A 115,669-nucleotide genomic window follows, 5' to 3' on the forward strand; every position below is an offset into this window, starting at 1 on the left:
CTATTACAAAGTTCACTGATTCAGCAGTGTATAAGTCCAGTGGTACTGCTATTACAAAGTTCACTGATTCAGCAGTATAAGTCCAGTGGTACTGCTATTACAAAGTTCACTGATTCAGCAGTGTATAAGTCCAGTGGTACTGCTATTACAAAGTTCACTGATTCAGCAGTGTATAAGTCCAGTGGTACTGCTATTACAAAGTTCACTGATTCAGCAGTGTATAAGTCCAGTGGTACTGCTATTACAAAGTTCACTGATTCGGCAGTGTATAAGTCCAGTGGTACTGCTATTACAAAGTTCACTGATTCAGCAGTATAAGTCCAGTGGTACTGCTATTACAAAGTTCACTGATTCAGCAGTATAAGTCCAGTGGTACTGCTATTACAAAGTTCACTGATTCAGCAGTATAAGTCCAGTGGTACTGATATATTACAAAGTTCACTGATTCAGCAGTATAAGTCCAGTGGTACTGCTATTACAAAGTTCACTGATTCAGCAGTGTATAAGTCCAGTGGTACTGCTATTACAAAGTTCACTGATTCAGCAGTGTATAAGTCCAGTGGTACTGCTATTACAAAGTTCACTGATTCAGCAGTGTATAAGTCCAGTGGTACTGCTATTACAAAGTTCACTGATTCAGCAGTATAAGTCCAGTGGTACTGATATTACAAAGTTCACTGATTCAGCAGTATAAGTCCAGTGGTACTGATATATTACAAAGTTCACTGATTCAGCAGTATAAGTCCAGTGGTACTGCGATTACAAAGTTCACTGATTCAGCAGTGTATAAGTCCAGTGGTACTGCTATTACAAAGTTCACTGATTCAGCAGTGTATAAGTCCAGTGGTACTGCTATTACAAAGTTCACTGATTCAGCAGTATAAGTCCAGTGGTACTGCTATTACAAAGTTCACTGATTCAGCAGTATAAGTCCAGTGGTACTGATATTACAAAGTTCACTGATTCAGCAGTGTATAAGTCCAGTGGTACTGCTATTACAAAGTTCACTGATTCAGCAGTATAAGTCCAGTGCTACTCTCCTGTGCCGCATATAATTTTTAAAGGCTTTGCCGAGTGTGTGTGGCTTAGGGGTACGCTCTCTTGTGCTACATATAATGGAAAACAAAAATTTGGAGGATAAAGTAGGGAAAGATCAAGACCCACTTCCTCCTAATGCTGAAGCTGCTGCCACTAGTCATGACATAGACGATGAAATGCCATCAACGTCGTCTGGCAAGCCCGATGCCCAATCTCCTAGTACAGGGCATATAAAATCCAAAAAGCCCAAGTTCTCAAAAAATAGCAAAAAGAGAAACTTAAAATCATCTGAGGAGAAACGTAAAGTTGGCAATATGCCATTTACGACACGTAGTGGCAAGGAACGGCTTAGGCCCTGGCCCGTGTTCATGACTAGTGGTCCAGCTTCACCCAAGGATCTAAGCCCTCCTCCTCCCCCTCCCTACAAAAAATTTAAGAGAGTTATGCTGTCAGCAACAACAACAAAACAGCAAAGAACTCTGCCTTCTAAACAGATGACATCACAAATCCCCAAGGCGAGTCCAAGGGTGTTGTTGGTTGTGAACCCTGACCTTCCCATCACTGTACGGGAAGAGGTGACTCCAGCCAGCATTTGCAGCACGCCCTCTGCATATGCTGGAAGGATCACCCACAGTCCAGTTACAGATTTGGCTAATGAAGGTGTGAATGTTGTGCACTGGGAGGAGGATATTGATGCAGCTGGCGCTGAGGAGGATGTTGATGATTATGATGCAGACAGATACCAAATTGCCTTTCTCAATTTCTATTTCTATTCTAGATTATATAACGGCTGAATAGTTTTCTATTTTACTCCTAGTGGAGAGGGGATCTGATGCAGACAGATACCAAACTGCCTTTGTCCATTTCTTTGTATGTTTGAATTTCTAGTTCTACAGTCATTCATACCAGTTGATGGTTTTCTTATTATATATATTGTGGTGACCCACTCCTCTACGCAGTCCAGGTACATTATTGGTGCGAATCATACAAGTTCAGGGTTTTTAATTTATATTGTGGTGACCCACTCCTCTACGCCGTCCAGGTACATTATTCGGTGCGATTCATACCAGTTGATGGTTTTCCTATTATATATATTGTGGTGACCCACTCCTCTACGCAGTCCAGGTACATTATTGGTGCGAATCATACAAGTTCAGGGTTTTTAATTTATATTGTGGTGACCCACTCCTCTACGCAGTCCAGGTACATTTTTTGGTGCGATTAAGACCAGTTGATGGTTTTCTTATTATATTGTGGGGACCACTCCACTACGCAGTCCAGAAAGATACCTCGTTGCAACGTTTTGGACTAATATCTATATTGTGAGGTGTTCAGAATACACGGTAAATTAGTGGAAATGCTTGTTATTGAATGTTATTGAGGTTAATAATAGCATAGGAGTGAAAAAAAGCCCAAAAACTTGATTTTTTAACTTTTTATGCTTTTTTCAAAAAAAAATCCAAATCCAAAACCTTAAATCCGAACCAAAACCTTTCGGCAGGTGTTTTGCGAAACAAATCCGAACCCAAAACCAAAACTAGAATGTATGACCCCTGGCTTGTCTCTAAGTTGTGTACAATTTGTTTTGCTGCAAATGTGTGATACCCGTAAAACTGCAGGACACTAGGACCCATGGGAAAACCAAACTAGAATACAGCACAGGAGCAGGGAAACAAGGAACAGGAGCCTAGCTACACTGGGAGCTATAACTGGCAGTGAGGCTCAGTCCTCACTGCCTTAAATAGTGGGAGGAACCAATAGGAGAAGAGTGCCAGCGAGACCCCTCCCACTGCACTAATAGCCAGGAATAGTGATGTGCCCAAACCCTGAACATCCTACCCCATGCCTATATATATATATATATATAAACGTATCTACTGACTAGATGCCACACACTAAGGTCACTAGTCACGCTAATGCATATACAAAATAAGGATAATAAATACCTTGTAGTACGAAATATTAAGGAAGTTGAAAAGTTACACGTTGCTGCGCGCATGTGCCTGGCCGGGCGCTGCGGCAGAGGAGGCTTAGCGTCCCGGTTGTTGCCCAGGCAACCGGGACGTGGGGGGCGGAAGTGACGTCCCGGTCGTCATGGAGACGGCCGGGATGTCTGAAGACACAGGAAGTGAGTCACGGCGGCCTATCGGGGAGCCGCGACTCGTAACAAAAACACCTATTTAATTTCCTCTTTCATACATCATAAATGAATAACCACAATTCTCGGAGTTGCTCTCAGAAAAGAATGTTTCATCTACATCATCATCTATTTATATAGCGCCACTAATTCTGCAGCACTGTACAGAGAACTCACATCAGTCCCTGCCACATTGAAGTTTACAGTCTAAATTCCCTAACATACACACAGACAGAGAGAGAGAGACTAGGGTCAATTTGATAGCAGCCAATTAACCTACTAGTATGTTTTTGGAGTGTGGGAGGAAAACGGGAACCCAAAAGGAAACCTATGCAAACACGGGGAGAACATACAAACGCCACACAGATAAGGCCATGGTCGGGAATTGAACTCATGACCCCAATTCTGTAATGCAGACACTAAGCCTCCTAAATGAACTATAGGCCACTGAACATCATATTCATCTTCGAATGCAAAGGACACTTCTGACAGCAGAATGGGAAGGGGAAAGGGCGTATGCACGTAGAACAGTAAGGGTAAGCCAAGCTCTAGCGCACACAGCAGAGTCCAATTCAAGTGATAGTGATGACGGGTATGTATACATGCTAGAACATGAGTTTGAAATCAAGGGCAACTATAAAAATGCTTTTTCTTTACAGAAAACATTAATACTATGCTGATAAATTTATTTAATTGGAAAAAAAAGGGAAAAATGTTTTTTTTAATGTATTTTTGAATTGTTGACTTTATTATTAACAGGTGACAATAATTGAATATGTGTTTTTTTCTGTTTGTTCTGCTGGGACTTTATATTCCACATATATGTATTGTACGTATCCTGCAGTGTATTGTGTCTGTTTCAATACAGCAAGTGCCGTTTACGCAGAGCATACCTAGATCCGTAATCAACAAGAGACGTTTCTCCAGATCTGATTCTAGTTGAATATATATGTGTGAATGCCCGATTTACGTGTCCGATATTTAAAATAAAGCTCAATACGTTCATTTTAGGTGCCTCAATAAATCGGGCCCTAAATCTTCTAATCTCTATATGAATGGCAATGAAAATTAGATAACCATTTATTAAAGGATAAGGAAATACATCAAACAATATAAAATTGAGGAATATTTAGGGGATAATCCACCTGAAAATAATTTGGCCTTAGTAAGATGGGAAATACTAAAATGTGTGGTCAAAGGACAAATAATTAGAAAAAGCACACAAAAAAGAGAGAGAAATAGATGTAGGAGATATTCTAAATTCTATCCAGTCCCTAGATAATAAGCACAAAACTACTTTAGACGAAAAGATTTTAACTCAAATAAGTAATCTAAAGTAAAGACTGAAGTTATTAATACAAACCAATACTCAAAGACTATTTAAAGATGGATTAGTATAAATTCACATAGCTGGTATAAAAGCATACAATAATATCCAGAGGGACTATAAATATATTGCAAACCTTTTCAATGAATATTACTAATCTTTATAAAATTTACATAAAGGGTTGTTGTCATGTGTTAGCTGTGTAGATGGTGGTAATAGGGTAACCTAGGGAGATTAAGATGCTAGTTGAGGAATATCATAAGCTTGTCTGAAGAGGTGGGTTTTCAGGGAATGCTTGAAGGTTTGAAGACTAGAGGAAAGTCTTACTGTGCGAGGGAGGGAATTCCACAATGTGGGTGCAGCCCGAAAAAATCCTGTAACCGAGAATGGGAGGATGTGATGAGAGTGGAGGAGAGATGTAGATCTTGGGCAGAACGGAGGTGTCGAGTTGGGAGATATTTTGAGACAAGTGAGAAAATGTATGCAATTTTGTTGATGGCCTTGTATGTTAGTAGAAGAATTTTATATTGGATTCATTGAAATACAGGCAGCCAATGTAGAGACTGACAGAGTGACTCAGCAGACGAACAACGGTTTGCAAGGAAAATCAATCTAGCCGCTGCTTGCAAAATAGACTGTAGGGGCTTAAGTCTGATTTTGGGAAGGCCAGTAAGGACGGAATTACAATAGTCAATGCGGGAGATGATGAGTGCATTAAAGTTTTTGCTGTGTGAGATATGTACATACAGACTAAACAAAAACATACATTTGTCATTTAAAATTCCTGCTGCCAGGCTCAATGCTGTGAATACATGAATGATGACAGCCACTATGCGAAAGATTTGAAAAACAGCTTTAAATAATGCGTGGAACTACTGTGCTGTACTAAGTTTGTCAGGAGTGACCAATGATAAAGTTAAACCACATAGCTAAAATCACAGTGCTTTGAGCCATCAGCCAGTGCACTGGTTTATACAATATTCTTTCTTTCTTGTAGTAATTTGACTGCAGTTTGACCTCATGTGACCCCTTAGGATGTAAGCTCGTATGAGCAGAGCCCATCTTCCCTCCTGTCTCCATATCTGTTCTTCCACTCCGTCTCTACTGTATCTGCCTGCCTGGAGTTTCTGAAGTACTGGTACTTTGTGTTTATTGTTCTGTACTGTCTTACCCTGTATAGTCTACTGTTTGTACCATGTACGGCGCTGCGGAAACCGTGTGTCGCCTTACAAATAAACGATAATAATAATAATAATGTGACTGACTTTAGCCAGTCAAAATCAACCCTCAACCCCATCTACAGAGAAGCAAGGTGACGCTCAAATGTGATGCCAGAACAATGATTGGCTTTAGTACAGCAACGGTATTAAGATTCACAGGCTGCGCTGTGAATTGTAAATTAAGATTAATTGGAAAACCCCATTAATAAAGACATAAATAGAAAATGTATTCCTAATCCCAAATAGATACATAAATACTAGATAAATGCAATTTTATTTATTTGACTCTATTTGAATGTGAATGATTCACCCACAGGCAATCTGTGGTAGCATAAGATTAATTGGCTCTCTCTTTATTCATCCATGTAATACAGTTTTCAGGAGATATTGTGATATAGAAGGGTATGCAGAGATTAAAGTGAATTGTGTCATGACATTGGGGTGATGTGGTGAATGTTGATTTGGGATGGATGGATTGATGTATACACGTGTGTCAAAAGTTAACACAAATTACAATAATTACAAGGCAACATCCTCAGTGTTGTGCACAGGTGACAATGTTGGCTCTTGTAAACTTAACAATTAATTAACAGAGGAGTAGTAAACCTTGTATAAGAACTGAATTTTCTAATGTTCACTTTTATTTTATTTATCAGGGAAATACAATGGTCATATTACTGTGTCCAAACCATGACAATAGGCAGAACAGGTGGTTTATCAAATTATTTCATTTTTTTATTAAGTGGTTGTACCAAAAGGTTTTGATCCCCTGCCACCAGCTCTTCATTGCTCTTTGCTATAGCCACCTTCCGAATATGATATTTCATGCACTAATTCCATTGGGTTAAAGTCTGGCAACCTGTAATACAAATAGGAAAAACATACAAACAGTTATTTGCGAAACGAACACAAGCACAGTAAGTAGGCACATTACAGTATACTCCCTTAACAATGAGCTGAATACCAACTTAGCAAACCCCTTGATGCCATTCTCCAAAAAGTAAGCTGTACAGGCACAAACAGGGCTGGCGGAACAAGGTAAACAAGGTAAACAATCTGAAGTTCACATTCTACAATGTACACAAATTACTATACTGGTAAGCATGTTCCTGTGTTTATTCTGACACCTACTTTAAAGGGGTTATTCAGTGCTAGGTAAGGTGACAGCCAAGGCAAAAGCTAGTATTTGCACATGGAACAGTACAATGCTTCATTTATTTAATTTTCTTTAATAGTGTTTTATGGTATGTATATATATATATATATATATATATATATATATATATATATATATATATATATATATACACACATATATACACATATACACACACACACAGTGAGTGCATAGTAAAATATATGTATTTGATAGAATGCAAAGCATTAATACTGCTATAACATCAAATAGAGTAATTTAGTGGTGTTCAGTCAAACATTAAATGATTACTACGATTTAGAATTGAGCTAGGACTCACATCCTTCCATAATCTAAATTTGTCTTTACATTTTAAGACTGCTCCTACCCTACAGTGTAATATGGTTTTGCCAAGGTTCAATATTGCACATTTTAGCTTGTGCTAATTTTAATGAGGTGCCATATGTACTAGTATACGCCAGAGAGAGAGAGAGCTTGTCTTTAACCTGTCCCTGTAGTGCGGCACTGAGTCAGTGGATCTGTGAATGCCACCTAGTGTGTGATCTGAAGAGAAGACAGTGAGCAGAAGAAGGGAGAGCCCGGCAGAGAGCCAACTGGGCAAGTCTGTAAAATGTATTTTGATTGTATTATACAAATTATCATTGGTCATTTAACCTGAAATCAGTGGACCTGGATCAAATGCTATATTCTGATAACATACCATAGGGGCATATTTATGAAAGGATGAAATGCGGGATTTATCGGTGGTAATAGGTCATTTTTTTGCTTGGGGGAGAGTAGAAGAGATGTGGATGAATGGGGGGTGGATAGGGGTAGCCATATTATGTTTTCATCCTAGACAATATGCTACAACACTGAATGATAATAGAAAAAATTAAAAAGGAAAACAAAAAGGTTAACATAGTAATAATTAAAATTTAATAATGAATGCATTGACTTTTACATGACCTAAGGTATGTCTATATAACTAGATGTTAATTTTGTTTAATTACAAGCATTCGGGAATTAGCTTCCACATAAAAGGGCACCATTTGTAAAGGGTTTATTTTGTAAAATAATGAATATTATTAAATAATTTGTAGCTGTAACTTAGAATAAATCCTTTTTCAGTGCTTTTTATCATCTGGGTCTTGGTTAATTTGGAATTCAGAAATGAACAAAGAAAGCACTGTCCTATGTTTCTGCCAGCAATCAGTTTCTTTTGACAGGGACCAATTTGAAGCACATTTTAATGCTGCTCTGAATTCTGTAAGTTTATAATAATTTTAAGTTGAGAGCTGGAGTATATGCATTGTGAAATGCTTTGGTAGAACATCAGAAGCTGTTATAATTATGGGTCTTTTAAAGCATTCAAAAGGAACTTCTCTGCTGCTTGTTATCAGCAGTCAACGCTCCAAAATAATGATTTGCATTTATATGAATCTTTTCATCCAGGAAAATCAGAAACAAATTTGCATTTTTTTTTTGCTCAAAACATAGGATTAAACACAATTTAGCTATAGACTTTGAGGAATTTTTAAGTAGACATATGAATAAAATATTTTTTAATTGTGCTTACAAACATATATCAATATGACTTTTACATACTTTGTAGGTTAGATGATTATTGTGACAGGATGGACCGCCTATGCCACCCAGTCTGTTGTTGCTGAAAACTGGTTGGGCTTACTTTGCCACCAATCCCTTTCTTTATTCCAAATGCTCCCTTTAACCGCAGTAGGAGGGGCTTAAGTGTCCGTCACCACTGGACTCCTTCACAGCATTCAGAACCGCGTTCTTTCTGGGTAACTGTCGCTGCTAGTGTACCCCCTTACTGGTGCACCTGGGCTGGTACCCCTGACCTCTTCCTATAGATGAGGGTTGCTGTGGATGGATGCCCCCTGGCCTATCACACTGGCTATAGCTGCTGGGTAGCAGGCAGAGCGGTGGTACTGGAAAGCTGGGTCCAAACTTCAAAACAGCCGGGAACTGATTAGATTTTGGACTAATCTGTAGGTCACAGGAAAATTACAGCAGGGAAGAAGTTGTCAAAGCAGGATCTTGAAGCAAGTTATGTTTATTTGCTCAAGTGTCCTGATACGGAGAGTTCACACTGGTTGAAGGTACCAATAATCAGAAAGTCAGATGGAACAGTAATGATATAGTTCAGTACAAACCAGTGCTGTTTTATACAGTTTTGGACACAGTCTAACAGGGGGTAAGCCAACCCCCTGAACTCTTTTCTGGTCCCAAGAAGTCTGAGTTATTCTTAGTATCAGGATGCAATAGGTTTCCCCAGACTTGGATCTAAATGCTATTTATACTTAACAAAATTTACACTTATCTATGATATCCTAAAACCTTCTGTGTGCATTATTCATACAGGATCTGAGATGCATGATACAAGCCACACAGACAGAGAGGCAGCGCCCTCCCCTGATGTGTATACAGGTTGAACAAATGTGTTGGCCAATGAGATGAAAAGGTCTTATTAACATGAGGGACTTTCTTTAGAAAAGTTATACAAATCCAATCATGACATCCTGTCTCAGAAGTTACAAATCAATACCTTACAAATTAAGGCAATTCCTATACAAAGTGCCACACGATATAATAAAATAAGTACATTTTCAATACACTGTATCAAGAATCAGCACATTTGCAACAATATAAATTGGTATACTCTGCTAATAATTGAAATATATTATTACAATAAGTTATTTATAAGTGATCCAGTCACAATTATAAACATGGTTATTGGCGAGGTAAGAAACTTTATACATATGCAGCGAGTTTGAGGCAATCAAAATAACAAAATTCCCAAACAATCGACAGGTGACAAGAGACAGGTTGCAGTAAATGATGAACACGTTAGATAATGCAAACGCTAGAAAACACAAATGGGTGACTTCAGTCAAGACCTGACAGTAAATCAGAATAGAACTGGGCTCCTGGGTGAGCAAATAGGGGAAGTCAAGACAGCAGATCGCAAGATCAAGTGCCCCAACTGTTACAGCACCCCATGGAGGACCCGAGACACCGACAGGATCTGTGACATGGGGGGCGGCTTATCATGCATTTTCAAATGTGTGTAACTGAGAATTCTGCATTTTTATGTACAATTAGAATAGCAGCTCTTTTACTAGTTTATAGCAGTGTGCTGGGGGATTTTTCTCTATTTTTTACCTACAGTATTTGGATAATTCCACCATTTCAAGCACCTGCTGTTAACATTTACATTGCTTATTTTCCATCTCTGTATTGTTGTTTGAGAGGCATGTTTTTGGATCAGTAGCTGATGGGGAGTGCTGGTCCACTATTGCTATTAGGAGAATGCTGGGATACCTCTTGGTAAGTTTGCTCTCAATTTAAAAACACAGGAATGTGTGACCCAGTATATAGAGTTAGGAACATCCTATTAGGAGAAGCGCCGTGAAGTGGCAGGTGGCTTATGATGCATTTGCAAATGTGTGTAACTGAGCTTTCTGCATTTTTATGGACAAGTAGATTAGCAGCTCTTTTACTAGTTCATAGCAGTGTGTTGGGAGATTTTTGTCTATTTTTTTCCTTTCTCGATACCCTGTCCTTTCAAGCACCTGCTGTGAACCATTAAATTGTTTTAGCAACTTCCATTTCTGTATTTTTGCATGTATATATTTTAAGACTAAGGGCTCTAGCAAAGAATTTGCCTGGCTTATTACCACATTGAAAATTACAAAAAGACAATTTCATTACATCATGCAATAGCTTGTTCAAGACTGCCCTTATCTCCTTTAATTACTTGTATACTGATTGGGACATGGTGCCCTAATGGCCCGTTTCAGGATTGTACTCAAGCAAACAGAATACAATCACATCATGAGAGAGCAAAAGACAAAACCAAGGGGTAAATTTATCAAGCAGTGGGTTTCAAAAAGTGGAGATATTGCCCATAGCAACCAATCAGATTCTAGTTATCATTTATTTAGTATATTCTACAAAATGACAGCTAGAATCTGATTGGTTGCTATAGTCAACTCCACTTATTCAAACCCGCAGCTTGATAAATTTACTCCAAGAGGCCAAATTGTTCTTTGTTTTGCAATATAACAATAATGTCAAGTAGCATATATAGAAATTAACAAAATACGGTAAATAGGGAGGTAGAGGAGGGAAAGAGGGGGTGATAGAAGGTTGTCATCACATCGCCTAGAGGTGTTCCAGAACAAAACACAGGAAGTAAAGAATTAAGAGTATGAAAAGCTTAGTAAACAATCAAGGACAAAGAGACAGAGAAGGTGGGGAGATATCTAAGGTAGAAGAGACAAGGGCCCAAGCTCAATTCAGGGCACGGGGACAAGTTGAGGAGTCTTGGGAGAAGAGCCACAGAGCCCATATTGTCTTTATCTTGGAGGTAATAGGTAATTTTTTCTATGCGTGTGATAAACCAAATGAAGGCTTTAAGAGCAGAAACGCGGGAAGCATCAACTTGTATTCAAGTTCTGTCTATGAGACACTTGACTGCTGCCAGGATGTTGAAAGTCAGTTGTGTTTAAAGGAAGTCCCGAACCATATCCCAAAATTTTTAAACCTTGGAACAATTCCACCAAAAAAGTGGTATGGTAGAGGGGAACATAGTCATGAGCCTATCAGTGTAATGCCAGTGATAATATACTTTGTAGGCATTTTCTTTTATCAGGGTCGAGATGCAACTGGGTGCAATCCTCTCCCGAATTAATTTCCAAAAATCCTTGGGGGGGGGGGGTTGGGGGGGAATTTGTGAGGTCCTTTTCCCATGCTCACTTGTCTAGGGTGTAGTCCAAAAGGATACTATAAATTAAGGAGATCGTCCATCCTCTAAGCAGGGAGTTGAAATAGTAGATCTCAAAATCAGTTAGCCAGTTCAATGGAAATAAGCCCAAAAAATGCCTAAGTTGGACATAATTAAAAAAAACTTTACAGAGAGATCAGGGTGTTTGGCACATTAGGATTCAAAAGTGAGCCAGGAGCCACTGATGGTGCAGTCAAATACAAAACAAATGACTACTGTCCTCCAGGGCTGAGAATCAGAACTGTATTTCCTGTTCTGTATCTCAGCACTGCAGAATGACAGTCATTCGTTTCCCACAACCGGAGGATTGGGAAGGTCGGGGAGCAGAAAGTGACTTGAGTCAAATCTATCCCAAATCATGGCTGAGAATCAAAGAGTGGGGAGTAAATTAACGACAGACAATCTTTGGCCCCACAGAGTAGACAGTAAGCCAAGTCTAAGACAGGCAGCCTCACTGTCAAGCCAGGAAAGAGTAGAGGGGGGAGGCAAAGTGGCAAAAATCTGTCTGAGGTGAGCCGCTCAGCAGTAGAGCTTAACATCAGGGAAGCCTCTGCCTCCTTGTGGTGCTGGTTTTTCGAGTAAGGCAAGGCGGGTCCTCAGGGGGTTTTTGTTCCAAATGAATTTGGAAAAGAGGAGTTTGTGTAGGATATTAATTTTGAATGCAATGATTCTGCCAAGCCACAAGATCAATAGAGGTCTCCAGGAAAGGAGGTCTTTGTTGACGCAAGATGTGGGAAGTGTTCAGAATACAAGGCATAATAAAAATGTGTGATGTAGGCCCCCAAGTATTTTGTGGGGCCTGTAAAGTTTTGGTGTGCAGGGACATTCAGGAGCATCGCCTCCGATTTAGAAACATTAATCTTATAACCCAATATGGCTCCATATCGACCCATAACTTTGAAAAGGTTAGGGAATGATATATTGGGGTGTTGGAGAGTCAAAAGCACATTATCAGCAGATCTTAATTTCCACGAAGCCCACCTCCACACCCCTAACATCAGAAAAGGAATGGATAGCCGCCGCAAGGAGTTTGATCACCAAACTAAATATTTGGGGGGATAAGGGACCCCCCTGCCTGGTACAGTTCTGAATTGAGTCTAAGGGAAAGCCTCTGACAAGAACCCTGGTGGAAGAGCAAGAGTGAAGAGCTTTGACACCGGTGAGAAAGGCCCCCGACAGGCCAAACGGCTGGAGAGACTGCAGCATTTACTGCCATGAGATCCTGTTGAAGGCCTTCTCAGCATCAAGGGACAGGATAATAGCTGGAACCTTCCTAGTGTTCAAAATATGAATCAGGTCAATGGCTCTCCTCGTGTTATATCATGGACAAGTGGGTCCAAGGTCTGACCAGGGCTGGTGACGGCAGTAGTAACCCAGAAGGGGAATTTCGAGAAATCTTATTCTTGGAACACAGATCACAGGACGATACATATTCTCTAACATCCACAGATAATGATGGCCACCAGACATTACGGGAAATGATTTTGATGGTTTTTGCAACACCGGGATGTCCAGAAGTCTTGTTGTCATGGCACTCTGTGCCTGTGCATCTCAGGAAGTCAGTCCTCTCAAAGAGTTTGTCTGCTGCAGTTTCAGGAGGTGCCTGTGGTTGGAATTGTTGAAGGGTTTTACCTAGTTCCTGCGTGAAGGCAATCAAAACAGAAGAAGCTGGAACAATGGAACAGGGTTCAGAGACTGGAGTTTGAGAAGAGATAAAACTGTGAGACAAAGCATCAGCTCTGAGGTTCTTTGAGCCAGGCCGGTTGGTGATGATGAAGCGAAAACGGGAGAAGAAGAGGGACCACTGCGCTTGCCTAGAATTTAACCTTTTAGCTGACTCTATGTAGAACAAGTTCTTGTGGTCGGTGTATACTGTGATTACATGTTTTGCACCTTCAAGCCAGTGGCGCCATTCTTCCAATGCCCACTTGACGGCCAACAACTCCCGATTGCCAACATCGTAATGTCCCTCAGCAGAAGAAAATCTTCAAGATAAGTAGGCACAGGGGTGAAGGCGATGGTCTTCCAAGTCTTTTTGGGATAGCACTGCTCCCACACCTACATCAGAGGCATCCACTTTGATGATGAATGGAAGGTCTGGATTTGGATGTCTCAGAACAGGTGCTGACACAAAGGCCCGTTTCAAGGCTTCAAAGGCAGAGATAGCGATTGGAGACCAAATTTTCGTGCCAGCTCCCTTGCGGGTCAAGGCTGTGATAGGAGCAACGAGAGTAGAAAAGGAACCGATAAATTTTCTATAATAGTTAGCGAAGCCCAGGAACCTTTATATTGCTTTGAGATTTGAGGGTCGCACCCAGTCGAGAATGGCCTGTACTTTCTCGGGGTCCATGGCGAACCCTTCCGTGGAAATGTCATACCCCAAAAATGTGACTGTGGAAACTTCAAACTCGCATTTTTCTAACTTAGCGTAGAGGTGGTGATGGCGGAGTTTCCCGAAGAACCTGTTGTACATGTTCACAATGTTGTCTAAGTGAATGGGAGTAGATCAGGATGTCATCTAAGTAGACGACTACAAAGGAGCCTAGGAATTCATGAAGAACATCATTAATTAGGTCTTGAAAGATGGCTGGAGCGTTACTGAGGCCGAAAGGCATGACGAGCTATTCGTAGTGACCTGTTTGGGTATTGAAGGCCGTTTTCCATTCGTCGCCTTTACGGATACGAATCAGGTTGAATGCTCCTCGAAAATCAATCTTCGAGCAGATCCTAGCTCCCTTAAGCTGGTCAAAGATGACCGAAATAAGTGGCAAAGGGTATGTATTTTTTATAGTTATCTTATTCAATCCTTGGTAGTCAATACAGGGCCTCAGGCTGCCGTCCTTCTTGGCCACAAAGAAGAAGCCTGCTCCTGCAGGTGACTTGGAAGGCCTATAATAAAGCCTTTCTGCAGATTCTCCTCTACATATGATTCCATTGCTAGCGTCTCCGGAATAGACAGGTCGTATAATCTTCCCTTGGGTAATTTGGAACCTGGGACAAGATGGATAGCACAATTCCGGTGAGGAGGGAGAATATCTGCTTCCTTCTTGGAAAAACGTCATGAAAAAAGGAAAGGGTTGTTGCTCTGGGCAGGTATGAGTAACCCTGAGCGGCAAAGAAAGAGGAGAAGCAGAGAGAGCTCCACTTGGTCAACTCACCTTTAGTCCAATCGATACTGGGATTATGGAGGGCCAGCCAAGGATAACCCAGGATAAGAGGTACCGAAGGACAATGAATTAAGTACAGAGAGATAGTCTCTGAGTGAAGGGCACCAATCTTCAGCTGTAGAAGAGGTGAGCGTTGATGGATCTCACCTCTGTTCAGGTGATTCCCATCTAGCCCATGCACAGCGATAACAGTTTCTAGAAGAACAGTTGAGAAACCCAGGGACCGGTCAAGAGTCAAGTCTAAAAAGTTTCCAGCGGCACCACTATCCAAAAATGCAGAAACAGAGATTACTTGTCCATCGTACATGAGTTGGGCATGTATTAGTAGGGAATCCTTTGGAGGCCATGGTCGGGAATTGAAATAATGAACCCAGTGTTGTGAGGCAGAAGCCACTAAACCGCCATGCTGCCCATGACACCAAAAAGTTCTGCGGGGTCCATAAGACACAAAACAGACAAATGCAAAAAGTTCACTGGTCACAGAAGGTTAGCAGGAAATAGCCAAGTGAGTCAGGTCTCAAGAGTGCATTGAGTGGAAGATCAAGCAACTGTAGATCAATCCCGCCTGGGGGGTCTTTGCCTTCACATAATGTCAGTGGGGCGGTGAGAGGAGCTACAGAGGAATAAAGACTGGACTTCCTTAAGTGTTCTGGCTGAAAGTTGACATACCTGGTGCCAGACATGAAAGTGAAAGGGAAATCCCCAACAGTACAGAATGTTAGTGGCTGGTGCTGGGTCTGAATCTCTAGGGCTCAGTTCCATTTATATGTTTTTGTGTGTTGGTTCCAGGTCTTTGGCTCTCTCACAGTCTTGAGTCCTCCATTCTTAATCACAGTTCTGAGTTTTAAGATATTGTCTCTAGTTCCAGCTCATTCTGTTCTGAGTTCTTAGTAATGGGTTCCGTTTCCATGTGCCTGGTTACAGGTGCCGAGGTTGAGCTCCTTCAAACAGTTTGTGAGTGTTGCTACAGCGGATTCCAGTCCAGATTCCGATCCTAAACTCCATTTCTGCAAGTGCTACTCAGTGCATTCCAAATGATCAGAGGTTTTATTGAGGCCTCCAGTTTCTGTCATACCCCTGCTTCAGCAAGACCTAGGGGTCCCAAATCGGATCAGGATAAACAGACGACTGTGAGACCTTTAACATTAGGACAGAAAAAATGTAACTTATGTATAGTAGAGGTCATCATGAAGAAGAAAAACACGGGAGTGTTCTTTGCTGTAGATTCTGTAGAGGATCAGGTTTCTTGCTTCTCCATACTAGTTCATAAAGTCCAAGGATCTTGGGAAAGAGACAAAGATAGAAGGGAAGAAGAAAAGATGGAAAAGAGATAGAGGAGGTGGAAAACAAAGGGAAAGGAAGTCAAATATTACAAACATACATAACTGTATAAACCAAAGGAAACATGAGGAATCTCCAGCCCAGGAGGGGCTAGAGGAGAAACTTTACACTTGTAGTATCTTGGTGGACTTAGCATTCACTATGAAATGTGGTTCATTATAATGGCATACAAAATTATATTAATTCAATTAACTGGCAGAAATCTATCAGGCAGGAGATCAAATAAAGGAGAATGTATCAAATACTATAAGGTATTAGTAGCCAAAGAATGCAAGTAACTGGATTAAGTCTAAACCAAATTTTAGAGCAGTAAAAGAAAGTATCATGGATATGAAATGCCTTCTTAATATATGGCTGAGGACACACTAAGTGTCCCTATAATAAGTATATATCTTAAGGTGAGGTAAAACAACAATGGGGTATTACAATGACAACTAATTCCAATAATGTTATGCAAAATGCTAAACATTATGGAGAGCAAGGCAAATAAAATGAGTAAATTGGATCCTGGAGAGGGGTACAAATTAGTTTATTATTTTGCACATGTAGAACACAAATACTACCCCAACTATAAATCTGTCCCCACATTTTAAATTTATCTGTCTCTCCAATGCAACATGGATTTGCCAAGGTGAAAAGTTACTCCTTTTTTTTGCTTTGTTCTCCTTAATGACTGAGGCCTTACATGTTATTTTTTAAATCAAGTAACACTTGCGCTTTCATGGATTGCTTCCTGCTTTGACTTTCTTTTGTATCTTCTGTTGGATTGTCAGTCTTCCCGTTGAGGCAGCTGAGGAGGGTTGAGACAGACGCATGCTTTGATCCTGTCTGGGAGGGAAATCTACTGTAGGACAGATCTGCTGAACTGCAAAGTGTTGATGATTTGCCATTGTGCAAAGGTTGAATGCTCAGAGGAAAAACCCAACGGAACCTAATATTATGTTTCTTAAGTTTGTCAGCTGTAAGATGTGTAGTTGTCGGAGCATCTGCCAAGACAGATCTGAAAATATGGATTTTATGACCGTTTAACTTGATGCCCTCGAGCCTTCTAGCTTTTTTCATAATCACTTCCTTATCTTTTTAGTAATGGCTGCTCTCTCTGAGGGCCTTTTGGCTTAAGCACTCTGTGTGCCTGTCAAGGATTATATAGGTTCTCTAAGCGTCTTTGCATTTCACACATTTTCTTTGCCTGGTTGCGTACTGCATCTCACATATGAGGGAGAAGGTCAGAATTTTCCTCCAGAGTATTATTCAGTGTTGAGACCCTGGTTGTAACCTGGCAGAGATCTAATTGGAGATTAACAAGTTGAGAATTGAGTCCTTCTTGAAGTCTCTGTTCAAGATCTTATATATCTTGTTTCGCTGACAAGGTGTCAAGACATGTAAGAATTTCTCCCAGGTCTCCATTGGTTGAAGAGGGAGACTTATTCCCCAGGTTGGAAGATGATCTCTCCGACATAGTGGGTGTACCAGGAGTCTCGTAGGATGTGTTTGTGTATGCTGACAACGCACATGGGCAAGTAAGAAATTGAAGCAGATCTTACTGTATATGATGTCTTGGTGACTTTCTTATTTGACCCCATTTTCTCTTTCCCCATTGAGAAAACAGCGGTAGACGTGGCTTCTTTTGCAAAAGTATCAAATGATCGCTAGTTAGCTTGATGAAGCAAGATGTTGGAAGTCACAGTTCCCCATTAGAGTAGATGTCATATTCCATGAAAGCTTTAAGTGTATGCCACATGTGTTTCCATGAGTAGTTTCTATTAACTGGAAAATGCCCAAACCCACACAGATCCAGCAACAGTTACTCTCCTTAATAAGAAATATGTGAATATGTGTGTCCAGGAAAGGTGAAGTGTGCGTATATATATATATATATATATATATATATATATATACACATATATATATATACATATACATACACATATATATACATATATATACATATACATACACACATGTTCTTGTCTTCCACAGCTAGTGCCACATTTTGTAATTTCTTCTGAAGGTGTATGGTTACTTTGCCATCCTAACAAAAAAAGCAAAGTACAAGCAAGAATTTGAGAATTTGTCATGTGTGCATCATTTGTAGGGTGCCTGTGTCACTATAATATAAATATAATGAAATTTCTGCTAGAACAAATTATAATACATCTAAGACAAGAACAACGCTATTTTAAACTGCCAGTTTTAAGACTCCAAATAACTTTTCAAAGTAAATACATTTTGAGTTATTAAAAATGAACTGTACTTCTCAAAAACATGTATTTCTAATATACAGTATATAGTGTCCTGCGAGTCGCCACCAAGTATTACATACCTGATGGCGACTCACTTCCAGAATATCACCTAAATATAATTATATATATATACACACACACACACACACACGTTAACCCGTGCATGATACTCATGCATTCTAGTCAAATCAAGCTACTTAAGGTGTTAAAAAGGTTCTTGTCATGCATTTGGGCCTAGCCCAGGCCTCCTCAGGGGAAGAGCGTTACTTCCCGACGCAAGCGCCCCTTTTTAACGTGGTTTTGTCTACATGTCACCACCTCATCATTTTTCTCCATCACCTCATCCTTCATCTTCATCGCCACATCCTTCATCAAGCTACTGAAGGTGTTAAAAACTCCCCACTGTCACCCCCGGGAACCACCAACCATTCCCAACTGTCACTTCTCCTTCAAGAAATATATAGGTCAGTGTATAACTCTAGATATAGAAGGGGAAGCGCACTACAGGATGAGATAGGTCAGCAGCGGAATATCAGGAGAGTCCAACCTGTTACCATAAAGATACACAAAAAAAGTATATATTCTGCGCTATACCTAAATATTGATAGAATGATTGATTGGTTTAATTAAGGAAAGCCAATGTCATAAATTGCTGTTTATAGGATATCACATACAACATTAAAAGGATATAAGATACAAATGCATACAGGTACAAAAATGTATAAAAAATTCTAAAACAATTAAAACAATAATGTATGAAGTCTCTGATAAATATAATAATATTGCATGCGTATGTGTTCACTGATGTGCACACCCAATTGCAATCTGAGGCAGAATAGTTCAAAAACAGTGATTTGTGGCAAGTCCTGAAAAAATGATACAGTCCAGCGTGTTCTGGCTACTCACAAATGAAACGGATTGAAAAGGAGTCAATATACTTGCGCTTGGTAGCGTCCAGAAGTGGATTGACGGGTCCAGACATCGTCCTTAACTGAGGGAAAACGAAAATGGTAGGTGGTCTAGATGTTACTAGTAATTAGATCAATAAAGCGGAGGTCTGCAGAGGGACGGTGATCTAACCGCCTAGTGTATTGCGGCGTGCGTTTCAGCTTGGAGCGCACGTCTACCGGATATGACGATCCGGATGTGAAGAAACTGGATGTGATTCGTGATTGTCCGACGCGTTTCTTCACAGGAGTGACTTTTCCAGGCAGTAGTTAGTATGTGTATGGGGATGTGCCTTATATATTCAGTTCAACGATGATAGACAGGTTGTCCCGGAGTCAATTAGTAACAGATACAACGTCTCAATAAATGATGTATTGTCGTTCTGTATACAGTTGCATACATTAAATCGTGATCAGCGTATGAATATCAATTACAATCGGATTAGTTACCCTATAAATAGTAAAGCATAAATACAGGATCTCATTTAAATAAAGTGGATTCAATTAAAATAAATAAAATCTTATATAATACAATGTATTGATATAAACTGGACAGAACAGTGTGTGTGTTAGCACACTCGACATTATAAATAAGCCAGATAAAAAGGTGAATAGTTGATGAGGAAACCTAAAGATCGGATTGAAATTAATGTGATTGACTAGTCAAAATTCAAAGGAGAGAGAAGATAGGTCTAAGGGATATAAGGTTAATAACTAATCATCATGAGAGGATTAAAATACAATCAAACTAGAAAATATAGTCAATGATGCCAGTGTACTGGTCTGAAAATCACATATGGTATGGATATAATGATGGTTGCAAATATATTCTAGTTCTGATGTCTCATGAGGTATAGTAGGTAATGTTGTTTGAGCTGAGATTAACATAGGGTCTACATAGCCACTAAATAATCTCTGATAGAGTATGGAGATACTACACTTTCAGAGGATGACTATGGTTTATCAATTGTCAATTATGCTACGTAAAGGATTACCAAGGGTATGCAATGACTCGGTCTAGTTGTCCGTATGTGTCTGCTTTCCATCACTGGGTAGGGAGGTCAACTCTCCAGATTACGCACCGTGCTGGACCTGATATTCCCCAACATTCGCATATTGGGTACTGGTCAGGCCCACCCAGTATCGCTTCCGAGTTCGGAATGGGATCGGGCATGCACTGGGTGGTATGCCAGCACCGTGCGCATCTGACCTTGCCGTACGTGATGTGATTCACAGACAACTGCATACATCGAACTCAATATTGAGACCTTTCAGAGTCTGTGTGTCCAGCTCAAAAATCCATCTGTGTTCTTCTTTGTTAATAATATTGGTGAGGTGTCCACCTCGCCAGTTCTTCTTGATCTTGGATATCGCCCTAAAGGTAAGTTGGGATGGGTCACTGTTATGTTTGAGATGAAAGTGATGTGATACGCTGTGTGTGTGTAGACTTTGTTTAATATTACGTACATGTTCTGCCAGTCTAGTTTTCAATAGTCGAATTGTTCGCCCCACATACTGTAGTGGGCACGGGCATTGGAGCAGGTATACTACCTCTTTAGTATCACAGGTTATGAAATCCTTAATATTATAGGTTTGTTTGGTAATGATGGATTGGAACGTGCAGACTGGTTTCAAAGTAAAATAGCGTCTTACTGTTATTGAAGCTTAAGATGATAACTCACTCCCTCAGGGGGAACTCAGTCCCAGTGTCCATAATGGAGTGCGACCCTGATCACGGTTCCAGTAAGACGGCTCCAGACTCCACGAAGAGAGAGACTGTATTAAACCGGGTCTCTCTTACACGTGTGTTGTGCTACTTTGAAGAACCTCTGGGAAGGGAACAGAGGTAGCGATAAAGAAATTCTATTTGTGGCGTATTACAGTGTATAGTGATCACAACCTTACTGTGAACATCTTACTGATGCGTTTCATCCAGCCATATGTGGACTTTCTCAAAGCTCCCTGTAAGTTGTATATCGCCTCTTTTATAAGAACTAATGGGTGGGATTAACAAAACAACCTAAATACAGTATTAAAATCAAAACACCTATAGAACCCTACAAAAACACTCCTTTTAATGCCATACTTATGTTTATTCTCAATTGGACCAATTCCTTTAGATTATGACCTTTATAATAATATCATCACAGACGATAATAACCCCAATCATATAATAATACCAAAAAACAAGGAATCAAAAAACCTATAAATAAATCATCTATTTAACATGATCCTTCTTGAATATAATTGTTGCTTTATCCTCTAGGAGTTTACCCAGATGGCAAAGTAGCTCCTAACACAAAATTTTGCACACTTTCTTGTAACTCTGATTCTAAGTTAACAGAGACCAACTTCCTAGTCACCGGACAACTTGTTCGGCACCGGTCACACTGCATAAGGCTTAAATACGTTACACTCCTCCCAAAGCCCTAGCTTTATGGACAGGTGACAATTCCACCTTGTCTTTAGAGGAGTTCACTTCAGTTTCTCTTCTTGATGAGTCTCACTGCAAACATACCCTGTCAGCTGCTGTTAGCTGTGGAAAAAGACACCTCTAGACCACTTCAAAAATCACACTCTAAAGATATACAGGTGGAAAATATTTGTGACAAAATAATAATTTAAACTAGGTGTACTGCTGTTACCCTGCCTGCAGATTTGCCCAGCAGACTGTCAGCTGAATACTCTTAGAGGCCTGTGGCAAACCACTCCCTTTCTCTCTCTCTCTCTCTATATATATTTTAGGGCCTCGCTGCGGTAACACTGATGATTATAACTGTAAAAAAAATTCAGTAGGATATCCTAATATTCATGCACCATCAGGTTTCACTGGATTATGCAAAATGGCAGTTGGAGGGGTCTGAAGCTAGGTGCAGGGCACCCGCTGAGATCCGCTATTATATCTGTAGTGAAGGCTCCCAACTTTCCCAAAGTAGATCTCATAGGGGGTCATGTGGATGTTGGTGGGGCTGACAGGGATCGCCTGGCATCTGAGTTGCGTAGAGACCACCTTGTGTATTTGTGAGCTGCTAGGTGGTGGTGGGTTTTGCGGATGTCAGTAGGTGTCACCAATATTCCAGTTCTCAATTAGAGGAAATGTGAAGAGAGGCAAGGGAGCTCTTACATTTCAGAGTAAGAAATGATGATGCAAAGGCCTCAGTTTTGTGCCAGTCCAGTGATCTAGTGGGAGAGCTAGGCTATAGCCGCCTCAGGATTAATTGTGCAGGCGATATTGCATTTGACAGGTAGGCTGTAGTCCCAAGAAGTCGAAACTGTCCTGTTTATGTGGATTGTAGGTTATTTCTAATGGTTAATGCTTCAAGTCCAGATTAATTGTTGCTCCTACAGAATACTATCGTAGCTGCCAAGCTTGCAATGGTTGTTTGAACAAAACTTACATTTGACCAATGTTACGGGTAACGGCTGATTATCATAAGCTTTCAGAACAGGGTGTAAAGGTCTTCACCTACGGCAGCCGCCTTTTCTGTAGAGCTCATAACGCTCACAGGTACACAGATGCCACCAGGTCTTAAACTCAGCATAGTGCAAGCTTATGTATAGTACCGCAGTGTGGTATAGGAGGTGATGACAGGAGATAACAGTGGTCAGGAGCAAGCCGGGGTCCAAGGATAGTAGCAGGCAGCGAGGTAAGGTTTGGGCAAGGGTTAGGCCCGGCAAGAAGCAAGAATATCTGAGTCACAAGCAAAAGGTCAGGGTCACCAGCAATAAAACACAGTCCAGGAAACGAGCCAAAGGTCATACAAAGAAAATCAATCCAGGAATAAGCACACTACACAGGAGCAGGTCAGCAGCCAGGAACTGAACGCTATAACCGGCAAAGATTAATTGAAACTGACAGGTAGTTAAAGAAGGAGTAGCCAATCAGGACAGGTGTCAGATTGAGCTGCAGGTGAGAGGACTTCAAATGAAAACACCCAGGCTGAAAACAACACTGCAGCAGACAGAATGAAAACAGCAATTACCTGCTGTTCCTAACACCCAATTAACCTTACCTATTGTGTTATACCTATCATAATTAGCATTGTTTTGTTATATTGTATTGTGACACATGTAGTATCCACTCTGTCCTGCTAATAGTAAGAGCTGATTCAATTGTTCCTTATAAATAGCATCAATGCATGTATTCTTATTCATTGCTAACACTTGAGGAAATCGAATCACTCTGAAAAATCGATGGGACATCTGGACACAGCTTTACCATTAATTAGCTACCCCTACTTAATTTCATAACTATTAATTACTGGTCTTTCACAATTGTCTTCTACACTTTACATTGCTATACATTGCTAATATCATGTCTTTATGGGCCGAATACCATTGCTTTACAGTTTTCTTGCTGGTCAAGCTTACAGTTTAGTTTTTGGTTCCAGTGATGCAAATGGGTAAAGTTCCATGTCCAAGGGCACAAGAAGTTGGCATGTGAAATAGAAACTCCAGCAAATCTCTCAATAACACGGCTATACAGCAATTGTCTTTAAGCACTGAACTTCTTCTGCCTGTAACTGCTTATATTTTATTTTAGATTTTTTGATGGGTGTCCTTTCATTTTTTTATTGCCATCTTGTATAATCTGTAATATCAGTAAGGAAACCTATTTAGAATACTTAAGTAATGCAACTACTTTTTAATAAATGCAGTTATAGTATGGGGAAGACATATGTCACAAGCCAAAATATTTATTAACACAATTGCAATGTCAAATATCTATTAGTGAGTTCATGAGTCTTTCAGATACACTAAAGGAAAGCACATTATGTCACCCAGCAATTCCACACAGCCAAATGCCATGCCCTACTGACAGCTCTAAGGCACTGTTGGGAAACGAGATCATTTCATTTTCTCTGATTGAAGAAACCATGCTTAGAGATGACAACTCAGCTGGATTTAGAAGTATTTTTGTTGCCTTGCCAGATTCATGTCATAGAAGTGGATTTGTTCATTCTGTGCACAACATGAAGCTTACTGTTCTTTCCACAATTATTATTACCCCTTTATTTTTGTAAACTGTAAGGTTATCAGACGTGTTCAGATTTAGACTCGCAAGATCTGATTAGATTTTTTGTCTTCAAGACATTGTGTACTATTTTACATTTCTGTATATCAAATTGAAATATTACACTCAAATACTATTGATTGGATATTTAGAGAATTGTAACAGTAAAAAGAAAGGGACTAATAGGTGCAAGGAACATAAGGGAAATATTTATACTTTTCATTTCAACCACTGACCCTGTAATCCTGGACTGAATGATTAACAAATCCACAATACACCACTGTGTTGACATCCAGCTCGCTCTTATCGTGATTCTTTAATTCAAAAATTCTTCCAAGAGGATAAGTAGAACCAATCTCAAATTTATGGAAAAAATATTTAAAAAGTCACTTGATGGCACTATACTCAGTGATGGGAACAAAAATAGGCACAGCAGCACTCCTCCTATACATGATTCGTCACAGTAGGACTTCATCAGGGGGATATATGCTGTTACACTTAGATGGTTTTATATGGTGTGTACCAATCAGCAAAGAGTGAATTGCACAAAACTGCTGTGCGTAGCCTGTCTGTAGCCTAATTGAGGACCTAGAAATACATTTAGATTTTCCTAGTAACGCAACTCAACTCAGGCTACTCCAAAATGGTGGTATTTACTTATGAGGCTATAACGACACCAATCCTCACAAATAAATATAGAGGCTCGATATCTGTGGCTTCTTAAATGGAGATCATTGAAAAGGTAAATTCAGATTAAGGCTGAGTGTAATGTTAAATCCAGAGTGTAAGAGTAGGAAAACTGGGTAATTTCTTTGGATACTTACCAGCGAAATATTAAAACTAGTATAGATTGATATTATGATAACTAATACTTGCTTTAATATTCCACTGTTTTTTAATTACACTTTGACAGAACTAAAATATATATATATATATATATATATATATATATATATATATATATATATACATATACACACACATACATACATACATACACACACACAGTATATATAGTAATATTAATACATTTTGAATAAAGGTTAAGTTTTAACCCACTTTGGGTTCCTAGTTGTGCACCACAATAGATGTAATTATTTTCTTCTTTGAGTATAGAAGCATGTAAGGTTTATCAAAGAAGGTCTGAAAGTCCACTAGTGGGGGTGGGGGATTCTGTGGGTTGATTTGTTGTAGTAGTATAGCCTCCGGTTCTGGGGGAATTTATAGGTTTTGTTGTTTAAGCAAACAGACATTTTGTCCATTGTGGGCAGCATGGTGGCTTAGTGATTAGCACTTCTGCCTCACAGCACTGGGGTCATGAGTTCGATTCCCACCTGGTCAGAGAGAGAGGGACCAGGTGATATATATATATATATATACATATATATATATATACACACACACACACACACACAACACACACAAGTTAACCCGTGCATGATACTCATGCATTCTAGTCAAATCAAGCTACTTAAGGTGTTAAAAAGGTTCTTGTCATGCATTTGGGCCCAGGCCTCCTCAGGGGAAGAGCGTTACTTCGAGACGTAAGCGCCCTTTTTTAACGTGGTTTTGTCCACATGTCACCACCTCATCATTCTTCTCCATCACCTCATCCTTCATCTTCATCGCCACATCCTTAATCTCCATCGTTTTACTGTTCTAAAACCTCTCGATACACAACGTTTCTGCTAAACACCTTATCGCTGTGCTCAATCAGTCTTCCTTGAAGGACAGTATTCATAACCTGCACTTTCACATCATTGCTTCTCCGTAGTCGTGAAAATGCGACATACAATAGTCCATGACCAAAGACAGGCTCTGGTAAATAAATACCCACACGGTCAAGTGTTTGACCCTGTGACTTGTTAATGGTCATAGCAAATGCCGCCTTCAAAGGGAACTGCCGCCGTCTTAGCTTAAACGGCAGTCCTGTTTCGGATGGACATAAGTCAATCCGAGGTATCATCACCTTCTCTCCTTCAGGAGAGCCAGTCAAAACTTCTGCTTGTATCACATTCGTTTTCAGTGCTGTCACTACTAATCGAGTGCACAGTCCTCTCTTAACATTCAGATTTCTCAATAGCATAATAATGCTTCCAACTTTCAATCTTAATCTGTGCCTTGGCATTCCGGAAGGAGTCAAGAGTTTGAGCCCTCAACTCGTAAATTTAGCCTTTACTACCCCTCCCACAGGGGATAAGGGGGATGATGGAAGTTAACTGACTTCACTATTATAATTTTTTTGTCAAATAATGTCAGTATACCAAATTTCAGGTCAATTGGATGAGCCCTTTCTGAGAAAATAGTTTTTTCCACACACACACACACTAACACACGCCGCTAGGCTTATATATATATATATATATATATATATATATATATATATATATATATATGGGCCCCGGTGCACTGCTTTGCCCGGGGGCCCATAATGTTGTTAAGATGGCCCTGCCTTTAACCATGTTCTGGAGGAGTGAACAAGGAAGTGTGAATTCAATGTGGGATGGTCTGGTGCCCATTTAATCAACATTTTAATATATTCTGCCCTACTACACACATATAAAAAGTGGCTATTGAACTTGCATGTACAAGTTTTACACGTACACCTCACAGAGCCTAAGACAAGGGGAGAAATGATTGAGCTAAATGGGGAAAACCAGGGCCAGAAAGTAGGTGCTTGTGTAAATCCACCTACACCATGCCACCCCAATGTAAGCATGGGCTTAAAAAGCAAATAACGCAACTGAGCTAAATGGGGAGTTCTGCAAGTATACTTACTAGCACTGTCATAGAAACACAGGACAGTCCTCTAACAAGAATATTTTTATACATTCCTACTAAAACATTTACATTAGACATATACAAAATAAATAAAAAATAAACTTTAATGTAAATATCAGGTGACAATTCCACTTCAAAAGTTTCAGTAAGAGAATAAAAATAGGTTATTGTTTGACAAAGAAAATCAGTTTAAGAACTGGAGTGAGTAGGAATTCATTCTTTTTAATACAAACAACTTTTGCTTCCTTTTTAAGACTTATTATACTCTGCATAATGGGTGAGAAGGGGCAATTTCAAATCCCAGAGAGAGCCCTTTCACTCTTCACATTTCACATGCTTTTCTTCAACTGTATGTCATTTTGTGAACCAGCCATGTAAAATATAGTGGTAACCAGAATGAGGGGACCAGTTGCCTGGCATCAGAGGCCCACTGTGAGGATATAATACACAGGTGTATAAAATACCTGGCACCAGAGAGATACTGCATGGCTTTCAAAATGGGGGGTGGGCTCTACATGGCACTGGAATGAAACCAGTACATTACAAACTAGATGGAAGTAAGGTTTTAACCTGTCCACGCCAACTGCCCAGCAGTTTGAGTGACAGTTTGTAAGTGCCTCACGTAGCAGTAGCTCGAGTGAATAAGACAAAAGCCCCATGCATGACAGGAGTAGTGCGAAGGGAAAGAAAGACTACAGACAGACTTTTACCAAACTGATATGAAACGGAAAAACAGTGGAACCTACACAATTGACTGTGGGAAAGCTACAAATGTGGCTGTGTACTTTTTAATATTAAAACCCATTTAATGTAAGATTGGCATGTACCGCCTTGGCAGCCCCATCTGTAAGACCCCTGATTTCCTGGGCATTAGCCACATGGGCTGCCATGACATTAGATACACCACTGCCCAATTTTAAGAGCGGCGTCCTTCTCATGGAAAAAAAAAATAGAGATATATGTATCAACAGGATTATATTTTCATTCACAAACCAGGCAACATACTTTATATTTAGATTTGCATGGTGCAGTCAAATTACTTTTATAAAAATATTTTCTTTTCACATAAAACTTGTAATCTCTTTTTTCCAAATCACCACTTACACGCGAACATCAATAAGCGTTAATTTTATTTAGTTTTTGCCAGTTTACAGAATAATGACAAACATTTTTGCAGACTCTTCACATATTCATTCTTGACAGATGTATGAATGTTCAAAAGCCTCTTAATTCTTCTTATTATTTGAGAAAATTTTGAGATACTTAATGCTGTGAATGTTACAAAATGCTGAGTAAGCTTTTGAAGCTGAAGCTGTAAAGTAAATCAGATGGCAGAAAATGGAAGATAGACTGGGAAATGTACTAAAAATAAACAGGCAATTGCATGTGTAGGGCACACCTTGAAAAAATTTGAAGGGGCACCCACATAAGTGCTTGTTATAGTTAATTACTGAGCGATTGGATTACTTAACTTTTATTAGGACTGGACTAAAAGACATAATTTGGGGCAGATTTATTTTTTAAAAGAAGTAGAGTCCAGGAACATTCCTGAGACACTACGAGACTTTTTTTGTAGTGAAAGCACCGCTCACGTTTGCGAACGCCTCATAGAGACGTGAGCAAAAGTGAGTGGTACTTTTTACCGTATAAACGGTGAAAATGCGCAGCCACAGTGTTCCTCAGAGTTTTACAGTTAATTGAATCTGCACCTTTATATTTAATTTAGGATTTTCTTTTCCTTGTGCACAGTCATTTGTAGTGTCACCATCTGCACTGGATTACTGACATCAGTGTTTGCACTAATAACAAAAACATACCAGGGCTGATGCTTAAATGGACAGATATGCGTTAAATATTATTATAAACTAAAATTTGCGTAAAAAAGTGCACTTGTATGCATATGCGGAGCTGGGCGCATTTCAAGATGTGTCCAGCTCTGGAATAGTAGCAAATGTGCCAGATTTACATGAGGCGTGCATCTGACACACTTAAAACCAATTCAGCCCAGAATGTAGTGGTGCATTCTACAAAATGATAGCTAGAATCTGATTAGTTGCTATAGGCAACATCTCCACTTTTCAAATCCTCTGTAAACTCGCAGCTTGATACATTTACCCCCAGATGTGCAACTTCCACACAATGGCTCTACTGTAACAATCCTAGCCTGTGTATATTCCTGTTCCTCTGGGATGAGGTATCCTTATTTTATCGTTTCTCCAGGTGAAAATAATTTGCTCAATAGTATTATAACATTAACCAGCATTTCCATATTCATACACAATAATTAAAATAGTTGTATCCCAAATTTTTAAAACAGGAATAACATTTTTGTCTCTGGAATATTGGCGACTAATTTTCCTTCTATAGGTCACTTGCATTGTATATTCATTAATATTGATTGATATCCACACTAAATATGTTTGTGCTATTTATGAAGATTACCTCCAATATTCTACATTTTGTTTAGTTGCTCCCGTAAACTATTTTATGCTTGATTTATCAATCATGATAATGCTCGTTATAATTAAAGAGGGCAGTATGTTCTGGGCACCATCTTTGTTGAGGGCAGTTGACTTTATATCTGTGCACCGCATACTTGCCCACTCTCCTGAAATGTCCAGGAGACTCATGGATTCTGGGTAGGTCTCCTGGACGTCCGGGTGAGCAAGCAAGGCTCCCGCATCCTGCCCATCGGGTACCAAAATGACGTGATTCGCGCAGAAGCTCGTCATTTTGGCCCCGTCGTCCCCGTGACAAAATGATGATTTTGACAGAGGCGTGGTCAGAATGATGCGAATTGTCCCTCCCTGCTCTCTTCCGCTCTCCCACCACACCCCCTCTCCAGGGTCTCCCGGATGCCAGCAACATAAAGTTGGCAAGTATGTAGCACCTTACATGTGCATGCACAGAGATGCATTCCTCTAGTATTTGCCCCTAAACGAGTGTCACCTTGGTGACCAATATGTTCAAAACATAAATGCACTGTGCCATCTTCAAAGTAAGACAAATAAGTAACACTAACATACATCTGCCAAATCATATAATATAGGCATAAGAAACAAATTAAGTGCTATTGACTGGAAGGGTCAATCCACAATCATCCAATCAGAAATGCTACCTCCGGCACCCGCAAGAGATACATCTCTTGTTAGGCTTATATGTGTCTCTGGGCATATATGTGTCTCTGCCTTAATCACAGTTACAGAAATACGCCCGTACTTTACTCGGCCTACACTTGTCCGCACCCTGCCCTCCATCATTCCACCTTTCCAGCTGTAAGAAGACACAAGTGTAAGATGTCACCAACTCTGCGTATAGACCTATGGGCACTCTGTATTTGTGGGCATGTGCAGTACAAATTTGAATATTTTATGCTCAAATTGTTTGTACCAAGCTGTGTTTAATAACATAATGTACCACTGTTTTTTTTTGTCAGGTATAATATTTAACAAAATAATGAAGGAACATATGTATAACATATAGCTGAAGGATTCGGAATAATTCAGCAGTGTATGATTAAATAAGAACACTAAAAGGACCTCTTGTTGCTAGTCAATCTAAATTGCTACTTTATGTAGCTCTACAGCTGTACCTTTCCACTCATTCTCTCACTAATTTCCTGAAAAAGCTCTGTATAATCAAAGTAATTTGTTACATCGTCTTTTATTGATAAAATAGAAAGTGTACTTAGTCTATCTTGGCCCAGGGTTGAACGTAAATATGGCTTAATCAGCTTGAAAAGTTCTGCAGAGGTATCAATTGCAGGGATAATGGAAATGATGTGAAGTACAACATAGCAATTGGGGTACAATATACCCAAATCATTTTAGATCAAGTATTTTAGACCACATCTTAAATTCATATTGCTTGGAACTGAAATACCCGACATATCAAGCTCCTCATACAGTTATAAGCCATTAAAATAGCAAGAATCACTGTCACTTAAAGGATGATTGCAGTTCTTTACAAGCTCTTCACATTCTGCAGAAACCTAAACTTATCTGTGTAATTTTTAAACGATTGAAACCTCAAGTTCACAGCTGCTCACCATGTCTACAACTTCAAGAAAGTAACCGTTTTAAATAATTCCTTGGGGTCAGCAAATGACTCATCTCTATAACCAAACATTTGTTTTTTTCCCTCTACTACAAGATTTGTTTTAAAAAATAAATAAAAAAAATCAAGAGATATTTTCTTTTCTGCTGCTTTCATTTGCTGAAATAAATGCATATCAAAATAGTGTAACATGTCAATCATTTATTGTATATCCATGAGATAAATGTGTTTTACACTTATCCGACTGCATTCCCGCAGCTTGCTAATCGTTTCAACAGTATGTCATACCATATAATAAGGTTAATCAAAAATTCATATGACATAATTTCTTTAACAAAGATTTGTGCTTTACTTTATGTATTAGAATCTCCCTTACTGACTTCAGAAACCTGAAGCAATGCATCATAGAATTCCTAAAACTGATATTCCATTTGCATCCGCACAACACCAGCAAGTTAGATAATAAATACATTTTACTTAGGTTTTACTGCAGGTAAAGAAGCCATGGATGCCCACCTGTCGGTGGGGGAGCTGCACTCTGCCGCTAGATCCTTTAGGCCGGGTAGGACCCCGGGCAGTGACGGTCTCCCAGCGGAGCTCCATGTAGCCCTGTGGGACCTCATTGGCCCAGACCTGCTAGAGCTGTCTGAGGAAATGGTAGTGAAGGGCAGAATGCCACCTACTCAGAGAGGGACTGATCACCATCCTGTATAAGCGCAAGGGGACTACAAGATCCTCGCCAAGGTACTAGCCAACAGGCTAAAGGTTGTCATTGAGCAGATTGTTCATCCGGATCAGACTTGTGGCATTCCTGGTCGCAGGATCGCAGACAGCCTTGCGCTGCTGAGGGACACGGTCCATTACATCAAAGATCGCCATGCACATGTGGCCCTGGTCAGTCTTGATCAGGAGAAGGCCTTTGATCGGGTTGCTCATTATTTTATGCGTAGGGTTTTGTGCAGGTTTGGATTGGGTGATATGTTTTGTTCTTATGTTAACTAAGGATGAGCGGGCTCGGATTCCGCTAATCCAAGCCCACCCGAACAGTGCGGATCCGACGGGATCGGAGCACTGTTCGGGTACTTCCGGCCACCAAAGGAATCCGAAACGAGGCTATGACATCCAAGTCTCACGTCGGATCTCGCGAGACTCGGATGTCATAAATTCTCACCTTGCAGCCGCCATCTTCATTTCGCCTGACATCAGGGAAGAGGGAGGGTGTGTAGGGTAGTGGTGCTCTGTCCTTGCTGAGTCCAGTGGTGCTTTATGCTTGTGTCCAGTGCTCTGTCCTTGCTGAGTCCAGTGTTGCATCAGTCCAGTGCTCTGTGCTGCTGAGTACAGTGGTGCTTTTGTCCCGTGCTTTGTTCTGCTGAGTACAGTGGTGCTTTTGTCCTGTGCTTTGTTCTGCTAAGTACATAGTTATTTTAAAAGTATTAAAAAATCTTTAAAAAAAAAATAAAAAAAAAATTTATACAAAAAGAATTTAAAAAGTATAAAAAAAATTCTAGTGCTATATATTCTTGCAGTCCATAAACATAGTACTGCAATCTATAAAAAATTGTTCACTGTTCTTGCAGTCCAGAAACATTAATACTGCAATCTATAAAAAAATTGTTCACTGTTCTTGCAGTCCAGAAACATTAGTACTGCAATCTATAAAAAATTGTTCACTGTTCCTGCAGTGCAGAAATATTAGTATCAGATATTAAACTACGTTCACTGTTCCTGCTACATCAAAAAAGCATGAACATGTCCTGCCATCAACAAAAACAAGAGGTAGTGACGCGCTTGAACTCCACCCTCTATATGCTGCAGAGGATGGAGGAGCAGAAAAAGGCCATTCAAGCCTACACACGCACCTACGATGGGCCACGTGTTTGTGCCGCCCACTTGTGTCGCTTAGCTTAGACATCCAGCTACCTCGGTGCAACCTTTTGGCCTAAAAACAATATTGTGAGGTGTGAGGTGTTCAGAATAGACTGGAAATTAGTGGAAATTAGTGGAAATGATTGTTATTGAATGTTATTGAGGTTAATAATAGCGTAGGAGTGAAAAAAAAAACCCAAAAACTGGATTTTAGCACTTTTTATGCTTTTTTTTAAAATAAATCAGAACCCAAAACCCTAAATCAGAACCAAAACCTTTCGTCGGGTGTTTTGGCAAAACAAATCAGAACCCAAAACCTCAAGCTAATCAGAACCCAAAACACTAAAAGTGGCCGGTGCACACCCCTAATGTTAACCTGATGTACCTTGACATTTACAGCTCGGTGTTCGTGAATGGCTGGAAGACTGACCCCTTTTCCATATTGTCTGAGGTCAGACAAGGCTGCCCTCTTTCTCTCTCTCTTCTTTTTGTTTGTTGTATAGAGCTCTTCGCGATGTGCATCAGGTGGAATCCAGAGATAAGAGGCATCACCGCACCGTCTATAGGCCAAGTGTTCGTTCTACATGGACAACGTCACTGTCTTCTGCACTGACCAGCGTTCGGTGACAGCACTCGTCCACGCCTGCGAGAGCTTCGACCGTGCTTTAGGAGCAAAGGTCAACTGCGGGAAGTCAGAGGCGATGCTCTTCAGGCAGTGGCACCTGTCATCCCCCGCTGCATTCCCCTTCACAATCAAGTCAGACTTCATCAAAATTCTTGGAGTTTGGTTTGGTGGAGAGGAGGCGGCCCTGAAGTGTTGGGGAGAGAGACTGGCAACAGTCAGACAAAAGATTGGCTTGTGGAGCCTCAGAGACCTTACCATCGAAGGGAAAGCACTGATACTGCGCAACAAGATCCTTCCCATTCTGCAGTACTCAGCCCTTCCCTGCCCAGTTTCCTCCCTGAAATCGTTATAGTAAGTGACTTTTGTGCTTGAAAATGAATTGGACGTTGCTGCATTATGTGGCATATGGTCTGATTCTGAGCATGCGCAGAGTATTTGTGAGAATTATATGCACAAAATCACCATTTACGCCCCTTAATTAATCAGGCTCTAAATGTTTTACTTAGCATCAGGTATAAATCAGCAAACAGAAATAGAAGCCACTATCCGAAGACAGATCTTCATTAGTTATTGTCTCATAAATCTAAAAATATCTAACTGCTGCCTTAATTGATGTGAAAATGTATCAAATTTGTGGTACTGCACCTCACGTATAATCATTATATCAATAGTCAGTTTCACTCAAATAACAAGTCAATTCACTATATGTCCCCATAACTCATACTGTATGCTGTCTCCGATGGGGCTAGTTTTATATTCCCTGATTGCGCCTCAGTTGGTCAGAGTCATGATTTAACTATAGTCTATAGTACTAAGACTGCATTGCTGTTTTCTGAAAGGGATAGTTTTTTGAAAAGCGGAGGGAGATATTATGAAGTGGAAGCTTGTCAGTCCGCTATCATTATTCCCTTCATTCACACAATAGTATATTTCATGATACTTTATGGTGTTGTAACATGATGTTATACAGTCAGTGAGAAGATGGAGCGGTTTACTCTTCAGAGTCACCGATCCCCAGCATAAACTGTGAAGAATGCTGCTTGATATCTTATATAGGAAGCGTTTTCTATTAATTCATTCTATATTATCGTACTCATATCTATATCGATTGATGATTTGAGGAAGAGAGAGAACTACCGTAGTTGCTTATTGAGAGATAGATATCCCGATGCAAGATTGTAGCTTAACATCTAGAGAGATGAAATGATAGGTGGGACAACTCTGCGTCTAATTAGCAAACGGAGTATATGTTATTACAATATTTATTTTTAGCTTTGCACAATTCTTTCTCTATATTTTAATACTTTGCAGTCTACTATATAAATCATTTGAAAAAATTAATTAACTCTTAATGAAAGAAAATATTTCATTTTAAAGGTAAACAAAATTATACAGTCTTGGGGAAGCACTTCCTGCCTTATTCATAACAAATATGATGTAGGATGTTACCATTAATAATTAGGGATAGAGCGGGTAATCTCACAAGAGATTTTCTGCTATAAGAGGTTATGTGCGGATGTTCACTAATCGTCCCTTATGGAATAGAAGCCAGCAGTATCAAAGGCAGGGTAACTTACAGCTCATAGTCCATTCACACTGCCTCAAAAACTTGGGTTTTTGCCGGGGTGAGCCCTGGCAACCTGGGTCTCACCGAAACCTATTGTAAAGTTAAAAAAAAAAACATCACAAGAGGAGCCAAACAAAACTCCCCTTGTGATGTTGCTAGGGAGACCCGGGCAGACCCATGTTCGGGAATTTGCTGGGGTATGCTGCACTGTCACCCGGCAATATCCCGGGTTCATAAACTCAGGATATTGCCAGGGCGGCAGTGTGAAAGTAGTATCAGTTGCAGATACCCTGCACAGAAAAACAGCAATTTCACAGAATCCAGACACACACACACACACACACACGAGTGCCGGAGAAGAAATTTAATAAAGGTCCTCTCTAACCCATATGCATGTTACCGATCTAACATGTGGCCTTTCAGTACTACGTCAATAATAGTATTATTATTATCGTACATTTGTAAGGCGCTACAGTGTTCTGCAGTGCCGTACATTAGGGAAAACAGTACATACATAAAACAAGGACATACAAGATAAACAAAATAAACACAGACATGAACACAAAAGGTATGAAGGACTCTGCTCATTAGAGAGCTTACATTCTAAGTGGAAGAGGGCACAGCTGAAACAAGAAGAGCAAATGTGGTTCAGTGTGGAGATTGTGACAGTTGTGAGGGTGCATTAGTGTGAATAGTGTTAGAGAGGATAAGGTTACCTCTAAAAAAGGTTTTCAAAGAACGTCTAAAGCAGGCCTGTCCAACCTGCAGCCCTGCAGGTGTTGTGAAACTACAAGCCCCAGCATGCTTTGCCAGTAGACAACCTGTTGATAGCTGGAAGGGCATGCTGGGACTTGTAGTTTCACAACATCTGGAGGGCCGCAGGTTGGACAGGCATGGTCTAAAGATTTGAAGGCCGTGGGAAAGTCTAATAGAGCATGGTAGGGAATTTCATAAGTAGGGAGCAGCACAGGAGAAGTCTTGTAAGACCTATTTAAGATTATCAAATATCTGAACCACCATCTTAAGCTCCCCAGACTAATCTACCCCACTACCACTGCAATAACCAAAATAACCAATTCATCATTGTCAGGTGATAGGATCACATATCCCCACTTATCACTTTTTCCAAAATGACTGGACCAATCAATATATAATCTGTGGCACTTAACCTCCTATTTTCCTATAGATTGTACACTTGCAAGTTTTGACCTCTTATCTCTCTGTCTGTTTATTAATACCCAGTCTTGTTTTATTACTGTGCTTTGTCCATTTGTAAATAGCTATACTGGAATTATATAAATTCATGTTAATAATAATAATACAAATAATAATTATTCCTGGTGCACTTAAATTAACAGAATAACCTAGAATAGGTTTCAATGACTGTTCCACCTTATATGCAGCGATGGGATTCAGCCGGTTTGCACTGGTTCACCAGAACCGATACCTAATTTTAAGGTCAGTTCGGCGAACTAGTGGCTCCGGACTCAGACCACCCTCTTCGTTTGTGAGGAGAGCAGGATCCTTTAGAAAAAAAAATAAAAAAAAATACTCACCTGTTTGCGCCGTCGGCACTCCTCCTTCCTGCTACTTCCGCACTGAATGTCGGGAGTGACGTCATCACGCCCGACATTCAGGAGCGGCGCAGAGAGGAGTCAGCAAGCAAGAAGCAAGAAGACAAGAAGAGAAGAAAAGAGAAGGAAGAAGCTGATAGGAAAAGTAAGTGAAGGAACGGAAGCAAGAGGGAGCCAAAGCAGCATGGCACAGTGTGAAGGTGGGTAAAAGCAGCATGGTACAGTGTGAAGGTGGGTAAAAGCAGCATGGCACAGTGTGAAGGTGGGTAAAAGCAGCATGGCACAGTGTGAAGGTGGGTAAAAGCAGCATGGCACAGTGTGATGAAAAGAGGCATTACTGTGGCATAATATGAACTGGGGGCATTACTGTGGCATAATATAAACTGGGAGCATTACTGTGGCATAATTTGAAATGGGGGCTCTACTGTGTGGCATAACATGACTCATTACTATTACTATCTTGATATTAGCAGCATAAAATAAGACATTTTATACACACACGCCCACCACACCTGGGTTTGACTAGATAACTGCCACTAGATATTGATCTAAATAATTTATCATTATGCAGCTTTTATAATATTGGTTGTTTATTACTTTGCTATTGTCTGTGTAATGTCTTAATAATTTGTACTCTTTTATTGCCTTTATGTTGCTATGTAACTTCCATTGCTGGTACATTATATATTTTTTTGTCAGGTAGTATTTAATATTTTTTCATTAATATTTTAAAACTCTTCCTTATAACATAATTTAGTTTTGTGTATCTCCTTTATTGTTCTTATTTCAGTATTAAATGCATAAAAAATTATATTAAACTACCTTTCGGTATATTTTTTGTATATTTAAAACAGTCATTAGGGCAGAGAACCAGTTGTTAATTTATTTGAACCCCACCCCTGCTTATATGGAACCTAAAAAGTAGTATGTGTTTTATTTTATTGACCTGAATATATTTCTTAGCCTTGTATACACTTTGGCACTGGTCCCATGTATTGAAACAGGAAAGTGGGACACTTATGTGACATGTCGATTTTTCATTCTATAACTGTCAACTTTGCTTCCTTATTAGCAAGAATTGAGGTCACTTTAAGGCAGAAGATATTCTGCAAGTAATGAGTCTATTCCTATTATTTTTTGTGCCAAATGTACCTGTCCATATTTGTAATGAGGTTATTTAAAAGACCAACGTCCTGCTGATTTCAGGAGAGGTTGTAAAGTCATCTATAATTTTGTTATTTAGAGAAGTAAAGGATGATGCTCTAAAACAGGGAATCTCTTTGCACTTCTGATGCAAAGTTACATTTAACAGTTCTGTGTACAGATGTGATGCTTTCATGCTTATTTAATAGGGCCACACAAAGGCTAAGTACAAACGTGCTGGCTGCTTAGAACAGAATTGAGCATAATTCAGCAACAGCATGTTTACAAGTTGCGTAAGTTTGGTAAATATCCTCAGCACTTATATCCGGACTTCAAATAATGCCTACTTTGCAATGACATTTTCAATTCTTATTGTTGAATTATCCATAATGATAATTGCATCACTATGGTGAGTTTTTGGAGAAATTCTAATAGCTATATTCATAAAGTGTAATTTTATACCTTATTCACCAAGAAACAAATACCTATTGACACAATAACCTTGTTTTTTTTCTTTAATTAAGCTACAGGCTGAATTCTGTAGGTCTATAAATATACACTGTAGATATATAAATGAATTAATACATAGACATTGCATTGTTTAAACTGAAACTTGATCATTGAAAGTATGACTCAGTCTCAATTATAACGTAAATGTGTTTGAAAGAAAAGAAAATATTGTAGGTTTGTACATATATATCCATCATATAGAATCATGACAAAATGCTAAAGCTATTTTAATGGCCATTGCATTGATGTGTTAGATTTTAGTATTATACTTAAAATAAGAAAAATTGTATCACAAATCACTAGGTTCAGTTGTGTCAGTGGGAATACAGAATCTAGGTCATGGACAAATAACCTACGTCAGGTTGCGATTGACATATTGCTGAAGGTGAATTGCCTGTACACATATCTTGCATGATCTCTGTTCTTCCATGGCTTTCCTTTGAGAGTTTGGTGTTTCCCCTCTTGTCCAGACCTGTTTAATTTCACCCTAAAAACATTTTCTATCCTTGTAGAAATGTGAAAATGAGTTTGAGCATCATGAAAACTCACAACTGGAGAACTGAAAATGAGACTGGGCAGAAGATAGATTTTCCTCTGGATATTATTGATACAGCTGTAATGATGCATTTTAAGTCGAACAGACACAAACATTCAAAGGCTATAAAACTCAGGACTACTCAAAACAATGGGAAACAGACCAAAAATATTTTTCAACGATAACATAAATAGTTGCAAAAAAATATGGATATTGTTTCTAACATAACCCATGAAACTATATTAAAACATTAAACACCAAAAGAACATATTAAACACCAGAGGAACAGCGAGAAAGTATTTGGATTGGTTATAGAGTTAACAACATTTATGATTATAACATGTTGACCTAGCAACCTTAAATCACAACATTGTTACTGACCCTTGTAGGGTTTTCCTAGCTCCTTTAGAAGTGTAGGTAATTATCAGATTTTTGTCATTACTAATACACCTGAACTAACTGAAGTGTTTATACTTTTATGGCATGATATTTGTCCCATCATTCCATATCTGATAATGACATAGTAAAAATCTATTTGATGTTGAAGCTTGTGATGACCACACATCCTGGTGGGTTTTGGAAATCCTCTTAGAAGTTTATTGCAACCAAAACGCAGTTTATTCCGTAGATGGCAATACAGACAGGTGGATATACAATCAGCAGATAGATGAGATTCTTTGCAGACGCAGCATACACGTGTGACAGAAGCAAAGTTCCTAGTCGCCAATCCACAAACACATCAGTACAGTCAAATACACAGGTTATATCCCCTTCAGTATTGGAGCTAGTGGTGGGTGGACTAGGGGTGGTAGCCAGGTTATGATAGATGGGAGAGAGATCAGGCATAAGTCCTCCCCCATGGTGATTAGAGACTGTAGGCTCCCTGTGGAGAAGGTGCCTAGGAGTCTAATCCAGGGATATTAGTATAACAATGACCTGGTTGGATAAACATGAGAGATTTGAGAACATTATATATATATATATACACACACACACACACTAATTAACCCATACTTCTGATCTTCACTTATCCCTGATTAACATTCCACCTTGCGTCAGTTAAGAAAAACCTGTCTTGGTTATTTAACCATATTCCTATTAATCAATATGCATGGCATACAATAACATATGTTAAACAAATGCACAAGAACAATAAATGCAAATAAGCTGTAAGGCAGTGAGATGGTGAAGGTTCATAGTATGTTAATAGGTCAATGAATCGCGAGTGTCTGTCTGTTTTATTCGCTTGAGTTCAAAAATCGCACTGCGTGGTTTCACAGAGTGTGAAATCTTTTGTAAACCGTAGTGATTGGCTTGTCATCTCATAGGTAATAGGAATAATTATTACAGACTAGATGATTCAAATAGTGGTTAGAGAAGTGGTGTGTTTTGCTATATAAGGTTCATAACCAATTTCAGGAGCTATTTATTGGGTGATTTAAAGATATGTATTTTGTAGGTTTTTTTTAAAATAGTAAAGCTGTTGTGGAAAGTGAGGGTATTGTTGAACATTGTCAATTACTTCAATGTCTTGAATTCAAGCTAAAGTTCCATGGTACAATCTCATATCTCATATCTATTGTAGCCACCAGTAACAGCACTATATGTCCTGCTTATTTCATGTGCTCTGTCATCTGCTTCAGATAAAGAGTATGAATGAACCCGGAAAATCTTTTATCTGCACTGTATATGGGATCATACCGTTGGACCTGAATTTCAACCTCAGAATTTTTTCCTGGTCTATAAGATGCATAAGGATCACTGTGTTTACTTGACGACTCATTGTATCAATGTCTGAAAGATGGCAATGATTCTCAGTAGCGGTAGGTATTACTGGTAGCATATAGGCATCACCTTTAAATTGCTAATGTTACTTTTATTACCACTTGTTAATTAAGAAAAACAACAATATGAATGCAGTGGTGCACGCAGGGGGAATTTCTGAGTCTCCAGAAACCCCCCCCCTGCGCTAACTAAATGGCCACTATAGCGGCACTGTCTTATACAGCAGCCGCGGCGCTGTCAAAGAAGCGTCCGCCACAGACGCTTCTTTGACAGCGCCACGGCTGCTGTATAAGACAGCGTTGCGCGCGTTGGGGTTGTTTTTTTTGGGGGGGGGGGGTCGCCCCCCCCGACAATTCTCCGTGCGCTCCTGGAATGTACCAAAGACAAGGAATGACTAGTTTTCACTTATATACCTGTTTTATCTTGTTGTATTTGTAGTCCAGAATACTGTAACATCACCACTTTCTTAGACATGATCACATGTGTTTCTCACTATTGTAAACATAATTGTGGGTTAGCTTAGGTGATATTATTAGCAGTTTCTAGTTTAGCAACAAACTCCTTGTACACCATATAATCCAATATGCTGTCAAAATAGCATGTAGGTCTCAGGAGGTGGTATTAGGGAATGTGATTGCTGGAGGCTGTGAAAACCATTGTGATAATATTTTGTTAGCCTGGTCTATTCAGTCCAAATATATTCTTTGTTTTTTGGAAATTGCATGGTTATATAGGTTGAAAAAAATACACAAGTCCATGAAGTTCCACCGTTTATCTTCAAAATCATTAGTTCTTTTAATGTAATAAAGTGTTGGGGAACACATAGAAAACTCCTTTCAACGCTTACTTTTTGTGATTCCCTTGCTGTAGCCTCATACAAGGAGGACAGAGGACAGTGACTTGGTAAGATTGGCCACAATGGGCCTAATTTACAGTGGAACACAAACAGAAGCATAACCAGGGACTGAAAAAGTTGCACGCGCCATGATCAAAGTTGAAGATGCGTCCAGGTCTGAATGAGTAATAGACAACCCCTTAGACACTTACATCTAACTTGGTAACATGTACAAAAACCTTTTACTTTATATTTTATGTACGCAATTGCTATGAAACATAATTTAAACTTGAATAACACTGCTAATACAGCAAGAACAACTTCCCTATTGGTGTTCAAAAAAAAATAAAAAATATTTTTTTATCTTTTAGCTTTGCTACAACTCACTCAGCAAATCTTAATCTGTGGCCGAAGCATCTAAGCATCTGCAAATCATTCAAAAACCTCTAATTACAAGTGGTTCTTTAGTCTGGCATTTGTCACCATCCTCATCATCCACTACTTACACCTACCTATACATCCACTACTTACACCTGCCTATACACCCACTACCTATACATCCACTACTTACACCTGCCTATACATCCACTAACTATACATCCACTACCTACACTTGCCTATACACCCACTAACTATACATCCACTACCTACACTTGCCTATACACCCACTACCTATACATCCACTACCTACACCTGCCTATACATCCACTACCTATACATGCCCTACTTACACCTGCCCCTGACCACCTGTACTTTCCACTGTATCTGCAACTACGTCAAAGTCTGAATCCATACACAATTGCTTGAATACGTCTTTACTGTACATTGCGCTACTTCCCTGCCGTCACGTTTTTTCAGGCATAAGGAGTTGTAAGTGGCAAACATTCACATGTCTGAATGGCCGCATTTGCGTATGTTCCCTTTCTGAGCATGCACAGTGCAAAATAACAAACAGGCGTCTTTCTCTGAAACAGGCCCATTGTGTCCTGCAACCAGAAGCATAATGTAGGCATGTCCAGCCGGTGCTGATGGCTGAGCCAAATGTTGACATGTAATACATGTTGAAGTCCACTCTACCATCTTCCATTCTACCAATATGAAACATTGTGGGAATGAGGAAAGGTGTAAAGTGAAGTGACCATTAGTTGCCCACAGCCCTCACCAAGTCTTGTAAAATTTCCATAGGTCTCCAGTAATTTAAATGTACTTGCTTTGATATCATTATTAAAAAGGTTTTGTCTTATTAATAAACTTCAGAGCTGCTACTTTGCAGATGATGTGTGCCACCATTGAAGAGGTATGTGTAGTAGCCAGAACAATGTTAAGTTAGCATATGTAAAGTTAACTAGATCATGTTCTTGCCTTCATACTGTTATGGTTCTGTTCAAAACCAATTCCTTAATTATAGCCATGGAGCCAGACACGTGATATAAACGTTTAAACCGTTTATTGCAGAAAAAGTATAGTCCAGGGTAGGCAAAATAAACAGTTCAGGCTGAATAAAACAAAAGGACTTCCAGATCTTGGTAACAACAGGTAAATAATAATGAAATGCAACAAATAACTTAACTGAAACCAGTTTGCAGTAGTAGCCAGAAACATGCAGGTAATCCAGGAACAGAGACACATGAGCAGGCTAAGAACTTCAATGACCAGCAAAGGATTCAGGAATAGGCAGGCATATTTAGGCCACTGACAGGTATGGCTGATAACTAGCAGTGCAAGTTAACCCCTGATAGTAGGAAAGGCCAATCAGCAGCACCTATGGAGGATCACAGGTACTGCAGGGTAATATGCACACAGGAAACAAAACAAATCATAACACAGGGTAAAATGCACACAGAGATACAAGATAGATCATAACACATACGTTCATGAAACCCTAGGAAAGGACAGCATACCAAGAGCTAATGATCAGCTCATAAAGAAGCTAAGGATATGTTTTAGAAAGGTGTATTATTGAAATTCATGGCCATGGAAGAGATCATGTAGAAATGATCATGTAGAAATACCATCACTGACAGAGTATAAATTCTATTTCTCCATTTTATTAATCTGATCCAAAGTCATGATGAAATGGCCATTGAGATATATTTTGTGCTTGCAACACTATAAATTAGCATGCACAGGACATTCCCACCTTACTGCTGCAGCTGATGTGTACAGATGAAGTGCTAAAGCAATTTGGAAATATAATATGACTGTCATCAGCACAGAAATGGTCCAGTTAATTATGGATCTCTGACTGCCACTTAGACTGAATTCATTGCCATTGTCAGACCCCTGAGCACTTTGATTTGACTCATTATCTTGAGGAGCACCTCTTCCCTTAAAATGAAGAGAGAAATAAATTGATGCATCGTAGCTAGTGACCCAAATATAAGTCAGTTTACAAAAACTGAGTCTTACACTCTTATTAATGCAGCTTGTGTTACATAATGACCTGGTAATATATGCAGATTTTTCTATCTTCTATAAATACCTGATCTCAGTTCTATGAGCAGATGAAGTAGAAGAGAGTCATTTTGATATGTCAACACAAGCTTAGTTGTTTCCTGTTGACATAGTCATGTCCTGAGGCTATATCCAAATTGCTGGGGATGCAAGGTGACACAGAGCAGATGTTCATGATGTCATGCTGATGTAATGTGCACGCTCAGGACACACTATTCATTGGGGATGACAAAATTGTTCATGTAAGTAGCAAGTGTTATTTTAAAATTAACCTTTCTCTATAATATAAACATATCAGCGTACACAAACTATACTCCTGAAAACACAGTTGAACTAGATGCTTTCAGCTGCTTTCTCTATGTTCTGTACTGTAATCATGCATAGATATGCATGAGATCAATAGAGATGGCCAAATTATATAGCCTGTTTGTGGCACCTCTACATGTAATTCATGGTAAGTTTGCTATATCTATTATATTACCATAGATCTATTTTGTTTTACTTGTAACCTGACTCTGTGCAGTCTATCTGTCACACACCGCTCCCATAACTAGGTGCTGCTGTGTGACTTGCCCTTTAAAGAACTATGTTGGTGCTTGTCTCCCGTTTCAGAGTCTCTACCTGTTCATGGCTGTTTTCTATTTTCCTAATTGGAACCTCCTTCTGAAGCTTATTGGTTACTGAAGACTATTTCAACCTCTTGTGATCAGGGACTCATTGCCTGATCTTCATGTTACTTACCCTGCTGTGGGTTCTGGCTGTATACCTTATCCTCTGAGTGTCTTCTGGATGTTATCAGTTGCCGAGATCGCCTGTCATCGCTGATCTCTATCTGGCTCCGCTGAATACCAGTTCATGGTTCATTGCTAGCTGCAATCATTACTTGAACTTTATCTGCACATTGAACTGTCCTGTGAGTTGCCTATTACTATCTGTGCATACTGATTGGGTTTATTACCTCTCTGCTCGGCAGTCTATAATTCTTATTGAACTACAATCAAGTTCTGCTCATCTGTGGTTCTGGTCCGGCACGGCTATTATTGTCATTCTGCTGTTAGTATTGCTGGACTATTATCAAGTATTATTGCCGAGTTAGGAGCTGCTCTGTTAATCAGGTTCTGTGCGATATCAGCTGCTATTCTATCAAGTGATGAACCTATGTTTCTTCGTGTATTGGATTCCTATTGTCATGCTGTACTTCTAGCAACATTCCTTGCGTGTCTCTAGTACTTGGACTATATACATCTGTTGTTCCGCTGATAAAGAACCATTATATTACCTGCAACTACCTGCTTAAGTGAATCACATTCCATCTGGATCAGCCAAGTATCTATACTATCTTCATCGGACTTTCAAGCTGTGTCAGTGATTCTTCTCTATTGATATTGATGTTACAAGGTGTCAAGTGTTCTGGATCATCATCATCTCAGGGTTGAACTGTATTTGTTTGCATGCTGTTGCCTATGGTTACCACCTGAAGTACTGCTTTGATTATTTTATTTATGAGTTTCTGTGTACTCAGCATAGCTGAGTTGTACAATACTTATTACTGCTTTTGCACCATTGAACAATATACTAAAGTTGCAGCACTACTCCCTCGTCTGTGTATTTCTTCATTGTGACTCTCATCTGCACTTATCCCAGCGTGTTCTGTCTCCACCACCCTCTGCTTTACCACCTATGTAGAGGTTGGGGATCCAATAATATCCTTAGCCGTGACACTATCTCTACATGATACACCGATTACAACTGTAACCTGTGCTTGCTTCTTCCTGGGTTGTGGCATATTCAGCCAACATGGTGGTTGGGCATACGGTAGGCATCACAAAGTGAGACATCTAGGCACACCAGTCATTCTGACTTCTTGGTTAAGCAAGACCAGGTAATCGTTTGGCAGGTCATGAGTTAAACCATTGTTGTTGAATGGTTAGATTCACTGTAATCATAATTCATAATTACTACACATAGTAGCACTGCAATTTATATTCATGTTGATCCGCATTCCTGGGTAGGGTGAAAAAGTCACTTTCTATGTAGCTGTTATTCCCAGGCTCCATTGCATGTCGACAGCTGGGGCAGGCTAATGGTGCAGCCACATGGGCCAGTACGAGTACTTTAATTATTTTTTTTATTTCCTCTTTCCAGCTTCCCAGTTTATATTTATCAGTTAGAGAGGTTATATAGCACTGCAGAATTAGTACTGCTATATAAATAGCTGATGAGGGGTTTCCCAGATATATGTAAACTTCAAAGCCTCCACTAAATCAATTATATAAAACGCCTGCTTTATATTCCAAACATTGACCACACCCACCAGAATCTCTGTATTGAGGGATAAAGCAGACACACACATGATCAATACTCATAATGTATTGTTTTCACTTGGTCACATGCAGATACCTGAGATTAGGATTAGCTCTAATTTTTGCTACTAGAAGCTCCATGACAATAGCAAGTCCTGATGTCTATTATTTCAAATTAGGATGTTGAGGAACCAGATACTGAGTTTGTAGTCTAGGATAATGATAAAGAGAGAAATTCATTCACAAAATTACCAACAAAACCCATACAGACCAGAGTCTGTAGCATAAAGTTCCAGCTCACTCTATCAAATGCCTACTCGGCATCCGGGGCTAGAATCAAAGTGGGGATTTTGGTAATGTTTACAATTAAATTGGTCATAACTCTGGTGTTATCTGTTGCTTGGTGACCGGCGATAAACCTGACATGAAGCCAAGACCTTTGCAAATAATTTTGGGTCTACATTAATGATAATCTTGAGTTGAACTAGGGTGATACTTGCAATCTTGAAGCAAAGACTTAAAAAGGGAAACTAAGAGTGATGCTGGTATGCCATTATATTTTATATAGGGGTGCACCATAAAGCCACCTCAACCAGGGGCAGATGATGATTTTAGGGATTATAGCATTGTCAGTCTCTTCAGTAGTGATATCTATGTGAAGGGATGCTAAATGTTTTGGGGAGATTTAGGTAGACCACAGGATTGCAAATATTGGTAAAAAGCTCAAGTGTCAGCGATTTTATATATTTAGGAATAGATGGATTGGAATTAATTCATTATTTTTTTTTTTTTTTTTTTTTTATAAAATTAACCGTTACATGAGTTTTCAGCCTTCAATTTAGAGTTAAACACTGTGGCTGCTGTCTTAGAGAGCAGTGTGTTAAGCTATCCTTTAAGAACGATCTTAGACTGATTAGTTTGCCCCAAATAGTGGCTTTATGAGCCTCCCATATAGTGATTTTATCTGTCATGTAAAGGTTGAAAACTTCTTGAATGGCCGGCTTGGGTACTCTGACGTGTGACTGATTGAGAAGGAAATAATGGTTTAGCCATCAGTTCAGGTGGGTAGAGAAAGGGTGACAAAGGCTAAATAGCGCAGAAGTGGCCTCAAGTAGTGTTTTGGGGAGTAATGAACTACTAATTAGAATTTCTATCCTGGAGTTTATTTGGACTTGAATAGTGCATATAGTTTTAACCAGAGTCATGTTTCACACACAATGAATAATATAATCTGTGCAGTTTACTGAGGGGAGGACAATTTTCTTGCATCACAAGAAGGAGCAGGTTAATTTGATTTTAAGAGACATTTGTGCCCCCCCCCTTCCTCCACCGAATTACTTTGGTAGGTGTTAGGAGCATATTCCAAGGCTAAGCCATTTGTTTTTAATTTAAGCAAATTTTGAAATTTTTTACATTATTAAAAAAACCTTAACAACATTAAACTAAAGCTAAACCCACACAGTGTTAGTAACACTGTCATAAAATCAAACTTACAATATTTAAGCATAGTGTAAATCAGGAAATATTGGTGGTTAAGCATGCAATATAAGAATAAAGAAAACATTTTAATATTTTCTGCTTTTGTGAAGTGTCCTTAGTGATAAAAAAAAGTGGTCTTTATCATTTAAAAATAAGCATAAATATAAATGATAATAATAATAATAATAATGACCGAATATTAAAATAGTAGTGGCTAGGCATCTGTCCGGGGCATAGTACCATATATCTTCTGCAGTCCCTCCGTAACATAAGGAAAAATCCTCCACCTATACCAAATTTTCTCATATTTATTAACCGTTCGTGTCCTACAGTATAATTTGCAAGAGCATTTCAGTCCTTTAGAATAGGGCCCTCCTGAGCCATCCTAAATCTGACAATGATCACTTTCGCTAACATAGATAGGATATTGACAAGTTACCTAATAAATCTATTTGTTTTCTTGTTTAGATCCAAGCCAAATAAACACAATCGCGAATTAATGTAGGATATTCACACATCTAATTTTAATATACATTTCCCACCTCTTGCCAGAAGGATTACACCACTGGGCAGCTCCATATCATATGTCAAAAGTCCTCTCCTGCGCTCTGACATCTGGGGCAATGAATTAGCTGTCTACCACCAAATTTGGAGAGTTGGAGGGGAGTGAGGTATGCCCTATGTAGGAAGAAAAATTGAATCTGGCAGAGGTAGTTACTTGATATAAACTTTCTAACATATCACCCCAAACCTTATCACTAATCTCTCCTAGGTCAGCTTCCCCATTTTTACCAGTTCATCAAAATCTGAATTATACCACAATGGGGTGTTAGGATCATAACCAGAATTATTTGTAATTTTAAGAGAAGCCTGCCAAATCCTTAGAGCCTGTGTTACCAGGGAAGGATCACCTATAGATCATCTACCAGCTAAGAGAAACTGGGCTCTGGAGTGCTTAGAGCCCATTTTGGAGACTAAAAGATCATGAAGGTCCAAGACTCCAAGAGACTGCAGCCACATGTTAATATGTACTAACTGAGAGACAAAATAATAAAGTCACATATTAGGTAGGGCTAGTCCCCCCAGCCACTGGGATCTACATAAGGTAGTAAACTTGATACAAGCTGGTTTATTTACCCACACTAATGAGAAATTAAAACTGTCAATCATACGAAAAACAGATTGGAGTATATAAATTGACGATTGTTGTAATACATATAGAAACTTACGGCTGAAGGATCATTTTTACCAAATTAATTTGGCCAGTAACTGTCAGTGGCAACTGTCTCCAAGCATGAATTCGGCTGTAATCAATTTGATGTAGAAGATTCACTGGAGACACTTATACATAGGTATTTAAATATGGGGGTCAACTTTAAAGGGGTCTGTAAAACTAGACCTGATGGGTAGGGTCCTTTGATCAGAGACACACAAGACTTATCCCAATTAAAAAGCTCGGGGACGGAACCACGAGGATGAGACAAGAAAAGCAGCATCTCATCAGCATATAGGGCGACTTTGTCTATCTTAGCACCTTCCGTCAGCCCACAGATATTTGGATGTGCTTTAATGACACACGCCAATGGCTCAATGGCCAGAACAAAAAGAGAAGGCAATAAGGGACAGCCCTGTCTTGTGCCTCTAGTCACAAAGCCATTAACACATACTCTAGCTCTGGGACAGGAATAAAGCAGTTTCACACATTGAATGAAGATCGGCCCAAAGCCAAATTTCAGTAATACTGCCCATAAGTAACTCGACATCATGGAATCAAAGGCGTTGGCATCATCTAATGACACCACCACTGCCTCTTTATCCGCCAGATGGGACAGTAGCAAGTGACAAAAGAGTCTACGTAAAGTGATGGTCGTTGATTTACCTGGTATAAAACTAGTCTGATCGGTGTGTACAATCTCATCTATTACTTGGTTAAGGAGTATCAGCAATATTTTTGCCAAGATCTTCACATCTGTCGTTAATAGAGATATAGGTCTGTAAAAGTCAGGGAACAAAGGGTCCTTCACTACTTTAGGAATCAGGACTATTAGAGCTTCAGACATGGACGTGCACATCAAACCCAACTCCCTAAGGTTCACAAATGTGTCTATCAGGCTGTAACCACATGCCTCCTGGACTTTTGGACTTTATTATTTGTGTTTCTTTTTCTGTGTTGCAGCAGTACCTCTATTCACCAGAGGTGCTGCTATTGTGCCTTACTTGTTTGTATCAGGTGTTAACCTGCTCTGTAATTATTCCTTGCACCTGGGTGTGTCCCTTCTTAAACCTGTCACTCCCAGCATACATTGTTGGTTATTGTTGTCACATCCTGTTGTTACATTGTTTACTTCCTTCTGCTTTGCTCCTGGGTTTATGATGCTTGGGATCTCTCCATACATTCTGCTTACCTGCATCATCTGTGAACCTGGTATTTACCTCTGTACTTCCCTGCACTTGCTGCTTGGGATCTCTCCATACCTCCTGTTTACCTGCAACAGCCATGTACCTGTTAGTAGTCGTGGCGGCCGCGACTCTCATTGTCTCCCAGCTCCTGTCCCGGCCGTCGCTATGGCGACCGGGACGCCACTTCCGGTCCCGACGTCCCGGTTGCCTAGGCAACAACCGGTACGCCAGAGATTACATCACGCAGCGCCCGGCCAGCTGTCAGACAGCCGGGCGCATGCGCACAGGGGGCACAGTACTCAGCCAATAGTGGCTGTTTGAGGAGGCCTTGCTACACTTCTACTGGCTGTATGCCAGTAATTTATCACGCAGTCACCTGGCTGAATATTCCTGATGGATATCCTGTAGCCTCATTGGCCATTAGTAATTAGCATTAGGCTATTCCTGTGAGTGCTAGTAGGGCTCTGTTCTGATTGACCCCTGGTACTATTTAAGGCAGTGAGGACTGAACCTCACTGCCGGTTATAGCGTCCTGTTCACAGTTCTGCTGCCTGCTTGTGCTCTCTCTATTTGGTGTTTAACCTGTGACCGACCTCCCGTGTATGACCCTCGCTTGTTCCTGGACCTCGAACCTACGCTTCTGACCCTGACTATTTGCCTGTATTCCGGATTCTGCTCCTTTGCCTGTGCCCCTGATCTCTCGCTTGTCCCTGGATTCCGAACGTGTGCTTGTGACCTCTGACCTTGGTTTACCCTGCCGGATCCCTATGCTGCTGTCCGCCAATCATTCCACTCCTGGGTTCTCCTTAGCTAGTATACGATTCTCGACCCTCCGTCAGCCTGCGGCCAAGTCTGTCCCCACCACTAGGGGCTCCAGCGAACACCAAGCTTTCGGAGTAGACTCCGAGTTTCACTGTGCTGGCTAGGGAGTTCCTAACAGTACCTGGTAATTACTGCAAAGCTCATTATTACATCTTCTGTTTATACTCTTCAGCAAATAAACATTGAATGTTTTCACCTTATTCGTGGCTCCTTAGCTGTATTCCTGCATTGATCCATGACACAGGCGGGGGATAAAGAACTCCATATGTTTCATATATGGCGCCTCATCTATCTCATGACAGTTGGTCAATTGACTCCAGCTGGGCACCTCACGCATCAACTTGTGCCCGAAGGAATATAGTCAATTAAAAGCTAAGTATCTGTATGTCCGGCGTTTCAGCTAATACCAATGCTTCATGAGGGAAAGAGCTGTGTTTTCAGCTCATGTATCTAGGGAATTTAGCAGATACAGACTGACCTCCGTTCACAGATATCTGCCTCAGACTGATTCCACATTCATCAGATCAGCAACTTAAACGAGGGAGCAACAATGAGAATCCACCACTAGTACCACTTTCATACTGCCGCCCCTGCAATATCCCGGGTTTTTGAAGCCGGGTTTTTGCAGGGTCTCGGAGCGTCCCAGCTCAGAAACACCATTCATACTGCACCTCGGACCCGGGAATTTCCCGGGTTGACCCCATTCATACTGCACAAGTCTGTGCCCTGGCAATTTGTGGGAGTCATCACCAGAGCAGTTTTCATTGGCTAAAAAACAGTGATGTCATTGAAAGGTGACTGGTTTGTTGACGCATAAAGATGATGCAAAAGTGGGTGGTGATTGTTTACCACATTATTTTTCATCATGGCCGACGACTCACTTTTGTGTAGCCCAGAGTTCATGTTTACTAGTATTTTTTGCTGTTTTATGCAGCAAATGAGGGTTTGCTGCAGCTGCTGACACTGTGCACTCTTGCACAGTCCCAGTTCAGGAGGAGGAAGGCGAAGTTTATGGCACAACAGAAGAAAACTCGGTGTCTGTATATGCGCAGGAGGAGAGCATTTCTCAGGGCCAGCATCGCCTCAATTTTGAGATTCAGTGCTGCCAGTAACCGAACCATGCGTGCCAGAGAGCGTAGCCACGGAGATTTCTGGTCTAGTGTGGAAGCGTTTGAGGAACAGCAGTGGATGCAACACTTCAGAATGTCACGTGGGACATTTAACTATGTGCTGGACCTTATTACCCCAGCACTTTCCAGGAAGGCCACTAACTTTGGGAAACCTATTCCACCATGTAGGCGCCTTTCTATTGTGTTGTGGTGGTATGCTACCCCTGGAGAATACCGGACAATCTCCTGCTTGTTTGGAGTGGGGATATCCACGGTGTGCACTCTAGTGCATGAAGTCACCACGGCATTGCTGGAAGCCCTGTATCATCGCTTCATCTCCTTACCGCAAGGTCAGCGCCTGGATGATACAATTGCAGGATTCCTGAAGCGTGGGTTTCCACAGTGTGCTGGAGCCATAGACGGGACACACATCCCCATCATTGCCCCCACAGACAACCATGCAGATTACTACAACCGCAAAGGCTGGCATTCCATCATTCTGCAGGCTGTGGTAAGCATTTTTTAGGTTTTTTTTTTATGTGACTGTGCCATGTGTAATGCGTATTGTAAAACATATTTATATATGTTTTTTTTTATGTTAGTTTCACAGATGTTTTCATCGGGTGGCCTGGACGTTCCCATGACGCCAGAGTTCTAGCAAATTCGGACCTTTACCAAATTGCTGAGGAAAGACAAGATGGCTGGCTGTTCCCTAGAGAGGTAAATATCGGTGTAATGTTGTATGATGTTTTTGTAATTGAAGCTTATATACTATTGTTTGCTATCAATATTGTATGTATTTACTGCCCCTTTTTATATACAGATGTAACACTTGCAAAATGCATTTTCACCATATAGTACCAAGTGTACTGCGTTATTTGACCAATATTTTAAACATGGTGACGTGAAACTGCATGTTTTTATTTACAGAAATTTTCGTTTGTTGATGGTGTGGAGATACCGGTACACATCATTGGGGATGCTGCTTACCCTTTGAGGCGCTGGCTGATGAAGGGGTTCACTCAGCAACATCACCTGTCTCAGGAACAGATCCGGTTTACACATACCCTCAGCTCTGCTCGGATGGTGGTGGAATATGCTTTTGGGCGCTTGAAAGGACGTTGGCGCTGTTCACATTGACACCAAGCTTGTGCCCCACGTGGTTGCTGCTTGCTGTATTTTACATAACATTTGTGAAATTCAAAAAGAGCAATTTCTACCTGAGTGGAATGTGCAGGAATCTGAAATGCCAGTGCTGTCAGTGGACTCCAGTACTTTTGAAGGAGAGCGCACCAATACCTCTGCTGAACTTATTAGGACCACCCTCACTGCCAATTTGACCTCACTTGTTTGAATGTACCACACAAATGTAAAAATAAAAAATATATGTTTATTTCACATATTGTATTTTGTTTTGTACATATTTCCCCATATGTCTCTTCACAAAAAAATATAAAATGACACAATATAAAAGTGCTTACTTGCATGTAGAAAAAATAAAATATATACATAAGTAGTAAACCGAAGACACAAATGTGCCCAAACATTAAGTGCAAATTTGCTTTTCACGTTATATATATATATATATGAGAAGCTAACGGTGTAATTCCAGATCACACGTAACATACATGATAACAATTAACAGTGAAACATTTGACCATAAAACATGATTATTACAATTGCCTATATTGTGGCATTTCTGGTGGTGGAGTGGTTTGGAGTGGAAAACCCGGTGGGTATTCTATGTTGGGGTTACCCATAGGTTGAGCATGTTGTGTATTCTGTACCAGGTTTGGAGGGTTATTGTTGCCTAACATGGGTTGCCCCCGCTGGTACATAGGATAATGTCCGTCATAATAGTAAGGACTTGGAGGAGGTGCCTGCACCCGTGAGAGGAGTCTGTCCATGAATCCCATAACACACTCACGATTTTCGCGTAACACGCGTTCCTGCATGTTCATGATTTGCATGAGGAAAGAGTCCTGCAGTTCCCGCTCATTGTCCATGAAACGCTGCAGTTGTGTATTTTCGTGTTCCCTCATGGTGCTGTCCATCTCCCGCAGTTGATCCATCATGTCATTGTTTTAGTTGCTTGGTCCATTTTGTTGGGCCTTTTGCGTTTTTTAGGAACGTTGTAAACTGTACGTAGAAAAAAACACAGTAAAACATACATTAGAATTAGGGATGTGCACCGGCGACTTTTGGTGTCTCGTGTTTTGTGTTTTGGATTCGGATTTTCTTGAGGTTTTGGGTTCGGATTTGTTTCGCAAAACACCTGCCGAAAGGTTTTGGTTCGGATTTAAGGTTTTGGATTCGGATTTTTTTTGAAAAAAGCATAAAAAGTTCAAAAATCAAGTTTTTGGGCTTATTTTCACTCCTACGCTATTATTAACCTCAATAACATTCAATAACAATCATTTCCACTAATTTACAGTGTATTCTGAACACCTCACAATATTGTTATTAGTACAAAACGTTGCAACGAGGTATCTTTCTGGACTGCGTAGTGGAGTGGTCCCCACAATATAATAAGAAAACCATCAACTGGTCTTAATCGCACCAAAAAATGAACCTGGACTGCGTAGAGGAGTGGTCACCACAATAAAATTTAAAAACCCTGAACTTGTTTAAATCGCACCAAAAAATGTACCTGGACTGCGTAGAGGAGTGGTCACCACAATTTAATTTAAAAACCCTGAACTTGTATGAATCGCACCAAAAAATGTATCTGGACTGCGTAGAGGAGTGGTCACCACAATATAATTTAAAAACTCTGAACTTGTATGAATCGCACCAAAAAATGTACCTGGACTGCGTAGAGGAGTGGTCACCACAATATAATTTAAAAACCCTGAACTTGTATGAATCGCACCAAAAAATGTACCTGGACTGCGTAGAGGAGTGGTCACCACAATATAATAAGAAAACCATCAACTGGTCTGAATCGCACCAAAAAATGTACCTGGACTGCGTAGAGGAGTGGTCACCACAATATAATAAGAAAACCATCAACTGGTCTGAATCGCACCAAAAAATGTACCTGGACTGCGTAGAGGAGTGGTCACCACAATATAATTTAAAAACCCTGAACTTGTATGATTCGCACCAAAAAATGTACCTGGACTGCGTAGAGGAGTGGTCACCACAATATAATGAGAAAACCATCAACTGGTATGAATCGCACCAAAAAATGTACCTGGACTGCGTAGAGGAGTGGTCACCACAATATAATTTAAAAACCCTGAACTTGTATGAATCGCACCAAAAATGTACCTGGACTGCGTAGAGGAGTGGTCACCACAATATAATAAGAAAACCATCAACTGGTCTGAATCGCACCAAAAAATGTATCTGGACTGCGTAGAGGAGTGGTCACCACAATATAATAAGAAAACCATCAACTGGTCTGAATCGCACCAAAAAATGTACCTGGACTGCGTAGAGGAGTGGTCACCACAATATAATTTAAAAACCCTGAACTTGTATGATTCGCACCAAAAAATGTACCTGGACTGCGTAGAGGAGTGGTCACCACAATATAATAAGAAAACCATCAACTGGTCTGAATCGCACCAAAAAATGTACCTGGACTGCGTAGAGGAATGATCACCACAATATAATTTAAAAACCCTGAACTTGTATGATTCGCACCAAAAAATGTACCTGGACTGCGTAGAGGAGTGGTCACTACAATATAATTTAAAAACCCTGAACTTGTGTGAATCGCACCAAAAAATGTATCTGGACTGCGTAGAGGAGTGGTCACCACAATATAATTTAAAAACCCTGAACTTGTGTGAATCGCACCAAAAAATGTACCTGGACTGCGTAGAGGAGTGGTCACCACAATATAATAAGAAAACCATCAACTGGTCTGAATCGCACCAAAAAATGTATCTGGACTGCGTAGAGGAGTGGTCAACACAATATAATAAGAAAACCATCAACTGGTCTGAATCGCACCAAAAAAATGTACCTGGACTGCGTAGAGGAGTGGTCACCACAATATAATTTAAAAACCCTGAACTTGTATGATTCGCACCAAAAAATGTACCTGGACTGCGTAGAGGAGTGGTCACCACAATATTATAAGAAAACCATCAACTGGTATGAATCGCACCAAAAAATGTACCTGGACTGCGTAGAGGAGTGGTCACCACAATATAACTTAAAAACCCTGAACTTGTGTGAATCGCACCAAAAAATGTACCTGGACTGCGTAGAGGAGTGGTCACCACAATATAATAAGAAAACCATCAACTGGTCTGAATCGCACCAAAAAATGTATCTGGACTGCGTAGAGGAGTGGTCACCACAATATAATAAGAAAACCATCAACTGGTCTGAATCGCACCAAAAAATGTATCTGGACTGCGTAGAGGAGTGGTCACCACAATATAATAAGAAAACCATCAACTGGTCTGAATCGCACCAAAAAAATGTACCTGGACTGCGTAGAGGAGTGGTCACCACAATATAATTTAAAAACCCTGAACTTGTATGATTCGCACCAAAAAATGTACCTGGACTGCGTAGAGGAGTGGTCACCACAATATTATAAGAAAACCATCAACTGGTATGAATCGCACCAAAAAATGTACCTGGACTGTGTAGAGGAGTGGTCACCACAATATAATTTAAAAACCCTGAAATTGTATGAATCGCACCAAAAAATGTACCTGGACTGCGTAGAGGAGTGGTCACCACAATATAATAAGAAAACCATCAACTGGTCTGAATCGCACCAAAAAAATGTATCTGGACTGCGTAGAGGAGTGGTCACCACAATATAATAAGAAAACCATCAACTGGTCTGAATCGCACCAAAAAATGTACCTGGACTGCGTAGAGTAGTGGTCACCACAATATAATTTAAAAACCCTGAACTTGTATGAATCGCACCAAAAAATGTACCTGGAATGCGTAGAGGAGTGGTCACCACAATATAATAAGAAAACCATCAACTGGTCTGAATCGCACCAAAAAATGTACCTGGACTGCGTAGAGGAGTGGTCACCATAATATAATAAGAAAACCATCAACTGGTCTGAATCGCACCAAAAAATGTACCTGGACTGCGTAGAGGAGTGGTCACCACAATATAATTTAAAAACCCTGAACTTGTATGAATCGCACCAAAAATGTACCTGGACTGCGTAGAGGAGTGGTCACCACAATATAATAAGAAAACCATCAACTGGTCTGAATCGCACCAAAAAATGTATCTGGACTGCGTAGAGGAGTGGTCACCACAATATAATAAGAAAACCATCAACTGGTCTGAATCGCACCAAAAAATGTACCTGGACTGCGTAGAGGAGTGGTCACTACAATATAATTTAAAAACCCTGAACTTGTATGATTCGCACCAAAAAATGTACCTGGACTGCGTAGAGGAGTGGTCACCACAATATAATAAGAAAACCATCAACTGGTCTGAATCGCACCAAAAAATGTACCTGGACTGTGTAGAGGAATGATCACCACAATATAATTTAAAAACCCTGAACTTGTATGATTCGCACCAAAAAATGTACCTGGAATGCGTAGAGGAGTGGTCACCACAATATAATTTAAAAACCCTGAACTTGTATGAATCGCACCAAAAAATGTACCTGGAATGCGTAGAGGAGTGGTCACCACAATATAATAAGAAAACCATCAACTGGTCTGAATCGCACCAAAAAATGTATCTGGACTGCGTAGAGGAGTGGTCACCACAATATAATAAGAAAACCATCAACTAGTCTGAATCGCACCAAAAAAATCTACCTGGACTGCGTAGAGGAGTGGTCACCACAATATAATTTAAAAACCCTGAACTTGTATGATTCGCACCAAAAAATGTACCTGGACTGCGTAGAGGAGTGGTCACCACAATATTATAAGAAAACCATCAACTGGTATGAATCGCACCAAAAAATGTACCTGGACTGCGTAGAGGAGTGGTCACCACAATATAATTTAAAAACCCTGAACTTGTATGATTCGCACCAAAAAATGTACCTGGACTGCGTAGAGGAGTGGTCACCACAATATAATGAGAAAACCATCAACTGGTATGAATCGCATCAAAAAATGTACCTGGACTGCGTAGAGGAGTGGTCACCACAATATAATTTAAAAACCCTGAACTTGTATGAATCGCACCAAAAATGTACCTGGACTGCGTAGAGGAGTGGTCACCACAATATAATAAGAAAACCATCAACTGGTCTGAATCGCACCAAAAAATGTATCTGGACTGCGTAGAGGAGTGGTCACCACAATATAATAAGAAAACCATCAACTGGTCTGAATCGCACCAAAAAATGTACCTGGACTGCGTAGAGGAGTGGTCACTACAATATAATTTAAAAACCCTGAACTTGTATGATTCGCACCAAAAAATGTACCTGGACTGCGTAGAGGAGTGGTCACCACAATATAATAAGAAAACCATCAACTGGTCTGAATCGCACCAAAAAATGTATCTGGACTGCGTAGAGGAGTGGTCACCACAATATAATAAGAAAACCATCAACTGGTCTGAATCGCACCAAAAAATGTATCTGGACTGCGTAGAGGAGTGGTCACCACAATATAATAAGAAAACCATCAACTGGTCTGAATCGCACCAAAAAAATGTACCTGGACTGCGTAGAGGAGTGGTCACCACAATATAATTTAAAAACCCTGAACTTGTATGATTCGCACCAAAAAATGTACCTGGACTGCGTAGAGGAGTGGTCACCACAATATAATAAGAAAACCATCAACTGGTCTGAATCGCACCAAAAAATGTATCTGGACTGCGTAGAGGAGTGGTCACCACAATATAATAAGAAAACCATCAACTGGTCTGAATCGCACCAAAAAATGTACCTGGACTGCGTAGAGGAGTGGTCACTACAATATAATTTAAAAACCCTGAACTTGTATGATTCGCACCAAAAAATGTACCTGGACTGCGTAGAGGAGTGGTCACCACAATATAATAAGAAAACCATCAACTGGTCTGAATCGCACCAAAAAATGTACCTGGACTGTGTAGAGGAATGATCACCACAATATAATTTAAAAACCCTGAACTTGTATGATTCGCACCAAAAAATGTACCTGGACTGCGTAGAGGAGTGGTCACCACAATATAATTTAAAAACCCTGAACTTGTATGAATCGCACCAAAAAATGTACCTGGACTGCGTAGAGGAGTGGTCACCACAATATAATTTAAAAACCCTGAACTTGTATGATTCGCACCAAAAAATGTACCTGGACTGCGTAGAGGAGTGGTCACCACAATATAATGAGAAAACCATCAACTGGTATGAATCGCACCAAAAAATGTACCTGGACTGCGTAGAGGAGTGGTCACCACAATATAATTTAAAAACCCTGAACTTGTATGAATCGCACCAAAAATGTACCTGGACTGCGTAGAGGAGTGGTCACCACAATATAATAAGAAAACCATCAACTGGTCTGAATCGCACCAAAAAATGTACCTGGACTGCGTAGAGGAATGATCACCACAATATAATTTAAAAACCCTGAACTTGTATGATTCGCACCAAAAAATGTACCTGGACTGCGTAGAGGAGTGGTCACCACAATATAATTTAAAAACCCTGAACTTGTGTGAATCGCACCAAAAAATGTACCTGGACTGCGTAGAGGAGTGGTCACCACAATATAATAAGAAAACCATCAACTGGTCTGAATCGCACCAAAAAATGTATCTGGACTGCGTAGAGGAGTGGTCACCACAATATAATAAGAAAACCATCAACTAGTCTGAATCGCACCAAAAAAATGTACCTGGACTGCGTAGAGGAGTGGTCACCACAATATAATTTAAAAACCCTGAACTTGTATGATTCGCACCAAAAAATGTACCTGGACTGCGTAGAGGAGTGGTCACCACAATATTATAAGAAAACCATCAACTGGTCTGAATCGCACCAAAAAAATGTACCTGGACTGCGTAGAGGAGTGGTCACCACAATATAATTTTAAAACCCTGAACTTGTATGATTCGCACCAAAAAATGTACCTGGACTGCGTAGAGGAGTGGTCACCACAATATAATAAGAAAACCATCAACTGGTCTGAATCGCACCAAAAAATGTATCTGGACTGCGTAGAGGAGTGGTCACCACAATATAATAAGAAAACCATCAACTGGTCTGAATCGCACCAAAAAATGTATCTGGACTGCGTAGAGGAGTGGTCACCACAATATAATAAGAAAACCATCAACTGGTCTGAATCGCACCAAAAAATGTACCTGGACTGCGTAGAGGAATGATCACCACAATATAATTTAAAAACCCTGAACTTGTATGATTCGCACCAAAAAATGTACCTGGACTGCGTAGAGGAGTGGTCACCACAATATAATTTAAAAACCCTGAACTTGTGTGAATCGCACCAAAAAATGTACCTGGACTGCGTAGAGGAGTGGTCACCACAATATAATTTAAAAACCCTGAACTTGTGTGAATCGCACCAAAAAATGTATCTGGACTGCGTAGAGGAGTGGTCACCACAATATAATAAGAAAACCATCAACTGGTCTGAATCGCACCAAAAAATGTATCTGGACTGCGTAGAGGAGTGGTCACCACAATATAATAAGAAAACCATCAACTAGTCTGAATCGCACCAAAAAAATGTACCTGGACTACGTAGAGGAGTGGTCACCACAATATAATTTAAAAACCCTGAACTTGTATGATTCGCACCAAAAAATGTACCTGGACTGCGTAGAGGAGTGGTCACCACAATATTATAAGAAAACCATCAACTGGTATGAATCGCACCAAAAAATGTACCTGGACTGCGTAGAGGAGTGGTCACCACAATATAATTTAAAAACCCTGAACTTGTATGATTCGCACCAAAAAATGTACCTGGACTGCGTAGAGGAGTGGTCACCACAATATTATAAGAAAACCATCAACTGGTATGAATCGCACCAAAAAATGTACCTGGACTGCGTAGAGGAGTGGTCACCACAATATAATTTAAAAACCCTGAACTTGTATGATTCGCACCAAAAAATGTACCTGGACTGCGTAGAGGAGTGGTCACCACAATATAATGAGAAAACCATCAACTGGTATGAATCGCACCAAAAAATGTACCTGGACTGCGTAGAGGAGTGGTCACCACAATATAATTTAAAAACCCTGAACTTGTATGAATCGCACCAAAAATGTACCTGGACTGCGTAGAGGAGTGGTCACCACAATATAATAAGAAAACCATCAACTGGTCTGAATCGCACCAAAAAATGTATCTGGACTGCGTAGAGGAGTGGTCACCACAATATAATAAGAAAACCATCAACTGGTCTGAATCGCACCAAAAAATGTACCTGGACTGCGTAGAGGAGTGGTCACTACAATATAATTTAAAAACCCTGAACTTGTATGATTCGCACCAAAAAATGTACCTGGACTGCGTAGAGGAGTGGTCACCACAATATAATAAGAAAACCATCAACTGGTCTGAATCGCACCAAAAAATGTACCTGGACTGTGTAGAGGAATGATCACCACAATATAATTTAAAAACCCTGAACTTGTATGATTCGCACCAAAAAATGTACCTGGACTGCGTAGAGGAGTGGTCACCACAATATAATTTAAAAACCCTGAACTTGTATGAATCGCACCAAAAAATGTACCTGGAATGCGTAGAGGAGTGGTCACCACAATATAATAAGAAAACCATCAACTGGTCTGAATCGCACCAAAAAATGTATCTGGACTGCGTAGAGGAGTGGTCACCACAATATAATAAGAAAACCATCAAATAGTCTGAATCGCGCCAAAAAAATCTACCTGGACTGCGTAGAGGAGTGGTCACCACAATATAATTTAAAAACCCTGAACTTGTATGATTCGCACCAAAAAATGTACCTGGACTGCGTAGAGGAGTGGTCACCACAATATAATAAGAAAACCATCAACTGGTCTGAATCGCACCAAAAAATGTACCTGGACTGCGTAGAGGAATGATCACCACAATATAATTTAAAAACCCTGAACTTGTATGATTCGCACCAAAAAATGTACCTGGACTGCGTGGAGGAGTGGTCACCACAATATAATTTAAAAACCCTGAACTTGTGTGAATCGCACCAAAAAATGTACCTGGACTGCGTAGAGGAGTGGTCACCACAATATAATAAGAAAACCATCAACTGGTCTGAATCGCACCAAAAAATGTATCTGGACTGCGTAGAGGAGTGGTCACCACAATATAATAAGAAAACCATCAACTAGTCTGAATCGCACCAAAAAAATGTACCTGGACTGCGTAGAGGAGTGGTCACCACAATATAATTTAAAAACCCTGAACTTGTATGATTCGCACCAAAAAATGTTCCTGGACTGCGTAGAGGAGTGGTCACCACAATATTATAAGAAAACCATCAACTGGTCTGAATCGCACCAAAAAAATGTACCTGGACTGCGTAGAGGAGTGGTCACCACAATATAATTTTAAAACCCTGAACTTGTATGATTCGCACCAAAAAATGTACCTGGACTGCGTAGAGGAGTGGTCACCACAATATAATAAGAAAACCATCAACTGGTCTGAATCGCACCAAAAAATGTATCTGGACTGCGTAGAGGAGTGGTCACCACAATATAATAAGAAAACCATCAACTGGTCTGAATCGCACCAAAAAATGTATCTGGACTGCGTAGAGGAGTGGTCACCACAATATAATAAGAAAACCATCAACTGGTCTGAATCGCACCAAAAAATGTACCTGGACTGCGTAGAGGAATGATCACCACAATATAATTTAAAAACCCTGAACTTGTATGATTCGCACCAAAAAATGTACCTGGACTGCGTAGAGGAGTGGTCACCACAATATAATTTAAAAACCCTGAACTTGTGTGAATCGCACCAAAAAATGTACCTGGACTGCGTAGAGGAGTGGTCACCACAATATAATTTAAAAACCCTGAACTTGTGTGAATCGCACCAAAAAATGTATCTGGACTGCGTAGAGGAGTGGTCACCACAATATAATAAGAAAACCATCAACTGGTCTGAATCGCACCAAAAAATGTATCTGGACTGCGTAGAGGAGTGGTCACCACAATATAATAAGAAAACCATCAACTAGTCTGAATCGCACCAAAAAAATGTACCTGGACTACGTAGAGGAGTGGTCACCACAATCTAATTTAAAAACCCTGAACTTGTATGATTCGCACCAAAAAATGTACCTGGACTGCGTAGAGTAGTGGTCACCACAATATTATAAGAAAACCATCAACTGGTATGAATCGCACCAAAAAATGTACCTGGACTGCGTAGAGGAGTGGTCACCACAATATAATTTAAAAACCCTGAACTTGTGTGAATCGCACCAAAAAATGTACCTGGACTGCGTAGAGGAGTGGTCACCACAATATAATAAGAAAACCATCAACTGGTCTGAATCGCACCAAAAAATGTATCTGGACTGCGTAGAGGAGTGGTCACCACAATATAATAAGAAAACCATCAACTGGTCTGAATCGCACCAAAAAATGTATCTGGACTGCGTAGAGGAGTGGTCACCACAATATAATAAGAAAACCATCAACTGGTCTGAATCGCACCAAAAAAATGTACCTGGACTGCGTAGAGGAGTGGTCACCACAATATAATTTAAAAACCCTGAACTTGTATGATTCGCACCAAAAAATGTACCTGGACTGCGTAGAGGAGTGGTCACCACAATATTATAAGAAAACCATCAACTGGTATGAATCGCACCAAAAAATGTACCTGGACTGTGTAGAGGAGTGGTCACCACAATATAATTTAAAAACCCTGAACTTGTATGAATCGCACCAAAAAATGTACCTGGACTGCGTAGAGGAGTGGTCACCACAATATAATAAGAAAACCATCAACTGGTCTGAATCGCACCAAAAAATGTATCTGGACTGCGTAGAGGAGTGGTCACCACAATATAATAAGAAAACCATCAACTGGTCTGAATCGCACCAAAAAATGTACCTGGACTGCGTAGTGTAGTGGTCACCACAATATAATTTAAAAACCCTGAACTTGTATGATTTGCACCAAAAAATGTACCTGGACTGCGTAGAGGAGTGGTCACCACAATATAATTAATAAAAAACCCTCCACGGGTCTGAATTCCCCCAAAGAAAATTCTGGACTGCGTAGTGGGGTGACCCCGGTACCCAATCTGATACTGGGGCCACAATATAATAAATACACCCTCAACTGGTCAGAATTCCACCAAACAAGTATCTGGACTGCATAGTGGGGTGGCCCCGGTACCCAATTTGATACCGGGGCCACAATATAATAAATACACCCTGCCTCAACTGGTCAGAATTCCACCAAACAAGTATCTGGACTGCGTAGTGGGGTGGCCCCGGTACTAAATTTGGTACCGGGGCCACAATATCTCCTCCAAGTTCCAAGTGTAGTGTTTATGACATATTAACACTACACTAATTCTAGCACGTCAATACCTCTTGTTTTAAATAATGACAGGGCATTTAACTTTTGATTTAATTTTTTTAATTTGTTGACATTTTCTTTTACTTTTTGAACATGGCAAACGACTGTTGAATGGTCGCATAATGCCAAAAAAAGAGTTGCAAGATGGAATTGTCCTTGGGCTCTCCCACCCACCCTTATGTTGTTGAAATAGGACATGCACACTTTAACAAACCAATCATTTCAGCGACAGGGCATACCAAACAACTGTGGCTGAAATGATTGGTTTGTTTGGGTTGGTTTGTTTGGGCCCCCACACCAAAAAAACAATTAATCTCTCCCTGTACAAACTAAACAGGCTCTACTGAGGAAAGATGTCGTCCTCATCCTCAACCTCTGATTCCTCTCCCCCTACAGTGTATACTTCCTCCTCCTCACACATTATCAATTCGTCCCCGCTGGACTCCACAACCACAGGTCCCTCTGTACTATCTGTTCCCCGCTGCACTAAAAACTCTTTCCGAGTACACACTGGAGGGGGGACAACTCAGGTAAAATAGAGCCAGTTTGTACAGGGGCTTCCAACCTGCCTTTTTTTCCTGCCAGTAACAATATGGACTGTCTGACATGTCTATTTGGATGGTGTCAGCAAAATAATCCTCCACCATTTTTTCAATTGTGACAGCATCCAATGCAGCGACAGTAGACATGTCTGCAATGGTTGGCAGGTCCTTCAGTACGGACCAGATGTTATCATCATCCCCGCCAGCGGCTCTTTTAGGAAAACTGAGCTTTTTCCTCGCAGCCATAGATGTGGAAGAAAATGAGGGTGGAGCTGTTGACATGTCACGGTCTTCTTCAGAGGACAATCTTCTGACCAGCAGGTCTTTGCACCGCTGTAGACTTGTGTCCGCCGGAAACAGAGAAACAACATACGCTTTAAACCGAGGATCGAGCACGGTGCCCAGAATGTATTCCTCTGACTTTAAAAGAGTGACCACCCTCAGATCCTGGCAAAGCGTACGAAGGGCTTCATCCACAAGAGCTACATGCTTTGTTGGATCGCAATGCTTTAACAGCTCCTCCCTCACTTTCTCCAGCTGCTTCTGCAACAGCCTGATCAGGGGAATCACCTGACTCAAGCTGGCAGTGTCGGAATTGACTTCTCGTGTGGCAAGTTCAAACGGCTGGAGAATCTTGCACAACACGGAAATCAGTCTCCACTGCACTTGACTCAGGCGCATCCCCACTCCTTTGCCTATGTCGTAGGTGGCTGAGTAAGCCTGAATGGCCTTTTGCTGCTCCTCCATCCTCTGCAGCATATAGAGGGTGGAGTTCCAGCGCATCACAACCTCTTGTTTGAGGTGATGGCAGGGCAGGTTCATGCTTTTTTGATGTGCCTCTAGTCTGCGGTAGGCACTGGCTGAATGCCGAAAGTGTCCAGCAATTTTGCGCGCCACCGCAAGCATCTCCTGCACACCCCTGTCACTCTTGAGGTAATGCTGCACCACCAAATTAATGGTGTGGGCAAAACATGGGACGTGCTGGAAATTGCCCATATTTAATGCTCGCACAATGTTACTGGCATTGTCTGACACCACAAATCCCCATGAGAGTCTAAGTGGGGTAAGCCACTGGGAGATAATTTCCCTCAGTTTCTCTAATATGTTGTCAGCGTTGTGCCTCTTATTAAAGCCTGTAATACACAATGTTGCCTGCCTTTGCACGAGCAGCCATTTTGTAGATGCTGCTACTGATGCAGCTGTTGCTGTTGCTGCGGAAGGGGATGCATCTACCCAGTGGGCTGTCACAGTCATATAGTCCTTCGTTTGCCCAGAACCACTTGTCCACATGTCCGTGGTTAAGTGGACAGTAGGTACAACCGCATTTTTTAGAGCACTGAGGACACTTGATCGTACTTCTCTGTACATTTTTGGTATCGCCTGCCTAGTGAAGTGGAATCTCGACGGGATTTGGTACCGGGGACACAATACCTCCATCAACCCTCTAAATCCCACTCCACTGATGGCGGACACCGGGCGCACGTCTAACACCAACATTGCAGTTACAGCCGCAGTTGTACGCTTTGCAATAGGGTGACTACTATCATATTTTGTGGTCATGGCAAACGACTGTTGGACGGTCAATTGTTTTGTGAAAGACTTAGCGGTCTTACGACTTCCCCACTGGGAAGATGACCGACTAACAGCAGCAACAGCAGCAGTGGCAGTAGTAGGCGTACCGCTGCAGGATTCCTCGGATGAATCCCGTATTGAAGAGGACTCAGTCTGGCTGCTGACTTGGGCTGCAGGACTGAATCTGATGGAGATCGTGGAGGAAGTTGACGAGGAGGGTGTTGCTGGTGTGTATCCAACTGGACCACGGGATTTAGGTGTCCCTGTACCGATGACGGTCCTAGCCCCAGTTCCTGAACTAACCACTGAACTATGAAGGTTATTCAGATGACGTTTCAGGGAGGATGTCCCTAGGTGGGCAAGATCCTTACCCCTGCTTATTTGAGCTTTACATAAGCTACATATGGCCATACATTGGTTGTCCGGATTTGGATAAAAATAACTTCAGACCGAAGAGGTGCATTTTTTGGTCTTCTGACCAGGCATGACGATGGGCATCCCATGGACATCAGCTGTTTCCCCCCCTGGTGCCTCATTTTCAATAACCACATCACCATCCTCATAATCAAGTTCCTCCACAGCGCCAGCTACATCATCAATAGCCTCCTCCCGAGCGACCTCTTCCCGTACAGTGATGGGAAGGTCAGGCTTGACAACCACCAACACCCTTGGACTCGCCTTGGGGATTTGTGATAATTTCTCTTTAGAAGGCAGAGTTGTTTGCTGTTTTGTTGCTGACAGCATAACTCTCTTCAATTTTTCTGTAGGGGGGGGGGAGGAGGAGGGCTAAGATCCTTGGGTGAAGCTGAACCACTAGTCATGAACACGGGCCAGGGCCTAAGCCGTTCCTTGCCACTCCGTGTCGTAAATGGCATATTGGCAACTTTACATTTCTCCGCAGATGATTTTAAGTTTCTCTTTTTGCTACTTTTGAGAACTTGGGCTTTTTGGATTTTACATGCCCTATACTAGGAGATTGGGCATCGGGCTTGCCAGACGACGTTGATGGCATTTCATCGTCTATGTCATGACTAGTGGCAGCAGCTTCAGCATTGGGAGGAAGTGGGTCTTGATCTTTCCCTACTTTATCCTCCAAATGTTTGGTCTCCATTATATGTAGCACAAGATACTGCAGAATGTGTGAACTTGGTAATATTGCAGTACCAATGGACTCATACTGCTGGATTGGTTTTGCAAATTTTGTTATAATTACTTTTTTTTTTTTTTTTTTTTATAATTTTTTTAAAATTTTTTAAACACTTGGGAATAATGGGGAAATAACTATGCCCTTAGAAGCACAGAGCACAGGACACAGCACCACTGGACTGAACAGGACACAGCACAGGACCCAGCAGCACCACTGAACTAAAAACTGACAGAGCACAGCACACAGCACCACTGGACTGATACTGCAGAATGTGTGAACTTTGTAATATTGCAGTACCACTGGACTTTTACTGCTGAATGTGTGAACTTGGTAATATTGCAGTACCAATGGGCTTATACTGCAGGATTGGTTTTGCAAATTTGGTTGTAATTAATTTTTTTTTTAATCAGTTTTTTGTATTTTTTTTTATAACTTTTTTTTAATTTTTTAAACACTTGGGAATATTGGGGAAATAACTATGCCCTTAGAAGCACAGAGCACAGGACACAGCACAGGACCCAGCAGCACCACTGAACTCAAAATTGACAGAGCACAGCACACAGCACCACTGGACTGATACTGCAGAACACAGCACAGCACAGCACAGCACAGCACAGAACTAAACAGCACAGCACGAGATCTACCAGGACAGAGGACCACCTAACACACCCTCCCTCTACCCTGATCAATGCCCGAGTGAAGATGGCGGCGACTAGCGGGGAATTTATAGGATCCGAGTATCGCGAGATCTGACAGCGGGAATATGACTCCGAGCCTCGGTTTCAAGTTTTCATTTGGCGCCAATACCCGGATCTGTCTCGGATCCGACTCGGATCGGCAACTTTCGGGTGGGCTCGGATTCAGGAAATCCGAGTGCGCTCATCTCTAATTAGAATATATAATGTGGCAGAACAAAAAAGCAGTGTTGTAAGCTGATATGTGCTTGAGGCCTCCGCCCTCTTGCCCAGTAGTTTTACACTGCAACATATGCGTAGAGATGTTTTAATACTTTGGAGTGTATTATATTTGTCTTTTGGGCTTTTTGTTGATATAGTTCTCTTTTTAAAGTTATGTAGAAACATTAGTGTTTGGTTTGCATTTATGTTGATATACTTCTCTTTTTTTTTAGTTATGTTCAAACATTTTTTAATTTTTTTAAAGTTATGTAGATATATTTTTTGGTATTTGGCTTGCATTTCTGTTGATATAGTTCTCTGTTTTTGGGACTTTTGTTTATACAGTTCTTTTTTTTACCAATTATGTAGATATAAATGTATGTATATATGGTTGGTTATTATGTGAGATTATTAAAGATACTTACTGTTGAAGCGTAAACTGGGACCTGGCATAGACTTTGACACCGGCACTGGTTCTGGCTGCGTTTCTTGCGAAGTCTCTGTAACGACTTGCGCAGCAGGGAATGGCTGTGAATCGTTCAATTCCTCCCAAGAAATGTTGGTGTCATATGTTGTGGCAGAGCACTCCAGTTCTGGGGTGTCTTCAATAGAATCTTCTATTATTATCGTAGCGGTCTCGCTTGTCTGTGTGCTCTCTGGTGGTGTTGGTATAGCCGCATCCACATTGCTAGAAGATGACAGTGCAATTGGATTTGTCAGAGGAGAATGTCCAAAGACCATATTGCACTGGTCATAAAAGGGCCAGTCCATTCTTTCAGCGCCACTTTTGCACCTGTTGTGGTCATGGACTTTAGTGTACTGCTTCTTCAGGGACTTCAATTTGTTCAGGACTTGTTGCTGTGTCCTCTTTATGCCACGTTGTGTGAGTATTTTGGCAATGTTGTAGTACACTGTGGCATCCTTCACAGTCCCAGTCACTTGCCTTCTAATTTCTTCCTCCCCTCTGACATTCAGCAGCTCACGCACATCTTCCTCCATCCAGTGTGTCATAACTGCTGTAAATAAACACTGTTTTTGTAAACTATTAAAAGCAATTTTTTCAGTAAAAAACGCTTCTGCTTCAGCTTTAGCTTGAGAACACCATCCACCATCTCTCCTAAAAAGCTTCTACAATGTTCCACGGGCTTCCAACGATGACATCATCCTCCAGAGACAGGCAGACAGCCAATCAGCATGTTTTCTGTGCAACCCGGGTTGAAAAACCCGGGTTGCACCATTCATAGTGCAGGCGACCCGGGTCCGGCCCGGGAATCACCCCTCGATAAATCCCGGGTTGAAGACCCGGGTTTTTAGACCCGGGATTTTGGACTTGTACCATTCATACTGCACCAAGACCCGGGTCGTTTGAGCTCGCCCCGGCAAAAACCCGGGATTTTTGTGCAGTATGAATGGGGTATAAGTTAGATTAGGTAAGGTAGAAATGCATTATACTAGGATAACTGAAATGGATATTAGATTGGGGAGCTCAGGTCCTATAGGTCCTAGCTCATGCTCCACCTGGCATCGAAGCTAAGCCATTTGTAGATAAAGGTCCACTACAATCATGAACCTTCCCTGTGAGTCTAAGGCAGCTCTGGATGGATTGTAGGAGATATTATTATGAAGAAGTATCAATACCTCCCTTGATTATTGTACGCTTACAAAAAGACTTGGTATGACATTTACCACTGAATTATGGGTGAAGGTTCCAAATATGGGTCTCTTGAAAGAAACTCAGCTTTTTTATTTCTTCTTAGCTTAATATTAAGCAGAAATATCTGAACACTCATTGGGGTTAAAGTGTAAAAAAGTGCATTAGAAAAATTAATCCTGAGGGTGACAGTTTAAATGAGACATAAAAATTGGCTGGGCTCTTTGGCCCTCTTGGGGATGTGAAAAAGTAAAGGAAAGAGGGGGTGGGGGGATAACATGAGTGATGAGCCAGGTATGTCCAAAACCTACTAGCGCTAACCTACTAACTGAGGACATATTCCCTCCTTACTGGTCTTCCCAAAATCAAACTCGAGCACAAAATGTGTTTCTTCAAGTAAAAAACAAATCTCAAAATTCTCATTCTAACATCATGAATCTTTCAGGGTGCAAGAGCCTTAATGTGTCAACACAAATATATTCTGCAAGACTTCACTTTCTTAATGTGTGTTAGATTGCTATAAGTTCACATAGACTTGGCTACAAAATCAGTTTACAATGTGATTTTTCTTCTGTGAACTCATGATCATGTTTAAACCACACTGATACTGCGGGCAAAATCCTCAAACACCTACAAGACTTATTTTACAAGGGCAAAAAGAGGATACATTAAAATGTGCAAAGATATTTAGTTGTGATAATAAAAATATTAATTAAATTAAGAAGTTTTTTTTGTCACTGACTACTTGGGTTAGAATATCACGCTGTGCATCAGATACTATAGCACATCATGTCTGTGGCAAACCTCTCACCTAGGAGCGGCGGGAAGTGGGACGAGAGGAACATTGATACGAGGGCGTGGCCATTTAACAAGGGGGCATCGGCACATAATGAAGGAGTCATGACCACACTCCATGAGGTGTACCACTTCAATGCCATTCACCGCTCTGCTAAATCGGTACAGTTGGGATGTATGTTGTTACTTAATAATCACGGACATCCAGTCCATGCACTGTCTGCTTCCCAGTGTATCAACAACCCACCATGCAATGAAGAGAAAATGATACAAATGGTTCATCTAATTACAAAGTAAATTTAAAGCACAGAAGGGCCGATGACTTTAGCTTTCCACGGGAGGACTGTCTAGGGAGGTGGAGATGATGGACCATTCAACATAAGAGTTTATCAGAGTTTCACACGCCCTGGGTATCCCTCATCTCTTAGTTACCCTGAGTGGACATATGGAGCATTGAAGAGGTGTGGGAACATTGAGTTGAGCACCTTTTATTTAGTGTAGTGGTTAGGTACTTCACATGGATGGCACAGTGTCAGGTTTCCATTAGACAAAAGATTGTCCCCTGTGAATTAGTGGGGGTGACATCTTGCGTGTGGTGAGGGCACGGGTGCAAGCATCAATTCGGCAGCGAGACAACACGGGTGCAAACATCATCAATTTGGCAGTGGTGGTAGAGAAACTTCAAAGACCCCCACCCCCCCTTGAGTTGGAGCATGCTGAAATCCACACCTTTTCCTTCTATGGCTTTTTTGTCCTGTAGATATTGTTGTTTTTCTTTTTGAAAAAAGGCTTTGCATACTGCTAAAGTGTTGGTTCATCTGTTTTAGCTCCATTATGGTATAAATAATGAACATTATCAACGTGTATTTATGCTTATACATTGCTGAATTGGCCTTCTAATGTTATTTGTTTTAGTGAAATGTAACCATGTTTTTCAGTTCTTTTATATAGACTTTGTTTTTTTATTTTTTTTTAAATGAGATATAGACTCTGTTTAAAACTCAAGTATTCAAAAATTGTCAAGTTACTGCATAAAGTGTATGTTGCAAGTTATTTTATAACAATAAAAATCTCCAATTGATCCTGTGATAAAAGTTAATTTTGAGAGAATACACTATTATACAAACTTAGATTGGCAGCACTTGGTACAAAAACCTCAAACAGCTTGTGTCAGATGCCTTGGACAAGACCCACTTTCATAGATAATACAGACCATTCTGCTATGGACAAGACATGATAGTAACCAATGAAAACCCAACATATGTACAGTGCTAATCATTTTCACTCACTAATCACAAATGCTTTGTATTGGTAAATATAATGAACCAGCAGCCTCTACCAAGGTCTTGTATTTATATAGATAAAAGGAAATATAAGTGAGTCATTTAATTATGCACCAATTAAAGTGTTATGTACACAGCTCTGAGTGTTTCTTCTTTCCTCCAAGGTGTTTTTTTTTTACGCTCTCAACACTGCACTTGTTTCCAGAGAAATCTTCAGGTAGATTATAAACAGATGGAGATTTCGCTAACCCGACATATACCATTTGCACATCTTATTCCATAATTAAGGTAAAAACAAATTGCATACAGCTATTTTCTATGTAGGTTATGGTGACAAACAACCCAGCATACATCTGGCTTGTGTTATACACTGGGATAATGGTTTTGTGATACACTACAATTACTGTAGCAGTGGGTTCTTGTGTTTTGTTTTTTGTTTAAATAAAAACAAACATTATTAACAACAAAGTTTGGGAGTACGTAGCAGTGGCAATCTATGACTACACAATTTATGATAAATAATTAATCTGCAAGTATCAATATTCTGTGAAAAGTGATGCAATTATATGGTTTAAGAAAGATGGTAGCGTAATTGTGAATTATTTCCTATTGTATCCTTTGCGGAGGATAAGACTTATCTTACATGGAAGCCTGGTGTAAAAACACAAGTTTGATTGATTATATTGTTTTCTATAGAGAAAAGAGGAAGACAACCTGTAGCTCTCCAGTTGTTATAGAACTATAAGTGCCAGTATGCTCTGCCAATCTAGCGATTTGTATGGATCTTTTGAATGAAGAGTGACAACAGTGTATGTGTTTAACACATTAACTAATACCAGTTGCAAGAGTGTTGGTGTTAATCCCTGCCTCTATTTAGGGAGCATAAAATGACATTCACACCTATGATCAATACGGACAAACACTTCAAACTGCTAATATGTGAAAAACCTCTTCATCTCCAACTCTCTAAATCTTCTTGCCATCACTGAAACCTGGCTTACTTCTTCTGACACTGCCTCACCTGCCGCCCTCTCCTATGGGGGCCTCTCCTTCACCCACTCCACCAGACCGGATGAGCGTCCAGGAGGTGGAGTGGGTCTCCTCCTTTCCCCCAACTGCACTTTTCGGGTCATTCCCACTTTACCTGTACATCCGGCTCTTCTCCCCCATCCACCTCCGTGTCTCCGTCATCTACCGTCCCCCAGGCCCCTCCTCCCTTTTCCTTGACAACTTCGCTTCATGGCTCCGCCACTACCTTTCCTCTGACCTTCCCTCCATCATACTTGACTTTAATATTCCTATTGACAACTGTTCTGACCCCGCCACCATCAAACTTCTCGCCCTCTCCTCCTCCCTAGGCCTCACTCAGTGGACCTCTTCCCCCACCCACTGTCTTGGTCACTCCCTTGACCTTGTCTTCTCTCACCTCTGTGATCTCTCTGACTTCTCCAACTCTCCCTTCCCACTCTCTGACCACCATCTCCTCTCCTTCACTCTGTCCTCCTCCCCTGCTCCTGCCTCGCCCAAAGCCACCCACACCAGGCGCAACCTTGACGCTATTGACCATACCTCCTTGTCCTCCTCTCTTGAAACTCACCTATCACCCCTTCCCTCACTGGTCTGTCCTGACCAGGCGTCCTCCCTCTACAATCTCTCCCTCTCTACTGCCCTGGACGCTGTCGCCCCGGCCTCTACTGTCAGCAGACGCCGCATTATTCCTCAGCCCTGGCACTCAAAACTCACCCGCTTCCTCCAAAAGTGCTCTCGCACTGCTGAACGCCTCTGGAGGAAATCTCGTTCCCTGGCCGACTTCCTTCACTTTAAATTCATCCTCTCTTCTTTCTGCTCCGCCCTCTCCCTCGCCAAACAATCCTTCTTTAAGTCCCTCATTTTTTCTCAGTCCTCCAATCCCCGCCGCCTCTTTGCCACCTTCAACTCCCTACTCTCCCCCCCACCCCCTTCTGTCCAGTCTTCCCTGTCCGCTTCTGACTTTGCCATCTTTTTCTCTTCCAAAATTGAGGCCATCAGACTGAACATCTCCTCCTCCCCTTCTCCCGCCTCCCTCTTCGCTTCACCTCCCACCAACACCCAACTCTGGTGCTCCTTCGGCCCTACAACAGGTGAAGAAGTTCGCTCTCTCATTCTTTCCTCTCCACCCTCTACCTGCCCTCTCGATCCCATCCCCTCTCACATCCTTCGCTCTTTCTCCCACTGCCTGCTCTTACCTCGCACACCTTTTCAACTTATCACTCTCCTCTGGTGTAGTACCCCTCTCATTTAAACATGCTCTCATCTCTCCTATCCTCAAGAAACCCAATCTCAACCCCACATCTCTTGCCAACTATCGCCCTATCTCTCTTCTCCCCTATGCCTCTAAATTACTTGAGCGAATTGTCTGCAGCCGCCAGGCACCTCTCGGACAATTCCCTCCTTGACCCTCTCCAATCCGGCTACCGCCTCCTCCACTCTACCGAAACTGCCCTGGCCAAGGTTACTAATGATCTCCTATCGGCCAAATCCAAGGGTCATTTCTCCCTACTCATCCTCCTTGACCTTTCTGCAGCCTTTGACACCGTGGATCACCCCCTCCTGCTGCAAACTCTTCTCTCTCTCGGCCTCTCTGGTTCTGTCCACGCCTGGTTCACCTCATACCTCGCTAACCGCTCCTTCTCTGTATCGATGTCTGGTTCTTCCTCCTCCCCCTACCCTCTCGCTGTAGGAGTCCCACATGGCTCCGTTCTCGGCCCTCTACTCTTTTCGCTCTATACTTCCTCCCTTGGTGCTCTCATCTCCTCCTTTGGCCTTTAGTATCACCTTTATGCTGATGACATTCAACTTTACATCTCTTCGCCTGATCTTTCCTCCACCCTCCTCGCTCAGGTATCTGACTGCCTCTCCGCCATCTCCTCCTGGATGTCGGAGCGCTTTCTCAAAATCAACATTTCCAAAACTGAACTTATGGTCTTTCCTCCTCCCAGCCTCCCATCCCACCATGACCTCTCCATTGTCGTTAACACCACCATCTCCTCTGTCACCCAACTCCACTGCTTGGGTGTCACCCATGACTCCTCTCTCTCTTTTGCCCCCCACATTCATTTCTCTTGCCAAAGCCTGTCGCTTCCAACTACGCAACGTCGCCCGCATCCGTCCCTTTCTCTCTCAGGAGGCCACCAAAACCATCATACACGCACTCATCATCTCCCGCCTGGATTACTGCAACCTCCTCCTCACCGGCCTCCCCCACTCCCGTCTCTCCCCCCTCCGCTCTATACTCAATGCAGCCACAAGACTCATCTACCTCTCACGCCGCTCCTTCTCTGCGCCTTGCCCTACACTGGCTCCCCTTCCCCTACATAATTCTTTTCAAACTCCTCACCACCACTTACAAGGCTCTCTCCCACTCTACTGCCCCTTATATCTCTAACCTCCTCTCCATTCACACTCCCACCCGCTTCCTGCGCTCGGCCAATGACCGCCGCCTCTCCTCCACTCTGATCACCTCTTCCCATTCCAGAATCCAGGACTTTTCCCGTGCAGGCCCCCTTCACTGGAATGACCTCCCTTGCTCCATCCGCCTCTCTCCTACTCTGTGCTCCTTCAAACGTGCACTCAAAACTCACCTCTTTCTCAAAGCCTACCAACCATCCACTTAACCCCCATCTCCTCCACTCATTCTCCCCTCTCTCCCATTCCCTCAACTGGCTCCTCTTGTGCCTGGTCTGTTTAACCCTCCCTTAGGATGTAAGCTCGCTTGAGCAGGGCCCTCTTCCCTCCTGTCTCCTTACCCGTTCTTCTGCTCCGTGTCTGTTGCATCTGCCTGCCTGGAGTTTCTGAAGTATTGGTACTTTTGTTTATTGTTCTGTACTGTTATACCCTGTATAGTCTACTGTTTGTACTATGTGCGGCGCTGCGGAAACCTTGTGGCGCCTAACAAATAAATGATAATAATAATAATAATAATAATGATTACAACAGAAACAAATACCACTTGTATAATGAACCTAAAAATGCTTAAAGACATATTCCATTCAAAATGTTGCATACAGGGGGGCTAGTACTTTGCTCGCACTATTTTTGGGGTACTGATCACGTGATAAAATATACTCCATTTGCTTAAAAAAAAGAGTGGATTTAAGCTTATTTTATCACGCCATCAGTACTGTAATTGCCTATACTTTGCATGGAAAAAGAACATGAAAGGCAACTATTGCTCCTAATTGAATTGCTCCCTTAGATTCAGATGGCTTCAACATGTGTCAAGTTAGACTGTGAAGCTTTTTCATTGTTTGGATTGCCCCTAGAAATGCACTTGTCTGCCAAACGTCTGTACTTTTTAATGAGACTGGATCAGCAGAAAAGCACATTTGTAGGAGTACTCACAAGTTGTAATAAAACAGTTCCCCATGTAGAGAGCACTATGTAATAATAAGACAACATGCTCTCCCCAACCCTCAAATTCTCATCCAGCCCCAGTGTTAGAAAGCCTGGGCTGGTATCCACTATAACAGGTAGACCGCAAGCATGGAGTGTCCCTGCTATACTGAAGTGGTCATTGTATAAAAGGGGGGCTGTAAACATTAGAAGCTTTCAGTTCTCCCTGATCCGATTGGGTTGACGAGTCAAAGAAAATATCAAGATTGGGATCATTTGAGTGGTAGGAGCCATCCCAGGGGTCATAGTACAGTGGACAAGGGTCCCCAGGACAGCAGGCGTCTTTTTTTAATAGACAACAATCTCATGAATATTGTTCCATGGCTGTGTTGGTGACAGATCCTAACCACGGTCTCACCAGCAACTTGTAAGTTCCATCATCTCACAAAATGCAAAGGTAATGCCCTCAAAAGCAGATAACTAATTCCTTCTTTTTTTCAATAAAATACCTGGAAATACCAGTCTATGACAGATATTAACCACAATACATCTTCGTATATATATATTCTTTATTTTAGCACCAAGTCTATGTAAATAAAATCTCAGTTATCATGATTTGTTTTATCTATCATTTTTTTCAACATATAATATATCCAACAACATAAAACAGTAGAATGAAATGACCTAAACAAACAAAAAAAAAAAACAAACCACATGATAAATAAGTAGTAGTTACAGCAGTCATAAAAAGCACCAGTTACTTTGATAGTGGCGGGTGACAACACAGAAACAAAATATAGCTTTGTCTTATGTACTTTATGTGTAGCTTTTTATCAATTATCCCTGCAAGGTACAGAAAACCAAATAGACACATTAATGCAGAAAATTACAGCACAGTAAAAGGAGTTGGGAAATAATTTCAAACTGGATTATATGTCCAAGAATGATGTAAAATCATGGGCTTTATTGTGAGACAAATTTATGCACATACATGTTTATTTACAGCACAAATAAAAAGGCTCTGTAGCCTGATCATTACCCAACACCAAATAAACCATATTTATAAGAGCAACATTTTCTCATTGCTGCAATGTTCTACAGAAACATACTGCTGTTGCCGTGTGAGAATTTCGTATTCAGCTCTTTGGATTTTCGCAGCAAAGCTTTTTTCTGTGCATCATCAAATCGATTAACTTGTAAATCTTGTTCTCTGTCGAAGGCTCTTCTTTCCTTAGGTTTATTTTTATCTTCTTCTGCTTTCCTCTTTAGCTTCTTACGGTGGAGATCTAGGAGAGATTCTGATCTTTTGGTATCCTGCAGGCAAAACAGTTATTTTAACATTTATTTGTTGCATAAACAAACACATAAAATGATTGTATTACTATATAGTATTATTTTGTAAAGCACACATTTATGAAATATCCATCAAAGCCTTCCTTAACAGTAACTACATGTGGTGTGTACTTTACTCAACCCTATTATTAGGTGCTGTGCAATTTACTCCTTTAGTCCATGAAGCCCTTTATCTGTGTGAATGATTGTATTGGCTATAAACATTTCAGGCAACTGTCACAGCCGCCTCGGCTCGCTTCTGGCTCCCCCTGGCGTCCCGGCCGTCACCTTGACGACCGGGACGTCATTTCCTATTCCTGCCCGGCCGTCACCAGGGCAATGGCCGGACGCCTCTACTATAGCGCTGCGTCCCGGCGGTAGGCGGGCGCATGCGCATGACAGGCAGCCTGTGGGCTGATTAATTAGAGGTCTGATTTACAAGCATTAGCCTGCATCTGTGTATTTCAGGGACAAGCCCTGATTGGCCCTGCTCTGTATGAGCCATTAGCCTGCAGCAGTGCATCCTACTCCTGATTGGTCTGTATTTGTATTTAAGGCAATGAGGTCTGCTGCCTCATTGCCGGTTATAGTCTCTGTATCCAGTCTGCTGTACCTGCTCTCTGCCCTGTTCCTGTCTATTGGACTTGCTGTTGTTTACCTGTGTATGACCCTTGGCTTGGATTTGGACTTTGCTCGTGAATCTCGTGACCCTGACCTCTGGCTTGAATAACGACCTCCCTGTCTGCTCGTGACCCTTGACCTCAGCTTGTATACTGGTACCGTTGTCTGCTGCCGGCCCCTGACCTCTGCTTGGATTCCACTCCGCTTGCTTGGGTTCTCCCCAGCCAGTACACACTTCACGACCCTCTGTCAGTCTGCAGCCCAGTCTGTCCCCACCATCAGGGGCTCCAGTGAACACCTGACTGGCAGAGTAGATTCCGGGTTGTGTTGTGCCGGCTGGAGGGGTTCCTAACAGCAACGCTGCCGAAATGTGCTACAATATACTGCTCTACAGTTTTGAATGAGAGCCTCTTTATGGTTTACAGTTGTACCAACAGACATATTAAAACTGCAATATTAAAATTGCCTCTTTAGTAACAATTGTAGAGAAATATCCAGGGTTGAGATACTTTAGAATAAAATCTGTATGTATCCAACAAAGTTTTTCAAAGAATGATTTTTTTTATTAGAAGTGGTGCAAGCTGTAGTGCACACAACTACAGACAATAGAGGTTTTTGTTAATCATGAACGCTTATTTAGACTGAAAGAGGAGGGGAGATTTCCAATGAAGACACTATTGAATGCTGCCTAGCATTTCTACTACTGAACATACGGACAGAAGGAAATCTAAACCCATGTTCCACAATTACTTACGTTATAGGTGGACACTTGGTCTGTCAATCTTTTATCTCTTTCTGATACTGGCACTTTTTCTTCGCCTTTACTGCTGGAAACTTTTCCTTCTTGTTTTTCCTTAAAGAAATTAGTCACAGATTATGAAAATGACAGTTTAAAGAGGACTTTCGTCAAAAACGTAAGAAACATGGGGCGTGAAGTTTGCCTACAATGGTTCACTCTACTCTGTACGGTTACTGCAAGACTGTTTCACACAGTCAGTGGTGTTGTCAATACCGTTCTCCTGTGATGATCTTATTCACATGCATGGGGAAGTTCACAGGGGAGGGGGGGCATCAACCCCACTGCTGCCCATTTAAAAACAGGTCATTGTATTTACATAGAGGAGAGCAGTGTGGTAAAGTCGATGGGGACCTTCTGGGACAAGAGAATAGTAAACACTGTAATCTGGCGTTTTACTTAACATAGAGAAAGCCAGCCAATAATAATATAATATTAAGCAACTGACATAATCTATAGCTCTATAGTATATGTCTAATATAGGCTATATAATTATAACAAAAAAATATAAATCAATCAAAAAAACAAACAAAACCCAAAACATAAGACGAACCTCTTCAATTTTTTGTCCTAAAATTGTTCTCAGGAACAAGATCTTTGATTTAGCAGAGATAACCCAGTTAATACATTTATAAAGATACTTTAGATCAATTTTCATCTATATGACTTATTAGAGGATGAAACCTAATCTTTAGCATTATAATTCAATTGGTCTCTTCGCAAATGGTGCACTGATATTTTGTTCAGTTTAATTTGGTCTCAAGGAAAAAGAAAGCCGTCCCCATTTACTATCAGATTACTATTTGGAGATCATTTGGGTAATTGTAAGGGCACCTTATTTAGCTCTTTTTTTGGGATTGTGCTGTTGTTCTCCAACTCATTTACAACGCATGGTTAAGTGATTAACTCGTGTGTGCTTCCCTCCATTTAGTGCGTTCCTTTCCTTACTATCTACAAAGCTGTGGAGAGCAGATTTGCAGGTGGTCAATAAGAGAGCCAGGATGTCATTGGGTCCAAGGGAAATTGGTTTTCATTATATGTAGAAAATTAGCTTACAGTTACATAGAATCAGAGTGGACATGCATTTTGTTTCTGGTCACAATATTCATTTTGACATAAGTAACTTTTACTTTATCACGGTTGTCATTTCCAGGCGTCTTTAGATAAGATAGAGATTGCTAAACTGATTTTCAAAAGCGCTTGTCACTCTACTTTTACATAAAGTTTCATTTTGAGACATCATTTACTTCCCTACATACAATCACATAAACATCAAAAGCCTTACAACCACATTCATCTTTCTTGACCTTGGAATGATGAAAAGAGGACCAGCGTATTGATGTAATTTTAGATCAATCGGCTCCCAGAAAAGCATAAGTGTAGATAGTCACAGACTGCAGCTCTTTTTAAGAGGAATTAGTACAAGAAACTCTGCAAAACATGCACATTACTCTCTATATGAGGGATTTATGCTTATCCTGTCCTTAAGGTATTAGAGACTTAAGAGAGCAAATGATTGTTTAATAAACATTGTTCAGGAGTGTGATATAAACAAAACCCCACAAACAGTGTGCTTTGAGTCCTCTTTTAAAAGAGCTCAGTAGTTTGGAATTTACTCACCACCACCAGCCCCGTTAACAGTTGTGTGTATAGGCGTAAATGTTTACAGACGTGTGACAGCACTCAGACAGAACTGTTGTGTCATGCTCACTTAATACAGCCAGTGTACCTTAGATCTTCTCCAGGCTTAAACACATGGAGAACTGACTATAACTGAAGCCAGTGAGGACCTTCCAGAACGGCATCCACGGCATCAGACTAATTAGGGGGGTGGAGATGGCTTGTTGAGAAAAGCAGTAGTTGTTACTATATGTCTAGGATGCTCCTTTAAACTATAACCTGACATACAGTATACATGCAGAATATGAACTTAATGAAAAGACCAACATTTTCTCTGGGATTTCTAGCTTACATTTGTAGATAAATCCTCTTGTATATCAATCATGGGTGCAGGGTGTGCAGAGCCAAGTGAGCCACATAAAAGCTTCTTCACTCGTGGGCCCCCTTGCACCAAAGTGACAGTGTCAGGGTAGGAGGCAAAGCCAGACCGGGGAGGGGGATCTCATGGTCCTCATCCCCTCTCATTTGTCATCTGCTCACCGTCCAGTAGGTGTGACTCACAATGACACACAGATAAACGGGTTAGTGCTGTGTGATGCGACACAGATTTAGTACCGATTACATGATAGCACAGACAATGTACTGTGTGCCTACTCGGCTCCTAATATAATGTCTTACATGTGGATGGCTTAGGGTATGTACCCATTTGGAATGCAACTGCAGCTCCAGTCTGATCACATGCATCACTGGACAGTGGCAGTGGGTTGAATGGATTCGATCACAAAGAATAAAGACAACAGCAGAAGGGTATAAAAATGGTATAGGTGTAAGTTAGGATAGTGGGACATAGCTTAAATTAGGGTGCTAAGACAATGTAGCTTTTCACTTCAAACTCCAAAGACCCAAGTCTGTGTTTAGAGCATTAGGTGTGAGTTTGTACTTTATATAAACATTTCTAGTTGTGTTTTTTTTTTTTTTTAAATGTCTCCCTTATATTTGGTAAGAGTGTCTATGAAGTTGGCGATATTCCCACCACTCTGGTCTGGACACTGCACTGTGTAATACAACTTACTTAACTCTTGATACAGTACATAGGACTTCTGTCTGTAACTGGCAGTTGCAGTGAGTTTCTGAGCCTGTGCAGACAATTTCAAGCAGAATTTCCATTTCTATCATCAGGAGTTATTCTAACAAGGTGTAGCACATTTGAGTAGAGTCACCTGGTAATTTATTACACTGCACTCACAAAATTTCTTTATCACTCATATTTTCACATTGATGATACGTCCGATAAAATAAATAAATAATTTGTAATAAGCCACTCACTCTTGCTTTCTTTTCCCGGTCAGCAGGGGTATCTGTCCAATCAGAACGGTCACCGGACTTTTCATTAGCCTTTCTCTTGAATGTTCTTGGACCCAGTCCAATGTTTGTCATCTCAGGAGGAAGCTCGGTCATCCATGATTCTCTTTTGAGATTTTTGGACCCGTCCTTTGATACAAAATAAAGAACTTGTACATAAAAGGATATAGAACAGGTACCTTATGTTCATCTGTCACACAGCAATAATTGTAAATGTCATTGGACTGTCTGACTGCTCTTTTTGTAATGTGTTTTGTTTTTCTATTGTTTGAAAATAAAAACTTAAAAAAATAAAATTTGATACATATGAAAGAATACCTTTAATGGTGCAGCTTTTGCTGGTGGCTGTTTCAAGTGTTCTCTGCAGAAATATGTGCCAGATAGGTGGCATTTAGAAGCAGCCGGGGGCAATTATAATACTTTGCAATAATAAAGTAAAAATTTGGAGGTTATTGCCCACAACTGCCAGGACTGGTCAGATTGGTGGTCAGTGGTCTAACACACACACTGCTGGTTGCAACACTCACATGGTGCCCGTTATAATAGGAGAAACAATGGTTTGTTCTATTATAATAGGACTCTTTACTTGCCACCCAGCTCTTGGAGCCCAACAGCCAGCTGGGTGCACTGCCTGGGAAATAGATGCTGCAGAAAACACTGTGCTCCTATGGAACCATGGACCATTTTACTGAAAGCATAAATATCACTGATCTCTGTATAATGCACATGTTCGTGCACCACACAGTTCATTTTGTTCATTTGAATAGAAGAATAGTCTTCATTTTATTTGGGTATCAGAGAAACGCTAAAAATGATGCAAATCTATTTAAAAAAAAACAAAAAAAAACCTCAAACAAACCAAAATGTGTTTAATTACGCATAAATCATGATATTTCATAAATACTGCATTAAATGAACTTATTGAACAGAAAAGTAACAGTGCTGTGAACGGTTTTCCTTTAGCATCTTGGTACTGCATATGACTTGCATCTGTGAACCAATTATAGCATGTATTGTGCAACAGTTCAAAAAATTAGTAGGAAAGCACATCTGATTGAAAAATAAGTAAGTAAACCTGGAGATCACAATAAAGATTATTTGATAATTTCAGAAGAACACATTAAATCTTACGTCATCTTTTGTAGTAAGTTTTTGTTTCATTTTCAGGGCCCGGCGCTCAATGTCTTCTGCAACATTAGACTGTACAGGGCCTTTGGCAGGAACTGGGCCAATAATGTCCTCCTCGTCATCATCATCCATATCTGCTGGCTGACAATAAAGTACATATGAACACTTATTACAAAGATAAACGGCATAAGGCTTTTAAAGATGTGCATCATCCAGAAAAGGGCAGACGTATAACTAAAGGCTCGAGTTTTTCTTTTAACATGAAGTTAACATTGACTGTTGGGCTCTGGATGGAGGAAGAGTCTTCTTACTCCCTGTTGTTAATACCAGCATTGATATCAATGGAACATCTGGGAAGCAGTAACTGGCTGAAAAAATTATTTTCTTGATGTCATCCTAGTGGATTTTTTACTACCTACTCATGAGGCCTTTAATACCCTTTCAATTTGCAGTGGTTTAAAGACATGAATAGAAAGTTACATTTCCTACTTCTAAAGATAGGTGCATAGCCAGCAGTTCTGCATTTAAGACTTCTAGCTCCCATGGATATGGTGTATATCAGTCATGTGACCAGCTGCTCTGGTCAGGCAATGTCCTAGTCACCGTGGCTTCAAATGGAAAGCACAGAATATATGAAACGACATTACAATTTATTGTAAAAGGTACATTTGGCACAGTGTGTCAAGAGCTTCACATCACCGTGTACTGTCAGTAGGGTGGTACGTGCTTCTCCGTTCCCCGCATAACAGTGTCCTGCTGCTATGGTCATTTGGATTACCTGATTGGCTAATAATCAGGGTAAACAATGATTCGCAGGAGATGAAGAATTAATACAATAATGTGGTCAAACTGTAGTCAAACATACTTTTAAATGACTCAATGGAGAGGGTCCAATAAACAAAGCAAAACCAACACTTTCACATCTTAGTAGTCTACAGTAATACAGTACATATTGGTATAAACCAATCCCATGACATACACTATTTTAGCAAGAGATTACATTTTAGTAGTAAAAATGATCATTTCTCCATTTAAATTTGACTACATTATTCTGGTGTGCTGTTTTGTTCATGTTCTTGAGATATATTGCAAAGAGTGGAAAATTGCGCACCGGAGACCCAAAGACGCCTCCTCTAACACTTACAGCCTCAGATTTCATTATTATGTTGTAGAGGGTGCACCCCAGGATAAAACATATATTAAGCAATCCGCAGCACAATATTGTTTATAAAATCAAAATATTTATGGAAAATAACATTTTTATATGTAAATTATGCCCATATACCACAAAATTGGTGAGACTAATAGACTAATAAGTGGCAAAGTGCAAAAAAAACAAATAAAACCATATTTATAAACAATCAAACCCAGTCAAAATGTAAATAACATATTATGTCTCTTAATTCTCTGCTCTGAAAATGCTGTACCTCTTAATTGTAATATATTAAATTCATATATTATAATTATAATTTCATCTTGTATAATTATGAGTAACAACTGATTCTTATTCCCATATAACAGAAAAAAGTTGTACCAATCTGTTTCAGCTAGAGATAATGAAACAACACAGATCCAAGGAGATAATGTGTCTCAGATTTATTGTGTGAACTCAGATTGTTTTAATATGGCGTTTTGGGGTTTAAAAAAAATAAAAAATAAAAGCTTAACACCAGGAAAACTACAGCTGGCTAAAGAGGTATGGCTCTCCTCTATATTTAAAGGCAAAGGATACAGTTGCAGTTAATTTGGACACAAATAATAGAAACCATTTCTGTTTGTCATTGCTAAAAGTGCAATAAAAAATTGTCAGTTTAACCCTAATTTAAATCACATCATCTCAAATCTAAAATTAGAAGGATATAAAAAGCACAAGATATAAATGTTTGACGATTGCGTTTAACTGAAACAGATTAGTACAACTTGATTTTGGTATATACTATTCATAAAAATGACAGTTCTCCAAGAGGACATAACATATGAATTTAATAGACTACAATTTAGTAGTAGTAGTAATGCATTTTGAGACCAGAGCATTAGGAGACATAATAGCTCTACTAAAAGTATATATTGACCTATTAACAGTCTTATTACACAGTTTTGATTCTTGCATTTTCTCTTGGCACACACACTCACTGTTTTTAATATTGTTGCTATTTTGGGTACCTTGGGCAGAATAAACTTATAAAAATAGTTTAAAATTAATGATTTAATTAAATGAAATCATGATTGCGCTACTCCACTAAATATCACATCCAAATTTAATTTTAAGAATGTTGTACTTCAGAGTTTTCCAATACAGAATACTTGCCTGTCATATATATATATATATATATATATATATATATATATATATATATATATATATATATATACACACACATACATATATACATATATTCATACATACATACACTAGGAATAAATAAGACCTATTTATCACATCTTTCAGTTCATAAGGAACTGCAGACTTTAAACATCTTGGATCCCCTTAACCCCACACACACACAACAACAAAATCTGCAGAAATTTTGCAGTTGCCAAATAAATAAAGGTCCTCATAAACAAGACTTCTCCAATATGCGGCCTAATACTGATCAGAATATTCTGATTTAAAAAACAAAAACAAAACACCGTTACAGTGAATTGCAGATCGATGTTTGGTAACAAATATCAGCTCTTAATTACATGGTTCAATTTAAATGGATTGAGATGTTTCAGGGTGTGAGGTGGGCGCACTGAAGGACACTGCAAAAAGACCATCAACAAAAACAGCTTTGACATGTTCAAGCTATTATTCCACAAATCACATCAACTCTCATCCACTAGAAATAAAATGACACAAAAGGTTAGTGTTAAAACTGGATTTATGTAGCCTACAGCAAAGTTACATTATACTAACTAGCTGAATATATCCAAATAATGCCATTGTTTGTACTTGAGTGATGCGACAAGGATTGCTTTTGCAGAATATATATATATATATATATATATATATATATATATATATGTATTTTTTAACACAAATAGGAGTAGACCCCTCACCTACACTCATTGGAAGCTGCTATCTTGCGGGCTGAGCAGATAATGTCACAGTGACATCACTAGTTTGAAAGGAATGGATAGGCCAGATATTGGCTCTTGTACACTGTAGTAGAATCATATTTATACATACTGATCTGCTATGAGGGGCTGGAATGTATGAATCTACCTCACCTTATGAGTATTTTCCTGTACTCATAACGCATGTATATGGTATCACATGTACCTCGTAGCAGTAATCATATAGGAATATATAGACAAAAGCTCAGCAGAAGACTGTAAATGTCCCTTAAAGTGGTGAAGAAATACATGTGGCAGAGTATTTTAAAATATCTTTTATGGGTTAGGATATGCGCAGTCCAGCCTAACAGGTGTTATTGATGTAATCTCCTGCTGTCTATCTGCAATGTGAAAATTCTCTTTCCATCATTATGTAGTTGTGATGTTAGTCCAGTGTGGCATGAAATGGAACATACAAAAGGTGGTATGTTTAGATCATTTAGATTAATATTACTATTGTGATCCTCTTGACCACGTAGGTTTTGTTAAGGTGTGAGGTTCACAGACAGTAATATATTTACTATTTTATATACAATATTCAGTAACTTTCAATAAAGTATTGAATTTGTGCACATTTGGGTGCGAATTCCGCAAAGATTAGTTTTATTGTGTCTTAATCACATAGACTCTGTTAAAACGTGAGCTTCATGAACAGTATAAATGAAATGATAATAGACAGAATCCAATGTTCATCAGTTTACAATAAAGTAAATAACTTTGTGCAGTATAATATTCTACCAAGTCTCTGTCTCAGGAAACCAGTTCTCATCCTGGGTAAAGGAAACTATAATTTATTACAGTTTATTTTTAAGGTCAGGGACATAGTGGTTTCTCAGATCCCTGTTGCTTTTCAAACTGACACACAGAGAAATGAAGCTTAACAGTCCTCTGAAATCTGGTGACAGGCGAATTAACATTTATATCTCAATATCCCGTCCCCACACTGGGAGTGAAGACAGAATTTTGTCAACTGCAGCTAGTGTAAACAGATATAATATAATAATTTGTGTGCACATATTTCACATATATGGGCTGTACAATATGTTGCAAATATGTAAAAACATGAATAAAGCAAAACAGCTCATAGTCTATGCAGTTCTTATCCCCCAAAGCATTTTTAAAGCAATCCCCAAGATTATGTGAAGGAACAATACGCTGACCAGTGTCATTTACTATCCAGCAACTTGGTCTAAATCATGAACACAGACAGTCCTGGCATGCAATCTGCATTGGTAAAGTACTTTTGAAAGAAATACCCCAATACTGTACTCACAAATATGTAACTTTAATTTTGATATTCTGCACAGCGGATTTAAATATGGGGAAATTATAAACAGAATAAATGGGACAACGGGTAAGATATTAATCAAAGGCAACAGTAAAGTAATAACTAAACGACAAGATGTCCCAAAACACACCCACACGTTGTGAAAATATAAATCAATAATAATTACAATCCTGCCAATAGTTAAATAGTTTGTAAAGTGAACTAATTAACGTTGGTGCACTTGTTGAAACGTTGGCAACTTTCATTATATCTCTGACAGGTAACAGTATTAATGTTGCACATATATCAGAGAATGTCATAGTGTTTGGTGTGTTTTTGTTACTTATCGCTCTCCTTTGAAGATGAGGGCCTTGGCCACTGTTGGGTTGTGGACTAACTGCAAGTATCATCTACCTAGCTGTCCCTCTCTGCTCACATGCATTCACTAATAGCGGGAGTCTCCCTCTCCGCACAGAGGTTCACTATGCTGTGTAATCTCCCTCAGGCTGCTTATGTGACTTGATAGTGGATTTTCTGCAATGATCCAGCTACAATACCTCTCTGTGCTAATCTATACCCAGCTTCTCTTTGCATAGCTTGGGTATCCCTGTTCCTCTATACACTTCACTCCTTCTCCTGTTGCCGTGACACACTTCGCACACCCAGCGCCACCTCCTGGCAGCTTTTTCATTCCTTCCTCTTCTCCTCACAGACAGATTCTCTGATATGGCCGACCACGGCTTCACCCTTTCCATAGCAACCTTAGGACTTGGCTGCTTAGTATAAGCCAGTCGAGACAGAGAATATTTATATATATATATATATATATATATATTTATTTATTTATTTTGACACTTTGTCCAACGTCAGAGCTCAAATATTTGACCTCTGTCATAGCTACATATTTGGCTGGGTTTGACGTTAACCAGGCTGCTATTAAAGACTTTGCCACGCCCTCCCCTTTGAGCATATGCGACTCCCAATCCCGGCATTATATTATAGTGTTGCCTAGATATGCAGTAGCATAAGATTGTCATCAGTTTATTCATGGCTCTCTGCAAGGTGGCAGGAGCTCTGTGTAACCCAAATAGGAGCAGCTTGTACCAGAAGAGCCCAAAGGGAGTGACAAAGGCAGTCTTCTGCATCACTTCCTGAGTGAGTAAAATTTGCCAATACCCTTGTGTCAAATCTCAGTAGTTAAATACCTGCCACAAGCTAGGTTTTCTACCAGTTCATCCATCCTAGGCATGCGGTCAGTTTCAGTACCATCACAATTGCGCTACTTCACTAAATTGTGGGCTCCTATCACATCCAACTGCATCTTCTAATCAAATTCCTCTATTAGGCCTGTCCGACACCCGGTACAGCTTCTGGTTTATGATCACACTGGAGTAATAATATCACGTGTTATTAAATCATTAAGCCCTGGAACAAAAGTTAAAAGACATCACTATATCTATCTCTGTTCCCCAGTTAAAAAGTCTTTCTTGTGCCTCTTCTAGATGTTGCTGCACTACAGGGGCTATTTTCACTTCCCTCTCTTGCAAGTGGGCTACAAACTGTAACAGGTTTGGTTCCTTTGGTGGCCTTTGCTCCCACGTCTGTTTTAACATATCCGAAACCCCACTCAGCTGTATATTCAAACAAAAGTCCAATTTTCCCTTGGTGATCTCTAGCACTATTCTCCCAGTTCAACTCTTATTAGATCAGCCAGCTTGTCTGGCATCAAACGCACTACACACGAGAATTTTAAACTCCAAGCTCCTTTACAGGCACACACAGCTGCTAAACACACTGGGTAAATCAATCATTTTGCCACAAATATATTATATATACACCTCTCTATATCATAAAGGTTCTTGAGTTCTGTGAACTCTTAATCTTTCCCCAGCAGAGCAGGCATCTACATGCTGCTAACAGTCAAAGGCACGAATTCTATCCCATAATGTTTAGAAGCACTGCATTAATGACAACTCAAGCTGCTGCACTGCACCTGTTCAAGAATGTTTCAAATGAATACATGCCCTTTATGGTACTTCCATCTCCCAGAGCACTGGAGAACTTTAATTTGGTCTAGTAGTATGTGATGGTTGAACCCAACAAACAAGCTAATATTTGCAAGCTCAGACTAAACACAAAAAGGAAATAGTGATAAAAATTTACGCAGAAAAAATAAATAAATATGTTCAGAGAGAATTTCCGAGCAGACAGGATAAAAATTCAAATGGATATCTGGACTAAGGAACATCCATAGAGGTGTCAGAAATTATTGTTAGTTTGGAAATAAAGTGGACCAGTGTAGTTCACTAGTTACTCACTGCAGCTGTCCAATCATCTATATTGGCAACTAGCCAGTGACCACAGCCTACTTTCAAAAATTTCCATGTCAGCCAAGGAGTAGCGACGGTCCCATGAGCCAGCAGTGGCGAGTAACAGCACGGGACGTGGGTGCTAGAACAGTGAGATTCTGCTAGTAGGACAGGAGGGAAAGTTACTGTGGAAATATTACACGTGGGTGAAATGTATGCAAGATACTGAGGAAAACCAAAAGCTTTGGGAAACAAACAAAACAAAAACTTGCATTGATTGAGAATTACCAATATCAGGTTTTGTTTTTCTCGATTTTGATCTGCAAAAATGGTTCAAAAGCATTTAGTTTGACCACAGTTTGTAAAGAAAATGAAAAATAAGAATAAAATAAACGAACATTCAGCCCATATTCAAATGTGTAATATACAGCATAAATAATTGTGTGACAATGTATCTATCATTAAAACACTTTCCTTACTATGCCAAGCGCCATATCTCAATAACAGTGATCTTAATGCTCTTTTCACTCTGATTTTATTGAGACCAGCAGCTGTCACTTTTATTAACAACCATGTCCTATTTCCAACAGTTGCCAGACACAGTATCTGGTCATGCCTTAAGATGGTACACTGATTTGACAATACACTCTGGCCACTTTGAAGCTCTGCACAATGTAGAAAGAGTTAACAGGATTCAAAAAGCAAATACAGTACAAAGACTAAAAAAAAAAAATGATTGAGTAGGAAATGTTCCATTAGATGAAGGTCAGAGCACATAACAGAGAGAAGGTAGATACGGAGGAAACTGTGTGGTTGTCTCAGAATACTGAATATATAGGTTTTTGTTCCATTTAATGCATTTAAGATCACACACTAAGCAGCTGTAAAAACCACTAAATAAAATATAATGACTTATTAACCAATAGAGTTAAGTTCACGCACTGTAACCGACAGAGTATGCAACATCACTAGCTTGCATTTTTTGGCTATATGTAGAACGGATGGATTTATCCCATGCGGGGAAAGATTATAAAATGTTGAGCAGTTAACGCCCTGTAGAGCACTCCTTGGGCAGATTAGATTTCTGTGCTAGGACTATAGTTTTGCAGCTGCTTCATCATGTCAGCTGCGCCCACTGAACAGGTTCTCACTTGGGCAGTGTCTTTCACTGTAGCGGTGGGTTACTAACTCAATTAGTTGTAGTTAATTAACAGTCCGATTTCTTTATTAAATTGTGATTTTGCAAAAAAACACTAACACTGCCAATGTGTGTCTGATTAACCTGCAAACTTTAAAAAAAAAATTAAAAAAAATGTATGTGGAGATATAATTTCATATGGCTACAATAGCCTTGAAGACTAACTAGCCACAGGGGATGTAGAGTGTGAAGTGCACGCATGAGCAGCATGGCACAAGCTAATGCAAACCATAGAAACCAGATTCTGTTCTCTTAGTGTAGTTTGGAAAATGAAACCAAAACATCTGTATACTATGGGTTACACCACTTTCCAAAAATGTACCCTTAGGTCCAATACCTCATTGCTCTTTTGTTTGTGTGAAGACTATATTAGCAGCGCCCACTGATTAAATCTTTTATCATTAAAGCCTATATTACCAACAGTTGACATTATATTACAAAAAAAAATTCCTGTGCGTTCTTTTTTGCAGATGTATAATCCATATAGGATTTGAACGTATCTTGTCTAGTAGAGCACAGCAGACCTACATGTGAATTAATCAGCGCATGTATCTTCAGATCTGTTCTTTGTTGAATTCGGGAGTACGCAGAGCAGATTTACGCGTGTTTTATAACAAACACAAGTTGCGCGCAGTATGTGTGCCTTGATGAATCGGGCCCAATGAGCGCAACATGGTAATGGGTGGAAACCTTTCTGCAGAATTATGTAGTGTCTGTTAAACATTAGACAAAAAAATGGTGCAAAATCTGGTCACCCATAAGTCATATTGCACGGTCTCAATTCTTTGTCATAGCTTGTAAAACATGTTTATCTTATGCCTGGCGATATGTTATTAAAGATTGGAGTCTCATTGTTTGGTTGAATTTATGCTTAACTTATTAACAGTAATGTGCACCCTGTATGAAAGTTATATTTGCAGCCCTTGAAGTATATCAGCTTGCCCTTCACGGTTTCAGACTATATTTCTTCATTCATTTAGGTTTTCTAGTATCCAGAAATTCAGTACATTTCAAGCATCTTTCTCTCCCAATCTACTTCATTAAGACATACAACCTTCTCCGCAGAAGCTGGCGAACGTTTGATATTTTACGGTTACTTTGTTCAGGAGCTTTGAAAGGTTTTTGATCTTTACAGCTTTCAGTTTGGCATGGCCTCAATCAGGTTTAGAAGTATTTATTTTGCTTTAGCCTCATATCCAGCTAAAAGGTGCCTATTTGCACTTTGACAAACCAGGCAGCAATGCAAGATGTGCCGATGTTATTTTGTTTTGCAAGCAGAGAAAATACTGCCAGCTTTGCATGTAGCAGCACACTAAGGGCTAGTTTCAGTTCTAGGGGAAATACTCGCACCTCTGTTGACGGACATTCTTTTAATGCAATAAAAGGAAGTGCGAGCAGGACAAATCGGGCAAGACTTCGCTGGCGCTTCAGAGTTAATTGAATCCCTCCTAATACTGGGCAGCTTTATTTTTACACACTGATTTAAAGTTGAGCTAGAACTCACCCTCCTCCCAACTCTGAATCTGTCTGCACATTTTATCAACATTGTTTTGCGAAAGTGGAAAAATGCACCTTATAGCTGCAGTTACTCCTTCATGAGTTAGACTTTTTGTGTCACATGTGTAAAGCCTTTCAATTTAATTAAATGGCCTTTACTAGGATGACATATTGTTAGGCCCCTTGAAAACTGGCAATAAAATCAGATTTTTAATATCATCTTTAACGCTAGCAAAGTATGTAAAGTGGTGTAACAAGGGAATATTCTCATTCCAATGACTCCAAACCCTGTTGCACTTGCGGTCACTGTTTGCTCTAGCTACTTCCCTCCATTCACCCTCCCCCATACCAACCACAAGTGTCACTGGAGTTTTCTAAATGCCTAACCAGGCTTAGTCTAGAGGATTGTGCATCAAACGATGTATCAGTAGAAGCAATGCTCGCATGCATGGACTTTAATCATTTTGAGTGACAACAAATGGCAGCTTTAAGTAGTTTATTCCAATCTGTGGGATTGGTGCAGTGATGGACAACCTGATACACTTTGGGGGCGTATGGTGCGGCCCTCTAACCTTCAAAAGGGCCGCACACTGATCTTATACTCAGTAAGAAAGTAAACACAATATATTTACAGTGCCTGCTGAGATGTTAATTACTGCTGGGTTAAACAAGTGCTACAAGCTATAACAAATCTGACAAAGCAGGAAGGAGCTGGGGGCTGCAGATGAAGGTTCAGAGGGCTGCCTGTTGTCATTCAATGGTTTGAAGTATTCATTACTCTAAGATTACTTTAGCCGCAGTTCTATACTCCAAAGTCATGTATAAATGTGTTGAATCTTGTTTTAATGTGATCTCGCTCATAATTTTTCTTCTGTCCCCCCCATACAAAAGAAAAATATATTTTATGAAAATGTTAGTAATGGTGGGGAATTGAACTCATGACCCCAGCGCTGTGAGGCAGAAGTGCTAACCACTAGGCCACCGTGCTGCCCACATCATAAGTGAATGTGGGATTTTGGATTAAAACCCATTTGACACAGTCCGTCATAAAAAGATTAGAAAACGACGGTGCAAGAGGTAAAAACTCCATACATTAAGTACAAATCTTATTTTTAAAAAATAAAATCGCCAATAAAAAATAAAAAAAAAATGTTCAGAAAGGAATAGAATTATTAAATACCTTATACTTTAAATCTGCAGAGTCGCTATTACTGGAACCATCCTCACTATCAGAATTTTGACTTGTGAAACCGGGTGGTAAGGCAGGACCTATAACAGGCCTGAAATAAAGAATAATCTCTGTTAAGGACAATAAAAGATAAAGAAAAATACTGTATATGACAACCTTTAAGTTGTTTGTTAAAGTGTTTTTATTGAGAGTAATTTGTTCCCCTATTCAACAAGTGTGGTTTGATCTTCAATATGGAGAGATGTTATGTTTCTTTTTCTTTGTATTGTTTCAAAAATCTAAATAAAAAAAATGTAATTAAAAAGTAATTTGTTCCATAAACTCTAGGGGGTATATTTTTTAAACTGCGGGTTTGTAAAAAATGAAGATATTGCCTATAGCAACCAATCAGATTCTAGGTGGTATTTTGTAGAAGTATTAAATAAATAACTAGAATCTGATTGGTTGCTATAGGCAACACTTTTTCAAACCCGCAGTTTAGTAAATCTAGCCCTAAGTCTCCAATGCATGTACCATTCAAAAATAAATAAAAACCATCATTGCTAAAACACTTGAATACAATTTCCAGGAGCACTTTGCTGCTGGCCAGTTTTATAGAGGATTGGTGCCCTCTAGGCATATAAAAGGAATTAGACAATCCATTACTTGGCATGATCAGAATGTACGTGACTGCTTTATTTCGGCACAACAATTAGGTATTTGTAGATAAGCAGAGATGGCTCTCAGATCTCACACAAGCACAGGTTTTATGTATCCACTGCTGCACTGCACTCGCCACATAATGAACATTTCGGTATTAAGGATTGCTCATGATGACAAAACACTACAGAACATACTACAACTATGGCTGTGTACAACCGATTTATTCCTCAAAAGGATCATTGATCCAAATTACCAGTGCTGGCTGTACTATAGAGCGCCTGTGTGTGAAATGGCTGAAACAAACAAGCATTTTCATTGTGGAACATCATTAGTAGCCCTTTAACATTTAATTTCCCATTATCTGAATATATCAGTTGATACTTTTAATAAATACAAGAGTGACTGATGGGGCTTTGCTTGTTTGTTTACACACTGGGATATCAGCATGGATAACCTATGAAACTTTTTAAATATAGTTAAAGCAAGTTGGGTTTGAAGGGAAACATACCGTCCTGGGGAGTCCGATTGCTTTTTAAAACCTGGTGGAAGAGCAGGCCCAAAAAAATCACCATCATCATCATCTTCTGGAGGGTCCAGTTTTCTGCAGAGATAATAGTTTAACAACAATAACATTTCTGCAGGTTTTCAGATGTATTAACATTATTTTACACATTAAGGGACTACTTACTAGACAGTGTAGCTGGACTAGCCAGGTTAGCCACCTGTACTATCTCCCATCCACACATTAATGTGCTGCTTAGGGAGAAACGCTTTTACACAGACCGATAGCTGTGATGGACCAAGTAGTGGTCTGTTTGTATTAGGACCCAAGTAACCAAGATGGGTGTTTGTGGTGAAACGTACAGCGCTCAGGGCAGGGAAGGCAAAATGTGCCAAGGCCACAGGAGAGGAAAGAAAGTGTTTGAAGAATGGGTATTGAATAATCCAACCAAGCTGGATCTTTACCACTGCTATATGTCTGCTATTATATATCTATAACTGCATTGGTGCATCCTGTCAGCTTCAGTAAGCTGCCAGTTATAAGAACCTTATCAGCTGGTCTCACCATGCTGTTGTCAAGGTACTGTAGATTAGTAATAACCATTAAAAAGGAAATATTATTTCTTTGTTAAGCACATTTTCAAGGACCATGATACTAAAAGACTTTCAATCTGGGTCAGTAAGAAAAGGACACTGAATTCAAGGGTATGTTTACACAGAAACACGTGTGGTTTATTGGAATTAGTGCACACGTGTGTGGACACGTTTGTTTTACACATACAGGTGTCACTGAATATTTTTATATGAAGTCTAACATTTTACTGTTTTTTTTTTTTTTTGGAGGGGGGTATATTATTGAATGAGTATTTGAAGGTGAATATGTAGGAAAGATTATATTTCAACGAAAGTAAACATTGCTTTGGAAAATGTCTTTTGTCAAAGTAGACTAAATGAAAAGGATAAGTACTGTGTTGATCATCTGTACTGTGATACGGCCATTATTTACTGTGGTTTTCTGATATTTAGAGGTTTATGCACATAGAGGAACAATTTATCCTTAAGAGTATTTAGCCGGCATTCATTGGGGAGCGCTTAAGAAAAGACTATTTTTAACTTTAGTGATTTTTCCATTACAAAGGAAGCCTTTCAAGAAAGCAAGTAAGGAAAGAAAGCAAAGATAAAAGAAAGACTTCCTCACGAAACCCCTCCAACATCAACGGTTAAAGACAGAGGATTCTGGGGCTAAACTAGTGTACTTGGAATGCTCATGTACTTGGCACGTGATGTAGAATGATCAGGCTGCCGCAGCTTTGTCCGTCAGCATCACATATGCAATGCAAGAGATCTCCTTGCCTTATATCTTTTATCAGCTTCCAATATATATATATATATATATATATATATATATATATATATATATATATATATATATATATATATATATATATATATATATACACACACACAAGTTAACCCGTGCATGATACTCATGCATTCTAGTCAAATCAAGCTACTTAAGGTGTTAAAAAGGTTCTTGTCATGCATTTGGGCCATAGCCCAGGCCTCCTCAGGGGAAGAGCATTACTTCCCGACGTAAGCGCCCTTTTTTAACGTGGTTTTGTCCACATGTCACCACCTCGTCATTCTTCTCCATCACCTCATCCTTCATCTTCATCGCCACATCTATCCAGATGTCTATCCAGACACAGGGATCTCTCTCAGCGGTCCTGAGTATCACACTCCTCTCACTCTGTCACCCCCGGCAACCACCAACCACTCCCAACTGTTACTTCTCCTTCAAAAAATATATATATATATATATTTTTTTTAAATCTTTATAAACACTTTTAACAATTAGCAAATTAAATTAACAAATTAAAAACATCTTAATATACCAAATTTCAGCCCTTTCTGAATTTTTTTTTCCACACACACTAAGAATTTAGTAGGTCAGTGTATAACTCCGCCCAGCAGGTGGCGCTACAGCTTGGTTTTATATTTTCCACACAGACAGACTAACACACGCCTCTAGACATTTATATTATAGATATATATAAAATTTGCATTTTGTCGTCTTTCGATAGCAGTCAGAATCAAGTCGTCTACAATAATTCTTTACAATCCAGGTTTCCTAGTGGATTTGTGAGATCACAACCAGTTCTAATCTTCATCGTTTTCAGTAAAGTGAGGGAAGTGCTGGCTGTATGGCTCTCTAACGTTTAATCTGCCTGCTCTGGCCTGGAGCACAGAAGTAACAAGTAAGATAGGTACAGGTAGTATAGACTAAAGGCACACTTTGGTTAAATGCTATCTGAATTATCAGCTCTGCACGACGGGTACACTTTGAATAGGGATATGGTTATAGTTAACAGTGGGCTGGAGATAAGGCAAAGTTGTTGGCTTCGGCTATGAATGAATTGCTAGAGAAGGCGACATGGGGTTAGTTTAGGGTAGAGATCCTTTTCAGAAACATGCATTATATAATGAAGTTTAAATATAAATGTACACCACAAACTAGGTTATTGAAGGTATAGGATGTCTGAACTGACCTGTGTGTTGTGTGATTGCTCTCCTTATGGTGCCAGTGGCTGGGTGAGGTCTCCTCATCACTGTCCTCTGATGAATCCGAGCTGTGGTTACTCTGGTAGCCAGGAGGCAATGCCGGGCCTGCAACTGTACAGGGCATTCAGAGTCACACATAACAAGGCACATACCACATTTTGTCCTGTCAGTCACTCACTTGGCATAGGAAGTACAATCTTTGTTTCTGAAATCTGCACATGAAATAAAACTAGCACTCAAGCTATGGTATGTGAAAATACAACATCATTTTCTCCTGCATCCATTGGGGGACACTGGAACCATGGGGGGGGGGGGGGGGAATAGAAGTGCGTGCATGTGCTTGGGCACTTTAAGAAAACCTTAGTGAAGCCCGAACTCTTCCCCTCTATACCCCCCTAGCCAGGAGCCAGTCAGTTTTTTTTTTAAAAAAAAGTGCCTCAAAAGCAGAACATGTCTGTTTTCTGTGCTGCTTGGGACAACATTAATTATTTTGGGTTAATTTATTTAGCGTTTCATTATCTTCGCCTGCCCCCACTGTATTGACTGCTGCCCAGCAGCTTGACATCTTTCCTTGCACACTCCGTGTGAAACAGCCCTAAGGTGCTGAGTGAGGATAATATTCCATTAATCTTCTGGTACAGAACTTGATGAGGCTTCCCACTCAATCTATACACATTCTGCCCAAGATGGTTTGTGGCTTAGCTGAAGGCTCCTCATCTTTGGGAAGGATTTTAGAATCCCCATCCTCTGTTAGGCCAGGCAAGTGCCATTTCTCTGCTCAAGTCATGGGAAGGGTCTGATCTTTCCTCTCAGGAGATAGGGGAGTTAGCAGATGATTCTGACATAGAAGAAGATTTGTATTTGGATGAGGATTCTTCTAAAAGTGAAGAAATTGATGACTTATTTGACCTTTCCGAAATGACGCCTCACAAAATGATAATGTAGGGAGAAAATACAAAAGATCTTAAAGTCTGTTTTTGTGGCTGCTGGGGCCATTGTGGCGTTATCCTGGGTTAAAAAGGCTGTTCTAAAATGGTCAAAAGAGCTTTCTGAAGTTATAAAGGGAAGGTGTTCAAGTGATTCTTGTAGCTCTATATTAATCAAGGAGGTCTTGAGGCTTGGAGGTTCCAAAGATGGAAAGAGTCATGGCATCTTCTGCAAGTATGGGACCTGTTAACCCATGGACCATTCATTCATTCCATCAGGATTTACCCGATTGCCTTTAACAGTATGGGTGCTGAAGCCATGATTTTGAAGTCTAGAGGGAATTTTTACTAAACTGCAAGTTTGAAAAAGTGGAGATGTTGCCTATAGCAACCAATCACATTCTAGCTGTCATTTTGTAGAATGTATTAAATATAGAATAACTAGGGGCCTGATTCATTAAGGATCTTAAATTAAGAAGTTTCTTATTTAAGTCTCCTGGACAAAACTAAGTTACAATGCAAGGGGTGCACACAAATACTTCACAATTTATTTGTACACTGAAATTTAAAGTTGATATTTGTGTGCTACATGAAAAAACAGTCAGTATTTAACTTATGTGCAAAACAGAATACTAATTTGCACCCCTTGCATTGTAACATGGTTTTGTCCAGGAGACTTAAATAAGAAACTTCTTAATTTAAGATCCTTAATGAATCAAGCCCTAGAACATCTCCACTTTTTAAAACCCGCAGTTTAGTAAATATACCCCTAAGGGTTTTTTCTGACATATATATATATATCCCTCTCTTTTTCTTGGTGTGAACAGAAGGAAGTTTCCACTTCTTTTAAACTATACAGGTTATCTCAGTTCTTACAGGAAAGCCTGGACAGTGGTTTGAGGCTTAGTTCATTAATTTCCTCTTTGGCTTTTTTCAGAAAAGACTGACTCTAATCCAAGAGGTATAAACCTATTTGCAGGTAGAACATGTCCGCCATATACTCCTCAATGGGATCTCAATCTAGTTGTGATGGCCTTACAACATCCTCCATTTGAATGTTAGGAATCTTGGAATTTCAGTTTCCTAAAAATGTGAGAACACACTAACAGGTAGGCGAGTGGCTCTCGGGTGGTGCGATATGGTGCATCAGTGGATCAGCTGTGTCAGGCAGCCATCAGGTCAACTATACATACATTTACAAAGTTTGAAAAGTTTAACATTTTTGCATCGAAAAATGCAAGTTTTGAACGAAAGCTTTGCGACCAGAGACTTCAAAATATTCCCTCCCATATGGGCTGCTTGGGAAGTCCCCATGGTTCCAATGTCCCACAGTGGATGCAAGAGAATGAGGGATTTTTGTACTTATGTTATATCCTTTTCTCAAAGTCCATTGGGGGATACTGAAAGCCAACCTCTTTTACACTTTACTTAACTTAAGTTTTCTGTTAGAGGACGTCTTTTTTTTTTCTTCCTCTCTCCCTCTTTATTTATCTCTTACTTTCTCTCCTCTTCTGGGACTGGATTAGTAAAATAACCAGCTAGGGAATATAGAGGGGAAGAAGCTCAAACTTCAGTTTTTCTTAAAGTGCCCAAGCTCCTGCATGCACTTCTATACCCACACGGTTCCATTTTCCCAGTGGACACGGAGAAACGATAACAGAAGTACAAAAATACTATTATACCTAGACAAGGACCTATGATCACTAGTCTTTACAAACAGAAAAGGGTTGGTTGTAGTATTAATGAAGTGCAAAGAAAACTGTTACTTAGAGCCTATTTTCACAAACCTCATCTAGTTCAAACAGTTGGCACTGACATGATCTTCATTATCTGCCAGTTTGTGTGATGCCTAAAGATGAATATACAAATAAAAAAAAAATATCCTTAGGCATCTCCATGCTGTGATACACTTGTGAGCCCTCGCTCTCAGTGGCAGATTGTGCATACTACAGGGACTCTTAGCATTCTGGCACCACTAATGCAATTATCTTTATACATTATGTGCCTGGCAACAAGCCTTGAAACATCTGCTCTAAACTGTCAGAAGCTGCCCTAACACCCAGCATCCATACTATATCCAACTAACATGAAGGACCAACACAAACCACTGACAGTCTGCAGAAAACAGTTTCATTTAGCATTCTGAAGGATTGGTGCCTTAAATGAAATATCTGTTAACTATTCTTTGGAAATAAAACAGTATTTTATTTTTTAACTACAGTCCAACAACAACCTGCGCCCTCCCAATTTTATTCTACAAGACAGACCCTTTTAGTGCTTCCCAGGAATGTCTAGAAACACTTTCCCTTTACTTGTCCTCGGGCTGCCACTGCTCTCCCTCTTGCCCTGGTAATTCTACCACCTACACCTTGTCCTTAGCTGTGAGTTTGGTGTAAACAAACATGTCTCCCACAGAAAGGTCTTTACCCGAAGATACAACAAGACAGTATTTTTACAATTACTTTTGTACCTTGTACCACTATAATCCATCCTGAAGCAGCGGTCAGGCTAATCTCCATTCTGTTGCTCCTCAACTGCTGCACCACTCTGCAAAACCCTTCATTGATGCACCATTCACTCTAGAATTCAATTTAAGATGCTCATTCTCACCAATGCTTCCCCTCCATACATATGACCTCCTCATGAGATACACCCCAGCTAAACCTCTCCACTCCACCTCTGACCTACATCTCTGACCTACATCTCTCCTCCCCTCACACATCTCCTGCGTTGCTCCCCATCTATGGAACTCCTTCCCTTGCCCTGCCAGACTCTTCCCAACCTCCAATGTTTCAAGCACATGTTCAAAACACACTTCTTCACTACTGCCTAACCTACCTCTCCCTTACCTCTCCCTTACCACTTCATCTACTAGCCTTATCCAACTCGTTGCCTACTCTACACCACCCATCTCATCTTGGATGTTACTCTGCAATCTGCAAAAAGGCACATTAAATATTTTTTTATCTTTGTATTTGTCTACTGTAAATGCTGTATAAGATTATACAAATATATTTATGTTGAAACACTTCATCTATTTTCTACAAATGTTTAAATACTCTCTTTCCTGAAAATCCAACTATTTATTAAAGCCCACCCTACTCCCAAATATGCTACTCACACTAGTACACCGTCACAACTGTCCCAATCCCCAGTCTGAGCCACACTTGCTCCTCTTATCAGGAAGAACAAAGAAGGATAAGGGTGTTACTAACTAGAGAAAACCTAACCCATGTAAGTAGAGTTCCATTGTATTTGTCTTTGTCCCATAATCCCTCCATTTGCTCCTAAAGACTTCCTGTAAATCTTATTGTTTATAAATCTCTCAAGGCACTTCAGCTTTTGCGGTGGTCAAAGCCAATGGAGCTCTCTGCACTGAAATTACTTCCCTTACAGAACAATCACCTCTTAAGCAGAGGCCACCTTGTAACTCACATATTACAGGAGAGGAGTAGCAATCAGGCAAAGATTAAGGGCCTCAATTAGAGGTGGATGAAATTGCACCCCAAACTTACATAAGAAAAGACTCACATACATATATTTGCATATGTTTAGTCTGATTTATTTCAAGATGCATCTGTCTCCAAGTGTGGGGACGTAGGGTGCACAACTACTATTTTAGGAAATTGACTTACAATGCCTAGAACAGCCAGATATTTAAATACCAGAGATGGTATTAACATGTACACAGGTGACCCTGACACCTTGAAAACCCTGGCAGATCAGTATCTTTCATCAATGTATAGCTTAAAAATGTTTAGAGGAGTAATTTTAATCCACAGGAAAAACAAGGAGATGCAACTCTGTGTTCCTATACTTACATGTAAACAATGTGGAATATGTTGTTTTATTATAAAATGTAATAATTATATTATTAATATAAAAAACATTTGAGAACATAACAAAAATGCCCTTTCATTAGGAGCAACTTCTACTTTAGTTTTACAGGCACTTTAAAGCAAAACACGTTGATATAAAGGATGTCATATACCCTGATTAAGACATCTGCATCCCATGATTCCATTTTTATTTAATAATGTATTCACATTAAATTTCTTGCGACCCTTATATTGGAGACAAGAATGACAACATCATGGACAATGAGGATATCATTAATCAATGATCCACGCTGTCCATGGTGCTGGAAACTTTTTTGAAGCAAAACCAAATGATTACTAAAATTTTATTTTGTGGTTGTGATAAAGTTATGTACCAAATATTCAAATGGGGAATGAGTTCATTAAAATTAACAATTTCCATCAATTCCTAGATACATGCACAGGAACCATCAGACTTTCTGAATACCAATAATCATAAAGCAAAGCCTTCATTGTGTAATATAGATATATATATATATATATATATATATATATATATATATAAATAGACACACATACCATATAATGTCATATAATGATCACATGCAAAGCCCTCTGTAACGTTTCCCCACCTTACATCACTGATCTTTTCACAAGATATTCCCTTACTCGAACACTACTGCATCCACCCATTCCCAGCTCCAGGACTTCTTCCCCCACTTCCTGAACTCCTTATCTCGCTCTATCAGACTATCCCATAATCTCAATGCCATCAAATGCTTGTGTTTGTGATGATATTGTGTTGATTTTACACTTTCTGAATTTATATTTTATTTATTGCACTAGAGTACTTTTGCTGTATGGCAATGCGGAATCTGTGGTGCCATAAAAATAATTTTGAGAACCTATAAATAAGACCCAAAAATGGGACGACTTCAAAGGAAATGGATAAAGAAAAAACAGGTAACTTGAGCAGTATGGTATAGAAAGAATTATTGTTTTAGCAGCTTACTGCCTCCCAAGCATATACAGTCATGCCAAACATCAGGATCACTGAGCAATTTGGTCCCACCAGACTGAAATGCAGGCATAAGCCCTTGTACTTGGCAAATAAACACTTAGCCCAGCTCTCCTTCACACCCAATCCAATGGAATCAATTTGTGTTCATGAATCAAGAGCCCACAATAAACTACAATGATTGGACAATTCGGTCCAGTTAATCAATAAAAATCTTGCCATATATGGATTGCTTACATGTGGAGGCCAACTTCATTATAATAAATTGATAACATTTTTGGGGTCACTGACTCCCTAGATAAGTGTTTCCCAAACCCAGTCCTCAGTGACCCCGAACAGTGCATGCTTTACATATATCTTGTTGGAACACATTTTGAAAAAGATGTACAGGTGGTATAATTATGTCACTTGTGACCAGGAAAAAAAAACATGCACTGTTAGGGGTCCTTGAGGACTGGGTTTGGGAAACTGGTGTTAAATTATCCAACACTAATATATATATATATATATATATATATATATATATATATATAGATAGAGAGAGAGAGAGAGAGAGAGAGAGAGAGAGAGAGAGAGAGATATTTTTTTTTTGTTTTAAAGTGCATACAAAAACTGAATTGTTATATTATACACGATAGGTATTTTGAACCTACTACTATATATAACTTTTTTTTTTTATCTGATTTGAAAAACCATCTATTGAATTGAATGAGAATTGGAACTCGCGTTATCCATAAGGCCTTTGGTTTGACAACATCATTTATGATGTCACGTGATTCGTATGTAGCTCCAACTGATGAATATCTTTTTTATGTTGATAAGAGTACAGGGGGTGAGGTGAAGACCCCGCTATACAATGGAGGCAGCCACACAATTTAACTTTGATTTTTCAGCAGGTTGATGAGCCACAGTACAGACTACTGCCGACAGTGATTATCTAGTCTTACCTTCTTCTAGATCCTCCTGATCATTAGCACTGCGGAATCCAGGAGGCAGAGCAGGACCGATCACCTCCCGGGACATCTTGAAGAGTTAGCGTACCATTGTGACATCACTAGTACGCGCCACCGCTTCCGGCACCAGTTCCTGACGCTATTAGCGCCTTCACCTTAAAGCATGCCGGGCTGCCCCGGTAAACCGGTAGACTGATAAGTCCAGGCCACAAACAAGAGATGGACTTAATCTGAAACCATGTTATTTAGACTACAGTGACTAGGAAAGTGTCCTTTGCGTTCCACTGACTACCACGTGACTCAGCTGCACTATTTCGGCGGCCATCTTTGAAATGGGCTTCCCATTTCTCCTAATAACATCATTATTAATATTTTATGAAATAATGGAAATACGTGTGTCATGTCTGACCATATCGAGGCCACAAACCGCTTAAAGTATGTCATATAGTCATTCTGAAAATACTGAGATGTATTCACATGTCATGGCGCCAGTTGGAGTGCCCCTAGTGCTCATAGAGCCACCCGGAAGTTCGTGCGATACGCACGTTGTTCTCTGTAAGCATGGAGCAGACTACACACTATCCTCCTCCGGTATTGCGTCCCCCGGTGTTCAACGCTCCCCCGGACTCATGGACTCCTGGTTCTTGGCCACCGAAACCTCCTCCCCATGGCACTGAATTTCATGGAGATTGGGCACCAGCACCTCCTCCTGGGCCCTGGTATGGAGGATGGAATCAGTGGGGCCCCCCATACGGTAATCAGCAGTTCCCCCATATGCATCCAGGTGAGTAATGAGAGGATAGCATGACACACACATGTATAGTACTTTTTAAGCACATCAACTGTGTGTTCGATTTTGAGTGTTGCATTATATGCAGTGATACCATACAGTGTAATGTCATTTGTAACAGTTTAGAGTTTTTTTTTAATCCTCTTGGTATTGTATTGATTATAGGATACATTATGTAGGGTGCATAGAATGGAAAACTAAGATGTATTTTCCTTGGTGTCTATACCATTGTAATAGTACTTTGAACCTATTACTAATCGTGCTGTCCTATTCTTTTCTAAAATTATTTTTGAACATTAAACTTTCACAATCTGTAGGGACATTTGCAGAGTTGATTTCGTTCCTAACTGTGACTTAAACTCTTTTCAGTTCTACTTTCTGTGCATTAGAAAACAAACATTCTTATTGTCTTCTATGCATCAGTTTACTAACTATTTGACACCATGGGAAATATATTTTGTTTTGCTAACCCCATTAAAAGCACGAAAAAATAATCTGTGCTTTTTACTTTTTTGTTATATCCTTTTTTTACTGCAGAAAAACAAAACAAATCAAAAATGATTTTATTAATTTGTTGACTTCTATCACAACTGATAACTGCTCCTTCTCCTCTTCCCCTTATGCATATTCACCAGTCAGTACTGTTATGTTGGTTTCTTTGCCAACTGTAAACTACTTTCAGTTAGAGAATATACATTAATGATGTAATTTTAAATGCCAGTCTATTAACTATGTTTAATAAGATACTGTTTTGTACCAATCCTTGGGCTACGATTACCCATTATTCATAACTACCAGCATCTTCAAATACATTGTATGGGGCATTGTACTTCTAAGAGCCATGTACTTTATAACAAGTGTATAAATCTTTGCATATATAAGTTTACAATCTAAAGGGAAAAAGAAAGCTGAAAAATTACCAAGTGGGTTAGGAAAGATTTACGGGAGAGGAGACTTTGAGAGTAATACATTAGCATTGTTGAAATGTACACTAAACCAAAGCAACCAATAGAACATTTATACCATTGTTTCACCTGCACAAGACTGATAAGTTGGTATCTGCACATTTGCAATGTCCAATGTTGGTTAATAACCATCATTCTTAATAAGATACAGTGCCAGTATATCTTTCAAAGGGGTTATGGGAATATCCCAAGTCTAGTGCAGGCAGCTTACCTGATCTTATGATAGGCAGTTGGCATTCACTCTCCCTTGAACTAGTAAATAGTGTGTAAATGCTGTGTGTCAGTAGTCTGACAGACCAGGATCAAAGAAAATAAAAAGGAAACTTTAACAGAGCAAGTAGGTGTTTTAAAGGGCCTCTAAATTTAAATATAAATTTATACAGTTTGATGGCATTTTGTAACCTTCATAGATGTATGTAAATTACTATTTTTCGCAGCTTCTGATAAAGGGTATTAATATTGATCCTGAACCCATATTATGTGTGTGATTGAGCTTGGTTTCCCATTGTCCAAATCTCCCTAAATAACATACTCCTTTTAAATTTGCGTTTATTGTTGCTATAAATTAAGTATATTATTTACACTATATAAAGAATAGGAAAATGAGAGATTGTACAAAATAATATTAAAACATGATAGTTTGTTAGTTGGTAATACACAATGGGTTTGCAAAGAGATTATAATGGGTTCCCACCCTAAATGGTATGGTAACCGATGTTCTGTGTCCTGACTCATAGACTAAGAGCCTTATATTTAATAGTTGTTTTCCAGACTACAGCAGCATTATTTCAACAGAGTAACAAAGAGAAACAACCTACCAAATTTTGTTGTAGTAAATCGAAAAAGAAGAGGACTATGAAAAGCTCAGATTACTACATTATTTGATACCGGGTGAATGTGTCTCCGCATAAGGGAGTTTGTTACAAACTAGTTTAATGGGAGGGGTTCCTACAATGATGATGATGATGATGACAATAAAACAAATAAGTAATTAATTGAAAATGTATAGAGGTTCCTTTTTAATAGTAAATACTCAGCAATATGGAGCTGTAATAACTGCAATGCAAGTAAGATCTGTGATCTGTTTGTGTGAGATTTTGAGTGCACTGTCAAAGTACAAACCATGTACCAATGAATACAAATAGACACCCCATAATATATTATTATTAACTTTAGTACTTTGTCCATCTGCAGCAAAATCACAGGGTGCTAGAGGAAGCACTACTTTATATGCATATTTTTATATATTGGCTTTTACAAGGTTATTAATGCGTAGATGCGCTTCAGATTTGATTGTGAGATAGATGCAGCATATCTCACTATTAATTGGTTGTCCCTTATTTGGATGTAAATGTAAGATACAGAAAGTATAATTGGGGTTGGCGTTTCTGCCGTTTAAGAGCTTTATATGATGTAATTGCAAAAATATGTTAGAATTGTTATCCTTCCAGCTAAAAGTATATCCCAGCAATATATAGTATAATTGTTCAGCCTGGCAGCAAAACCTAACATTAATTAAGTCTGTCTAAGCTTGCTGTGTTTGGATTTGTTATCCAAGTTCTGCAAGCTCTTTCATTTATTTTCAACAGCATATGCATGTTGTATGTCAAACACTTGCTGTTCTACTGATGACATAACTGCAGTATCCAAGATATTTGTGGATTAAAATGTCATCCAAATTACCTGAACAAACCTAATGAGAAATGTCATGGAGCTCATAACACTTCTATACCAGGGTTCTTACTGTGCTGTGAAAATGATTGTGTTACTATGGAAACTAGTGAGTGGAGTGTTTGGAGTCTATGAATAAGTTATTCTTACCATGAGGCATCTAATGTAATGTAACACCATTAAAGTAGTTCCAATTTCTATCTTGCACTATTTCAGGTGGGCCGAGGTATGGTCATCGCATGCAGGAAGGAAATGGTTGTCGTGGGAACAAAGAACAGAAGGTATAGCATAGTAACATACTGGATAAACCAACCATGCCTGTATTTTAACACATGTTCCTGATTCTATTATTTGATATCTTTAAACTTATTTTTGTTATTTCAGCATTTAGTCTTGTTTTTGATGCCAGATTAAAATCCCACCTGTTTTACTATTGTACTTATGATGCATAGCAAAGTACAGAAACCTAAGTTTGCTTAGGTTTGTATTCATGTTGTTGAGAAAGTCAGGTTTTTAGATGGCATTACAAGTAAAAGGCTTTCATTGTGTAGGCAGATGGATGTTTACCTAAAATTTTGACCAGTCATCACTTGGGTTATAGTATGTATGATTGTAGCACTTGTACTAATTTATTATGCATGTTTTAACATTCACATATATGTAAACCTTTCCTTTCCTTGTTGTGATTGGTTGGGTTTACTCTGCCTCCCAGTCTTTTCCCTCCTGACTGTTTATTTGTCGTTTTACCGCTTAGTGTTGGGGTTCCCTTACTGTCAGTAACCTGCTGTTACTGGCTGCCGCTATCAAACAATCGCCTACTGCAAGTGCCGACTGAACACTAGTTGTTGGAGAGTATTTGCCGTCACCACCAGCCACTTCATCTGCACGAGAGTGACTGTCTTCTGGGTGTTGTATATAACTACTGCAGCACCCATTTGCTGGTGATTGGCTGGTTCCTCCTGACCGCTTACTTTGGGTTAGGACTGCTGGGTCACAGACACAGTGACAGCTAGATGGATTAGAATGTTGGCACTTATCTGTAGGTCACAGGATTACATCAGGCAATGGGCTACAGGCGGGATCTTGCAAGCAGATTGTGTTTATTTGTTGTACTAGAGCTGTTACACATCAGTCTGTGGTACTGATGATCACCTCAGAAGTACAAGATGTTGTGTGTCTGTATATATTTTACATGGGGCTCTACTACCCTTTATATTTTATTTTACAAATGTTTGCAGGGGGTAATGTAGCTCTCTGCCTCTTTAATCAACCCTGGGGCCGCTTCATCTGCTCTGGGATATCAAATATTAATGAATGAGTTAGTGGGTAAAAGAGTTGGATGTAAACACCAATCTGCAATTTAACAAAAACTATTTGTATGCTTCATCAAAATTGGGATATTTGCACAGTACACAGACACAGGATACTCCCTGGTGTATATCAAAGCTAAACAAATGTTTGGCCGTTTTAAAACCTTCCTGGCCAAATACTTAATTTAAAATGTCATTTTCTATCTTCAAAATGTTATATAAAAAATACACTCACTACATTCACATTAACATTAGTCATATGGCACCAATATGAGAAATACATTTATACAATAAGTTATCCCTTCCCATTTCTGTTTGGGGGAAGGTGGCTCCAGCCAAAATCGTATACAATATCTGCTTGTGAGATGAGTTCAAAACATTCTTTGGGCTTTTTTTTTTTTTTTTTTCCCCTCACAATTCTAGGCTAGCGACGCTGAGATGACTAATTCAAGTCTACGAATAGTGTTTTATTAAACACTATATTTGTCCAGTGTATATTTTAGTTATTAACTGCAGTAGTTACATAAAGCAGCTATTTTTCTTGATAGTAAACAGGGCATCCTCATTAACTTTTATGTTTACAATGCATTTTATTTAAATTTGTATTAATTTTATTTCATCAGAAAAGAAAGAAAAACGAACCCATCTACACGCTGTATTGTGACACCTGTGATCGAGGTTTTCGGACCCAGGAAAAGTATGATGAACACGTTTCACAACATGTCAAGGTAAGACCAGAAATGTCACAAATAAAACTCTAGTTGATTTTATTGTATGAATGAAAACAAATGGTTACAGGGTTAGTTGCAAGCCTATAACTAGAACAATATTCTATGACAATTGGTTCTAACATCGCTACAGTGTCATGACTACCGGGTGTGATTAAATCTAGTAGTAATCTAGTCTAGTAGTCGCCTTCAACTTGCAGTATGCAGAATAGGAAAAATAAGTTACAACTTTTGAGCTTGAGTGTTGAGCCATCTACACAGAATATCACCAGCAGTGTTGTGTAATTGGCAGCATGTATGGCCTCAAAAAGATCATGATCACAGTCCAGTGAGATTTAACTGTTTATTGCTGATAAAGTTGTACAATGTGGTGAAGAACGGTATCGCCGTGTGTGGTTGGTTTCTGACCGTACAAACAGGCTCTATGCAGCTGTAACAGACCTGTAAGCTAAACACCAGTACAAGAAGGGTGACTCGCTCCCAATATGTCCACCCAAGTGTGTTGGACAATGATGCTGTAGCTTTGTGCTTGGGAATGCATAACGGTAGAGGCAATCACCTGTGAAATTGCAGGATAAAAACATACACCGTTACAACACAAATAGAAATCTAATATGAAAGGTGTAAAACACAGTTACAGAAGCTGTGATATCTGTGCCCAAAAATGAGCATAAAATATATAACAATGTGAACACTGAAATTTGATTTAAAGAGTGTGAAAAAGTTCCAATCTGTCTTAAATGCCAAGAGAGAACTGAGTCTTTGAATAAGAAATCTTTAGAGCTTCCAAGCGTTGCTCTTAAGAGCTAATCGTGCACATTACAGAGTGACCCCAATTGCACCAAAAGTAGGAAATGGAGTAACAGTGTGTAAAGGGGTATAAATGAACTACAGCAACAACTGTCAGATTATCATCATCATCATCACCATTTATTTATATAGCGCCACTGATTCCGCAGCGCTGTACAGAGTACTCATTCACATCTGTCCCTGCCCCATTGGAGCTTACAGTCTAAATTCCCTAACATAGACACACACTCACAGACAGACTCAGACAGACAGAGAGGGAGACAGACAGGTAGAGACTAGGGTCAATTTTGATAGCAGCCAATTAACCTACTGGTATGTTTTTGGAGTGTGGGAGGAAACCGGAGCACCCGGAGGAAACCCACGCAAACACAGGGAGAACATACAAACTCCACACAGATAAGGCCATGGTTGGGAATTGAACTCATGACCCCAGTGCTGTGAGGCAGAAGTGCTACCACTGAGCCACCGTGCTGCCCATTATAAGATTATAAGCTAGAGCAATAGTAAAACATTACCTGTTGGTCTCTCAGCTTTCCAATTGCTGGAGATATAAACAAACGTTCCATATAAAACAACTACTAGCTACAATTATGGGTTTTATTGCTAGGGGATCACTTTATAATATCTATTAACACTTAGGAGCAGCATTGTTTCCAGACATAACAGTTCTGAGTTTTCCTATTCAGGATTTTATGTTTCTAATTGCCGTTCTGACAGGTTGGAACTTTTTATCTGTGTTTACCTAATTCTTCTTTTTCAAATGTTTACTTCTTGTGTACTCATTATTTTTTGGGCATTAATGATGCTTACTTCTCTAACATTATTTGTTAATAGACTCACATAATGTATATTTTGTCTTTATTTTGATCCTATAGTCTAAGCTTGCTCTTGCATGTTTGTTAATACCCAGTCTTGTTTTATTGCTGTGTCTGTTCTCAAATGTAAAGCGCTGCAGAAGCTACTGAAATAACTTTTAATAAATGAAATAATAAATAACGTGATCTCTTGTGAATTATTTCATGTTATTGCCATTCTTGCTGTTAGCTAAGGTTTGTTCACTTTTATTTTTGTATTCTACACATCTGTTCACTTGGACATTCTTAATTTATATTGATTTTTTTTTTTTATTGACCCATTTCCTATGTTCACTTGTTTGTCAATGAATTTCTTTTATGACTGTATTATAGTGGGGCTTGTTTAGCCCACACATACTTCCCTCCTCATCCTGTATAAATATGAAAATAATTCAGCATCAAATTAGATATTTAGTCAGTATTTACCAATGAAAAGGTTAGAATGTGATGATATCAGGATTCATTTTTATTTTAAGGAAATAAAGGCAGGATTTCTTGGTATAAATATTTGTACTTTTGACACTCAGGAGTTAGAATGGTATAGATGTTAGGCCTGAGTGAAGTCTTAATTTGGTCTCTCTTTTTGTTTCAATTTAATTAGTCTTATAAATCTGTAAAATGTGACAGAATAAATGTTAGAAGTAATAAAGATCTTGTATAATAGATTAATATGAAACAGCAGGCTGAAAAATACTGATTGTCCTTTTAAACCAGTACATTTTGATATTTACAGTGTCAAGTAGCAGGTTGCAATTTCAGTGCCCATGAGAAGCTGGTGCAATTTCACTGGAAAAATGTAAGTCACAGTAATCTTATTTGTCATCTGCTCAATCAAGTGCAATATGGTTTAGAACAACTTGAACAATATAAAATTGAAAAATATCATTTTTTTTTTTTTTTCTTATACAGTTGTTTACTCAACAGCCTTTTTTAAGACTAAATTAAGAGCCCAACTCTGCAGACGTTTATACTAATGTAGTATGTAGGGTAGGTTAAAGTGCATTATCTCGCATTTCCTTGAATGTGAAAACAATTTTTTTTTTAATTTAAAAATATTTAACATTTACTTATTGTAGGATGACGTTTTTCTATATAAGTATGTAACACGGACCTTAATCGTTTTAATAAGCTGCCTTATGTATATTATACTACCACTATTTCTGTTAATCTCTGCAAGTGTCGCTTTATAGGGAAGAGGGCAATTGCTTTCTTTTGACTGCTGCAATGGTGCTATCTGGAGGCTAATATAAGATACTATTAGTGCCCAATAAATGTATATTCAAATATATTTGAAAAGCGACCAAAAATTTGAATTTCTGTAAGTTACAATAATTTGGTAAGTCCTATTTTATTGATACCACTGCTTTAATGCTCCACTACACCTGGAGCTTCTCCCTCTTTATGGAGCCCAGGAGACTGTTTCATGCAGTCATTTTTTCTGAGACTCTTAATTCGTATAACAACCACGGAAGAAACCCGTGGGGTGTAAGTACCAATCAGTAGCCACAATCACGGCTATTGTGGCTTACAATCTGTCCTTCTGCTCACACCCCCTTTCCAGAGAGTTCACCTTTGTAGGTGGTAATGCAGTCTACACCTTGTATTCTAATGCTTTTCCTGGAATCATTTTCTTCAATAAGATTTTCTAAAGGCACCAAGCTTATTTAACCATATCTGTTCTAGATGCATGGACCTGGCGCTAAGAGAATAAAACTGGACACCCCAGACGAAATCGCTAAGTGGAGAGAAGAAAGACGCAAGTATGTTCACTACTATTCTAGCTGTGCTTATGTAATGAACAGAATCTGAAAGCTGTTCTTGTATGGTGTTTAGTATAATTGTAGCTGGGTTACACTAGTGATAGTGCCCTTTGGTTGGACTGTTATTTGATATTCGTCTCTTGACCCTGCGTTGCACAGCATCTCTGTCCTACTGTCATAAAATAGAACAACAGCCATCTACATAGTGTAGGCCGTTCTGTAGAGCAGTGTTTTTTAAACCTGGTCTTCAGGACCTCTAACAGTGTATGTTTTCCATATCTCCTTGCATTAGCACATATGTGTTCATTACTGACTGACACATTGTAACAGATCCACAGGTGGTATAATTATTTCCCTTGTCACCTGGAAAACCTGCACTGTTAGGGGTCCTGAGGACTGTGTTTGAGAAATACTGTTGTAGAGGAACAGCGGGAGGAGAAGACCAGTAGTGGATGACTGTTCATTTGTGTTTACTTGATAGTCAGCACTGTGTCTTTTTTTGAACGTCGCAGAACTTCTATGTGACATTTTTATATACTCATCATTTATACTGTGTTGTTCAGTATTATGTTACATATGTAACAAATGGATAATCCTATAACTTTGTGCTCAATACAATTGACAAGTTTGAACTTGTCGGTTTATTTCCACCCTTATCTGACTCTGTATATGTCATCATACAGCTTTCTGCAACAGTATCTGAGGAATCGGAATAGCTATCAAAGCATTATGAGCGGCCGTCAAATTCCTGTTAGTGGTAGTCTCAAATCCACAGGAAGTGCTAATCTTGGCAGCTGTAAACTCTGGCCAAATTACAAATGTATGCATTCAAACCGTAGTGCGCAGCTGCCAGATCACCTACACTCTGGTAGCTGTGATGGTCTTTGTTTTGACTAAATAAATAAAACTGAGTACATTACAGTACAGGTCTCGCAATTCTTCCACATTTACCTAATATCAGTTTCTCTTTCATTTTCAGTCCCATTTGTTTTAATCATGTTATCCTTCCACTCTATAGCCAATATGTTTATAAGTTTATTAGATTTAAGTATTTTTTAAAATGAGACTTTAGAATTATTATTTTTTGAATATATTTTAGTATATAGATTGCTGACATTAGTCACATATACATGTTTGTCCCATGTGTCTCGTGTTGGATGAAGCAAACATGGATCACGCACAGACATATATAGATAAATAAATTTATATAGAGAGATTATGTATTGCTGACTGTAAGCATGCTTGCTCTTTAATGCAACTCTCCTTCAATCCTAATTTTATTTTTTTGTAAACCTTATAAACACTTCTTCTTGTGGTTCGCAAACAACAGTTGTCATAGTGATCTGTAGCGCAAGCTAAAAATGACCTTTAAATGACCTGTTCTCTAGAATGAGTGCTTGCTTTAAGCACAGAACACGCATTTGTGTGTTATTGGTTAATGTAACACAGGTGTCTTTAATCTGAGAGACGAGGGTCAAGTTAATTCCATGTCTCCGATGTATTTGTTGTATGGCCTAGAACTATAAATAGTGTGATTCACTGTGTATCTGCTGTCCTATATCTCTGTAACTATAATTTACAGAGAGAAACTCTTGTGTAAGACATAGACGTTACCCTCTTATTTGTCTGCGTTCTGGGAGTAGTCTGAAACACAAAGACTTTCTGTGGTTTGGAACACCAGGAAGCCAAGGTTTGATTTTTCTTGACACCCAAAGTGACTTTTCAAATCTTACTGGAAATGGTTAGAGTAATCCCATGCTCAAATAAATTAATCCACCGTTAAAGGTCCTATACATTGCATTGTAAAATGATTTATTCAGTCACATATTTGACCATGAATTACAAAAAGATCTTTTAAGAAGAACACTGTTCCAATACTTTTCCATAAAATTTAACGCCAGTAGGATTGGGTTATTAAGCAGCCAGACACGAAACGCCTGATGGGAAATCGAGATACTTGCTGTGTTATAC

General features: G+C 39.8%; 2 protein-coding genes and 1 long non-coding RNA gene across 3 annotated transcripts in view; 1 reads left to right on the forward strand and 2 right to left on the reverse strand.

The window, feature by feature from the left end:
- Positions 1 to 6,341: 6,341 nt before the first annotated feature.
- On the reverse strand, positions 6,342 to 48,565 carry LOC142141350 (uncharacterized). Its single transcript, XR_012688652.1, has 2 exons — positions 48,435 to 48,565; positions 6,342 to 6,581 (listed from the first exon to the last, which is right to left on the reverse strand). It is a non-coding gene; the product is annotated as an uncharacterized LOC142141350 (long non-coding RNA).
- Positions 48,566 to 77,914: 29,349 nt separating this feature from the next.
- Positions 77,915 to 105,019, reverse strand: GPALPP1 (GPALPP motifs containing 1). Its single transcript, XM_075199737.1, has 8 exons — positions 104,805 to 105,019; positions 98,083 to 98,206; positions 95,541 to 95,633; positions 94,382 to 94,481; positions 83,835 to 83,972; positions 82,668 to 82,832; positions 79,680 to 79,778; positions 77,915 to 78,286 (listed from the first exon to the last, which is right to left on the reverse strand). Exons 1-8 carry the CDS (start codon positions 104,878 to 104,880, stop codon positions 78,068 to 78,070), a joined length of 1,014 nt encoding a protein of 337 aa, XP_075055838.1. The 5' UTR covers positions 104,881 to 105,019; the 3' UTR covers positions 77,915 to 78,067.
- NUFIP1 (nuclear FMR1 interacting protein 1) overlaps positions 104,734 to 115,669 on the forward strand; it is a 27,223-nt gene continuing 16,287 nt past the window's right edge. Inside the window, exons 1-5 of the mRNA XM_075199736.1 lie at positions 104,734 to 105,594; positions 108,453 to 108,517; positions 110,170 to 110,274; positions 112,672 to 112,734; positions 113,622 to 113,698. Of these exons, the coding sequence (XP_075055837.1) occupies positions 105,372 to 105,594; positions 108,453 to 108,517; positions 110,170 to 110,274; positions 112,672 to 112,734; positions 113,622 to 113,698 (533 nt within the window). The 5' untranslated portion in view covers positions 104,734 to 105,371. The remainder of the gene's footprint in view (positions 105,595 to 108,452; positions 108,518 to 110,169; positions 110,275 to 112,671; positions 112,735 to 113,621; positions 113,699 to 115,669) is intronic.

The sequence above is a fragment of the Mixophyes fleayi genome, chromosome 2, assembly GCF_038048845.1.
Source record: "Mixophyes fleayi isolate aMixFle1 chromosome 2, aMixFle1.hap1, whole genome shotgun sequence".
Classification (NCBI taxonomy): domain Eukaryota; kingdom Metazoa; phylum Chordata; class Amphibia; order Anura; family Limnodynastidae; genus Mixophyes; species Mixophyes fleayi.

Excerpts from the sequence above, each read along its gene's own strand:
- GPALPP1 (XM_075199737.1), bottom strand. The coding sequence starts at position 104,880 with ATGTCCCGGGAGGTGATCGGTCCTGCTCTGCCTCCTGGATTCCGCAGT. Across the intron at positions 98,207-104,804 it reads TCAGGAGGATCTAGAAGAAG|TTGCAGGCCCGGCATTGCCT; the intron begins GTAAGACTAGAT and ends TGCCCTGTACAG. Across the intron at positions 94,482-95,540 it reads CAATCGGACTCCCCAGGACG|GCCTGTTATAGGTCCTGCCT; the intron begins GTATGTTTCCCT and ends TCTTTATTTCAG.